The 117,404-nt window shown below is 37.5% G+C and overlaps 4 protein-coding genes and 1 pseudogene across 5 annotated transcripts; 2 read left to right on the plus strand and 3 right to left on the minus strand.

The window, feature by feature from the left end:
• Nucleotides 1-15,433: 15,433 nt before the first annotated feature.
• LOC132632771 (probable LRR receptor-like serine/threonine-protein kinase At3g47570) lies at nt 15,434-18,734 on the minus strand. The gene is made up of 2 exons (XM_060348845.1): nt 16,109-18,734; nt 15,434-15,838 (listed from the first exon to the last, which is right to left on the minus strand). The coding sequence occupies exons 1-2, from the start codon at nt 17,883-17,885 to the stop codon at nt 15,456-15,458; spliced, it is 2,160 nt and encodes a 719-aa protein (XP_060204828.1). The 5' UTR covers nt 17,886-18,734; the 3' UTR covers nt 15,434-15,455.
• A 15,065-nt stretch (nt 18,735-33,799) lies between these two features.
• LOC132610268 (isoleucine N-monooxygenase 1-like) lies at nt 33,800-45,415 on the plus strand (annotated as a pseudogene).
• Nucleotides 45,416-46,982: 1,567 nt separating this feature from the next.
• On the minus strand, nt 46,983-56,467 carry LOC132632781 (putative methyltransferase At1g22800, mitochondrial). The gene is made up of 8 exons (XM_060348856.1): nt 56,309-56,467; nt 56,137-56,206; nt 55,915-55,979; nt 55,755-55,833; nt 54,801-54,888; nt 53,934-53,998; nt 53,731-53,820; nt 46,983-47,340 (listed from the first exon to the last, which is right to left on the minus strand). Exons 1-8 carry the CDS (start codon nt 56,428-56,430, stop codon nt 47,233-47,235), a joined length of 687 nt encoding a protein of 228 aa, XP_060204839.1. The 5' UTR covers nt 56,431-56,467; the 3' UTR covers nt 46,983-47,232.
• Nucleotides 56,468-63,988: 7,521 nt separating this feature from the next.
• On the plus strand, nt 63,989-70,064 carry LOC132610269 (uncharacterized). Its single transcript, XM_060324583.1, has 4 exons — nt 63,989-64,241; nt 65,373-65,436; nt 68,919-69,026; nt 69,866-70,064. The coding sequence occupies exons 1-4, from the start codon at nt 63,989-63,991 to the stop codon at nt 70,062-70,064; spliced, it is 624 nt and encodes a 207-aa protein (XP_060180566.1).
• A 6,653-nt stretch (nt 70,065-76,717) lies between these two features.
• LOC132632789 (putative methyltransferase At1g22800, mitochondrial) lies at nt 76,718-80,990 on the minus strand. Of its 2 annotated transcripts, XR_009579470.1 has the most exons (5): nt 80,800-80,990; nt 79,915-80,060; nt 79,464-79,544; nt 77,047-77,114; nt 76,718-76,937 (listed from the first exon to the last, which is right to left on the minus strand). XR_009579470.1 is itself a non-coding variant. In XM_060348867.1 (4 exons), exons 2-4 carry the CDS (start codon nt 80,029-80,031, stop codon nt 76,875-76,877), a joined length of 261 nt encoding a protein of 86 aa, XP_060204850.1. In that variant the 5' UTR covers nt 80,032-80,060; nt 80,800-80,985; the 3' UTR covers nt 76,718-76,874. The 2 variants fall into 2 exon arrangements, 1 of the variants encoding a protein (XP_060204850.1); XM_060348867.1 differs by lacking the exon at nt 77,047-77,114 and having other exon boundaries at nt 80,800-80,985.
• Between the last annotated feature and the right edge of the window lie 36,414 nt (nt 80,991-117,404).

The following is a 117,404-nucleotide window of genomic DNA, read 5'->3' on the forward strand; positions in this document are numbered from 1 at the left end:
GCGAGACGCATGTTGTGCACGCAGGGTATTTTTGTCCAGATTTTGTTCCCGTTTTGGCATTTCTAAAAATAGAATGATAGGGTTTGTAAAACTCATCTTTGGCCATTTTCATCAAGCTTGGAGAGCTAGGTTTTTGCACCCACACTTGGGAATTGAAGATTTGAAGATCTTGATAAGAAATTTCTTAATCCTTTACTCATTTCTTCTTTTCCTTGCTATGTATTGATTATCTAAGTGTGTAGCTTTCTATTCCATTACTTGAATCTTGTTTATGAAAACATTCTTGTTTATGAAAATATTCTTGATTAAAGTTTAGTTTGAAACTCTTGTTTTGCTCATGTATTGAATGATTTTATTCCTACTGAAGTGGGTTATTGTTTCTTCAATTAAACTCGTTCTTGAATGTTTCCAAAGGGATTAGCTAACCCTAGGACTCGCCCATTTAATTTGATTTGAGATCGAGAGAGGAAAATCGATTTGGGAAAGATTAGTTAATACGGATTTGAGGCATAACCCTCGTCTAATGACTTGAGCTCGAGAGAGGAAAGTCACTTGGGATTATATTGATTGTGCCTAATATCACACTCTAAGGCTTGAGAAAGCTTAAAGTGAAATTCATTGATTTGGTTGAGAAACTTTCAATGAAATTTAGAAATCATTATCTATTAACATAACCTTGTTCTTAGTTGTAAAATTGTAAAATACATTGGATTGTTACTTGAGTGTAATCTCCTATTATCCATGTTTGTGGCCAGGGATCATTTTACTTGCTTTCTAGGTTAGTTTACATTTCCGCATTAGTTATAATTTTCTCCAAAAACCAAAATATTATCTATCGTTTGGCTTAGCTTGGTAAGTGAAAGTTCTTTACTTTCTTAATCGCCTAGTATATTGTTCCCTGTGGGATCGACCTCAACTCATAGTTGGGTAAATTATATTGCATATGACCGTGTACACTTTCTCTTTGAGAAGTGAATTTGGACGTTATCAATTTTGGCGCCGTTGCCGGGGAATATTTGTAATATATGTGGTGGTCAAGGTGGACATTGGGGTGATTGTCCCAATTATTTTGCTTCCCCTCCCCCAAGTTGTTCTAACGAAAATGCTAGTTGTGTTTTTTAGTTCGACATGGACAATGACATGGCAAGTGAAGGACAAAGTGCCGGATTTGAAGGCATCATGGCAATGCTCCAAACATACTTAGATCGAGAAGCTAAAATGGAGGAAGAGCGAAAGCTCGTCCAAACATCCATTTTAGAAAATGGAAAAGCTATGAAAAGAATGAATGATACATTTGAGGATGCCAATTCCTCAATTGTCATGGAAGTGTCTACTCCTCAAAATGAATGGTTGAAGAAGAGATTTCAAATTTGAAAGATGAGCCCGACAATTCTTTTAACCACAACGAAAGTTGTGAAAGTGAGGAAGTGGTTCAACTTGAAGAAGAGCAAAATATTAATGAAGAAATCTCCAATTCTCAAAAAGAAGAAGTTGAAGAAATTTTGAAAAGCATAATGGAGAGGAATAAAAACTATGGGCAAGTCTTGACCAAATTGTTGGAAGAAGTTCAATATGGAGATGATGAAACTATCCAAAAGGTATACCTCACCATGGATGGATTTTTACAAGAGTTGGACGACTCTCACAATGAGGAAAAACTTGACAAGATGGAAATTTTGAGCCAAAATTGGCTAATGAATCAAGCTCAACAACTTGAAGCCTATGGGGATCACCGTGAAGGCATTTCACGGATGATGGAAGAATTTCTAAAAATGCATGTTGAGCAAAGTCAAGAAGTGGAGCTACTTGAAATTGCTATCCAAAAATTGGAGGCCGAATTGAATGCAAAGATTGAGGCATGTGATGCTCAATATCAAAGGACCATGGATTGTAGTTTTGAGTTGGTTTCCAATGAAGAAGAAGTTAAGATTGATTTTCATGAGCTAATGGTAAATTGCCAGCCTACCAACCCAAAAATAGTGAATGATGCCGAAGTTGAAGAAATGATACTAGAGTTGCATAAAAAAGTTCATAAAATAATTTTTGAAGACTCTAGTTCATTTTTGGGTGAGGATGTCAAAATTCATGCAAATTTGAAATTTGAGTGCGTTGGACCTCATTCTAGCCATTTTTCAACGTTGTGCTTGGTGAATGATATGGAAGTTGAACCAACCAAGCCTATGGAGAATTTTGGAGATGAAGATCAAAGCGTTTTCATTTTGAAGTTTGCTATGCCAAGAAGACAAAATGGCATGCCTCACTTACGGGCCAAAAAGTGCAAAATGCGACACTCGAGAGTTGGCCTCTATGCTTTCCTACCACCGCCTCACGAGCATCACCGGAATCTTGATTCAAAGTTGGGGCGCAAATTCATATCTTCCAAATGGAGGGAAAAGTGGTAAAGGTAACCGTCGTGCCGCGACGTTAACTTACGCGCTTGGTGGGAGGCAACCCATCGTTTTAAAAATTTAAGTCGTTTTTTTTAAATTTTATTTTTTTAGAATATCTTAGTAGATTATTTTTGACTAATCCACAAAATTTTAGAATTTTTGGAGTTGTTTTGAGCAGGTCGGGTTTTTAGAGCAGCCCCAAACCAATAGTTGCTGCTGAAAAACGTTTTCAGGTGACATCACCTACGAACCGCAGGTCATGCCTGCGAGTCGCAGGTGCTGACAAAAAAAAAATATTTTCCCTCAAACTATTTTATGTTTTGTTTTGATTATGTGCAGTGAAGACACTGCAATGTTTGTAGTTGGGGGTGGCATGTGGTAGCATATTATATTTTGGTTATGTATAAATTATGCCCTTGCCAGGCTTTTGTCTTATATATGGATATTGTGTGCCCTTGCCGGGTTTGTTTTGTGACTGTTGGTGTGCCTGTGGATAGACGTTGTTGCAAATGAAACTTGCTCAAATTTTTGAAGATTTTGTTTTGTTGGCATGTTGTGGATTAGTCACTTTTATTATTTTATTTTCTTTCTTAGCTTCTTTAATTAGTCTTGTAGTTTAGGTGTAGGTGGTCCTTTGAGGAAAAATTGTGGAAACTCTTGGCTTGTTTGGTACTAATAGAGTTAATCTCTTACATGTGAAGCGTTTAATTGAGCATACCCCTCCAAGTGGAATTTTAAGTGAAAAGAGAAGCAAGATGCATAAAAGGAATGATCTTTGTGACAACGTTTTGGCTCATTTTGTGACTCTTTACCTACTAGATGAGTTTTACTTGGGATGATGAGATATTGCTCTATTTGTTCTTTCTTAGGAAGTAAAATTGATCCATCTTGACTAGTTCATATGGCATGTGTGGTGGGTGTTTGTTGAATAATTCTTATGTTTGCTTTTATCATCTAGAACTTGCCTGGTTAGTCGTTCAATGCTAATTTTGATTATGTTGGTTGGAGAGATGACCTTGGGCTATCTTGGTGATTTTTAAAAAAGCCTTTCTAGCCTAGCATTGCATAAATAATATCACTAGTAACCCCATTTGAGCCTATGGCCTTTTCTTTGATTGCCACATTACAAGCCTTTACCCTTTTTGATGAAAAGTCACTCTTTTGAACCTTTCCCTCCTTGAACATGAAATTGTGAATTTGATGCCAAAAGCCTAAGTTGAGGGTGTTAGTATTGCTTGAGAAGTGGTGAAGGTTGGTGTTGTGGAAAAGTCAAAAGAAAGGAAGAAAATTGAAAAATACAAAAAGGTTGCAAACTTTTTGTGCAAAAAAAAAAATTCAAGAAAAATGGTTACACAAAAAGAAGTTGGAATAATTGGGGAAACTAGTATGCAAAGGAAGGAGTGATGTTTTGAAATGAAGAGGAAAGTGGACGAAAGGTTTTGTGTAGTGTTCAAGGAGGGCGTAGTCATTTGTATCCCAAATACTTATTCCACCCTTCCCTAAGCCTACATTACAAGCTTAAAAAGTCCCCATGTGATCTCCAACCGAATGTTCTTGAGTTAGTGATGATTGAAAATAAGGGCAAGCTTATGGCGTGATATTTGTTAGTACTAGAATTTCTTTGTTGAGTGTGAGTGACTTCGTGTATATGTCCTTTGTGTTGTTGTTGTGAATATAGTGATTTTGGGACTTTATTTCTTGTGAGGGCATATGGATTACGATAGATTGGTGATGTTGAAAAATTTCAAGTTGAGTCAAATGAGCATATCTAGTAAGCTAGTGGTTTTGAGTCACTTATTGAGGCTTGAGTGTTGTCGCTTGATTTGTTTGAAACACCATTGCATTTTTGAAATTGTATTTTGAATGAGGCAGTTATTTGGTTGAAGTTTCACATGCTTGTAGCCTAATTATTTGTACCAATCAAAGTCATGTTTTTGTGCTTAAAGTGGATCCTCATTGAGATTTTGGTTTTGATTTGCTTGAGGACAAGCAAAGACTTTAAGTTGGGGGCGTTGATGTGCCGTGAAATTACGGGATATTCGATGCTAATTTCTTAAGCGTTTGTAACTCTTCAAGCACTTTTGGTGTTACTTTTCGTGTATTTATATCGTTTTGTAGGATAAATGTCCAGAGAGCATAACAAAGCAAAATGGAGCAAAATAGAGCAAAACAAGCCAAGATAGAAGAAGCGTGACCTGCGAGTCGCAGGTCACACATGCGAGCCGCATGTTCTGCAGCAAGTTTGTACAAAGATTTTGGAAAATTTGAAGAAATTAGATGCAGCATCTGCGAGCATCACCTGCGAGGCGCGGGTAGCACGTGCGAGACGCATCCATGACCGCATGTGCTGCAAGTCATTTCTGTACATTGCAAGACCTGCGAGGGTTTTGTACAACCTGCGAACCACAGGTTGAACATGCGATACAACCTACGAGACGCATGTTGTGCACGCAGGGTTTTTTGTCCAGATTTTGTTCCCGTTTTGGCACTTCTATAAACAGAATGCTAGGGTTTGTAAAACTCATCTTTGGCCATTTTCATCAAGCTTGGAGAGCTAGGTTTTTGCACCCACACTTGGGGATTGAAGATTTGAAGATCTTGATAAGAAATTTCTTAATCTTTTACTCATTTCTTCTTTTCCTTGATATGTATTGATTATCTAAGTGTGTAGCTTTCTATTCCATTACTTGAATCTTGTTTATGAAAATATTCTTGATTAAAGTTTGGTTTGAAACTCTTGTTTTGCTTATGTATTGAATGATTTTATTCCTAATGAAGTGGGTTATTGTTTCTTTAATTAATCTCATTCTTGAATTTTTCCAAAGGGATTAGCTAACCCTAGGACCGGCCATTTAATTTGATTTGAGCTCGAGAGAGGAAAATCGATTTGGGAAAGATTAGTTAATAAGGATTTGAGGCATAACCCTCGTCTAATGACTTGAGCTCGAGAGAGGAAAGTCACTTGGGATTATATTGATTGTGCCTAATATCACACTTTAAGGCTTGAGAAAGCTTAAAGTGAAATTCATTGATTTGGTTGAGATACTTTCAATGAAATTTAGAAATCATTATCTATTAACATAACCTCGTTCTTAGTTGTAAAATTGTAAAATACATTGGATCGTTACTTAAGTGTAATCTCCTATTATCCATGCTTGTGGCCATTGATCATTTTACTTGCTTTCTAGGTTAGTTTACATTTCCGCATTAGTTATAATTTTCTCCAAAATCCAAAATATTATCTATCGTTTGGCTTAGCTTGGTAAGTGAAAGTTCCTTTCTTAATCGCCTAGTATATTGTTCCCTGTGGGATCGACCCCGACTCATAATTGGGTAAATTATATTGCATACGACAGTGTACACTTTCTCTTTGAGGAATGGATTTGGACGTTATCAATTTCCTTCCCTTTGAGCCTCGAGAAAATGGAAGTCCAATCATATCTGAATCATGAAATTAGAATCAAGAAGAAACAACATTCAATCCTTACTTTTATTCAAGACCCAAATCCCAATATATATGGAATAAGGTTTATGAACTAAAAAGATGAAATTAGGAATCTATAGGTCTTAACATGAAATTAATGTTCTACGTGATCAATTCCCATCAATTATAAGCTTTTTTTTTTTATTTCCATCAATTATAAGCTAGAAGAACTAACAAATCACATAAATTCGGATTCTAGGCAAAACCTCCAAATTTGGGTATGAACCCTAACTTCCAATTCCATAAATTAGCCACTAATTAGGAAGGAATCATGCAATAATAGATTCTAATCGTCAATTCCATGCTTAATGAAGCTAACCCAATCAATAAATCAATATTTAATAGCCTAGAATGAAAAACCATTGAACCCTCTTTTAATCCTCAAGCTCTTAATGAAACTAACATGATTAATGGATTCCTAAGGTGAATAATAGAATATGGAATAGCAATGAAGATAAAAGGACTTACGACAATGATTTTCCCCAAGAAATGCCTTGAAATGCTCCCAATAGCTCAATTCTCAGAATGGTAATGAATGAAGAACTTAGGGCTTTTAACACTCATTTAAAGAATCTAACTACCCGACAACTGCTTCTGCGATCACGGGACCGCTATAACGGTGTCGCTTCAGCGTTCAGCCCACCGCTACAGCGGCTACCTAGAAATGCGGTACACCAGAAATCAGAAATAATTCAAGTTCCACAAACTCATTCCGAAATCCGATTATCACCCGAGGCCCTATACACACAAACCAGATATGCAAATATACATAAAAATTTGCTACGAACTCACCTATGGCTTCGGATTTCCCAACGGGGGTCTCCTTGACCAAGTCAACCCCCCAAAACCAACTTTCCAACAGTAGTCCCAAAACACGGCCGAGTGCATTAAGAACCAAACCAAACCCACCAATCAGTCACAAATGATCATCCGGACCTCTCGGAATCGATAAAATTCTGATAAAGGTTTGTTTACCCAAAAGTCCACTTTAAGCCAACCTTTTTTCGCTTTAAGCCTAAATTCCCACAAAATAGCCCAAATCATATCCAAAGACCTTGGGATGCGTGTCATCGGTCCCCTCGGGTCAAAGGTGAGCTATCAAAGCTAGAAAAAGGGTCAAAAGCATAGAAAAATCAATAACGACCAAACAGGTTGTTACATCAGATACCAATACCAATTAAACAATCATTCGTCTTTGTACAACAAGGAAGAGAACGGGGAAAGATACCTGAGCCTGCAACAACTAGGGATATCTCGAACACATATCGGCCTCCTCCTACTAGGAAGGATTCTCATCACTCAGAACTAAATCCCAATGAATGATACAGAAACCATCAGAATGGTACTCCTTTAACATAAAAACATAGAAGACCGGATGAACACCTGACCGGTCTGGTGGGAAACTAACTCGTAAAACACAGGGTCGATACACCAGATAGTCTCAAATAGGCCAATACACCTCGGGCTCACTTGCCCACCTTCCCAAATCGCATGACACCCCACATGGGTGTAATCTTCAAAAGAACCTGCTCGCTCACTACCAGTCACAACTCTCTAAGCTTAGCTCAAGCTCCAATTTTCATATCTCCATATTCGAATTTTTCGTGCAACTGATCCGCAAATAAATGAATTGCTTTTGCACGAATTCTCCGATTTGATAAAATTGCAACTCTGAACACGATCAATAGGCCCCACAAATACTTTCCCAAACCAACGTACTTGCTAAAACAGTTTTTCGCAGCCTCCTTTCGCATGGTCATAATCATAGCCTATTTTGAACTAGGAAGATATTCAAATTTCCGCTAACCCTCCTTTTGCACTTGCTAAAGCAGTTTTTCGCACCGCGATTTCTTAGAAACACAAGAATATACACACCACAAACCTGAAACCATAACTCACTCTCACCAGAAGAAACTCTTGATCCATCTGAGATCTCTTTGAAATTCCATCAAAACAGATCTTACTGACAACCAACTTGGCTAGGTTCAAGTGTTCTTAAACCTTTAAATCACAATATCGAAACCATACCAGTGAATATCTCGCCAAGCAAAGTCCATCCGAACCCAATTGATCACTATAAAGACCTCTTGCACAACAGTTCCTCCTCAATTCTGTACTAAGCTCATTGTAAACCAGTATTCTATCCAAGTAACTGTTCTCAGAAAATATCATCAAATCCACTAGGAAACCCTGACAAAGCTCGGTAAATCTGTCATACCTCAAATCTGAGCCAAAACGCATCGAATCCTTAAATATCTTTCTGGAAATATAAACATAATTATGGAAATATAAACATAATTAAGCTTAACTCGAACAATGTCGACCCTAAATAAATGCACAACTCTCGATTACCACCAATAATCATTTGGACTAACTCCGAATTTTGGAAACCAATCATAGTCCTATTGCACATCTGTGGCGGCAAATTCTAATCTTTTCCTCACGCATAACAAATCATGTCTATTACCCTCGACTCTACAAGTTGAGTCGTATCCAAGTTATCAACTTAGTACCGAAGGGCTATACCTCGCTATTCCAAACTTCATGCTTCTCAACCTTGACCCGACACACAAATTTGATACAACCACGAACTTTTCGATGCAAAACTTGAAGCCTAATATAATAATCATTTAACCATCGAACCTCTCATAGTATCACCTCGATATGCCCATAAATTTTTCGAAGGTATCCAATCTTTCAACTACCGCTCTAAATCTCACGTAATTGCTCCCAAGTCCTCAATATCCAAAGTGCTCACCCAAGCTATTCGGTAATATTATTGCAGCATAATACATTACCACGGATATGGTCGTATCTCGAAAATATAACTCTAGCTTTCCCATAATAGGGATTTCCAAATTTCCTTTCCCTTAACCACACTAACTCATCTACATAAGAGTGTTACGGAATTCTTTAACTATGAACCACACCAACCACTTTCATAACCCTTAACATGTTGGTTACCTGAAACTTATTTCACACTAATTGTTGATCATAAATCCTCACGAGACCTCGTCATATCGCTTGGTCCATTTATGTAGACTTCCTTCTTTAAGCTACTAAACAATCACCCCCCATCTAGAATATGCAAGAAAATGATACCACAATTTATACTGACCCAAGATATCCCGAAGACATACCTTTTTCTTATCGATTCTCAATCAACTATACCTTTCCTTGACTCTTCAATTCCTCAATTTCTATCAGTTCACATACACCAACATCGTCTGACCATTACTCAAACCCACTCAGTAGTTTATCACATAACCATAAGTATCGTACACTAGCTGAATCACACTTGGGGATAATAGTAAGCTACACACTCTATTCATTATAGTTTTCCCTTAAATCACTCAACTCTATACTGAAAACTCTCTAAACCCAGCTTATTGCATAATCCCAATTTTGGCATGTCACATTGGTAGTCTTACTAGTATCCTCATGCACCTCACTGAAGCATCCTTGCCCGAATAACCTTACTCAATTTGCGAAATGTTATCCTGAACTTAACTCAGTTAGCCCATCATTGATCTACCATTTCAAGTATCTTTGTTTACTAATCCCTTACTCAAAATCATTAACGTTACTATTCCTCGAAGAATCACCTCTTACCTCAATTATCGAATCTGAACATCTCTAACAACGCACGACTGTCCTTTTTTATTGAATCATATATAAGCCGAGTGATAACACCACTAGTAGTGGGATCTAGTCAAATTTACACAATGAATACAAGGCCCTTAACCTTATTCCAACATTAGGTATAACACCTGGTCGACCCTCCTGAGTACTAAACTTTTAAACAGGCCAGACACTGATAATTGTTCCATTCATCAACCACTGAGCTCTATCAGCCCATGACATAACTGAACATACCAACTCATTGATAAACTCTGAAGCCCACTCTACACTGTACCATCACATCTAAGCTCTCACATCACTAACTCTTGCTTCAATGATTTCCTTTCCGCCCTTACCCTAGAAGACACCAATCAACTTCATCGGTCACACCCCTTACTGTACGTCATGATATAATGTCCCTGCAATCCAAACACGACTCAAGTACCCATATTTCATTTCAAATCACGTTTATCACTATCAACCAACAAACACTCAAATCCACATGATCCTCTAAACTAATCATCCATCTAAGCCAAACGAATCACAAAACGATATCACTATTTCTCCTCAAATCTAAGTGAAACAACCAGTAACTCCTCAAGTTATTAACTCATCGCATACGTCCATAATAGAAGTCATTTCTATCAGTAGATTACTAGCTCCTTAGAAGCCCATTACTCAGTCAAATTTATCGATCAATCGATGTGCCCATAACATTCTCTTCATAGCAGAGTAGTCCTTTCACACCAATGATCCCATAACAAGAATGACCCTTAGCACCAGTTGCAACCTTATCCTGACAACCATGTTAGAGACCAATTTTTCCCTTTCCAATCTCACGAAAAGTACTCATGGCTAAGATATTCTATGAAGTCTCACTTCGCTACACGTTTTCCACGGAAGTCTTCCTTCATGTCCTTATTGTGAACTTCCTTTCTTTATTACGCGCGATCACAATATGTTTGCCCAATTCTATGGTCATTACCGAACTTACACTTGTCCTCCCATACCGATGTCTAATACTCTACCACTGCTGAATCGTCAACCCGCCATTAGTACACCAATGTCACGCACACCATCACAAAGCCTTGATGATGCGGAAGTTTTTTCCGAAGCTGATCATATCATCGAGCAAACCTCTATTGTTAAGCCATCAATGCACTTTTTCACTTCCAAGCAACCCAACGCTAAAACATGGAGATCATGTAACCCTCTGAACTATATTTTCCATTTCTCATGAACTCCCACAATAATGAGTCTAATCGCGGCTCCACATAATAAACGAGTCTAATCGCGACTCTACACAATCGAGTCCTTAGGCCATAACTAGATACTGAACTTGACCATGTATCCGAATCCATCACGACCCAATTTAGCTAAGTTACGCGGGGACCTACCTTTCCTACCTCGGTAGGCGAACCCTTATCCCAACAATCTTAAATACATGAAATAATAAATAAATAAATAAAATAAGTGGAAGAGATACAAATATGTAAGCCTGACATAATAATAGATAGATAATGCGGAAATACATCAAAACCACCCTAGAAATCGGTCTAGCCATACAAGAGCAACTAACTAGAATCTATAAGTCTGGAAATAACAATAATACATCAATAGTTTGAATATATCTCGAAATATCAAGTAAGACATAAATAAAAGAAGAATCTTCAAGGCAACAGACGTCCTCGTGCTCACCCTGTAAGAATCTAAACGACAACTCTTGAACCACTATCAGCCATGAGAAGCAGAGGTCGATCCCACCTGAAACTCTGCATTCATAAAAGAATGCAGCAAGTGCAGTTCAGTACAAACAACGAGTACTGGTAGGTATCATAGGCCGACTAAGTTTAGCTAACACATATCAAGGCAATAAAGTAAGATAACAGGTAAATCAATAAGGTATAAGTCAAACACGAGCCAGTAATCAAGTACACATCATCACCTATGTTATAGCGTCTAAACCCAAATGTGCCAAGTCTCAATATATTCAATCTGAATCCGTATACCACAAGCACATCATAAGAATATCACAATAGAAGCCATAGTACCATGCAATGCAATAATGTATGGAATATGAGTGCCATGCATATGCACCGTACACATGTACTCTGATGATGGAACACCACATCTCGACAGCACAACCCATAGGGGACCCACGAAGTCCATGTACCTCATGATTTCGGCAATAACCTCGGCAATCGCTAACAATCCTCACGATTCCGGAACAAACCTCAGACATCGCTAACACTCATTCTCGATTTCGGGATAAACATCGGACATCGGTCCTCACGTCACTCTCATCCAACTGAGCGCAGCTTATAACAGTGTTTCCTCAAGTATCATAAATGTATCAACAGTATATCACGAAGGATGAGAATACGTGCAATGTATGAGTTCAATGTCAGTAATCAAATCAATATCAAAAGTACCACGCATAGGCACACTAACAATATCATGAAAAGGCTTCACAATAAGCCATAATGGAACACTATCCTCATATCAAACGTCAACAAGTAAGATACTACAATATCATGATCAAGATATATCCATAGTCTCCAAGATCTACAATCTTCTCGTGGCATCGAGCCAACAATAATAGAACAAGATAAGTCACCACACAACGGGGTGTCTAACCCCAATCACACAATAAAGCCCAACCTAAGACAATATCCAACCTAACTTCATACCCGAAGGTTTACATGCATTCTCCGACAATATCGTCTAAATATATGCTTCGCTAAACGAAGTCTCACCATAGGGTAAACCATAATCTACCTGGAATGCCGAACAGCAATATCACCAACAATCACTCCTTAGACTTCCCTTTCCTTTGAGCCTCGAGATAAAGAAAGTCTAGGCGCATTCAAATCAAGAAGAACATCAAATGAATCGTACTTCTATTCAAGACCCAAATCCCCAACCTATGGAATGGGTTTTATGAACTAGAAGGGTGAAATTACGAATCTAAAGGTTCCAACATGAAATTAAAGCTCTAGGTGATCAATTCCCATCAATATCAAGCTAGAATTACCAACAATTTACTCAAATTCGAATTCTAGGCAAAACCCCCAAATTTGGGTATAAACCCTAACTTCCAATTCCATAAATTAGCCACTAATTAGGAAGAATTCATGAAATAAAGGATTCTAATCATCAATTTAATGCTTAAACAAGCTAACCCAACCAATAAATCAAGATTACAAAACCTAGAAGAAGAACTCATTGAACCCACTTTTAATTCTCGAATTCTTAGTTAACTAGCATGATAATGGGATCCTAAGATAATAATGAAATCATGGAACAGAAAGGAAGATAGTAGGACTTACCACCAAAATATTCCTCCAAGAATCACCTAAAATTGCTCCCAATAGATCAGATTTCGAAATAGTAGTAAACGAAGGACTTAGGGCTTTTAAAACTTCATTTAATGAATTAACTGCCCGACACCCGCTTCCGTGACCAGCAGACCGCTTCAACGGCACCGCTTCGGTGGTTATGTGCAAATCGTACTAGTCGCTTCAGTGGCAGGGTGACCGAGCGGTACCGCTGCCGCGGTGCTGGTACCGCCAAAGCGGGCACCAGACACCAGAAAAATCCCAAGTTTACACAGTTCAACCCGAATTTCGATTATCTCACGAGGCCATCTGCTCACATACCGGATATGCAGACATACATAAAAACACGCTATGAACGCACTCGTAGCCTCAAAATTCCCAACGGAGGTCTCGTTGACCGAGTCAACCCTCGATACCTCAATTCCAACTTCCCAACCCAAGTCCCAAAATGCATCAGAGTGCATTGGGAACCGAACCAAATAAGCAAACAAGTTCTAAATGACCATCCAGACCTCTCAAAATTGACAAATTTATGAAAAAGGCCCATTTATCCAAAAGTCAACCTTGAGTCAACTCTTCTTCGCTTAAAGCCCGATCTTCCCAAAAAGTCACCCAAATCAACTCCGAGCACCTCGGGAAGCATGTCAACGATCCTCTCGGGTCAAAAGTGAGCTAACAAGCTCGGGGAAATGTTAAAAAGTGTCAAAAACACTATAATAACCAAGCGGGTCATTACATCAGATACTAATTAAACCATTGCTTGTCCTCAACGGTCAAACCCAAATGGCATGGACCGTTCCAGCGGCAAGGTGACCACTCTAGCAGTACCGCTGCCGCGGTGCTGGTGCACTAAAAGCGAGCACCAGAAACTTACCAAGTTTTCACACTTCAATTCGATTTTCTGACTAATTCTTGAGGCCATCTGCTCATATTCCACATGCATAGACACACATAAAAACACGCTACAAATGTGTTCGTGGCCTCAGAATTTCCAACGGAGGTCTCATTGACAGAGTCAACCCCCGATACCTAAATTCCAATTTCCCAACCTAAGTCCCAAAATGCATCCGAGTGCATTGGGAACCGAATCAGACATACACACAAGTTCTAAATGACCATCCGGACCTCTCGGAATCGACAGATTTTCGAAAAAGGTCTGTTTACCCAAAAGCCAACTTTGAGTCAACTCTTTTTCGCTTAAAGACTATATTTCACAAAAAGACGCTCGAGAAAAGTCTAGACACCTCGAGAAGCGTGTCAACAGTCTCCTCAGGTCAAAAGTGAGCTAATCAATGCTCGGAAATGGGCAAAATTGCCGGAAAGACTATAACGACCAAACGGGTCGTTACACTTGGTTTCTTCCGATCACTTCTAAATCACATAAAACCTGTAAAATGGAAGTAAATGACAGTAAATGCGCTATTTTCTCAAACAAACATTGCAAGAATATAAGATTAAGGAAGAGATAAGTTGGTAAAATACCAACTTATCAACAAGTGAGGGGGTCAAAATCGGAGATGAGATGTTATCTTCTTCCATGATGGACAAAGTTTTCATGTCTCTCAAACTGATACCAACAAATGCAAATATTGAGTATAATGATGTTTTCGACAGAGAACCCATAGATGAATATATAGGTGCAAGTTTCTTCACTTAAATTATTATTATTCTTAAAAAAGAAAAAATTGAACAAGAATTGGTTGTAAATAAATTAAGTTAAATGTAGAAGAAATTTGATAGGACAAAGTTAATTTGTTTTTGTGAGACGATGAGAGTTATTTCCCTCATTTAATTTTTTATTCATTTGCTTCCAATAAATATATATATATATATATATATATATATAGGGAAAAAGTATCATCACATTGAAAAATTAAAACAAGAAAAATGTTAATAACTTAGAGGGTAAAAAAAAGTACTTAAAATGTTCATTGAGATTTGGGGGTGGGACGTCAATTGTTCAAAGTTGCGGAAGTTGTTTGATTTTTTTTTTTAAAATAAAAAATAAATTGAAAGGGGAAAATATTTTTTACCCATAAAAATTGTGACATAAATTTTGAGCAACAGATTAAATAAAATGTAATTAAACGAGTAAAAGAAATTCTATATCTTAAGGAACCATCAAGATATTCTAGCATATTTTACCCCCAAAAAAAAAAAATTCTAGCATTTATGTTGTTTGGTTTGTGTTGCATCCTGTTATTGTGATATTGATCCCTGAAGTATTAAAGACTGTATATTATTTGAAGAAATGGTCAGTAGCAGCTATATATATCTTCAAAAATCTTAATTTGTAATAAGAATGATCCAAAAAAATGAGAATATAAAATTTGTTATATGGTTCGACATATATTTCACGTAAACCAAGCATGTCCCACAATTCTTTCATGTACCATATCACCATTGTTTGTCTAGATTATTATTAGTTAAAAGAAGAAAAAAAGATTACATAACTACTTGCAATGTTTGGCCCGTTCCTAGCACAGGCAACAAATAAAAGTTTTATATGTTGATGAGAACAAATACGAGTTAAATAAGCAAAACATTATATTCATATTATTCATGAATCATGAGAATAATATATTTCAACCTTATTTTTTTATAAAAAAAGTATTAACTGTTTCATGTACAACTAACAAGAGAATCTCTAATATAGCACAACTCTCTGACAACCTCCTTGATGTTTTTTCTTTTATATGAATCATACATTGAACAAGAAACTCCAACTCCAAACAAGGAGATTAAACCCTCTACCATTTTTTGCCTTCTTATGAAACTTGGAATTCGAGAGCTCTCTCGGCTTATCTCTTCCTCTTCCAAATTAAGAATTGGATCTACTATTTCAAGTGCTCCATCAGGCATGGCATTCCTAAAAAAATCATGAAGGCTTAAATCACCACCGAACATGTCATCTGTAGGCCTTTTCCCGGTTAACATTTCAAGTAACACAATGCCGAAACTATACACATCGCCATGCGTCGATGGCTCGCTTCCCATTCCATACTCTACAATGAAAATATATCAAAAATTATTACAACATCATTAGGATTAATGTACTAATTTAGTTTTTCTTGTTTCTTTTCATTTTGATAGGAGGGGAAGACAGAAATGTATCAGGGGACTACCATATAGTCGTCCCACAAGTAGTATTTTGCTGCAATGTGCAACAATCTAAAAGCTTAATCCTCAAGTTGTGACCTTAAACCACATTCAAAATTAATATTTCCACACTAGATTATTTATGGAATATGATCATGGATTATATGTGAAATTACCTGGAGCTGTGTAGCCGATAGATCCTTTAAAAGTTGTAGAGCTTGTCTGAATTCTACAAGTAGTTTTATTAGTCAGATGTAGGAATCTTGCCAATCCAAAATCCCCAACATGGGCAACCAATTCATTGTCTAGGAGAACATTGCTGGGTTTGAGATCACAATGAACTATTGGTATTTGACAATCATTATGAAGATAGTGGATCGCACTAGCAACATCAACAGCAATACTGAGCCGTTGTAGAAGCCCCAACCTTCTTGGCTGGACATTTTCTCTTGAATTATCTGGATGCAACCAGTCCTCCAAACTTCCGTTGTCCATAAACTCGTAAACCAAAGCCTTGAAATCATTGCCACCATAATCAACACCAGAACATGTAGTAAGTAGCTTAACTAAATTCCGATGTCTAACATTTCTCAGGGCCTCACATTCTGCTATGAAACTTTTCATAGCTCCATGCTGTAAAAGATTCAACACTTTTATAGCAACATGCTTACCATCCGTTTCTAAACTTCCCTTATAAACATATCCATGACTCCCAACACCAATCAAGTTGCTCACAGAAAACCCGTTGGTCACTTTGAGTATACTTTGATAGGACATGAACAGAAGTGGGTTTAGATCTTTATCTAAAGAAGGAAATGGTCTTTTGGTCTTTCCGAATCGATAGAAGAGAAGGGAACCAACCATAACAACTAGGCCCCAAATTCCCAATATAACTAGAATCACAAGTTTAAAGTTATGATTCTTTGAACGACTAAAGTTACAACTGGGAAGTTTCAGGCCAAGTACACCACCACAAATTTTAGGATTGCCATCTAAAGAAACTAGGCTCACATTCTCAAAGATGCCTCTCTCTGGAAGGGCACCTTCAAAATCATTAAATGACAAGTTTAACAGATGCAAGTCAAAGCCTTCCAAGTACTTTGGAACCGTACCTGACAGCTTATTATGAGAAAGATCTAAAACTTGAAGACTTCTTAGTGAATTGAAAGTGAAAGGAATAAGCCCGTGAAATAAATTTCTTTTCATTGTTAAGTTAACAATTGTCACACAACTTCCAAGTGTACTAGGAATTTCACCAGTTAGACTATTCAAAGAGACCTCTAACGATACCAGATTCTTAAGGTTATTGAGTTCTTTGGGAAGGGCGCCGGTCAAGTTATTACTAGAAAGGCTTAGAACAACTAAGGAAGAGAGGAGACACATTTCTTTGGGTATTGAACCGATTAAATTGTTTTGGTTCAGGTAAAGATACAGCAAACTTTGACATTTTGCAACACTTGAAGGTATTCTACCTCTAAGATTGTTATGATCAAGACTTAATTCTGATAAAAGGCTCAGATTTGCAAAGGATGAGGGTATAATTCCAGAGACTCTATTTTGGGACAAGAGCAAATATCTTAGCTTATAAAGCTTCCCAATAGTCGGTGGGATGATACCTGTTAGTTGGTTTCCGCTCAGCCTAAGCTCTTCCAAGTTGACAAATTTCCTAATCTCTACCGGGATATGTCCAGAAAGCTGATTGTTTGACAAGTCAACAAAGGCAAGATCATTTGAGAGGTTGCTGAAAAACTCATGAAATGTCCCTTCAAAAGCATTATTTTGCAGATATAGATGTGTCAGGTTAGTTGCATTGGTCAAGGAAGATACAAAGCTCAAGTCATCACCAGGTTTGTCAGTACTCCCAAACTGATTATTGTCCATGCGTAAGAAATATAGATTATGCAACTTATCAACCCTAGGAACCTCTCCTCCAAAGTTATTGCCGCCAACCATAAGGTACTCCAGTCTTGAGAGGTTGAATAGTGAATTTGGAAGCGTCCCACTGAATCGATTTTCACTAATGCTGAGACACTCCAACTTAGGAAGGTTGATGCCTAAATCCCGAGGGAGAGTACCTTCAAGTTGGTTAGTGGACACATCAATGACTTTCAAGGAGGAAAGGTTGAATAGTGAGCTCGGAATTGTACCAGATAACCTATTGATGTCCGCATCAAATATTCTCAAACTTTTCAGTTTCCCTAACTCATCAGGGATGTTACCCACAAGGTCATTCTCCAAGAGACTCGACAAGTTCCCATAAGTTTTTGGGATTTCACCAGTCAGTTTATTGTATTTCAAAGCAAGGTTTTTGAGTTTGGAAAGAAAGCCAAGCTCCTTCGGAAGTGCCCCTACAAGATTGTTCTTGAAAGCAAATAACTCAATGAGGTTACTGCAAAGCGATAGATTGACAGGAATTTCACCATGGAATGAATTGTTATACAAATGTAGATAGTGCAATCTTCTCAAACGACCTATTTCCGAAGGGATATTACCAGAAAAGCTATTGTTTCCGATATCTAGTCGTATAAGGAAGCTCAAATTTCCAACACACCCGCGAGCTTCTTGTCAAGAAGGTTTAGTTCAGTGACTCTGTGATGTCGCGTTCCACATACCACCCCGTGCCATTTGCAGAAAGGAACGGACTCATTCCATGAACTCAAAGATCCAAAGGGATCAATTATTTCATCCTTAATGGCAATGAGTGCTTGCCTATCTGTCATATTATTGTGATATTTAGTGGCATCTGATTTTGTGGGAGAACTCAGTATGAAGAGAAATAGGAGAAGAAATATCTTGTCAAGATAAAAGGCCATGGTTTTTAATAAATTCTCTTGTGCTTCTTGACTGCTCTATTTTCTGAAGATGGCAAATTAGCTAAATACGATGGACGCATATATAGGCCATAAACTGCTTTTTTTCTTTAATTTTTCTTATAAGTTGGTTCCGTGTGTAAGCAAGATTAATCTCCTTGTTGACTATAAATTATTACTAGAGAATAAGTGAACTTCAATGGTTTGTTGACTTCTTGTGCAAAGAGTTCATTTTGACTTGTGATTAGGACTAAAAAACACTTTTGGTTTTACACTCTTTGGTTGGCCCTTTCTACTTTTCTCTAACAAGTCCTTTACACTCTCCGTTCACTTTTACTTATCCACTTTAGATTTTTCACACCGTTTAATAAATAATAAATGGAGTACATAATTTACCAATGTATTCATATTAATTAATGCATATTTTTATTGGATTTGAAAAATGATTTGAAGTGAGTAATTAATACTATGGGTAAAATTGAAAAAAATAAATTGCCTTCTCTTAATATGCTAAAAGTAACAAATAAAAATGGAATCTATTTTTAGAATACTGCACAAGTAAAAGTAAACGGAGGGAGTATTTCATTTTGGTAACGTTTGAAAAGTATGCTGGTTATATACTCCCTTGTCCCAATTAATTATTTAGGGTTAAAAATGGGGCAAGTTTATTCGTTCAATAAGAGCATTAAAGCTGAAAAAGAAGTTTTAACGGGTGAAAGGTTAAATATAGCTAATTTAACGGGTGAGGGGTACATATAGCTCTAAAGTATGACAGTAGTGGTATATTTTTTGAAAATTTAGAGGACAAATATAGCTTATTTTCGATAATAAAGGAGCAAATATGACCCTTTTCCGTTAGTAAAATATATCTATTATCTATATATATAAAATAGGAGAGGTGCAAGCAATATGATTAAGCCAAGTGGCAAGCTAATAACAAGCCACTTGACAATTTTAATAAAAAATCAATGAGAATTAGAACAAAGTTAATAAGAATTGTAATACAAGTTTTGAATTGATAATTGAAATATAAAGATTCAAATTTGAATCTAAAACTAAATATTTAAAAACAGATATTACCAATATTTATATTTATCTATTTTTTTATTTGAACTGAAATATCATTTTTTTAAAGATAAAAATTTTCAATTGAAAGATAATGTTTTCAAACTTAGATTTATATAATACTAGAATCAATTATAAACTATGCTAATTACGTAAAAATTCTCAATGTAGCTAGTGTACACAGGTTTAGTAGAAGGAAAACTTGGAAAGTCTTTGGACTGATTAGAGGAATAACTTTGCCACCACATTTACGGCAGCAGGACTTGGTGTATTTTTGGTCTTCTCAAATTTTGTCAAGTCTTTGGGGCTAGAAAAGTCAAGGTTCCACTTTGATAAGTTGGTATTTTACCAACTTATTTCTTCTTTAATCTTAGACTTTTGCTATGTTTTGATTGAGAAAATAGTGCATTTAATGTCGTTTACTTCCATTTTATAGGTTTATGTGATTTAGAAGTGATCGGAAGAAACCAAGTGAAAATAAAGTCAAAAAGAGGCCAAATTGGAGAAAAACTGCACAGTTTTGCAAAACTGTCAAAAGTGGACAGTTTTACAAAAATGGGACAGATTTGCAAAGAACGGGCAGAACTGCAAAAACGAAAATCTGGGGCATATTTTGTCATTTTTTGGACTTGAAAAAATTGGGGAACTACAAAAGGAAGACTAGGGGGCATATCTTGAACATCTTTGGCCATTTTTCTTACAAGCTTGGAGGCTAGGGTTTTTCTACACCATTGGAGGAGAAGATTGGAAGCACTTCAATGAGATATTTTTTTTAATCCTTTCTTCAATTCCTTGTTTTGTATTGTATATCTAAGTGTGTAGCTTTCTATTCCATTACTTGAATCTTGTTTATGCAAATATTCATATGTTTGGTTTGGATGAATCTCTCATTTTACTTATGTATTGAATGATTTTAATTTCTAATGAAGTGGGTTTATTGTTTCTCTATTAACTCTTCATGCTTAAATGTCTCTTAATGGTTGCAAACATTATTTGTGCCTAAGTACTTTTACTTTGCTTGAGAAAGAAAGTGAAAGTTAGGAAAAGAGTTAGATAACAAGGATTTGGGTCATTAAACTCATCTAATAACTTGAGCTAGAGATAGGATAGTTAACTTGAGGTTGAATTGATTGTGTTTAACATCACACTCTAAGGCTTGAGAAAGCTTAGAGTGAAATTCATTGATTTGGTTGAGAAACTTTCAATGAGATTGTAGAAATCATTATCTATTAACATAAACCCGCTCTTAGTTATAAAATTGTAAAATACATTGGCTCGTTACTTGAGAGTAATTTCTCTTGTATCCATGCTTGTGGCCATTGATCATTTTATTCGCTTTCTAGATTTGTTTGTATTTTTGAATTAGTCATAATCTTAATAAAAAAACCCAAAATATTATCTATCGTTTGGCTTTAGCTTAGTTGGTGATAATTCCTTACTTTCTTAATCGCCTAGCATATTGTTCCCTGTGGGATCGACCCCGACTCATAGTTGGGTAAATTATATTGCATACGACCGTGTACACTTTCTCTTTGGGGAGTGAATTTGGACGTTATCACACTTCTTTCATGTTGAGAAAATATGCTAATCATGTAAAAATTCTCAATGTAGCTAGCTAGTGTACATCCGTTTAGTACAAGGAAAACTTGAAAAGTCTTTGGACTGATTAGAGGAATAACTTTGCCACCACATTTACGGTTGCAGGACTTGGTGTATTTTTTGTCTTCTCAAATTTTGTCAAGTCTTTGGGTCTAAGAAAAGTCAAGGTTCCACTTCTTTCATGTTGAGAAAATTCTTAGAAACTCTTCTAAGAATTATTGCCAGATATCGCATTTGCTTTAGTGATTTTATCTTGAGTCTGTGTAGTCACATCCTAATTGTACATTTTAGCACGAACCCTACGCACAATTCTAGAGTTTTTTATATAGTTCAATTTACTTTATATATTTCTAATAAAGAATCAAGCTTTATGAAAACAATAGACAACAAATGTCACTTCAGTGCTTACAATTAAACTATTAGGAATAATCTTATACGCAAGAAAAGCTATCAGGAATAATCTAATGCTTATATTTTTATGAATATATATGGTTATTTCAAGTGTAGTAGATGTTTAATTCTAACGGTATATATTTAGTTGCTAGCTATTTAAAATTATCTATCATAACAAGAGACATTAAAAAAAACACATTAAAAAGAAATTATTCGTACTATGCACATTTAAAAACTCATTCGGTTAATGATATTGAATATTAAGTTGTTAACCAATGGAATTGCAAGCTAACAAATAATTTAGTACTCATATCAATTTCTTTCAGATATATATGTGTATTTCTGTATTTTGTATGTTTTAAAAGAATGTTTATCTATAAAATATATTCAAATTTAATAGATTTGATTTTCTGAACTAACTAAAAATTCAATCAATTAGGAAAAAAAGTTAAGATTCAAAGTGTAACAAAATACACGCAATATGAGATTTAATGTCTTAAAAATGTTTAATGCCAGAATTAAAATTATTCAAAAGTTCAAGTCCGTTTAAATTGCTAACAAACCTGATAGTTGATAGTGACTACAAGTCCATCACTTATGAAGTACTTATCCCATTCAGCAAAAAAAAAAAGGTACTTATCCTATCTCTAATTCAAAAAAGAAGTTAACATAATATGTAATTATAAGATAAGGATAACCAATTTAAATATAATTTCAAACTCAAATATATAATTATATGATAACAATATTTTAGAATCTTAACTTATCAAATAGATGTTATTTAACTAACTGATAAGTATTCGAATTTGAATTTAAATGCAATTAAATTGGCATGAAGTTTCAGCTCTTAACCTCTTACTATATATACTCCTTTAATGAAACATAAATCTATGTAAGCTTTCTTATTCTCTTCTATTGCTAAATTATTTTCAAATTTAACTTTTGTTTATCTCAAGAGAATTTGATTATTTCTACACGTCATAATATTATTCTATTCATATATACTATGTAGGATAGCGGAAAGTTGTTTTAATTCCCATTATTTAGTACTGATAAGGTCATATTTATGCCTCTTATATTCTTTTTATTCAAAATACTATGCTCGCAGTAAATTAAACAGTAAGAATACTTCCAGTTATGTTTTTTTTTTTGTTGTACAAGATTTTTATAATGGGTAAAAGGATTATAGGTTATGCACATCAAATTTCTCTGATTAATATTCAAGGTATAATTTCATGCTTAATTTAACTTTATTATTGTTATTATTTCGTAGTTGTTTACAAATAACATTACATTCATCTTTTTTGTCAGGTGTAACTAAGGAATTTGAAGTTCCAATAGATCCGATGTATATAAATATCTCACAAATTCGAAATGAATATCTGAAAAATGAACAAGTACAATGGAGAACCGAAATATATGGAGGAGTTTTGCCAAATCAATCAAGCAAGGAATGAGTGTGAAAATATTATGAATGTACAAGAGTCCTTTTTTCACTATATCAATAACGCTGTGCAAATAAAATTTTATTTGTATTATGTTCTTCAGTTTGATTTTATTTTATATGGCTATTATAATTTCATGTATGTCTTTTCCCCGTGTGTGTGTCTATATATATATATATATATATATATATATATATATATATATATATATATATAGAGAGAGAGAGAGAGAGAGAGAGAGAGAGATTACCATTTTTTTTTAAATTGTATTCATTGTATATGTATATGCAGTCTAATCTAATAAATAAAAAGAAAACAAAGGTAAATTGGATACAATTTAAGCATATGTGTTCTAGAAGGCATATGAGCAAGTATATCGCCAAACGAGCTTTGCACATATGAATGATATTTTTTTAGCGATGGTATTTCCTCTACGAACAATGTATCATACAAATATAAATCTTTTTGAGGGTTCAAATTTATTTTCATCTACAAGTCATTTTTGTTGCACTATTTTTTATGATATAATAATTTTTAATCTCAAAAAGCTCAAGAATCTCACGTAAATACAATATTTATGTTACTTCATCATTCTCTGTCAAAATTACATTATAGAAAGTAACTTTACTTTTATTCACTTGAAAAAAAACTACTATTTTAAAAAATATTAGAGGTGTTTCATTACAAGAAAAAAAATGCTATTAAGAGCAGTTAAATTAATATATTTTTCTACAATTGGAGAAAAGCGAAAATTTGCAGATTCATCCTACAAACATAAACTTATTTTATTTGGAAAGGTACTTTAGAGTTTTGTTATTTTGTATGTTTTTGTTAGTATTAAAAAAAAATAGTCAAAGGCTTGGCTAAACACGCCATAAATCAATTTGCGAGCTAATAAAAAGACATATCACAGTGTAAAAGAATTATAACGCAATAAGGATAACTAAGGAACAAAAGGAGAAAAAAATATCAAATGAGAACACTTATTTGAATTTATGATCATAATTTTTAAATTATAATAAGAAAGAGTTAAAATGTGGAGGATACCATATGACTATTATCTTATAATTAATTGAGTAAAAAAAAAATGAAATAGTTTCTAGCAACAAAATAAACTTTTTAAAACATAATTTTTTTCCGTATATGATAGTTTAATATCATAATTAAGAATGAAATTAAAAGCGACAAAAAACTTTGTTGTTTATTGCAATATAAAACAAAATAATAATTATAATTCTTGTTAGATTTTAAACAAGATAATAAAATTACTTTTTTTTTTTGTACTTTATACGAACTCAAATAAAAAATTTAAATAAGATATTTTTTAGTTTTAGTAACATAATAAGAAGGAAAAACCAATAAAAGTATCATAAAAGAAAGTAAAATGTACAAAGAGGGTGATAGAGATACTTTCAAGATATACTTTTTTTTTTTTGTACTTTATACGAACTCAAATAAAAAATTTAAATATGATATTTTTTAGTTTTAGTAACATAATAAGAAGAAAAAATAATTAAATTATCATACAAGAAAATAAAATGTACAAAGAGGGTGATTGAGATACTTTCAAGATATCTATATGTTGAATTTAGTTCAAAAATAAAATAAAGTAATTAATACTCAAACATATTATTAATGTCCTTTAATTTGATAAGTGGATCACTCCGTAACTCTAAGCATACTGGGAGTAAAGCTCTGAGGAAACTGGTCATATTTAATGGACTTCGAAATTTAACTTTCGACGAACCTTTGTTGACTTCTTAATCACAACCCATTGTACTTCCAACTTGCAACTTCCAACTTCCAACCTTGATGTATGTCTAACATAGGACTCAAAACTTTATGTCACGGCCTATTTAGCACGATGAGCACTTCTAATCTTACTCCGAAAAATGAATGGAGGGAGTAAATGCTTACTGTTTTGGCCTAGATTATACAGAGATTCTTTATGTAATAGTCAAGCTTACCAAAGGCCCTAAGAAAAAGTTCTAATTTTGATTTGAGCATAAGAATGCGTTACGAGGCTAAAATGAGAAATAATATACCAATTATTTTGTAATATTGTTGGGAAGTTAGAAGGAGAATTTTATTTCATGTGGTATATAATTTTGACACAGTATTTTAAAATAGCATTATAATTTATAATAATAATAATAATAATAATAATAATAATAATAATAATCAAATCTCTGTCTATAAGTTACAAGAAGTTCAAGCGGTCAAGTAAAGTTCTTCTAAGAGATTGTTAAATTATTACGTTGAGATACCACCAATATTCTTAGGTCTATCGCAAATTTGGATTAATTTAATTATTTATAGCTGTAAAAATAATATTTCTTTTATAAATTTAAATAGTGAAGCAATTTTTGAGTCTTTAAAATTAATTTAGATTTAAGGAGTATTGATTATTTATTATATTATATTAAAAGAGGAGTGATAAGCAAGGACATAAGTAGAAAACTAATAAACAATCGCATGATTAAGTACTCATGAATGCTAACACAATAAATATGGAACAAGAAAAAGATAAAGTATATAAATAAAAAATTAGAGCGTATAAATAAATATAGAAAGGATAAGGCATATTTAAATTTGATATGAGAAAGTCTTTGAATTATGATCAGAAGAAACAACTCTTTGGGTAAGGTCATCTAACTAAAATCTTAATAGATATTGAATAAAAAAATATATAATTTAAATTCTTGTATAGGTAATATCAACAATTCAAACTTAAATATCATATTGAAAACAAAAATATAAGTAGTTCAAAATTATTATTTGGGTTATAGGTAAAACACTAAATAAAAAAATTAACTAAAAGTATTATTGTAAACAAATGCCTACAAGAGGATAATAGGGATTTGACAGGATATTTATGATTTCGATTAATTTGTAAAATAAAAAAAAAATGCTAAAAGTTATGGTTTCAACTTAGATAATGAACTAAGTTAATATTTTGGTTTGTTTTTCATTAGTATTGACTATTAGCATTCGCTCAAGTAAAACTTAATAATATCATTTTACAACAAGTTGAATCTTAAAATCATGATTAGGTTTAATCACAAACCGCGCATCGCGCGGGTACGTATACTAGTTATTAATATAGAAAAACAATTTTTTTAAATAGTTACATAAGAAAAGGTGCATGATATCATGTTTAGAAATAACAACACATATCTAATGCACAAGGAACCAGAAGAAAAAAATTATACGTCATAACTTTTATTTGTTTAAATGGGAACTGTTTATACTATTTATTGTCTTATGTTGTTAGTATTATATGTCTTACACATTCACCACCAAAGGATGTGGTGTAGCGGATAAGACTGTTCCTCCCTTAACCAGAGATCTCGGGTTCGAGCCTTGTATATGAAGATATTCTTGGTAGAGAGCGCTTGCCCCGAATGGGCCCTATGCTGTGCGAATCTGAATATAGTCGGGCTCTAATGCGGGTACCGAACACCGGGTGGAAAATAAAAAAAATGCCTTACACATTCAACTCCTTGTCCCTCCAAACCTCCCCCCCCCCCCCCCCCCGGCACCCCCACCCTAAACCTAAAAAATTAAAAGAAGCCGGGCAAAAGTGCCCCAATTTCGAATTGAACAATGGTAAAAGCCCATTTTTTCTTGTTTTGATGCAACCATCATGAAGGGTATTTTTGACTTATTTGGCTAGTTGAAAGGCACTTTTAAGCCAAAAACGTAATTAAGGATAGAATTGATCTATTCGGAACAGTTTAAGAGTATTTTTGGACCTTTTTCTTTAAGCACAGTAACTTTTCTCTCTTTAATTAATGAGGGACGAAGTTTCTTTATAAAAAGAGTGTTGTTCAACTTTTCATTTTCCTCCATTTCACGCAGTAACAACATGCGTAAAATGTGATCGAGTTTAAAGGGCAGACCGGTACACTAAGCTCTCGTTATGAGCGGGATGCAAAAAAGGGCCAAATTTATGATAAGCAAATCAAGCGGCCAACTCTGGTATCTCCCTTTACCCTCAGGGACCTTATGATTATTTATAAATTTGAGAGACTGAATATTTCTAAGTTTGCGTTGTTCTGAATTCAAAGTCTTCAACGAGAAAATCCAGTCAAGTTTCTATATCTTTCGTTGTTGGAAATTGATCCCAAAAAAGAAAATCAAAGTTGAATTGGAAATAGGAGACCTCAAATTCATCATTCCACACTAATGCAATTGATACATAATTTGCTTATAATGCCAGAAAGTCGGGGGGTAAGGACAATCCATTTTGACTACAAAGAATTGTTCGTTTAGATTACAAGTTAGGACTTTTTGTTGGCTCATACTACAAAAGTAAGATAATTTTCTTGGACTATAGAATATTACTCCCCGTTACCAAATTATTACTATTAATTTTCACGTTCACAAGATTTATTTTCCCCAATGTGATTTTTTTATTTTTTTGAAATATATAAATTGCAGTACCTTTGGTTTAGTTCCTAAGTTTGTACGTTACATTTATGAAAAGAATAATCAATTTTTGCATTCCTTACAAGTTCTTTTAATTGATTCTCCAACGATGAAAAAGTATACAACAATTTGAGATATAATAAGTACTTCTAAAGTTTTTCTAAATTGATTATCGAAAGATGAAAAGTATAATACAAAAAATTAGAGATATAATAAGTGCTTGTAAGTTTAAATGTAATTGTATTGAAAGTTTAAAATGAAGAGGACAATCTTTCAGACTCAATTTCCCTTAAACTTTGACTTCCATCATATTAACACCTATGGCATTGATTTTTTACATGCTTATAATTGAAATTAAAGTGGGAGCGGACATGAGTGCGACAAGACAATTACAATTACATTTGGCGATAAAACTGCTAATACTTCCAAAAAACACTTCAGAAATTTTGACAAGAAATGTTGTATTCACATCATTTTTCAATATTAAATATAAGAGTAATATGTACGCAAAAGCAATTGTCTTTTCAATCTTCTCTCTTCCAAAGTCATGACTTATATTTTGCTATTAATTTCTTCGTTACTTTGTCCTCAAACATAAAGCATTTTGGGAAAAGTCCAATTTCTCCATTGAGATCAAGATGGTAATTTTCCAATTGAAATAAGAAATTAGTTCAATCCTTACCTAGGGGCGCTGTTGGAGTAATATAGAAGATTAAACTCCAAGAACTACAAAAGCAACGGGGATTTGACACTATGTTGTAGAATATGCACATTAGCTTACCAAAGAATAATTTATTTGATTTACCGTATTATTTGTAATTAGCAACTAGCAAGCGCAAGAGTATTATTGTGCAAGCTAAATTTCAAATTCAAAACATTAAATGTTCAATAATATTACGGCTTTTTTTATACGCATTCCAACTCTTACTCTTAATTAGAGCCCGTTTGGCCTAGCGGTGTTGAGGCCAAAAGTATTTTTTTTTTTTTTTTTGTGAAAAAACACTTTTTTTTAGATGTATGAGGTGTTTGATCAATTAGAAAAACTACTTTTAAGTAGAAGCAGAAGCAGAAAATTTCTCCGGTTGGGGTTTCTGCTTCTCGAAAAAAGCAGAAATAGAAGCAGAAAATTATTTTTTTCAAGACAAAAATATCCCTACCATTAATATATACGGAAAAGGGCCAAATGTACCCCTAAACTATTGAAAAGGGGCTAAATATATCCCTCGGTATATTTTAGGGCCAAATATACCCCTATCGTTATATTTTGGGCACAAATATACCCTTTATTTTAACAAAGAACACGTGTCATTTATTGGCCTATTTTAACTATTTTTAACTTAATTAAAAATTGAGGCAAGCTGCCCTTGCCACCTTCTGCCGTCGCCGCCTTGCCACCTTCCGCTGCCGTCGCCGGAAAAACATATTCATCTCCACCACGCAACTCTCCTCCGCCGCCACCAACACCAAGTTCTTGTGACATAATTTTGTTTCCAGAAGTCAATTGATTTATAGTAAAATTGAAATTCGATTATAAGAAAAATTGCACAAAATTATGAGACAAACAAATTAACAAGAAGAATAATAGTACCTGCCATCACTGGATACCAAATTGACACCGCGAATAAGAGCAGTAGTTTTACCAGCAAACATAGGACCAACTATAACATGTATTTCACCAAAACTGTTCTTGCACCCACTTTTTGTGTTTACAGAAATTGGGTCTTTGGCAGAGGATGAGAAACTCTTAGTAGAAATATGGTTGTTGTGTTTTTGTGATTGTTGTGAGTTGATGAGGAAATGTGGAACGTGGGGTGGTGGAGGTGAATATGCTTTTGACTAACGATGGCGACGGCGGCGGAAAGTGGCAACGACGGCGTCGGAGGAGGAAAGTGGCGGCGACGGCGACGGCTGAACAACGGAGCTTGCCTCAATTTTTAATCAATTTAAAAATAATTAAAATAAGCCAATAATACTTTGACATGTGTCCTCGATTAAAATAAAGGGTATATTTATGTTCAAGATATAATGATAGGGATATATTTGATCACAAAGTATAATAAAAATATATTTAACCCTTTTTCAATAGTTCAGGAATATATTTAACCCTTTTCCATAATACATATTTACTAGGTATACCCTCACTAATCCATTTATTTTTAATTAATAATTCTTTATTCTATTTTACCTAGGGATACGTAGCTTTCACGTAAGTTTGAACTTCAGTACCAATTTCTTTTACTGTTAACGTACTTCTTCAAAGATAAGGACTATACCAAAAAATTGGTAATTGATAAAGATTCTACCCCAAAAAGATTACAAATAATATCTACTTTTGAATAATTTTAAATGGATTTTATAATTTACTTGAGTAATTTTTTACATTTGGTATATAATTTTAATTAAATAAAAGTAATAACTAAACTAAACTCTTTCATAATAGATGTTTAAAATAATTTCTCTTTGTAAAATAATTTTGATAGTAAAGTTCATTGATATATGTCCATTTTTGTAATTTGACACCCAAAAATACTTTTTTGAAAGGAATAATCAAACACAATCTGCTTATTAAATGTAGTCAAAAATATTTTTTTTAAAAATACTTTAAAAAAAACACTTCTCAAAATAAGCAGTTTCAACCGCTAGGCCAAAAGCAACTCCAAGAACTACAAAAGCAACTGGGATTTGACACTAGGTTGTAGAATATGCACATTAGCTTACCAAAGAATAATTTATTTAATTTATCGTATAATTTGTAATTAGCAACTAGCAAGCGCAAGTGTATTATTGTGCAAGCTAAATTTCAAATTCAAAACATTAAATGTTCAATAATATTACGGCTTTTTTTTATACGCATTCCAACTCTTACTCTTAGTTAGTGTTCTTAACTTTCAGTTGTTTAATTTTATTATTCTTGAATTTTAAATTTATTATCTTTAATTATAGTACTGCATAATGAATATAACTAAAAGAGTTTATAGGGTGGGGGTAGGTGTAAGATAAAAAGAGGTTCTTCCTTTAGTAATTAATCCAAATGATTATATAAGTATTTGTGAAACATCACCTATTATAGATTATGATGCTTTATGTGATAATTTTTTCGGTTATTTTCAGTTTTAGAATCTTTTTCTCCTAATTGAGACTTCTCATAGGTTTTATTTAATGATTTATGACTTGCGAATATGGGTGGCACGAGTCTCTGGGAGCTGGGTGCGTTCAGGGACAATAAAACCAAAAATAAAAATTTGGAAAACTAAAGATTGACTAAAGTCAACATTTTGGTTAACGGCGTCACACCTTCATGCTTTAAAGGCTCCTATAGGTTCGTATGATGATTTAGGATTTTTTTTTTTTAATGGTTTTGGTTGAGATCTGAAGGGTTTGGATGAGGTTCGAATAGCAAAAATCTTTTTTTCCCCCTTAAATACCACTATTTCAGTGGTTTATTCCATAACTCAAAAGAATTGTTTTACAAGAAAGGGAGGAAAAAAAAAAGCAACAAAACAGAAAAAATCAACAGATCAAAGGACCAGCAGGCAGAAAAAACAGAAAAAAATAGTTAACTTGATCAAAAGATCAAGTTAACAGAACCAGCTAAACAAAAGAAAATGTAAGCAGTAGTAGACTAATGCAAGTAGTCTTGATGCCTTGGATTGATGTCACATCTGAACATATCTAAGCTCTCACCAGGTGCAATGGAATCAAATCCAAATGAATCTTCTTCAAGCAATCAATACTGAATTGCATTCAGCCAACTTCAACCTTTAATCCTTGAATAGCAGTTTCCAGAAATTCAACTTGAACAACTAATCCAATATATGACAATAAGCAGTTCCAATCTAATGGGATGAACATCATAGATGTTAATATCACCAGTCAGGCCAGTTCTACAAATGATACATTTTGCCCATACAATGAACTCTAGGCTAACTACTTAACTGTCACATGAACCAATTCAAGACTGATATATGAATTAGCACCTCCTTAATCTGGTGCTCTCCTCCTAATGATCCTAGTTCTGATATTAGAAATGTGATGTTTATCCAGATTGAGCAGTCTTTTCCCTACAGAAGGCATATCTTGAAAAGAATTTAATTGAATTATACCTGCAAAATCAAAAACGAAGTTAGTAAAAAAATATGCCAGCGTGTTCTGTTCTCTGAGTACATGTGTCATTTGCACTTTCATTCCTTCTCTTAGCCTGTTGATTGACTTGACCTCCATTGTCACACTCTAAGGAACCTCCTAAATACCATCTAATATGTTCCTCATTGTTAATGAATCAGTCTCCAAGATCACAGGTGTTAGGTGCCTACTAATACAGAATTCTAGGCCCTCTTTAATGGCAACAGCTTCAGCAAATATGTTAGTAGAATCAGGCAATCATTTCCCTTTAGCATATATCAAATCTCCTTCATGATTTCTAACACAAAAAGAAATTGAACTAGGACCTGGTTTTCCCCTTAAAGTACCATCTGTAGTGCATTTATACTATCCAACATTCTGATCCATTGAACTAGCCTATGTCCTAAGTATGGTCTGTATTCTTCTAAGTATTGCACCAGATATGGCCATGATATAGGAATATGATGCAGCCCTGGATATCTGTATCTTGTTAGCATAAATAAAGTGTTGTTGATATCTTAAATTACTCTATTGTATGAATACGACCCTCCATGAAGCACAACATTTCTTCTTTTACATATAAACCATAGCATCACTGCAGGATTAATAGCGTGAAATATAATTTTCACTTTCTCATTGCCCTTAACCTCCCACCATTTATGTACTACTTGTTTAACTTGAATGAAGGACCTTGACTTCCAACTGGATCTGTATAGTATTTTCACACCCTTGTGGCAAATATACCTATAAGAAGTAAATGATCCATAGATTCCAACTGAGGGGAAGGGCAACATAGACATCTACAAATAATAGAAATGCCACATTTAGATAAAAACTTCATCAACACGCAGTTTTAATTTCCATAGCCTTCATAGGAAGAATGAGATCTTAAAAGGAAGTCCTTTCACCTCTATGTTCCTAAAATGTTGTGTTGTAGTTTGTCTTGTTCTCAATAATTCCCATGCACTGCTTAATGTAAACTTCCCAGAGCTTGTCATCAACCACCATGAATAATCACATTCATCTGTCATTGTAGGATTGGTTAGGTGATGTTTAACATGCTCTGCTATGTTGTCAGGCAACATATGTTGGATCATGTTATAATTCCAGCTTCCTCCTTCCACAATATCATTTACTTCAGAATCAGGATTATGGGTATGGACACTTTATTACATGTGTAATGGCCCCAACCTAGACCTATTGTCATACCACAAACTAGTTGTTCCATTTCTAGGTTCTCACTACATCTGTTTCTCAGTCAAGTCTCTATTCTCCAATATCATCTTCCAAACTTGGGACCCTCCTTTCCATTGAACCAAAGAAGAAATATGCTTTTTGCAGTACTTATTTCACATGAAGTTGACCCATAGTAATCTACCCATCCTAAATTTACGTCATAGTATAGCGAATATGGCTTTGGATACATCAAACGTGGACCTGAAACCCAAACCTCCTTCTTCCTTAGGTAAACATGCATTAGTCCAATATGACCAGTGTATGCTTTTACCTTCTTCTTTATTGCTCCAAAAGAACCTTGCCAAAATCTTATGAATCTCATTAATGACACATTTGGGAGGAACAATTGCTGACAACAAATGTAAAGAAATACTCTGAAGAACACTTGATATTAGCACTGCTTTTCCACTGTATGAAAGAATTCTGTCCTTCCAAGCTTGTAGCCTGTCTTTCACCTTGTTGAGAACTTCAGAATAGTATAACCTCCTCTTCCTATCATGAGTTATTGGACGACCTAGATATATGAAAGGGAATTGACCTCTAGGCATACTAGTACACTGCTGTACTTGTTGTACCAAGTCATCTGCCACATTTCTATGCATATAAAAAGTATGGCCAGATTGAGATTCATATTCATGCAAGGTATGCATTATCATATCCAAAGATCTTTTATCAGCAGAAGCAAATATAATGATATCATCTGCATAAGCAAGATGATTCAAATTTGCACTCCACTTATGCATCCCAACGAATAGCAAAAATCAAAATGAACTTGGTTGGTTCTATTTTTATTAGTGCAGTCACTTTTGGGGACCCCTGCGGCATTTGCAACTGTTGCTTTTGCAGGCCTTGCTTGCATTTCCGATAGCAGATCACATTTGCGGGGGCAAGGGAGTTTCACTTTTGTGAGGGGCATTTCGCAATTACGGAGGTCGTAATTACGACACTGGGTTTGCGAACAATATTATATTGGGAAAATAGAAATTTTCATTATTTTGGAGTTTGTGGGTCTTCAATTTTGATGATCTAAGGAGGTTTATCGACAACAACAAAACACATTGAGGCTGAAGTTGATCAGAGGACTCAAAAATGGAAAGATGGCAACAAAACCTTGGAAGAAGACATCCTTGATGTTCTTATCATGCTCAAAGATACCAATGGAAATCCGTTGATGAATGTTAAGGAGATTAAAGAACAAGTATATGTAAGTATACATTCAATCCCCTAAACCATATGAACAACATTGTTGAATCATGTGACTATCTTATTTAATTAGAAAGATAAAGTATTAGAAAATAGACATATTTATTTTTAAATCATCAGTGTTTTACGTTGCAGGCTTCTGATTGGATCATAATTGGACCTAATTAAATATTACTATCCAAATTTCAAGACAACACATTCCCATTCCCTTCAACCTACCCTATGCACAATTAATTAAAAAATATTTAATGTTCACCTTGTGAGAAGGTGCTGAAATGCATGATTGGTTAGTTAATGTTCACCCTCTCAGACATTGCTGACATGCATGATTGGTTACAAACAATTAGGATTTAGGGGTCGTGAGGTTGTTGGTTAATTCGGAAGAGAATTATTCATGTACTGAACTAACATAGTTAATATTATGTTTGGTAGCTTTTTATTTACTTCGTATAAAATTCAGCATTTCAGGTACGGTGTTTGATTATTATTTTACAATCTCGCAGGACTAAAACATGTACAAACTATGAGTCAATTCATGTAGTATTATTTATGAAGGTAGAAGATGGAATAACTAAACCTGCATTATCAATACCTACATAACACTAATAACTTCTTAATGTTCATGAATTCATGTTGGCAACAGTGGATAATCCCTCAAATGCAGTTGAATGAGCACTTGCAGAAATGTTGAACCAACCAATGTTAATGCAAAGGATCATAGAGGAACTTAACACTATCGTTGGAATCAATAGATTGGTTCAAGAATCAGACTTTCCACAGCTAAATTATGTCAAAGCTTGCATAAAATAGGCCTTTCGACTCCACCCCATATTGCCTTTTAACATTCCTCATGTGTCTGTCTCTGATACCATTGACGGTGAGAAATACTTCATCACTAGAGGGAGTGTAGTATTATTAAGTCATCTTGGACTTGGCCGGAACCCTAGAATTTGGAAGGAGCCGCTGAAGTTCAAGCCAGAAAGCCACCTCAAAGAGGAAGGCGGCAAGATAGTGTCACGACCCAACTAGGGGCCGCGACGGGTACTCGGGGCTAACCACCGAGCACCGCTCGTTCTATGACTTATCCTGCTAATTTAATACTCCTTTAATCAATTTATATTCAAATCATAAAGAAATCATATTTTGTTTGAAACATAAATACTTTTGTAAACATAAGCCTTTAGGCTATCAACATAATATGCACAGATATGTATATAAGTTTCTACATAATGGCAACCTTGGGAGACCACACAACCCACACTGCGTATCTACGAGCCTCTACTGGAGTACTACACATATACATATATACACAAAATCATAGCTCAACTAGCACCTCCAAAATAGTGGAGTGCTCCCGTAAATCTGCTGATAGCTCCTATAGGTCGACGCCGTCTCTCTGTCTACCTGTGGGCATGAACACAACGTCCAAAGAAAACGGACGTCAGTACGAAAATTGTACTGAGTATGTAAGGCACAACAATGAAAAGACGTCAATGAGATAAAGGAAACATCAATAAGGAGCAACTGTATATGACTGTCACGTATAGAAGAAATAGCACATGCTGACTTACTTCATATCATATATTGCTGCGGAACGTGCAGCCCGATCCATATATCATCATATATAAATATATTGCCGCGGAACGAACGACCCGATCCATATGTCATCATACATTAATATATTGCCGTGGAACGTACGGCCCGATCCATATATAGTATAGTATGTTAGTGCCGAGGAACGTACGGCCCGATCCATCACCCATATATCCCGCGTCCGGGCACCCCGCGTCCGGGATGAAATCATGATATGCCAGCTGTACAGGTGGCTATGCGTCTATAGCGCCTCACCTTTCCCCACTTCCCCTGAGAACATTTTCATATAATATATATACATATATACATACGTAATATTCATAACATGCAGGAGAACCCAAGGAAAAGCTATAACTCCATCGGAGTGACGTAAGGTCGAACACCTCCGGGTATATTATGGATTAATCATGATCGTCATGTCTCACCTTGAAGGTACAATCATCATAAGGCGAGACTGTCAACGAAGACTAATATAAAAAGAACAGAAAGTAGGGTCATAATCTTGTAAGAAGTCATTCTATATACTTTTGGAATTATTAAAGGAAATATAGTAGTCATCCATGAATAAAATTAAGAAGTCAAGAAATAGCTCCATATTCTTACATCGTCATTGAAATCATAACTTGGAACCTTTAAACATGAAATCGTCTCATCGTAGTCATCATAGGAAAATATTCTCATCTTTGGCATCATTGTAATCATGATAAAAAAAATATGTCCATTATTGCCCTCATAAAAGCTTACAAACTCGTAAACCTTCATTTTGGAACGATGTCGGCATTTGGAAAATATTTACGGGTTATCAAGGAAGGAATCATGCTTTGGAATCATAAACTTCTAACTTTTGAAATTAAGGAAGTCATGGAAGCATTTATGAATTCACAACTTAGGAATCATGCCTTTGAAAGAAAGGGACAAGCCTTAACATACCTTTGTCGTTAACTATGCTATCGTTCGCTTGATTTCCCTTGACGTAACGTCTCTACCTTCAAGAGAGAATTCGCACCATCGTTAGTCAATCGACGAGAAGAACGCGCTACTATTTCTAGGGAAAATTGGGCAGCGTTTCCTTTGTTTCTAATACTTTTCCCGTGTTTCATTTCAGCAACCAAACATTCACAACAACACTCACAATATCGTATCAGCAATCGCAATCTACTTGCATTTACCACATTCCACCATTTTCTCCAATTTCTCCATATTTATGAGTTTTAGCTCATCATCACAATTCCGCATAATTCACACCCATGTCTTGGTCTACACGTCATTTATAACGTATTCCTAATTACAACGTTCCAACATTTATGATTCAATTCCATTATCATTCAATTACGTCACTATTCACTCAATAATGACCCACTTTCTATGTTCTTCTACATTTCAAGTATCTAAGCCCTCTAATACCTCAAACAACATGAAATGGTCATAAAACTTACCTTGGATGATGGTTGAACAAGCCTTGAGTGGAGTTTTCCCTTCTAGCACCAAAACCCTACTTTCTCTCTTTGGATTTCCTTGAGGAAGATGAACTTTACTTGGGTTTCATACACTTTGATTCATGGATTTGATGTTGTTAATCTTGGTTTCCTTTGATTTTTCTTGTGGATGAGATGTTAGAGAGAGTTCTAGAGGTTTTTAGGACCAAAAATGGTGAAAAAATGGGTTAAAAACGAAGTTGGGTCTATATATAATGGTCCAGAAGATTCTGGATCGACACAACCTGCGGCACGCTTCGCGAGTCGCGAGCATGATCCGCGAGTCGCAGGTGGTGTCGCGGAGCTTGCCAGCTGACCGACCCTCACTGGTACACTTTGCGATGAAACGGCGCGGTCGCGGGTCGCGTCCGCGAATCGCAGGTCATCCGCGATTCGCGGATGGTGCCAGGTGATATTTTTGCCCCGTACAGTCTGTCGTAAAATGGCCATAACGTTTGATCCCGATATGCTGTGGGGGTCCATGATCTATGGTTAGAAAGCTCTTTCAATTATCTACAACTTTCATCCTGTGGTGTTTTTCCCAAATTCCAACTTTATAATAGCGTTTTGGCCCCTCCAAACCAGATCATTACGAAGATGTTTCCTTAACTCGCCCTTTTGGATGGCCTATGCTCATATTTGGCTTATGGGTCCTTCTTGAAACTTACTTAACACTTCATTACCAATATAAGGGACATTATAACTCTTCTCCAAAATTTCATTAAGCCATCATTAATTCGATACTCGAAATTCTTTCCCGATACACAACATATACCTTGCTTTCCTTAACAACTTTCGTCTCCTACCTCAAATGTCTTTGAAACCTCATTTAGAATCATTAAATATTATTCCTTACTTATCAACACATCATGTGCATCACGACCTTCGTCAATCAATCCACTGTGCATGAACGGAGATTTTTTCCGGGGTGTAACATTCTTCCCCCCTTTTGGAACATTCGTCCTCGAATGTTAAACACACGGGAATTCTACAAAAATTTCGCCAGAGTTTCCCCTGTAATATGGCACTACTAACCTGTCACAACAACCCATAATACTTAATGCCTCACAGGGCCATAACAATGACAACAATAAGGGCCACACACGATCGCAACATCAGAAATATAAAGCATCACATACCTCAAAATGTTGATATCTCATGTTGGATTTCTCCCGGGGATTAAAATAAAAGCGGGTACATGGATTTCATTTTCTCTTCTTCTTCCCAGGTCATTCCTTCCCAGTGGTCGTCTTGCCACAAGGTCTCGACTGAGGCTGCTTCTTTATGCATTCGTAGGTTGTCACATCCCAGGTCACTGTAATCAGCGTATAACATGCACTTATGTCATATTCGAAGTAATTATCCTATTTATCCCTAACACTAACCCCAACTCCACATTTCAACTAATTTTACCATATATTTCCCCTCAACTGTCCCGGGGGTAGCATGACCACACTATTCTTGTTTACCTCTTTCTAAGTAGCCACTTGGTTTCATGGGCGACGTATAATTACTTGCAAGTTACATAATTGTTCTTGAATGATTTGTGTACATACACATCTGTACGTGTACATGTGTCCGTATCTGCATCCGTATTCATAATCGTACTCATTTACATATCGTATCCATGGTCATTATTCATATTCACATCTTTTACATAGCATGTCTGACTATGAAGGTTCGGTGTTTCACGTACCCGACTATGACTAGGCTCGGTGATTATTCGAACTGCAAAATCTTTTGTCTATCCGTAGCAACTTACCGCGTTGTGCTCTCTTCTTTCCTTTATTCATCTTATTCAATTTGATTTTTATATCTTACATCCTACTATAGAAAACCTTAAGTCTCTTTTATCAATTGTCGCTTATAAGTCACAATATCATTACAACGACTCTATCATTAGTGCATTTGTCTCCATTCTAGTATCACATCGCCATCCTTTACAATGTCCCTTGAGTTGTTTGCTCCTAATGTCACGTGGTTCAAGGTCTTCGCGGATGATTTCCAATGTAGCCTCAGATGTCTGCTCAATCCGTATTTGTTTTTTTTTTTTTTTTACCAGTCGTTAAACTTATTTCCGTACAACTCTCACTCTTAGTTCCAGAGTCTATATCTATCACATCTTAGGGTCCATCATTCCAATTTCTATACTTGTATTCTTTTTACTCGCTTCCCCCCTTTAAGGGTTTTACTTGTACCATTCTTAATTCCGTTACCTCACCTTCAAATCTTTAATTCACATATCCCTTACTATACTATATCTCATTTGTATTGTTCCCCATAATTTATAACTATGATAATTCGTGTGGGAGGTCTTAACACACTCACTTTGCAACTTTGTAATCGAGTGATACAATTGGCATATCAGTTCGAACAATAATGTATTTTACTTAGATCCTTCGGTAGTTATCACTCAATGTCTAAATTCGCTCCAATTACAAATTTCGTCCCATAGGGGTGCTCACAACAATAGTAGGTCTAGTCATCCACACTATCCATATAATATCACTTGCCCTCTTTTTTAGTGGTCAAAGTTCGCTTGTAATGTCATCTTTGTTCTCGAGGGTCTAAGTCTCATGCGTAACTAATACCCCTTATGTCTTATGCTCTTTTACTCTTGATTATACCATTCACAAAATACTACGACTTGCCATATCCCCCTTTTTTTGTCAAGTTGACTTTTTTTTTTCATTGCTTGATATCACTTCTTGTCATTGAAGAACCTCCATGCTAGACTTTCCTTTAACAAGGTTTTATAAGCTTCCTCATCTACTGCCCCATGGTTCGCTTGTTGGCTTCATACTTGCATTCACCCCTTGTTCATATGGAGCATGTCATATCTTTGGTCGTTTCCTTGTTATACTTTACTTACTGTGTATCCCAGTTATCGCTATGTCCTCATTATATCCTGATCATAATCAACTCTATAGAGTGACACTTCTTGGCATCATTTGCAAATCTTGCTCATAAAATAGATTAAACCTTGCGAAGTGAGCACACTTAAGCTATTACTCTTTCTGATTATCCCTATTTCACTTATCACATAAGTCACTTCACCAATGTATTCACATTCATTAGAGCCCTTCATATCTGTATCTCTGTCTCCGTGATGCCATTACTTTATTTTGCTAATAAACTTATCGTATCTTCCTCGTGCTTATCCCTCCAATCAATACTTCAATATCACCCTATATTGGAGTTACCCTTTTTCTCCTATGACATGGTTTAGTACTACCTTATAACTACTGTTACCATCCATCCAATAGCATTTAACTCACCTCGTGTAGTTATTAATGATACTCCTAACTTAATCTCGTCCTGCCGTTACCTTGTCGCGCAACATCTCTTCTCGCTGGAACATGTCACAAGCTTATATTTTATCTCCTTTAGATTCTAGGAAAATTTCGGCAGAGTTTCGCTTGTAGACACAACAATCTCGAACCTGCACATAGCCCAGAAACACGTCCGATGTCTCAATGGGACATATATCGGAACACACATCATACATAAACGAACAACACAAGATCACTTACCATTAAAGGATATAAATAATAGTGCTTGTCTCACAAGTTGTGCCTGCACCCTCGGTCTAGGATTCCAATATCCATATACATACACATATTATTTATATTCACTCGCTGTCAATCAACTTACTCGTAAATCATGATTCTGGCAATCACTGGTTCACTAACAAATGTAAACATCTCAATCTGCTTGATTGGCCCAGTCTTTTACTATAACACAGTCAATAATATCTGAAGTAATAGATGACGACATAAGGCCCAAATCAATCGATGCATACATATCATAAAAGAATACTGACAATATACCTGGAACAATGTCAGGGAAGGACTCAAGATCTTGTCGCTCAGTTAATGTATGGATATGACGCCGGGATCTACTCGGACTAGGCGTCCCTCTTTGGTCTCTACCAGCACCTACTAACACATATGGCCCTGGCCTTGGGAGGCATACCGATGACGAAGAGCCAACTACCACTCTCGTAGTTCGAACCTTAGCTTTACCACGTAGCGATGGGCAGTCACGCTTTAAATGGCCTGGCCGAGCACAGGCATAACAAACATCTGAGCCAAAATGGCAGGGTCCCCTATGTGACCTGCGACACTGAGTACATCGTGGTACCGAGAATCTCGTCTGACTAGAGCCACTCCGAATTCGGGAATTGGAAACTCTGAGACTCTGGGGTGACCTTGAATAAGTAGGTCCATCATATCTGGGTCTAGGAAACTGCAGAGGAGCACCACTTGTCAAACGAACTGAGTGCCGAGAGAATTGTTGCCTCGGATCACCCCTAAACTCATGATCAAACCCTGAAGAATTATCTCCCTTTCTCCAACCTCTGTTACCGTGGCCCATATCCTGCGGCTGAGCTTGAGTGGCAACCAATTGAGTCAGTAAAAGAATAGCCTGTCTCATCTCTTGGCCCGAGGCATCTGGGGAAGGAACGGGGGATGCTGGAGCTAAAGTTGAGGCTCCCCTTTGATCCTCGAAAGTAGGTGAAGTATTGGAAAAACGAGGTGGGGCCTTATTCTGGGGTTCGCCCTCCTCCAAATATATAGACGGCTCTCGATCGAGCCCTTCTTCAACCACCATCTTGCCCTTCTGGGCTGCCGTAGCTTTTCCCTTCATCAGCTTCGCTGAAATTATAACGCACCGTTAGGGAGGGGATAATCTTATAATACAGCTCTATCGCACGATTTCTTATGATGAAAGATGGTCATTTTTCCTAAATGCCCTGTAGCCTCCTGTTTATTAGTGTGGCGCGCAACACACCATAAACAAGACTCTACTAGACACGGCTCGTAGACACTTCCTAAGACCGAACTGCTCTGATACCACTTTTGTCACGACCCAACTAGGGGCCGCGACGGGTACTCGGGGCTAACCACCGAGCACCGCTCGTTCTATGACTTATCCTGCTAATTTAATACTCCTTTAATCAATTTATATTCAAATCATAAAGAAATCATATTTTGTTTGAAACATAAATACTTTTGTAAACATAAGCCTTTAGGCTATCAACATAATATGCACAGATATGTATATAAGTTTCTACATAATGGCAACCTTGGGAGACCACACAACCCACACTGCGTATCTACGAGCCTCTACTGGAGTACTACACATATACATATATACACAAAATCATAGCTCAACTAGCACCTCCAAAATAGTGGAGTGCTCCCGTAAATCTGCTGATAGCTCCTATAGGTCAGCGCCGTCTCTCTGTCTACCTGTGGGCATGAACACAGCGTCCAAAGAAAACGGACGTCAGTACGAAAATTGTACTGAGTATGTAAGGCATAACAATGAAAAGACGTCAATGAGATAAAGGAAACATCAATAAGGAGCAACTGTATATGACTGTCACGTATAGAAGAAATAGCACATGCTGACTTACTTCATATCATATATTGCTGCGGAACGTGCAGCCCGATCCATATATCATCATATATAAATATATTGCCGCGGAACGAACGGCCCGATCCATATGTCATCATACATTAATATATTGCCGTGGAACGTACGGCCCGATCCATATATAGTATAGTATGCTAGTGCCGAGGAACGTACGGCCCGATCCATCACCCATATATCACGCGTCCGGGCACCCCGCATCCGGGATGAAATCATGATATGCCAGCTGTACAGGTGGCTATGCGTCTATAGCGCCTCACCGTTCCCCACTTCCCCTGAGAACATTTTCATATCATATATATACATATATACATACGTAATATTCATAACATGCAGGAGAACCCAAGGAAAAGCTATAACTCCATCGGAGTGACGTAAGGTCGAACACCTCCGGGTATATTATGGATTAATCATGATCGTCATGTCTCACCTTGAAGGGACAATCATCATAAGGCGAGACTATCAACGAAGACTAATATAAAAAGAACAGAGAGTAGGGTCATAATCTTGTAAGAAGTCATTCTATATACTTTTGGAAATATTAAAGGAAATATAGTAGTCATCCATGAATAAAATTGAGAAGTCAAGAAATAGCTCCATATTCTTACATCGTCATTGAAATCATAACTTGGAACCTTTAAACATGAAATCGTCTCATCGTAGTCATCATAGGAAAATATTCTCATCTTTGGCATCATTGTAATCATGATAAAAAAAATATGTCCATTATTGCCCTCATAAAAGCTTACAAACTCGTAAACCTTCGTTTTGGAACGATGTAGGCATTTGGAAAATAGTTACGGGTTATCAAGGAAGGAATCATGCTTTGGAATCATAAACTTCTAACTTTTGAAATTAAGGAAGTCATGGAAGCATTTATGAATTCAAAACTTAGGAATCATGCCTTTGAAAGAAAGGGACAAGCCTTAACATACCTTTGTCGTTAACTATGCTATCGTTCGCTTGATTTCCCTTGACGTAACGTCTCTACCTTCAAGAGAGAATTCGCACCATCGTTAGTCAATCGACGAGAAGAACGCGCTACTATTTCTAGGGAAAATTGGGCAGCGTTTCCTTTGTTTCTAATACTTTTCCCGTGTTTCATTTCAGCAACCAAACATTCACAACAACACTCAAAATATTGTATCAACAATCGCAATCTACTTGCATTTACCACATTCCACCATTTTCTCCAATTTCTCCATATTTATGAGTTTTAGCTCATCATCACAATTCCGCATAATTCACACCCATGTCTTGGTCTACACGTCATTTATAACGTATTCCTAATTACAACGTTCCAACATTTATGATTCAATTCCATTATCATTCAATTACGTCACTATTCACTCAATAATGACCCACTTTCTATGTTCTTCTACATTTCAAGTATCTAAGCCCTCTAATACCTCAAACAACATGAAATGGTCATAAAACTTACCTTGGATGACGGTTGAACAAGCCTTGAGTGGAGTTTTCCCTTCTAGCACCAAAACCCTACTTTCTCTCTTTGGATTTCCTTGAGGAAGATGAACTTTACTTGGGTTTCATACACTTTGATTCATGGATTTGATGTTGTTAATCTTGGTTTCCTTTGATTTTTCTTGTGGATGAGATGTTAGAGAGAGTTCTAGAGGTTTTTAGGACCAAAAATGGTGAAAAAATGGGTTAAAAACGAAGTTGGGTCTATATATAATGGTCCAGAAGATTATGGATCGACACAACCTGCGGCACGCTTCGCGAGTCGCGAGCATGATCCGCGAGTCGCAGGTGGTGTCGCGGAGCTTGCCAGCTGACCGACCCTCACTGGCACACTTTGCGATGAAACGGCGCGGTCGCGGGTCGCGTCCGCGAATCGCAGGTCATCCGCGATTCGCGGATGGTGTCGCGGATGGTGCCAGATGATATTTTTGCCCCGTACAGTCTGTCGTAAAATGACCATAACGTTTGATCCCGATATGCTGTGGGGGCCCACGACCTATGGTTAGAAATCTCTTTCAATTATCTACAACTTTCATCCTGTGGTGTTTTTCCCAAATTCCAACTTTATAATAGCGTTTTGGCCCCTCCAAACCAGATCATTACGAAGATGTTTCCTTAACTCGCCCTTTTGGATGGCCTATGCTCATATTTGGCTTATGGGTCCTTCTTGAAACTTACTTAACACTTCATTACCAATATAAGGGACATTATAACTCTTCTCCAAAATTTCATTAAGCCATCATTAATTCGATACTCGAAATTCTTTCCCGATACACAACATATACCTTGCTTTCCTTAACAACTTTCGTCTCCTACCTCAAATGTCTTTGAAACCTCATTTAGAATCATTAAATATTATTCCTTACTTATCAACACATCATGTGCATCATGACCTTCGTCAATCAATCCACTGTGCATGAACGGAGAATTTTTCCGGGGTGTAACAGATAGTTCTCAATGATTCAGAGTTGCGTTTGTTGTCATTTAGTATTGGAAAACGAAGTTGTCCAGCAGTGAAACTTGGTTCTACAATTACGATTATATTACTTGCTAGGCTTCTTCAAGGGTTTATTTGGAGTTTACCACCAAATTCACCACGCAATAAGGAGTCGCCAGAGTGTGATCTCTTTTGTACCTTACCACTTCTTGCTCAGGCAAAATCAAGATTAGCCAACGCCATGTATCCTTAACAAAAATCTTTACAATATATGATTACTTCTAATATACAAATTCAAAATTTTACCCAAAAATCGCTCAAATGTATATCGTGGCGATAAAATGGTACAAAATCAAGAGAAAAACAGAACCGGTAAGTGATTCCTCCATCTGCCTAAACCCTGGCTATACGTTGGTGGGAAATTGAGGTGTGTGCAAGCTGGTCATGGGCACCATGTAATAAAGGAAAATTTATAAAGGCATTCTATTGAAGCAAAGTTGAAGTAGGCAATGCAAGTCTTGGTAGCTCCTAAATGTATGCACTCTCCCCTCTCAACCAATACCCCGCGAATAACTCTAGGGTGTACCTACAACGATTGAACTTTTCCTGCATCCAAAAAGTTTAAAACATCACCGTCATTGCATCTTTCTTCTTTGTTTTTCATGATTTATGTAGACACGAGTACCAAACTTTCATCCTGTGCATGTGTTTAGTTCTTAATATACAAACTTATCAATGAAGTTTCTAGCATGCGAAACAAAAGGGACCAAGTTCTTTTGAAGCAGCAGCGGTAGTTGCTACTGTGGTGTTTAAAGATGAACATTGTTGCTCTACATGACAATCTTTTTTAGAAAGGTTACTATAATTTTACATGACTATCATTCCTTGCGTACCACAACTGATCAGTATGATCTTAAAGTCGCAATGCCTGGCTCATCACAAATGTACATGTTTATCAGTAGAGCTCGAATTGGCATAAGTTTATGCGACTCGAGCTACTAAGGTCAATACAATCATAGTCGCTTATTCGCTAAGAAATGTTAACATCAATCTAAGGACTAAATTATTGAGTTAAAATCCTGCATAGGGAAAATCCGCTAGGTGATCTCTTCCCATATGTTTAAGCCTTAGTAAGCAGAATTATCCGATACTTGTATTGGGGAAGGCAACAGGCGTCAGGTGGTGCAACAAAACTAGCCCATACACGAACGTCATTTTGACAAAAAAAAAAAAAATTAAAAAAGAAGAAGAAGAAGAAGAAGAAGAAGAAGAAGAAGAAGAAGAAACGAGTCAGTGTATAGACTGCAATTGCATTAATTGTCATGTAATTTGGAAACTTATGCTCAGAACTCGCAACAGCTGGAACCCTTTGTCATATAACTACAATTTGTGCATTTTATGATCTCCACCAACTCATTCTCACCAGGTTGCAATTGTTTTGAATCGTTTTTTCTTTATACAAAACGACACCTTCCATTACCAGTTTACGACTTATTTCTCTGTCAAAACCTGTAAAATAAGTTAGAAATCAACTCTTAAAGGTGACCTATAAACATTTTGTGACATCAAATCATCAATTGTATTGACTTTTTAGACGAGATTTCTATTAATGAGATGTTTTGGGAATTAGTGGTCTGTTAGTGTTATGAAGCTTCTGTTCATACATTATCTGGTTTAGTCACTGCCTAGTTGGGAGGTGACATGAAACCACTCAAGTTCTAAATTTTGGAGTTGAGTTTGACTTCGCGTTAAACTGATTGCAGGTAGAAACAGACGAGGAAGGAGAGATGGATATATGATAATATATACACACTAATCGATTTGATCAAACGTCAAATAAATGAACAAGCAGATTAGATTATTGAACAACAGCTCGTCGTAATACAGACGTACACTAATGGTTTTCCCAAAGACAACAAAAGTTCAAGTATAGAGACAGTTCTACTGGAAGTTGCGATTATTACCTATTATTTTGCATGATTATGATGCATGAGTAATGAAATATGCTTATAAAACAATTAGGTGTGAAAGAGAGTATCTAAGTTACAGGAGTCCCCATTCTTTCATATCCTAACTGCTAAATTGCTTATGGATATCCTGGAATGAGACTGTGGCTGAGCCCCTCTTCTTTGCTTTCTGTTGAGAATGGTGTTCCCTCCATCCAGTCATGTATATTATCTGAAAACACAAACATAGTTCACACAATTATATTACAATATATTGCAGCAAAAGTGCAATATCGTGCTGAAGCCAATAAAAAAACGATGTAGTTAACCAATCCCACTCTATCACATAGTTGACACCAACAATTAGTAAAAATTCCTCCCTCCATCCCAATTTATGTGACACTTCACTGGAAGTCCCAAGGCAGCTGGAATCTGACCAACTACAAGATGCAAGAGGATATTTAATAACAAAATGGGAGAAAGGTCCTCACAGATTCCAAATTAAACCCTACTATTGCAATGGCACGATTCTGATTCTACCAGTAATGGAAACTCTCTGAAGAATGAGGCTTACAGGTGGAATCAGGAGAAACATATTGAGAACAAGCAAGCAGCTGGGAATTCCTTTGAATGGTGAAGAACGAAGCCCTCAACTATTCATGAAGCTAGAAGCGAAAAAATCTTTGAAACAACAGCAGATTGGCGTAAGAACACCGAACAGAGATCATCAAAAGAGGATGGACGTGCTTAAAAAGCTGGGATTCAAGATCAACTATGGGTATGGGGGAAGCTCTGAAAAGCAGGGTAGGAAGAAGACATTCTCATACATATGAAGATTATAATTATTTCACGGAATTTGCGGAGAATAAACAATCAAGAAAAACATAGACTTTTCAAATGCTACTTCATAATTGGACCCAGACGTAGTGCTCCAGGAAACAAAGGTAGAACAATGGACCACCCAGCTAATTTAAGCAGATGGATTGTAGACGGGCAGATTGGAGAGGATTAAAACCATGAGGAAGTGTTTTTTGAGGGGTACCACTATTTTATGGGATGAAAGATTGAAAGAGATTAATTCCGTCATTATTCTCATTGATGGAATTGGTAAATATACCATAGTTACAATGTCCTATTAGGATACAAAATATACTAACCTAAATTAGAAGATTTACAAAATATTCTATGACGACATATTTACATTATTTATCACACCCCCGCAGTCGAAACGGGAGGTTTACGAAGGCTAAGACTGTCTCGAAAATCCTCAAATAAGACCTGCGGCAGTCCTTTAGTGAAAATATCGGCGAGCTGATATCGGGACGGAACATGAAGGATACGTACGTGGCCGCGCGCCACCTTCTCACGAACAAAATGGATATCCATCTCAATGTGCTTGGTGCGCTGATGTTGGACTGGATTCCTTGACAAGTAAATGGCACTGACATTATCACAATAAACCAAAGTAGCCTTAGGGACCAAACAATGTAGCTCCAAGAGTAGGTTACGTATCCAGCATGATTCAGAGACAACATTAGCAATCCCTCTATATTCTGCTTCCGCACTGGAGCGGGAAAGAGTAGGTTGGCGTTTGGATGACCAAGATATCAAATTGTCTCCCAAAAACACGCAATAACCCGACGTTGAACGTCGTGTGTCGGGACATCCCCCCAATCAGCATCAGTATACGAAACCAAATCAGTAACTGAAGATGGATAGAGATACAAACCATGATCAAGAGTACCCTGAATATACCGAATAATCCGTTTAAGAGCAAGCATATGTGTATCTCGTGGAGCATGCATATGAAGACAAATCTGCTGCACGACATAAGAAATATCCGGTCTGGTGAAAGTTGGATACTGAAGAGCACCTGCAAGACTCCGGAAATGAGTGGGATCTTCACAAAGATCGCCAGAAGCGGCACTGACCTTCGGTTTAGTGTCAACCGGAGTGGAAGAAGGCTTACACGATGACATTCCTGCACGCTCAATAATCTCCGTAGCATAACTTCGTTGTGAAAGAAACATACCACCCTTGTGACGGGTCACCGCAATGCCAAGAAAATAATTCAAAGGACCTAGGTCCTTCATTGCAAATTCTGAGCCAAGAAGGGCCATAATCGAACAACGGAGAGTATCGGAAGAAGCAGTAAGAATAATATCATCCACATATAGTAAAATGTAAGCCAAGTCGTGCCCTTTGCTGTAGATGAACAATGAGTTGTCGGACCTGCTATTAGCAAAACCAATGGAATAAACAAAGTCAGCAAATCTTTTATACCAAGCTCTCGGTGCTTGTTTAAGCCCATATAAGGACTTGCGCAACAAGCACACATAATCGGGATGAGATGGGTCTCGAAAACCCATTGGCTGATGCATATATATTGTCTCCTTGAGCTCGCCATGAAGAAATGCATTTTTGACATCCAACTGATGAATGGGCCAATGCTTAGAGAGAGCTAGACTTAAGACAGTGCGAATCGTAGTTGGCTTTACGACCGGACTGAAAGTCTCACCACAATCAATGCCAACCTGCTGTGTTTTGCCATCACCTACAAGACGGGCTTTATGCCTCTCAAAATCACCATTAGACTTTTCTTTATGAGTAAAAATCCACATAGACCGAATAACATTCACATTAGGTGGACGGGGTACCAACTCCCACGTCTTATTTTTAATAAGAGTTCATCATTCATGGCCAATTTCCAATTCGGGTCACGTAGCACATCCAGCGGATTACGAGGTATGGGGGACCTGGTAACTGTCATATGTAGATTAAATGGGTGCTTGGGCTTAAAGATCCCGCGCTGACTATGAGTGACCATGCGCGTTTGGGTAGGGGGCTACTGGACAGGAGGAGGAGTGGTGGAGTTTTGTGGGCTGTTGGCAAGGTGGCTGGGCATAGGTGCGGGCTGGTCCAGCGTAGAGGAAGGTAGACGCTGCTGCCCAGCCGAAGGTGGCGTGGGCAGCTGGCCCAGACCAGGCGGAAAACCACTGGGCAGCGGGGGAGGGGGACACGGCAGCGGTGGAGAGGGGCTGGTGGCGAGATGACGGATCAAGTAAGGGGAAAAACCATCATCAAGGAAGTCATACATGGTGGGAGTGGAAGTGTGGATTTTAGAGAACGGAAATTGAGTCTCATCAAATAACACGTGACGACAAATAATGATTTTATTTGAGGATAAATCAAAACATTTGTAGCCACGATGGCTTGGTGGATATCCCAAAAAGACACATGAAGTTGACCGAGGTTGCAACTTGTGAATAGTAGTAGACGGAAAAAGGGGATAACATAAACACCCAAAGACCCGGAGATGAGAATAAGATGGTTTCCGTTGATAAAGGACTTCTAAAGGGGATTTGTGACCCAACAACTTGCTTGGTAAAATATTAAGGAGATAAGTCGCCATTTGCAATGCATGATGCCAAAAAAAATGGAGGAATGGAGGCATGAGCAAGAAGAGTTCGGATGACATTATTTATTGAACGAATTTTTCTTTCGGCTTCCCCATTTTGAGAGGATGTATGAGGACACGAAAGACGGAAAGACATCCCATTGGACGCACAAAATTTTCCGAATTGACCATTATCATATTCCTTCCCATTATCGCATTGGACATTTTTGATAGGACGTTCAAATTGAGTAAGAATATGGGACTTAAAATCTATGAATTTGGAGTAAACATCATATTTTCTAGCCAAAGGGAAAGTCCACAAAAAATTAGTAAAATCATCCAAGAACAAAACATAATAACGATGCCCCATAGAACTCAAAACGGGAGAAGTCCACAAATCACTATGAATAATGTCAAACGGAAATAAAGTCTCGGAAATAGAACTAGCAAAAGGCAACTTCACATGTTTACCAAGAACGCAAGAATGACAAATACTAGATGAACTAGAACTTTTACATTCAATGCTTTTATTGTGCCTAAGAAAATCCAAAATAGAAGCTCCCGGGTGGCCCAAACGATCATGCCAACGTGTAGAAGACAAGGCAGCAAAAGTTGATGGTGAATGGATGGGGTGTTTGAAGGTGGACAATGGATAAATAGCACCCCTACTATTACATCTCATGAGAGCCATCCCCGTCCGGAAATCCTTCACAGAAAACCCATAAGGATCAAATTCAACACTTACAGAGTTATCAGTAGTAAATTTACGAACCGATATTAAATTCTTGATGAGTTTTGGAGCAAGAAGGACATTATTTAATAATAATAGAGGGTTCGGGGGAGGCAATTTAGCACGACCACAACCTCGAATTGGAATTGACTTACCATCACCAACAACAACGCCAGTATTATGATCGCTCAAATTAAAATAAGACGAGAGAGTACCTTTTGTGGATGTTATATGGGATGTGGCGCCGGTATCCATATACCAATTTGGATCGGGTTGGCTCAACGTCGTCGTGTGCATGGCCGATTCAATATCAGTCAGAGTCCACTGCGTCGTTGGGCCTGCTGCTGCATACGCCTGCTGCTGTGGTCGCGAGCCCAAAATTCCAGGTTGGGCCATCGACCTGCCACTAGAAGAAGGTGGTTGCGGCTGCCACTGCTGCTGTGGCCGAGCCCACTGCTGGGTGGGATACGGGCAAGGGGGAGCCCATTGCGGCATCCACCCCCATGGCCACGGTGAAGAGGACTGCTGCCACTGCTGCTGCATGGGGACCTGCTGCCGGTCGCCTGAGGCACGACCACCATGGCGACGGTTGGCACTGCCGCCGCCAGAACCACGGCCACCGCCGTTATTTTTCCCGCCGCTAGAGCCACGATATTTGTGGTTATTTTTGCCCCGATGATGGTGAGCACGACCTGAATTTTCCATAGGAGTGGAGTCATCAAACTCACGTTGGGAATTAACCACCATAGCCGTGGGCGAGTCATCCTGCATTTCAGCCAACGCCTTTTCCTCAAGGCACAGGCTTGACCGAGCTTCGGAGAATGATGGAAGAGGCTTACTTTGCCGGATATAGGTGCCCACATTCTTGTACGCCTCGGTGAGGCCAGCCACCATTTGAAGAACGAGGCGGTTGTCGGTCACCGGAGCCCCCACGCTCTTGAGTTGATCGGCCAAGGTCTTGAGTCGTTGACAATATGCCGAAGCGTTCGGAAAATCCCGCAACTTGACATGAGAGAAATCATGTTCCAATGCAACGGTACGGGAGTTTTTGTTGTCTTGAAAAAGATTACGGAGGCGATCCCAAGCCTCCTTTGCCGATAGATCTTCTTCGATGATCGTATGCAATAAGTCAGTGGAGATGGTTTCATACACCCATTGAAGTACCATGGCATCCAAGGTGGATCACAACTCCTTTTCTTCGTCGGTGGAAGGAGCCTTCTCCTTTCCGGTCGGGAGAATGTGGGAAAGGACACGGTGAGACTGGGCATGAAGCTTGAATAATTCGGCCCAAGCCGAATAATGATCCGTTTCCATCTCAAGAACGATAGGAATGTGATTCTTGATGTTGGAGACAGCCATAGCAGGATGGAACTTGGTGTCTGCCATTGATGGAAAGCAAGAAGGTGGACGGAAAAAGAAGAAGGAAGAGGACGACGGAAAAAAATTAGGGCAGCGGAAGAGGAGGAAAAGAAACCCTAGTATCTGATACCATGAAAGAGATTAATTCCGTCATTATTCTCATTGATGGAATTGGTAAATATACCATAGTTACAATGTCCTATTAGGATACAAAATATACTAACCTAAATTAGAAGATTTACAAAATATTCTATGACTACATATTTACATTATTTATCAAAGATGATGGTCATGCATGAGAATTCAAGAGGGAAGCTTCATATGATCATGCTTATTTAAGAGTTTAAAAGGGGCTTCTCACAGTGTACGGATCACATAATAATACCGACAGAGGAGACTTTGGAACTGGTAGAAATAGGAGGTCTATGGGATGTATCATGGGCTTTGGGGGTGACTAAAACAACAGATAAGAGGAAGATAAGAACTGATGCAGAAGAACACGAGCAAAGGAAATATTTAGAGAATTTATACAGGAGATGACTCATGTGGATCCTTCTTTACAGGGTGGATTTTACACATGGTCCAAGAGATGATAATCGCCAAGCATAAAGAATTGACAGGTTTCTCATGTCAATAGAATGGGATGACACTTAAAGAAAAATCAAGCAGAAAATTTTGACTAAAGCGTCTCCAGACCACAACCCTTTGATGCTTGAAGTGCGAGGATTGGGAACCAAGTTGATCATACTTTAAGTTTGAAAATATGTAGCTAAGGGCTGAAGGTTTTCTGGAAAGTGTGGACAAATAGTGGGATGGATATGCGGACAGTGGTACTCCTGATTTCAGACCCCTAAAGACGGACATAGAAAGGTGGAACAGAGAAGTGTGTGGCAACCTGGAGGATAACAAAAGCAGAATCTCGGAGGAACTTACAATCAATGAACAACAAGGAGACACTGGCAGAAGGAACTTATTTCATAACTTGAAAAAATAACAGAAGTAAAAATATCCTTTAAGAGGGGTAATGTTGGAGCTCCCTTCTTCTTCTTAACCTTAGTTTCAGTTTATTCTATTGGTGGCCGTGGACCAGTGCCTCTAAATGTACAAACTTTCAGCATCAATTCATCTTAAATCACCTGAAATGTTGCTGGAATTGTGCCATCTTCGGCTGCAAACATTGACTCATAAATAGCTGCTGTTGCTAGGGCCGTATCCTTTTTCAATACCTAATCCATGGAGAAGATGGATGTTAGAATGATGAAACCAATAAGACAAATAATTAAGTAATTTGGATTCTTCATCAAGTTGAAAAGACAAAGAAATTTCAGCAGAAAACCACCATGCTCCTTTGCAGTAGAGCACTAGTTTCTCCCATAGCACGGAGATGTTCTATCAACTCCAAAGCTGCCACACAAGCAAAAAAGAAGAAAGGTTATATAATTCAATAAAGAAAGACTATGGAACTGAATGAGTGTACATACTTCTTCAATGGCATTTGCTGATGTGCAAACTTATCCACATCCAAAATACATGAAAGTTGATTGCTATTCTAAATAACAAAATAACGGGGAATTTCTAATGATGACCACAGACCAACATGGCGCACCAGAGTTATGTACATATTGGCTAAACATTTTCTGAATAATTAGAATCTTAAACTCAAATTGGGAAAAAACTTTTAAGAATCTTCTTCTGGAAAATAAAGTGGTCGGACATAAATAAACTCAAGATGTTTTGAAGACAAAAGCAGCTCCATTCAAAAGATCAGGATGAATTGTCTTTCCTTGTTTTATTTTAGGTGTAAACAGGAGTTTTTGGATGCTGTAGGAGACCTGATAGATTTAATAGGTAGCTTGTAAGTAACCATTACATCAGGTGCTTTTTGAGTTGTACATACAGTTACCAGCACTAACCAGGTACTGATTATACTATCAATACAAGCCTGTTACCTTTCTCCAAAAAACAAAAAACAAAAAAAAAGAAAAAAAAAAAAGAAAAAGAAAATCCATCATCACTCAGAAGAAAGTATGTCCATATAAAAACTTTACAGAAATCTAGATAATTGCATGAGCAAAAAGCGGAGAAGGGCAGTGCGGTTGAAATCTTAATAAATATCCATAGATGGATTCATGCAATTTACATGAGTTTCCTTGCAGGCTGTCTGCTCGAATACAAGGTTGGAAACCAAATGAAGCACAAAACTTACCACTGTTGTATAGAACTGTATACTCATCAACATCAACCCCTGGAAGAGTAAAGCCTGCCCTAGTCAATAGATTGCCAGCATCACGCACCTGCAAGACAAAATTAATATGCTCATTCACATGAATCTTTTTTTCTGGCAAGTTTCTCTTCACACGAACCTTTTCTTCATCTAACAAATAATATACAATATTTATCAGTTTATAGCTTAAAATTAAATAACCAACAATGGTGTAATAGCCGACTCTTCAACTGCCCAGATGGCAATGCTCTTCACCATAATTAGACAGATTATTACTCAAGTTCCAGTGTTTACTGTGATTACGATATATAACTGCTGCCTTAAATTTTCCCCATTAGTAAAAGGTATATAACAAGAAATGACACGTCACTGCCAGAGAAGCAAGCAACCCTACTGCAGACCATGAGCCTTTGACGTGTAAGTAGAAAACAATTATAGAAGTTAAGTTAAAACTATAACCACTCCACATGCCAAAGTCATACTACCTTGAATGCAAAATAATAGCATTGTCCAGCTCAAACAGAAACAATCTGATTATCTTTTTGAGTAATGAGAAACAACTATGTTATACAGAAATGTTTTAGCAGAGAGAAAATTTGGTTGACCAACTGATATGAAACAAAAAAGTAAAGAGTATAGTCAATTTACTAAATTTAACAAATTCAGCTCATGTAATGCATCTTTAGGCGATAAGATCTATGTTACCCAAAAATGATCCATGATACAGCGGCCGCAATTCGTCACCATGCCAAACTAAAATTTCTAGAAGTGTCTACTGTAAAATTTTATAAATTAAAAAAAGACTGGATATACGATTGTTGAAGATGCATTACTCTAGGAATTTCGATATTATTGCTATTGTTGACAGAACCTAGAAATCCTAGACCTACGAAACAATTTTCAGAATCAGTGTATAGCCAAATTTCTATAATATACTTGTGCCAAGGGTGATAGTCGTGGACTGATGCCTCCCTCACACTCCATTTGAGCAATAGTGCAAGCTATCCGCAGCTCCCTAAGATAATAGCAAGATGACAAACATTAGGTGCTACAAACATAGAGAGCGCATGCACTTAAAATAAGGATAGTGAAATACCTCAATGTTTCTCCGCCAAGAATGGCCGCCAAAAATAGGCCATCTGGCTTTAAAGCCAATCTGCTCTGGTAGAAGTACAGTTATAGTAAGTGTCTTGGGTGATATTGCCATTTTGAGTTCAAGAATGAAATAGGAAACGACTAAGAAATGTAAAAAGAGGAAAACAACTAAAAACTAGAAGGAAATGTAATCTGTCTGCGTCCAACCAAATACAGCAAGCACCTGAATCATTGCCCCAGGAAGATCATTTGTCCAATGGAGTCCCAAGCAACTAATGACCAGATCAACGGAACTTCCCATGCGAAACAAAAGTATCGAAAAAGGATGTTATTCCTTACACCATCAATAAGGTATTCCAATCATTCATCAAGGACAGCATCAGAGTTACACGTACTTTTCTTTCATGGGCAGATATTCTTCATCACCAATAATGTATGATGTTTCAATGTTATCATTTGGCATTTGCTGCTCAGAATCTTTACACAATTTTACCATGTCGCATGATATATCCATCATAAGTAATTTCTCAATGCCACCTGAAAAGCAACAGGCATGCCATAATCATGCTCTAGCTTCATGGAACAATATAAGCATGTTCATCAGCTGGTTCATGAAGGGTCAAAATTATTACTCAATTCCAGTATGAGCCAAGGTTGTTTTGAGCATCATTTTTAGTTGACGGGCTAATTTCTTCAAAGAGCATATTCCCAAGTGACAGAAAATTAGTGATAGATGAATGAATGAGATCTTTCTTTATAATGGAGACATCTTATGGAGTACTGTTGTTTTTTCTTCTTTTGCATGCAACATAATTTTGTATGTAGTTATTGGCAAATAGAGGATGCCCAAAAAGGATACAAGCCTAAGTGAGGTTGATGGCTTCCGAAAAGATCTGTTGAAGCATAACTACAGTCTGGAATTGCTTCTTTATATTAGAAATGAACAAATAATAGGAAGAACGTTTACTTCTGCGCACCTCGATAAATCTATCTCTGGTACTTTCTTCCTCCCTCCCGTATAAGTACCAGGTAACTCTGCCCATAAGACTTAGGTAGTTAGAAACAAATCACTTAGCGTTTTTTGCCTCTACTGGAATTTGATCCTTGGTCTCCCGAAACCTTTCACGCTCCATTGACTAACCGACTACACTTTTGGGTGCAACAATTGTTATATTCTTTATCGTGGGACTGGGTTTTCAAGTCCTTGATATGAACATTTGGTCCTTTCTATATCTCTTTCTTTCTAATTATTATTATTAATAACAATGGTGTCGAACCAACTTGGGCACATTTCGTCTATTTCATTGGATACTTGTACCCTTTTACTAGTACAAGTACCGGATAACTCTAACCACCGAGATTTAAAAAATGAGAGCAAACTACTTAACTTTTTGCCTCAGATGGGATTCGCACCATTTGGACCATCCTATTTTTTCGCTCTTTAAGTTGCATCTTGATCATCACACCATTCTCCTAGGAAATTGAGCATATCTTACTCATTTAAATTTAGGCACCACAATTTTGTCTAATTTTGCTTCACGTACATTATTCTTATAAAATATAATTTATTACATAAGTGCATTTAAGGGCGGTGCAACCCTACACAATGAGATGTACAAAATCCAGAAGGAGGAGAAAAAAATCCAAAGAAGTAACTGTTTCAAGCTAGTATGATTTTCGTAACCTATAGCGTGTAAGACATGTTTAAGTCTTAACCTAAGTTGCACGGACTCGCCAGTTTAGGTGCCGTTCCCGTCTCGACACGGGTCGGGTGCGGGTGCGGGTGCGGGTGCGGGAACAGCAAACGTCCGGGATACGGTCAACTAATTCCGGATACTTTGACCGGAGTCCGTCGACAAATTTGGGGGGAAAATTTGAGATTTTGATTTCTCAAAATTAAAAATAAAACAGATTTAAGATAAGGAAAATGACATACCTTCAATATTATAGTACTTTTATCTCATTTTTGTTGTTTCATGTTTCATATAAACCAAGAATACAACATTGTGTTGAGTGCGGATGGCAGAGAGAAGCAGTGATATAGATAGAGGGTTGGTTTCCGGCCTTGAATGACTTTCTCTTTCTATCTTGAAGAAAGAGTGAAGAGACAGTGAAAGAGACGACCTACAGGCTAACTTTGCTCTGTAAAAACTTTGTTCTGTAAAAGCTTGAAAAGGAAGTTTGGAGAATTTGAAGAAGATGACTTAAAAGTTACCGGCTTACAGCTGGAGGAGACGTGTAGAAGCTAGAATTAGGACCCTTAAAGTCTTAATTGTATTAACGTACAAAAATGACCCCTGTATTTTCCATATATGCTATTTTTATCCCCTTTATTTTCCATTATATGCTACTTGTGACACAAAATTGAAAGGCACCTAATTATGCTATTTATAAATGTTTCTTTCTCATACAATGTAGAGATAATTTCTAAATTAATTATTAGCATGTCATTTTTTTGATAATTAATTTATATTTTTAATCGCACAAAAGCACGAATAAATTTACTGGTTGTACATAATAAAATTGACCCCTTTGTACAACGGATTATTATTGAAACTTATTTTTTTCATATGCCGTTTAAATAATTTAAATTATTAACTATTGTAACATGTAGTATTTTTTTACATAATTTCAAATATGTAATTTGATAATGAATTGAAACTAACTTAGAAAAATGATAAACAAGAATAATCAAGCATTTTAGATAACTATATCAAGAATGAGAGAATTTAAGAGCACTTAATTTATATTAATTAAAATTAATTCAGGAGCAATAACTAATATTGAACTATCGCAATACTTGATATATAATTATTACTGGATATGCACCCCCTAATCCCCGCACCGGTATCCATAATTGGATATGCACCCCCAAATCTTAAAATTTAAATTTTGCCGAATCCGACACTCGGATCCGTACCCGTATAGCATACCCGCACCCGAGTCCGTGTAACTTAGTGTTTAACTACTCCTATTATAACTAACTAAAATCTCACTATGCTTTTTTTTTTCTTTTTTTTTTTTGAGATAAGGCTCACTATTCTCCTTAAAAATTATGCTATCAAAATGAAAGCATCATTTTTTCAAAAAATATGTTTAATATTGTAACGACTCGTTAAGCCGTTTTGGCTATTTTGACTATTTTACACCTATTGACCCTACCCCTAGCTTCATTAGCATATATTTGACTTGTGGGGATGGGTGATGTGATTCCCGAGGCATTCAAATGTGATTTGAATGAGAAAATGGAAGTTATGGAAATTCTTAAGTGTTTAGTTGACCAAAGTCAACATCGGGGGTAAATGAGCCTTTTGGGGAATTCGTCGATTCCATTAGGTCTGGAACATCGATTATGATTTGGTTGAGTAGTTGATTCGGTTTTCAAGGGGCTCAGGGGTATTTTGGTCTTTTGGGTGGAATTCTAGTTTTAAGGCGTTTGGGGTTGATCGGGTCAAGATGACCTCTTTTGGAAATTCCGAGTGCGCGAGCGAGTTCGTAGCGTGTTTTATAGCTAAGATGCATACTTGGTTTGCATCCGGGAGGTTCCAGATGAATCTCGGGTTTTCAGAGTGAAATGGTGAAAAACCAGAATTTTGCTAGTTCTGGTGTAGCCGCATTTGCAGGGGAATGTTCGCTTCGCGAACTCCGCATTTGCGTGTTTTGGGTCGCATTTGCGATAGTGGCATGAGTCCGCATTTGCGAGGTTGGGGTCGCATTTACGGACTGGGCCTGGTCCGCATTTGAGGAGAAATGGCCACATCTGCGGATGGGCCGGGTTAAGTGGAAGCTTGCATTTGCGAGCCTCGCAAATGCGAGAAAGGCACCGCTTTTGCGAGAACCACTGAACAGAAGGATAAATATCCTAGTTCGAGTTTTTATCCCCCATTCACATATTTGGAGCTTTAGACTTCAGTTGTGGGAGATTGTTGAGGGATTCTTCAAGGTTCATCACGTGGGTAAGATTCTAACCTTCGTTTTACGATTATGTCTTAGATTACTAAAGGATTCCATGCTAGAAATCATGAATTAAAGTGGGGAAATTGCGGGTTTTTGAACCCTAAGTCCAAATTAAGGATTCTTGAATTAATCATGGAAATGATGTTGGATTGAGTTGATTTTTGGTTAATAGACTCCATAGGCCATGGGTAAACTATTTATGGAATGAATTTCCCATTTTGCCCTTCGTGGCTCGAAAACCTAATTTTGGTGACTTTTTGGGTTCAGATTTAAAGTATGCTAATATGGGTACCATTGGATTCGTATGACTTCCTAGAACAATAATTATACCTTATTGAACACGATTTTCCTACAAAATTACGGTTTCCTTTCGAGGTTTAGGACGGGTTTTTGGGTTGACTTTCTAAACCTGAATCTTTTATAAGGTAATATGAGTATCGTTTGACTCGTATTCTTACGTATGATCTGTGTTTGAACAGATTGGGATTGTTCGGAGGCTATACGGAAAGGCAAGGTGATATTTGGCACAAATATCATGTTTTGTGTCGTATTACAGCCTACTCTTATGACTTTTATCGCTTAATTCATGGCGTAACCGTCGTATTTGAACTTATGTCGTTGTATTTCATGTGTATAGATACGATGACGACAAACGATGGAGACTGTGCTTAAAATGATTGGAATTTGGAGCATATGGTGATCAGATGAGGTGACAAGTCGAAGACCACAAAGGATGAACAAAAAGGAGATTAAATCGACTGAAGAAACCTCGTTTTTCCTCCATATCGCGGGAAGCCTCAGAACATCAGGCCGTCCAGTCGCATCGCGTGAAGAAATCGGACCAACCAACTCAGACATCAACATCTCGCGATCCTTCCGCATCACGGAAGAAAAGCGAAAAGCCTCAGTACTCTGCGCGATCCTTCCGCGATGCGGAAGGAAAGCGGGGATCTGCGGAAGTTATCCCGATTAGACTAGGATTTGGATTCCTTATTTGTTATTTTTACCCTAGCCTATATATAGACGTTTTAATAGCTAAGAACGATGTGCTGGGATTATTCAAGGATTTGTAAGCCACCGTTCTCCTTTTCTCTCTCTAGGTTATTTTGTTTTTCATCTTTTTCAACTCTAGTTTATTCATGATTTCCTTTGTCTATGATCGAATCATGAGTAACTAAACTTCTTAGTTCTAGGGTTGTGGCGAAAGACTTGAAAGTTGGTTTGATGACAATTATTATTTATTGATTTTCCATAGTTTGGGTTGCTTATTTATTCTTGATCTTAATTTGTTTGATTATCTGGCCAATAGTTAGACATTATCTGTGGTGCATGAATTGAACTTGAGAAAGGGAATTCACGTACGTAATAAGAATAAATAGAGTTTGTTCGATTTTATCGTTTCGCTACTGAGGATAGAGATATACCCTTTAGCCCTACTTAGTTGAATACGGAGAAATAAATGTGTTCTTGTTACCTCTGATGACCATAGAGATATAGGCGTTATAGTAACATCTACAGGCTTGTGAGAAGTTCGAGAGAATATGATAAAGTATAATTGACCCGTCAACTAGTAGCCCAAGAACTGAAATAGGTGGAATTGTCTAAAGATCAACTGGATTGTCGAAAGCCATAACCCTAGATCTTTCTCTCATCTGATAATTCTTACAATCTTTGTCAACATAGTCCCAGTCATAAAAACACCCATCACAAATTGTTTACTTTTCAGTTTTAGTTTAGTACAACACACATCTTTATTTTCACTTTCTTGAATAATTTCATTCGAATTTGAATTAGTATAACAGTAGAATCTAAGTCTCTGTGGGATCGATATCTGGACTTAACAGTCTATATTACTTGTACGACCACGTATACTTGCGTGTGCGTTTGGAAGCAACATGTTTTTGGCACCGTTGCTGGGGACTTAGAAAAATTTACTGTTTTTCTAATTTGAGTTTTGTCTTTTTTCTATTCAAGTCTTTACGTTTTCGTTGTTCTACTTGTGTCACTTCAGGCTTCTCTGGTTTATGCCAAGCACTAGAAGTTCAGGAAAACCGTTAGCTGATCTTGATCACGAAATCGAAAGAACATTTCATCGACAGAGAAGAATGGCTAACGAAGCAGCAAGACTTGCTCTTGAACAGGCAGAAAGGGATAGAGTCAGAAACGGCAATGAACAGGGTGAAAGAGTAGCTGCGAGGGCACAAGAACAACAGATTCTTTTATCCAACTATGCTAGGCCCAGTCTGGCAACTATTGGTAAGGCTATTGTTAGGCCCGACATTACTGGAAATTTCGAGCTAAAAGAAGGAACAGTGCGGCTGGTGCAACATACGTGTCAGTATATGGGTAAGTCTAGTGAAGACCCGCATAAGCATTTGATGCAGTTCGTGGAGTTGAGCGAAAATTTCCAATATAGAGATGTTCCCGATGATTATGTGAAGCTGTCCTTATTTCCGTTCTCACTGATTGGCGGAGCGAGGGAATGGTTGACGAATCTACTGGCAGGTTCTATTACTTCTTGGGAGATATTATCAAATAAGTTTATCGACAGGTTTTTCTCACCCAAGAAAACAAAGGAGCTGCGAGGAAGAATTGCTAACTTCACTCAGAGAGATTCCGAATCTCTACCACACGCTTGGGAAAGGTATAAGGGCTATCTGCGAGATTGCCCCCATCACATACAGCCAAAGGAGATCATTGGCAACTATTTCGTAGAGGGTCTTAACCATGAATCGAGGGTCCTGTTGAATGCTTCTGCTCAAGGGCAGATCTTGAACAAAACATATGAAGAAATGGAAGATCTCCTTGAGATGATGTCTGAGGGTCATCATGAGTATCATGAGAATAGCCGGGGGTTACCACAAAAAGCTACCGGGGTTCTTAAAGTTGATGATGTTGCAGTTATCCGGGCTGATATTGGCACTCTCACTAACGTGATGTTGATGGTGTTTCCTCAAGCTCAGCAGATTCAACCAGTTCAACATATTCAGCAGGCGGCATGTGTAAGTTGCGGTGAACCTCATGATTATAACAATTGTCTATTGAATCCAGAGTCCGTCTATTTTATGGGGCAGCAGAATCGCGGTATTAGTAATCGGGGAAACTATTACGGAAATAATTACAACACTCCATTTGGGAAGCAGGATTTCCACAAGCCGAACAATTATCAGCAACCTTAAGCTCAGCCAGCTAACAATTTAGAGGAGATGATGAAGCAGCTCATAGCTCAAAATCAGGTGATGCAGCAGCAAAATCAGAAAATTCAGAGTGAGATGCAGAAATCTATTCACGAGCTTGAACGTTAAATGGGGCAGATGGCTCTTATGCAGAATGTCAGACCTCCGGGTGCTCTTCCGAGTGATACTGAAAAGAATCCAAAAGAATGCAAGGCAGTCACCTTGAGGAATGGTAGAGAGCTAGAAGAAGTGCCACCGAAAAAGAAGAACATAGCACAGGCAGAACTTATCCCTGCTAAGCGAGCTGAACCAAAGCAAACACCTGCAGAGCAACATGTAGAGGAAGTGGTGCGACCACCCCCTCCCTTTCCACAGCGACTTCAGAAACAGAAAGCAGATTCGGCTTGCAAGAAATTTCTTGAACTCTTAAAACAGGTACACATCAACATACCTTTGGTGGAGCTTCTGCAAGAAGTCCCAAAATATGCGAAATATATTAAAGATGTGGTCGCGAACAAACGGCGGTGGACAGAGTTTGAGACTGTTGCACTTACCGAGGAGTGCAGTTCTAGAGTGAGGAGTAAAATCCCTCCAAAGTTGAAAGATCCGAGCAGCTTCACAATTTTAATTACGATTGGCAACATTGAAGTTGGGCTAGCATTGTGTGATTTGGGTGCTAGTATTAATCTGATGCCCACCGCTGTGTTCCGAACGCTGGGTTTGGGAGAGCCTAGGCCAACCACTATTACATTACAGTTGGCTGATCGATCTCTTGCCTATCCTGATGGTATTATTGAGGACGTTCTTGTGAAGGTAGGCCCATTTATTCTGCTGGTTGATTTTGTGATACTTGATTATGAGGCAGATAAGAGTGTTCCTCTCATCATGGGGAGAGGATTCTTGGCTACTGTTGATGCTGTGATCCGAGTGAAATATGGGAAGATGTCCATGACAGTTAATGGGCAAGAGGCGACCTTTGATGTGTTTAAAGCAACCAGACTTCCAGCCCATTATGAGGAATTGAAGATGATTTCTGTGGTGGAACCCGAGCTCACAAATGCCGAGTTAGATCACTTTCTAGCCTCGCGAGATCCGTTGGAGACAGCTTTGGTGTATGGGGAAGATCTGAAGATTGATGCAGAAGTGGAAGAGTGTCTAAGCATTCTTGACACTTCATGTGCTTATCTACGAGCAAGTACACCGTTTGAGGAGCAAGACAGACCAGAGTCATGGAAGAAGCCGAAACCATCTATTGAAGAGGCTCCCATTCTTGAGTTGAAACCATTGCCTCCTCACCTTCGCTATGCTTTCTTGGGTAGTGGAGACAGATTGCCCGTAATCCTCTCTGCTAATTTGACTGATGTGCAGGTTGAATGTGTATTACGAGTGCTAAGAGATCGAATCCGAGCCCTCGGGTGGTCGATAGCTGATATTCGGGGTATTAGTAGCTCGTTTTGCATGCACAAAATTTTATTGGAGGAAGCCAGCAAACCCAGTATTGAGTGTCAGAGGCGACTGCACCCGATCATGAAGGAGGTGGTGAAGAAAGAGGTAATCAAGTGGCTTGACAGCTGCATTATTTATCCCATCTCAGACAGCAATTGGGTGAGTCCTGTACAATGTGTCCTGAAGAAAGGGGGCATAACTGTGGTGGAAAATGAGAAGAATGAATTGGTGCCTCAACGAACTGTTACGGGCTGGAGGATATGTATCGACTATCGCAAGTTGAACAACGCCACCAGAAAAGATCATTTTCCTTTACCCTTCATGGATCAGATGCTCGACAGATTGGCTGGGCACGATTATTATTGCTTTTTGGATGGTTATTCGGGTTACAACCAGATCATGATTGCGCCTGAGGATCAAAAGAAGACCACATTCACATTTCCATATGACACATTTGCATTCCGGAGGATGCCTTTCGATTTGTGCAATGCTCCAGGTACCTTCCAGCGATGCATGATGGCTATCTTCACCGATATGGTGGAAAATTATGTTGAGGTATTTATGGATGATTTCTCTGTTTTTGGAGATTCTTTTGATGACTGTTTAAATCATCTTGATGCCGTGTTAGCTCGTTGTGAAGAAACGAACTTGGTACTTAACTGGGAAAAATGCCATTTCATGGTTCGAGAGGGAATTGTTCTTGGGCACAAGATATCGGGCAAAGGAATAGAGGTTGACAAGGCGAAGATTGAAGCAATTGAAAGACTGCCACCACCCGTTTCAGTTCGGGGAGTGCGCAGTTTTCTTGGGCATGCTGGATTCTACCGACGGTTCATCAAAGACTTCTCTAAAGTTGCTAATCCAATGTGCAAGCTTTTAGAGAAAGATGTGAAGTTTGTGTTTAATGAAGCCTGTCTGACGGCTTTTGATGATCTGAAACGAAGGTTGGTGTCTGCTCCTATTATCATCGCACCCGATCGGTCTCTACCGTTTATTTTAATGTGTGATGCAAGTGATTTTGCTGTGGGTGCTGTCCTTGGTCAGAAAAGGGACAAGATCTTTCATCCTATTTATTATGACAGCAAGACACTTGATGCAGCCCAGATGAACTATACTGTCACAAAGAAGGAGTTATTGGCGGTTGTCTACGCCTTTGACAAATTCCGATCATATCTGGTGGGCATGAAGGCGATTGTCTACACTGATCACACGACAGTTCGTTACTTGTTTGCAAAGAAGGATGCAAAGCCGAGGCTTATTCGTTGGGTGTTGCTGCTGCAAGAGTTTGACATCGAGATTCTTGATCGAAAGTGTTACACCTTGGAAAATTTCGCGCTACCAAGGTCGTAGCCAGCATAGTATGGGCCGAAGGAAGGGCAAATATATGCAAGGATTGAGGAGAAAGATTATATTATAAGAGTGTAATAATGGTATACATATGACATTGGGAGACCATATGGGTTGAATTGGTTCATGTCACTTACCGAAAAGCCCTCGTTGCTATAAGCTAAGTGGGGCCCACACACACCGGAGTTTTATAAGGGACATATGAAGATGTACATGAGTAGTACATGGAATGTTGAGAAAGTCCTAAGAAGGACCCATAAGCCAAATATGGGCATAAGCCATCCAAAAGGGCGAGTTAAGGAAAACATTTTCGGATGATCTGGTTTGGAGGGGCCAAAACGCTATTATAAAGTTGGAATTTGGGAAACACACCACAGGATGAATATTGTAGATAATTGAAAGAGCATTCTAACCATAGGTCGTGGGACCTCACAGCATATCGGGATCAAACGTTATGGGCATTCTACGACAGACTGTCTGAGCAGAGAAGTTCTACGGACCATTTGACGGTCCGTAGAAATTTTTGACGAACCGTAAAACATTTTTACGGTCCGTAAAATGGACCCAGACCAGCGTAAAACGGTCACAGAAACCCATATTTTGCTGGGCAATTTTGCGGACCATTTTGACGGTCCGTCAAACAGTTTGACGGTCCGTAAAAATGGGCGTAGAATTGCCCGAAGGATCAGATTTCAAGCCATTAAAAAGAGGACCCAAGTTCATAAATTCATTTCATTTTCCACACCACTTCTCTCTAAGAACCCTCTAGAACCCACTCCAATATTCATCCACAAGAAAAATCAAAGGTAAATCAAGATCAACAACACAAAATTCATGGAACCAGGTGTATAAAACATGATTGAAAGTTCATCTCTTTCAAGAAATCCCAAGGAAGGTGAAGAAGGGTTTTGGTGCAAAAGGAGGAATTCTACTCCAAGCTTGTTCCACTATCATTTGAGGTAAATTTCATGACTTTCCCATATTATTTAAGGTATTGGAAAGCTAGTGTACTTGAATTGTAGAAAAGCATGGGAAGTGGGTCTTGAATGGATGAAAATCATGAAAATGGATATGTTGAGATTACAAACACGTTATAAATGATATTTAGACAACGAAATAAGAATTAGATATGCGAAAACGCGATGATGAACCATAAACCATAAATGTGAGTTAATTGGAAGAAAATGGTGGATTTTGCTAAATGTACATAAATGACGATTGTGGATTGTGATATTGTGAGTAGTATTGTGAGTGTTGGGAGTTGAAATATGACATGGGAAAAGTAGTAGAAACGAAGGAAATGCTGCCCAATTTTCCCTAAAAATAGTAGTCCGCTCTTATAATTGCTTAGCTAACGACGGCATGAATTCTCTTGAAGGTATACATGAGTGCATCATAGGTGAAGCAAGCAAGTGATAAGAATAGTAAATGTAAAAGGTATGTGAGGCTAGTCCTTTCTTTCTATGGCATGAATCCGATGGTATGATTCTCCTTTCTCTACATGAATTCTCTATATATACCACAGAAAGTCAAGAGTCTATGATCATGAATAGCTATATGAGATAAGAGATATGTTATGAGTGCAACGATGATAAGCTTGAGTCTAAAGACTCTAGAGTTCATGTTATGACATTCCTATAACGCTAATGATGTCGTATGTTGTATACACTCACCTCATACATTGTTTCCTCCGAGGTGAAGCAGAATACCATTAAGTTAAGTATGTCATGTATTGTATACACTCACCTTATGTATTGTCCCTTCAAGGTGAGGCAGAACACTATTAAGTTACAGATGTCTGTTATGACATACACTCACCTTATACACTACTTCCTTCATGGTGAGGCAGGATACGTATAGATGTCCATAATATAGTCGGAGGTTACCGACCTTACGTCACTCCGATAGAAAAATAAATTTCCTTGGGCTCTCATGCATGCTACGTATATTATGTGTGTATATGATATATATATATATATATGTACATAGGGGACATGGGGAAAGGTGAGGCGCTATAGACGCATAGCCACCTGATCAGCTGGTATCTTATGATATCATCCCGGACGCGGGATATATGGGTGATGGATCGGGCCGTACGTTCCTCGGCACTAATATACTATATTATTTATGGATCGGGTCGTACGTTCCACGACAATATATTTATATATATGATGATGTATGGACCGGGTTGCACGTTCCGCAGCAATATATGATATGATGATGGATATGAAGTAAGTCAGCAGGTGCTATTCCTTTTATAAGTGACAGTCATATACAGTTGCTCCTTATTGATGCTTCCTTTATCTCATTGACGTATTTTCATTGTTATGACTTACATACTCAGTACAATATTCGTACTGACGTCCGTTTTCTTTGGACGCTGTGTTCATGCCCACAGGTAGACAGGGAGACGGCGCAGACCTATAGGAGCTATCAGCAGATTTTCAGGAGCACTCCATTATTCCGGAGGTGCTAATCGGGTTATACTTTTGTGTATATATATATGTATATGTATTTTGGGCATGACGGGGTCTTGTCCCGTCCATATGTCTAGCACTCCAGTAGAGGCTCGTAGATGCGCAGTGTGGGTTAGATGGTCTCACGAAATGCTATTTAGTATAAATGTTATTTTGATGGCCAAGAGGCATATGTATATATATAAGTATATATGTTTTATATGGAATATGACTTTCTTACGATTTGAGTATAAAAGTGATAAAAGAGTATTAAAAGAGTATGATGATACATAGAACGATTGGTGCTCGGTGGTTAGCCCCGGGTACCTGTCGCGGCCCCTAGTTGGGTCGTGACAGAAAGGGCACAGAAAATCAGGTAGCAGATCACTTATCGAGACTAGAAGATCGGGAACATATGGATGAAGCAGTGGTGATTAATGAGACTTTTCCTGACGAACAACTTTTTGCTCTTAAATCAGCTGAGGTGCCATGGTATGCAGACATGGTGAAATTTATAGTGAGTAAGATTTACCCCCCTGATGCTAATCACGAGAAGAAGCGGATTCTGCATGACAGTCGTTTCAATGTGTGGGATGAACCCTATCTCTACCGGGTTGGCACAGATCAGTAGATCAGAAGGTGTGTTCCAGAGGAAGAGGTCTCAGCGATTCTCGAGAAGTCACTAATCACCCTATGAAGGACATCATGCTGGTGACAGAACAGCTGCAAAGGTACTTCAGTCCGGATTCTACTGGCCAACTTTGTTCAAAGATGCACATGAATTTGTGCGAGCATGTGATAGCTGCCAGAGAACCGGAAATATCGCCAAGCGTCATGAAATGCCTTTGAAGGGCATCTTAGAAATCGAGCTGTTTGATGTGTGGGGTATTGACTTCATGGGTCCCTTCATACCATCCAAGGGGAATAAGTACATATTGGTTACTGTAGACTATGTCTCGAAATGGGTGGAAGCCATTGCACTTCCCACCAATGATGCTAGTGTGGTGGCGCGATTTCTGAAAAAGAACATTTTTACAAGGTTTGGGACCCCTCGGGCCATCATCAGTGATCAAGGTATGCACTTTTGCAATCGGCTCTTTGATAAATTGCTGCTCAAGTATGGGGTGAAACACAAGATAGCGACTGCTTATCACCCTCAGACGAGTGGTCAAGTGGAGGTATCGAACAGAGAAATCAAGCGGATTTTGGAGAAGACGGTGAGCGTAAGTAGAAAAGATTGGTCATTGAAGCTTGATGACGCTCTGTGGGCTTACAGAACAGCTTACAAAACTCCGATTGGCACATCTCCCTATAAGCTCGTTTTTGGGAAGGCATGTCATCTACCAGTTGAGCTTGAGCATAAAGCATACTGGGCGATCAAGAAGCTGAATATAGACATGGTTAAAGCTGGGAAAAAATGACTGTTGCAGCTGCACGAGTTGGAAGAATTTCGCTATCATGCTTATGAAAACGCGAAAATGTACAAGGAGCGAACTAAGAGAATTCATGACAGGTGCATCCAATCTCGTGACTTTGAACCTAGGCAGTTAGTGTTGCTGTATAACTCTAGGCTGAAGATTTTCGGTGGAAAGCTGAAGAGTAAGTGGTCTGGGCCATTCGAGGTAGTTCGTGTGACTGCATATGGTGCAGTCGAGCTCAAAAGACCCAACTCGGATGAGACATTCTTGGTGAACGGGCAAAGAGTGAAGCATTACTACGGGGAGGCCACTGACCGCGCAAGGACCACCATCGATCTAGAAGAGGCTTGAGGAAAGCCTACGTCGTGCCGCGACGTTAAATCAGGCGCTTCTCGGGAGGCAACCCGTGTTTAAAAAAAAAGTGTCGTGCCACGACCTTAACTAAGGCGCTTGTTGGGAGGCAACCCAACCTTTTGTACGATATAGGTCACGTTTGTTCATGTTGTAGGAATTGGGCGGGAAGAAGAACAATACAAAGTGCCCAGTGATTTGCACATCGGTCCCGCGATGCGGACAGATCGCGCGTGGAAAATCAGAACGTTCAGTGATTTGCGCGATCCATCCGCGATGCGGACCGATCGCAGAGAGTTCTGCAGCCTCGTGCTTTCCTTCCGTGATGCGGACGGATCGTGCGGGTCGACCCGATTTGTATTCTATTTTTCGTATATGGGGTATAACCGACCCCCCTCTCCCCACTCTCAGCACAAAACATTCCCCAAACTCAAAAACATCCCCTCTCATACGAAAAATTCCCATCCCCATTCTCTCTCTCTCCCAAAAACAACTTCAAGTTGCTTTAATCCATCCCCCATTAACATCACAAGGTAAGTGTTCATCTTCCATTTTTTGTTCCTTGTTATTGATGTTGGTAGTTGGAAAGTAGGGATATGAGTATGGGCGAATTTTTGGCGGGGATAGGTATTGCTTGTGTGATAGGTGTGAATGTGGCTAGAATGTGACTCCCATTGCACAAGGGAGGGTTCTTCAACCCACCATTGTTATCCAAAGTGAAGGGACGATTTTACGCCCACAAGGTGTTCGATAACAGTCCTAAACCAAGTTTTTGTGAAATTGTGAAGTCTTGAGTAGCAATGGAACACTCACCGAACATAGGAACCCTTGTACATCTCCTCTCACCATAAAATTCGAATTGTGAGGGAGGATTGGAGAATTGTAATTTGTCCATCCCAAGCCCTACAACATGAAAATAGAGTACTTTGTTTTTGTTTGCTTGGTCATGTAGGAGTAGTCAACTTCTTTTGATTTTTCTTTTCATAATGTAGTTTGAAGTAAGTGTGGGGTTGTGCCACGACCCCGTCGTTACTAACCTATACCTCTCGTTTGGTAATGCGTTGTTTTACAGGCAAAATGGTTCACGCCAAGTCCAAGGGAAAAGTTGTCGCCTCCTCCTCCCAAGGTACAAAAAGAGGGCGAGCACAAAACCCGCCCAAAGAAAAAAATGGGCAAACATCCGGAAAGGGAAAGCATCCCGCGGTTGTCATTCCGCCGGCATCTAAAAAGACAACCCACCCCCGTCTCTCGGGGGAAGGAGCAGAGTGGTATGCGGGGTTTGACACCTCGAAGGGGTACAATCATGAGCGAGCAATTAGTCGAACCCCTTTGAAGAAAAATTTTTGGGAGGTCCACGACCGTATAGTTGCCATGGGATGGACGTCTGTGTTTGAGAAACCGGGCCCAGTGAACATTGATTTGGTCATGGAACTCTATGCTAGCATGCCAATCCGCAGGATTCGCGATTCTGTGTTTATTCGAAAAAATTGGGTGCCATTGACGGCATCAACCTTGTGCGGGGTAATTGGAGTCCCGGATGTGCCTGCTGAGCCATTATAGGGCTATCCGGGAGACTCTGTGTGGAGCCAACTCAAAAGCTCAATGGGCACGATACTCAGGGCCTCTTCGGAAGCATCGGAGCATGAGCATGAGTAACTTTTGTAGAGAGGCCCGAGTGTGGTTGCGCCTTCTAAATGCGAGAATCATGCCACTCGATCACTTCTCGGAGGTACAACGGGAGAGAGTATGCATTGTGTACTTCCTGATGACAGGGCAGCCGGTGAACATCGGGTATTAGATGCTGCAAGAAATTCGCCGAGTGCGTGCTGGGAAGTCAAAAAGACTAAGTTATGGGAACACTCTCACTTCCTACCTAATGCAGCTCGACGCGGAGTTAGCATACTCTACTGATAGAGTACTTGAGGCGCCCATTGACCCGCTCGACATCTCAAATGTCATGGCCCCAGCGAGTGTATCCGGACATCATTTGACTCTGGCAGAGGAGAGGTCCGCCCAGTCCACCGTACTAGCTCAGCTTTACTCGGGAATGATGGTTGCGAGTGAGCACTTTAATATTGATCTCACAAGGGTCTTCATTCAGAACCCCTACACTCCACATTCTCGGGGGCTGGTGGGCGAGCTGTCTCAGTTACCTGCGAATGAGGACGAGAACTCGGCTGATCGAGTAATGGCTGCATTCGAAGACGAGGAGGAGGTAGAGTCGCTGATGCAAGGCGACGACAATGAAGAGGAAGAGGACGCCGAGCCAGATGAGGGCGCGGCTGATGATGAGGATTTCCTCGATGAGGACGACTAGGCCCTAGTGGGCCCCAGGGAGTATTTCTGACCTTGCTTGCGCTTTATTTGATTTCAAATATATATGCATTGAGGGCATTGCATAATTTGAAGTGTGGGGTGGGAAAATACGTCCCTGGTTTGTAACAACATGTTTTGAGGTTGCGGATGATGATTAGTATGCCTTATGATTTTTTTTTAGTTTTGCATCTTAGTGTCGAAAAAAAATAGAAAAAGTTAGAAAAATTTCAAAAAGATTTTATTTTCTTTATTTTTCTTTTTGATAACTTCGTAAGTCCCTCATTAGTAGGCATTCATCATCCACCCTCTTGTGTTGATTGTGTGCCATGTGTGAGTAAGGTTTCGTATTTGAATCCATGTTTTGGTATTGACATCTAGAACTTGAACTGCGTGTTCACAAGGCGAAATGAAGTTTGGTTGAGCCTAGAAAGTGATAGAGGCATTTTTTTGTTTAGTCACTAAAAAGCCTAAAGAGTTATCCTACCAATTTGCAAATAGTACCCTAGTTAACCCTTTTGAGCCGTTAACTTTTTCTTTGATAGCAGTTAATTAGCCTTTTCCCCTTCGTTCTATAACACTTGATGTTTGATCCAAAACACTCCATGAGCACTTTAATAAATTACAAGTATAATGGGAGTTGGGATGTGAAATAAAGAGGGGAAATTGAAATCTAGGAAGACAATGGGAGCACCGAATGAATAGAACTAATTCACTTGTTAGTTGGGAATTGAAAGAAAGAAAAAAAAAAAGAGAAAGAAATCTGAAAAAGATGTAGTGAAAGAGTTTCCCTTCTAATTTGTGTGATTTTTAAAATAAAAAAAAAAAAGGGTGGTGCTTAAACAAAGAAAATGGGGTGAATTGGGGAGAAATTTAAAGGTTGGTTGGTATTGAATAAGGGCTAATGCAGAAATCGTGCAAGAATGATAAAAGTATAAGTATTAAAGTGCTTAGGGAGGTTAGTCACTATTATCCAAATAATTCCTACCCATCCCTTAGCCTACATTACAAACCTCGAAGTCCTACTTGATTCTAGGTTCGTCTTACTTGTATTAGTAGAGTGGTTACACCAAGGACAAGCCTATGGTATGTCTTATTTTACATGTGATGTTCTTTGTGAGAGTGAGCGTACTTATTGATTTCAGGTCCATTGGTTTAAACTTATGTGATTCTTGATGAGATATGGACTACTTTGTTGTGGTGAGGGCACATAATTAGCAATAGAGTGGTTAAGTGTTGATTTCTTGATCATAAGGTTGCTTATATGTGTTAAAGTGGTGTCGTTGAGTCAATTGGTTTTGAAAGTTGAAGTGTTTTCTTTGGGAAGAAATACTCGGTGCTGAAAAAATGAGGCTTTTAAACCTTTGGCATGGCTTTCGCAACTTGGGTCCTTGTTTTGGTTTTGAAAATCTTTCTTCAGAGATAACCATACTAGCTGAATCCCGTTGCAGACCTGTTTGAATGAGTTGAGCTAGAAGTGTAGTCTGGTGGTGGTTTGTGTTTGCTCGAGGGCGAGCAAAGTCTAGGTGGGGGGTGGTGATATTTGGCACAAATATCATGTTTTGTGTCGTATTATAGCCTACTCTTATGACTTTTATCGCTTAATTCATGGCGTAACCGTCGTATTTGAACTTATGTCGTTGTATTTCATGTGTATAGGTACGATGACGACAAACGATGGAGACTGTGCTTAAAATGATTGGAATTCGTAGCATATGGCGATCAGATGAGGTGACGAGTCGAAGACCACTAAGGATGAACAAAAAGGAGATTAAATTGACTGAAGAAACCTCGCTTTTCCTCCGCATCGCGGGAAGCCTCAGAACATCAGGCCATCCAGTCGCATCGCGTGAAGAAAGCGGACCAACCAACTCAGACATCAGCATCTCGCGATCCTTCCGCATCGCGTAAGAAAAGCGAGAAGCCTCAGTACTCTGCGCGATACTTCCGCGATGCGGAAGAAAAGTGGGGATCTGCGGAAGTTATCCCGATTAGACTAGGATTTGGATTCCTTATTTGTTATTTTTACCCTAGCCTATATATAGACGTTTTAATAGTTGAGAACAATGTGCTGGGATTATTCAAGGATTTGTAAGCCACCGTTCCTCTTTTCTCTCTCTAGGTTATTTTATTTTTCATCTTTTTCAATCCTAGTTTATTCATGATTTCCTTTGTCTATGATCGAATCATGAGTAACTAAACTTCTTAGTTCTAGGGATGTGGCGAAAGACTTGAAAGTTGGTTTGTTGACAATTATTATCTATTGATTTTCCATAGTTTGGGTTGCTTATTTATTCTTGATCTTAATTTGTTTGATTATCTGGCCAATAGTTAGACATTATCTGTGGTGCATGAATTGAACTTGAGAAAGGGAATTCACGTACGTAATAAGAATAAATAGAGTTTGTTCGATTTTATCGTTTCGCTACTGAGGATAGAGATATACCCTTTAGCCCTACTTAGTTGAATACGGAGAAATAAATGTGTTCTTGTTACCTCTGATGACCATAGAGATATAGGCGTTATAGTAACATCTACAGGCTTGTGAGAAGTTCGAGAGAATATGTTAAAGTATAATTGACCCGTCAACTAGTAGCCCAAGAACTGAAATAGGTGGAATTGTCTAAAGATCAACTGGATTGTCGAAAGCCATAACCCTAGATCTTTCTCTCATCTGATAATTCTTACAATCTTTGTCAACATAGTCCCAGTCATAAAAACACCCATCACAAATTGTTTACTTTTCAGTTTTAGTTTAGTTCAACACACATCTTTATTTTCACTTTCTTGAATAGTTTCATTCGAATTTGAATTAGTTTAACAGTAGAATCTAAGTCTCTGTGGGATCGATATCTGGACTTAACAGTCTATATTACTTGTACGATCACGTATACTTGCGTGTGCGTTTGGGAGCAACACAAGGCATCGCTGTGATTTCGGACTCCTATTCCAAGCATGTTGAGACTATGAACCTTAACTTAAGGGTCTTGGTTGGTTAAAATTGAACTAATAAGAAGGGACAATGGGGTACCGTAAGGGGGTTCCGATACTTGTGAGGTGACGAGCGCTTTTATCGGATATTGGTGTCATGATAAGGGTATTTGCGTAATTTAATTTGTATAGTCTGGTTTGAATGTCATGCTTTGGCATTAGCTGATAGCATAGATTGATTTGTGTCTGTGATTGGGATAGGAGGTCCCTTATTTATTGTTCTTATGCTTATTACCTGTCTTATTTGTGATCATATGTTCTCATCACTCCTTAATACTCGTTTAAAAGTGGAAAAGAGCTAATGATTGATGTTGTTTAGTTTGATTGCTTATTGTGATGCATGTCATATTCATGCTTATTATGGTATCTCATGTGCATTTGAGGATACTTGTAAAAGGTCTGAGGGGAAATGAGTGCGGATGGAGTGATGCTAATGATATGAGCCAGATTGGCTGGCTAGTTGACAGGTATGTGAGCCTAAGGGCTGAGTATTGTGATTGGAGCCTACAGGGCTAATTATTGTGATTGGAAGCCTGAAATAGCTAGGAACCCGATGGGAAATTCCCAGTTGGTAAATGGATCTCGCGAGTCCCCCATGGGTCACGATTCATAGAACTTGAACGTGTGTGTACCGGGAGATGGAAAAGGCCTTGCATTGCATAAATTTGCATATCATTATATTCTATTGATTTCCTTGTATGAGTTATTGATTTGCTGTTTGTACTGCCTTATATGTCGTTTGGATATTTGATGAACTTGAGGACTTGGATGCTTCATCTAGGCTTGTAATGGAAGGTTGTATGGATTATGATTATTATTACTGTGGACTAATAGCGGTTAAGTGCGGAAGTAGTATTCGTAGACCAGCCCTCGTCTCTATTTTCGTTAGGGTCGATCGACGATGCTGCTGAGTACCCCATTGTTTTTGTACTCACGCTACACTTGCTGCACCCTTTTTGTGTGCAGATTCTATTCCTAGCACGAGTGGATCTCAAGACGCCGCCGGCCATTAAGGAGACCATCTAGACGGTTCGGGGTGAGCCATTAGTGTGATCCATGGCACCGGATCTTCTTCAGCTATCCTTAGTTTCTGTCTTTTGTTTCTGGACAACTTATGTATTTCGGGATGTATTCCCAGATTTATAATTTATCTTGGTCCGTTCTTGTATTAGGGACACCTGATTCGGGGATGGTTGTTCTATCATTTCCGCATATATGTTGTTTGAGGATATTTAAGACTTAAAAATTGACTTGTATGTTTAATTCCGCATCAACTTCTTCTTTTACTACAATTTGGGTTGTGGATGGCTTACTGAGTCAGAGAGTTAGTGCCTTCGCAGCTCCGTAAATTGGGTCGTGACAAATATGAAATTCTTGAACTGACAAGTCAACACCAAGTGATATCAAGAAACAATAGTTTTTAATTTCTTGATTAAAAAATAAATAAAGAATATTGTTAAAACAAGTGCCTCAAGAAACTTTCTTCTCACTGCGTCCTCGCAATAATCATCTGATAGCTTCCAGAGAACCCCCCATACACAATGCAATAGGAAATATTTTCTTACAATCCTGCAAAATACAAAATGACGTAAAGCTTGAACTCTTGATTGATGAGACACTATTAAATCACAACTAATGTGTTTAGGCAAGCGTTAATGTATATCAACAACAAACTCACAGAATCATTTTTAATCACGTGTGGGAACAGATCCATGGTATCCCAATCTATTAGGGGTCATTCGTTGGCTGCATAAGGAAAGACGTTCCTGGTATAAATTCCGCATACATCGTTTCTTTTGCAATATTTAACTATGCATACTAATGAAATCTCTGCATAACTAATACAACATTCGATTTTCGGCATAAAACCACCAGTGCAACTCTTAACTTTTGGCAATTAAACTCTACATTACTAATACTGGCATAACGTACGCGAGAATCTATGTATCATACGATAAGAAGTAGAATGTGGAATAAGAATACATGTATTGGCAATACATGGATAAGAGTATCTAAAGAAAAAAACCCCTTAAAATAGGCAATCGTTGCATAACAATTTGTTGTATTATTATACACCGTAGTACAATTCCTATATTGCTATTCAAGCATAACAATCCTTGCATTATTATTCAATGGATAACAAACTTGCATTATAATTCTCAATAACTAGTCCATGACCCACATGACACTAAAGAGCAAATGAGTTATCCAGGATCCTAGAAGACGTGCAACCCAACTAGCCCAAGCCTAAGCCATATGACTTCCTTGTGAGGCAGATGATTTGGACTCTAGACGACTCATTCGAAAGCGACTCCCTTACCGCTTCCTCTTCTCAAAATTTAAAACTGATTGAAGTTGTTTCTTAAACAATAGTTAAAGATCTTATTGTAACAGGAAGTACATTAGAGCACAAGATGTCAAAATTTACTAGTCGCGTTCAGCAATTAAAAAAGGACAAATACACATGCAGCCCCTCAAACTTGTCAGTTTTATCCATTTAGACACCTAAACAAAGCCCTGTTCCTATTGAACACCTGAACTTATCCACGAGTTTTCCTATTGAACACAAATCTCACAATTCTAAATAGTCTAAGGTGTGTGAGTCTCACTTCCTATGATCTGGCAAATATAACCAGTAAAAAACAGACAAGTGTTGAAGAGAAATGCCAAAATTTGAAGGGAAAAAAGAAGAAAGTGGATGAGTAGGCCGGAAAAGGATTTTGGCAAGGTAGAGGAGAGTTTGCCCGGAAAATAAAACCATATATCAAAATTTTTTCAACAAACTCCATTTATCCGGCAAGGGTGGCGCTCGTATCCGAAGAAAAATCAAATATAGATCATCAGATTGGGTCTCAAAGCGCCAGATCACCCCATGGACCTTCTGACTAACCACTTCAAGATTTGCTCTCTGGTTCTTCTCTACTTCTTTTACCAACATTTCAATTTAATTATTCTCGTAATTTTAGGCATTCTTGTAGCTTCACCTTACTTCCACGACCGTTTGTTGCCCACAGAAGATGATTTTTCTTTGCTAGGGGTTTTTTGGCTTAAACGAGAAAAGGAAGTCAAGGAAAGTTGATCATTGATTTGGCAGGAGATTGAGGCTTTGAAGAAGAAGAAACTGGCTGGAAATATGGAGAAGACCGGAGTTGAAACACAAAGAGGCTGGAGATAAACTTTTCCAGTGAAGATTTATCTGTTTGGCCACTTACGCGCCCAAGGTCATGTGGAAGGATAAGCTGCTTGCCATGTCATCAAGATATGTCTAATGGGTACACTTTAAGTATAAAATAAGTGTTCAATAGGAACAAAGCTTAGTTTAGGTGTCTAAATGGAAAAAAACTGACAAATTTGAGGGGCCGCATATGTGTTAAAAATTAGGCATCATTCTAAACATAATGGGTAAACCTTAATAAGATAGGCTCATTTAATTTTTATTTAACGAACAACACAACTGAACCGATATATTTCTCTACCAACACACTAAATTCATCAAGCTGCAGAAGGGGCAACTACTCATACGTTGTTGTATTTTGAAGGATAGCAAATAGAGCATAGACCACGGGAGTAAAGTAATGACATCATGAAAAGGTGAATTAGTTCTTGTTAGTTTGAAGATGTAGCATTCAATAGAACCAAGGGATACTCATTCTAGCTGACCCATTTGAGGTAGGATGCTTAAAAATATGGCCATGGTTTGCATATGACTTTTCAAAGTATTGGCCAACAGTTTACTACCATAAACCCTTTCCGACCAGTTGAAGCTTCATGGAGTTTATTATTAGATATTTAGATGGTAGAATATGCTCATAATTTCCTCTTACTCATCTCTCCTTTTGTATGCCATTACTTTTTCCCTAATCAGTGTCTCTATCTGCGTCTCTGTCTGCTTGTTTTCTCAGTGTCAACCTTTCAGCAAGGATGGGAGGAAATATTATACTCAAAAGTAGAAATGAACAGGACGCAAAAAGTAAAAATTAGCTTTTTGCAGTATGGTTCAAACATAAATATATTATCATAAACCAAATACCTCACAAAAATTTAAACATAGTTGTACAAGAAAAAGTAAGGAAAAAAGAAGGCTAAACTGAATACCTCCAATCGATCTAGTAAATTCTCAACCACAGTATCAACAAGAGAATCCTTAGGCTTCATCAACCAAGCCGCTCTATCACGCTGCAAACCATGGATATCCAACAGAAAATGTATAGTATAAATGAGTAAGAGCCTGTTTGGATGGGCTTATGCCTATAAGCTGTTTGCAGCTTATAAGCTAAAAAAAATAAGTTGGGGTAGTCTAACTTATTTTTTTTAGCTTACAAGCTGTTTTCAGCTTATAAGCTGTTTTAGATAAGCTAAGTCAAATGGGCTCAATTATTTTTTTGAGCTTATTTTAAGCACAAAATGACTTTAAGCTGGTCAGCCAAACACTCAAAAAAGCTGAAAACAGCTTATAAGCAACTTATAAGCCAATCCAAACGGGCTCTAAGTGAAACCGGAAAAATTTTAAAAATTTAAACTTTTACACAAATAGAAGAAGCTTTACTTGCATACTCTTAAGATGACGATCAAATATTTTGAGTTTGGAGCTATGAGATCCATCTCCAGCGTCAGTACAGTAGGATCTTAGTCCTCTCCGACAAAGAGCTATGCTTCTTCTCATTGCGAATTAACTTTGCAATGGCCCTGTTTCTGGTCAGACCAACAGAGAAATTGATCAAAATGATCCTTAATGTATGAGGATTGGACTATTTTGGTCCTTGATATATAACACTTAAATAGATATAGTCCTTCACGTATGCTAAATATGATCATTTTAGTCCTAAACCCTAAAACTTAACAGTTCATTCTTAAATCACTTTTTTCCTGGGATCATGTTGGGACATAGAATTGTTACAATTTTCCGGGATTCGAAAAACTCCAAATACCTGTTTTCACATTTTTCACTCCAAATCACTCGCAAAAATTCAACATTTTTCCAAGTTGTATTCCTGTCCAAACAACTTCAATTTCCAAATACATTTTTTTTTTTCAAATTTCACATTTTTTATGTCCAAAGGTCCACAAAGAAAACTTAATTAATGAACCTCTTTCAATAAACCAACAAATAATAAATTCACATACAATAAAATCTCTAGCACAGTACAATTAACCTTAAAGCAATCAACTTTACAAAAAAATCATACACACAATCAATTCTCTCTCATAGACATAATTCATGGTTGAAACTAAAATACTTTGTTTTTAAAATAAAAATCTGTACTTCCCATTACTTTCTTCAAAGTGAAATAATTTTAAGAAAACCCAACAATTACTTATCTCTGTTACATTATCCAGTAACCAAAAAGAAAAATACAACTACTTTTATGTAAAATAAAATAAAAAAAATCAACAAATATCAAGAATTGAAAAGGGAAAAATACGAAATTACCTTTTGTTTATCGGAGTGCACTGAGGGCAAGATTAAGTAGTGGGTAAATGAGTGATGTTGTTGATGGAATGAAAATGGAGAGAAATAAAGAGAGTAAATTGCAGTGGTTTAGAAAATGGAGAAGTGTTTGGGTCTGTGCGAGGAGAAGAGAGAGACGGCCCAAAAAGTAATAAGAACTGTTAGTATATATTTTTCACTGCCTAGTGGTATATTTGAAAAAAGAAAAAAAGGAAAAAAAAACAAGTGAACCGTTAAAATTATAAAGTTTTGGATAATAATCATATTTTACATACATTGAGGATTGTATCTATCAAGCATTATATATCAAGGACCAAAATAATTCGGGAAACAACTCACACATCTAGTTTACAGTTGATGTAGCCCACTGTATCATCGGTATATAGATAATGTATCTATTTTGTATAGCTATATTTAACCATTATAGATACTTTGTATATATAATGTATATACTTTGTATAATCAATTATAAACACACGAAATCAATTCAAGTTTATATAACATGATGTATCACAATATATACACACTTTTGTACACCATTATACATTACATATATTTATACGTTATTGTATAAATAATGTAGCTGCTCTATATAATTATGTATGAACAGTGTTATTAAACTGTTATACAATATGGATACACTTGTTATACAAATCTACATTATAAAGTAAACGATGTTGAAGATTCCATTGTTTTGTAATCTGTTGCACAGAAAATGGATTAAAATTTTATAGTTAATGGTTATCGGTGCGGGGGGCGGATTACTCAATTTCCTTATCAGATGAACCGTTAACCCTTTAAGAATTATCATATTTACACTTTTACCCCTAGAATATAAAGTATCTACTGTAAACCCTAAAGCTAAAGCCCTTTCTTAGTTTGTCTAGATTATTCAAGTATTACCTATTTGTTTCATGACGCTAAAAAGTAACAAAAGTTCAAGTTAGGCTTATGATTGAATAAACTTTAAAAGTTCTCGTAGCGCATGCTAATAATGAACTATTGGTAGGCACCATGAATGTGTTCAGTACAGTATATGTTTCTATAGATCTACTTGTATTTTCAATATTGCTTGCAAGTTTCAACTGCCTAGCATCAGAGCATACAATTCATCAATATTGTTGCGTTCCTCTTTGTTTTCTTTTACACACAAAGGTTGTTGTTGTGATTTTAATTTTTATTGTCTCTTAGATTTAGCCGATACATTGTCTGATAATTGTTAATTTGATACCGAATCAACCGATATCTTATCAGCTGGCTAACAGATTAGTACATTAAAAGCCGATAACCGATAAGCCGAACTATTAAGCGCAATTATCCGCCCAATCCGCTCGATAAGCAGCCCTAATCACAATGGCGTAATTTTTTGTGGTGCCTTTTCTTCTCGTCACTCTCACATTAAAAATAAAAAATTCTAATGGAGAACGCATTTATTGTATAACGTTATGACTATTGTTTTCTATAAAGTGGGGGGAGATGGAGAAGGTGCAGGGTTCTAGCATGGTTTTTTCTTGGTAATGACTGAGATGAACTCCATGTGGCAATGGTGGAAATTTGATGTTTGGATGAATGGACGACAACTTAAGGGGCTTCAAACGAAGAGAGAAGATGAGGGGGGGGGGGGGGGGGGGGGAGAAACGATGGCTATGGTTTTAAAATATATTTGTCTTAAGTGCTAACGTTGAGCTAAATCATGTAAAAATCAAGAAGTTGGGCCTAAATAGGCAAACTACATACCCGATTGGCTCAAACTCGTAATTATTTCTCTTATTTATGGGTTAACCAGAACTCCAGCCTCATGAGTCACGGCACGCCTCATGAGTCACGTCACGACTATCCTATTTGGACTTGTTAAGTCTATTTGAATAAGTTGTCAAAAACTGTTGAATTTTTAATAATTTGTTTAGATGTGGGCTTTTCCTCTTTCTTGATTGGATAGTTGTCACGACCCAATATTTCTAAATAGTCGTTAACATTATTTCATAATCAAAAGTATGTGGAAATTAAACGGTGCATCTCCCAAGACCTAGTGTCATAAGTACAAGAACGGCTAATATAGATTTTCAAGTCTAAAATAACGACATAGTTGTCTAGAAAAATAATAGTAGGGAAATGGAATCCGGTGATGTGGATCAGCCAAATAGCTCACCTTGATAGCTCCAAGAGCAATTCATACCAATCAAATGTACCTAGTCTACACTCCTTCTCAAAACAGAACCTGCACACAAAATGTGCAACAAATGTAGAGTGAGTATGGGAAACAGGTGTAATGAGCAGCATCGCAGATCAACCCTAAACTGAACTGTTGGCGAGGGTTGGCCTTCTCAATGCTTACCTCTACACTTGGTTAGTAAATAACTCAACAAAATTGTAGAGTCAAACTTGAACATCCAAGGGATAGGATAAACCCACTAATAAGCTAATTATCATGAATCAACAACTAAACAAATAGGAGGTAATATAACTCTACAAACCGGATAATTCTCAAGCTGAACCAAATGAGAAAATAAATATGATTCTTCCCAAAAATCCAAAGATGAGTCCAAACACATCAATAATCATACAAGGATGAGATGTGATGCAATGCAATGGCTAGAATGCATTCAGTATATACACGCTCCTTATGTCAGGTAAACGTGACTCATGGGGGACTCACGAGGTCCATATACCCACTCTGAACTAGATCTATTCAGATCACAACGGGCAACCAACCATTCAAGATTGAAATATCATAACTCCACTCGGAACCAGATCTATCTGGATCACAACATGAAGCCAACCACTCAAGGTTGAATTATTATCACTCCACCAGGAACCAGGTACAATGGGACCACAATAGGTTATAATCATATGATCCAACAAATATAATATGCATGAGATATCATGTGAGAGTATGGAAGTCAAATGCCACACGAGGCACATATACAGTACGGGAAAATACTTTTAACAGATCATATATGTCAAATATACAAGAAATGGGGAATGATGAGTAACTAAATAATCCTTTAAACAATTATTCAGCTATAAACTCGAACTCATAAACTTAACTAGTATCCCAACCAAGTGATTGAATCACTCCCGAACTCCTCAAGATTCGTCCAAACCATCCAACGAAGTCATAAATCACGTTTCGAACCTAAAAGAACTTTCAAAATTCAAATCTGAGTTTGATAACCCCGGATGTTTGGTCAACTATGTTATAGGTTGTGTGTCCACTAAACAGTATATGAGGGACCTGGTTGTGTACCAGTTCCCTTATGCAGTGCAATACGAGAATCAACACAAGAATTTTATGTGAAAAACTCCTTGCTCAAGGGATTAAAAACCACGACCTACCCCAGTAGGATTTTAACTCCACTAACCGAACAAACTCAGGTTACAACTCTATTGCAAGCTAGAAGTTAACTCTTAAACCTCTCACCCTTACAATAACGCTTATGCAACCCTCACACTTGACTACCCCTAGTCAAGCACACTAATACACCTAGACTCACTCCATCATAGTGTACCACTCAAAGGCACCCTTTGAGAATTCACCACAGTGACTAACTCTAGTCATACACTAATACAACTAAGCTAACTCTAGCCTAGTGTACCACTCAAGAGCTTGTGGAAGTAACCTTGAGAATTTAGAACACCTACAAATAACATCTTTTTATGGAAGAGTAGGTTTACAGTTTAAGCATAAAAGAATAAAGACTCAGCAACCTAAGGACCTAAAACATCTCCAGTTCTGGACCTGGTCCTTCCGGTCGCTAAGGCTCTGTTCTTAAGGAACACCTTGAAAGGTGAAGACTTGCACTTTGTATGGAGAAATTTTTGGATTGTGTAAGAATAAGTCTTCTCTTAGAAGATGATATCTTTATATGCACCGGGGGGGGGGGGGGGGAGAGAGAGAGAGAGAGATAGAGAGAGTAGAGGAGACTGCTCATGAGATCTGAACAGTTAATCAATTTGGCCTTGCTGAGGTACTGTTGTACAACTGCATTGTACTTTTTAGCTGCACGCTTTACAGCTGTGGATTTGGACTTTCAGCTTCAGTGACCATGACCTTTATATGGAGGAACCTGGTTCCTCATCTGTTCTTCGAACAAGTTGTAAGTACTGGATACACTATCAGTAGCTCTACAGTTGCATTGTTGGCTGAGCAGGCTAGAGACCTAATCCCATCTGGTCCTTCTAAATCAACATATCTGGTCTCTCATATATGAGCAAATCCTGCAGGCATCTGATCCTTCAAGGAGCATGTTAGAAAAGCAGCATATGAGATATCATAAGGTTAACCAAGTTTAGACAGGGGAACCTAATTGTATCTGGTTCCTTAGGGTTTGTCATGTCACCAAAACATATCAGTTTTTATCAATTTTCCCCTTTTTGGATGATGACAAAGCGACATCCTTTGTATTCCCCCTAAGGACCAGATCCCTTACCCAGATACCTCATTTGTTCCCCCCTGAGACTCAGACCTCGAGATATATAGTAGTATTCCGGATTTTTTAGTAAGGTTTGTCAAATCATTAAAACATGTCATGACATATCAATTTCCCCCTTTTTTATGGTAAACTCATAGACAAAGTTCCCCTTGAGAACCAGATTCCCACTTGTTCCACCTGCGGATCAGTCCTTCACTTGCCGAGCTTGCAGTCCTCTTTCCCTTTTTCACGGTTCCCCTTATCTTTCACACATGTCTCTCTCACATATATCGATTATATTATTGAGACTGTGAGATGTATGGAGAGGCCATATTAAGGACCGAGTTTCTCGCTCTCTCTAGTTTCACGAGGTTTGACAATCATCAAAGCATATAGTCAGTCATTCCCCCCCCCCCCCCCCCCCCCCTTTGATGATTACTATTTATATATTGCTCTCCCTCATCATTCTTTCTCCCTTTCCCACCCCTTTGTTTTCTTCCCCATTTTAGCATCATTGAAAAGAGTAATAAAAGTAACACAGGCCAAAAAGAAGTTCAGTAGCATTAACTCATGGACACTAGGGCAACACAACATAAGCAAGAATAGTAACAACAAGTTTTAAAATCATTGCACAAATCAGAGTAATTTCCCAAATTAGATTAAGCATATCAAAAACATAGTAGTCTCAGTCAGTAAAAAATATGATACTTAAACTGCAATGAGTGTCATAGTCATTAAGCGATGGAATACAAAGGGTCAGATATTCAGGAGGACTAGGGGGGCTCAAGAACTAAGGAGGAGTAGGTCTAGACAAATATTTTCAGTCTTTAGCTAGTAGCTAAGAGTCGGCTTCCTTTGCAGCAGCACTGAGACTTGGTCCCTTTGCTTTCTTGAGCATTTTCATTTCTCCATGATTACCACATCATTCTCAATGTAATATCGTGCACAACGGGCAACCAAATGTGCATAATAGGCTAGTGGATTCATGGAGACCGAACGTGTGCACCTTGCACATATAGCATAGCCAGTTTATAACTGTGCCGGATCCGTTCTCATCAACCAGTACATAGTAATGAGGTGGAGGTCACGACTCCACCCGATGGGCCATGACTAGTGCCCGAGCTGGACACTCATATATAAACCTGCTAGATATAATCAGACTGAAACTAAGGACAATATGGAAATTTGTAAAAGCAAGCTATAGACTCATAACGTTATATATCGTAATGAACTTGTCTCCTGAGGAGTCACAACTAACCAAAACATAACAAAATATGCAAGCCGACAAGGCTGCCACTATATACGGGAATATCCAAAACGAACTACATCGATATAGTTGACCAAAACATATATACAACCCACACATGTCTACAGACCTCTAAGAGTATAATAGTGAAATATGACGGGACAGGGCCCCGCCGTACCCCTGGATGTGCATAAGTCTATATCAAAGGATCTGTACCAAAATGACTCAAGCTCTGGAACAATGGAGCTATCCAAGCAGTTGAGCAGAAGTCTTAGGCTGGAGGATCACCAAACTGAGTGTCTGTACCTACGGGCATGAAACGCATCCCCCGAAGAAAGGGGGTCAGTACGGAAAATGTACTGAATATGTAAAGCATGAAGTACAGGAATGAAGATCATGAGTGAGTGAAAAGATGACAGGAGATAAGTATGATAATCAAGGGATACCAATGCATTTGTACCTTATATTGTGAGTCATGCATATATATACTCTATATACCGTACCCGGCCCATTATGGGACTCGGTGAGTGAAGTCATATACATACATATATACTGTACCCAGCCCTTTAGTAAGAGACTCGGTGAGAAAAGCCAGCTGATCCGTGGTTATGTAAATATATACCGTACCCGGCCCTTTAGTAAGGGATAAGGTGAAATTCATATATATATATATATATCGTACCCCGCCCTTTAGTAAAGGACTTGGTGAAATGATGCAATGAAAATGTATACGAATGCCAAGCCTTTCATTAGTAACTCATAATCCTATATGAAGACTCTTTTGTGAATGCACAATCTTGTTATCTTAGAATATCTTTTGAAAGTGTTATTATCGATGTGAGAACACTTAGTACTATGGCAGTCATGTACAAAATGAATCATCATTTGGGATTCGAGAGAATAGATTGGATGAACTAACACTTGAGGGACCAAAGACAACTATCATGTCAAGTACTATTGAGAACTAGATTTCATTGGAGTCACATGTGTTCGTCGTTTGTTCATTTTATGTAATTCATGCCAAAGAAGAAAGAAGGGATAGCTTTACATACCTTTGTGCTTATCAACGACTCATTATATATATATATGTGTGTGTGTGTGTGTGTGTGTGTGTGTGTGTGTGTATACTGCCCGTAATACTTCAACCTACAACAAGACATTAAAACTATGGTTAAGCTATGAAAGGGCTTGGAATAGATTTCTAAGCTAGTAGCTCATTTCTAGAAAATCGGGCAGCACCTCCCCTACATTTCTTTATTTCCAAAATCCAAAACAACAACCAACAACAATATTAACAACATCAGCAACTAACACTATCAATCTAGCTCTTTAATACCACAAGAACAATCCCAAAAATTCATAATCATAGCATAGCGAGCGGCAAGCTCAGGTTTCGATCCTACAACAACAGTTTTGAACTCCTCTTCTTTCCAGAATTTATTCACACATTAAAAACATCAACAACAATGAAAATAACATTCAACAACGCATCTAGCCCTCCAACAATACAAGACTAACCTCTACAATCCATAGGTCAACATTCAACAATAGACTACGACTTCTTGTCGATGTTTCAAAAATTCTTGACAAGCCAATATAAGTAAAGCTTCAGCTAGCTCATATACATAAAGAATAATTGAAACCTTACCTTGATTATAAGTCCTCAATTAACTCACAACAAAATCAGCTCCTACATATGTTCACTTCCGCACAAAACGATTATCATACTAGTGTTAATCGACCTGAAACGTAACGACGAACTATGGCCCTACTACTCTTCAATTATATGGGTCTCTCCATGTCTTTTAACCTTCCAAAACTTATAGGAACAGTATCAAAAGAGATAGCTCAACAACAACACAAAACAGCCCAATAAACCTAGCAACTTAAAGTTGATTTTTATGCGGTCTCTTTCTAATTTCTTACCTTTAAAGTGCTCTAGTCAATTCAGTTTTTGGGGGAAGAAAATAGAAGTTTAATCCTTACCTTTTATGTAGAAATATTGCTCTTGGTTCAGATTCTAACAAGCTTTAATCTTCCCTTCAACATCAACTTGAAAATGGATGTAAATCACCTAGAGTTTATGGGGTTTTAGGGGCTGTTTTGTAAGAAATATTAGAAGAACACTTATAAACCCTAAGAGAAAGAGGGCTGCTGCCTTGAGAACGTAGGGAGAGATTTTTATGTTGTTTCTAAGTGTAAATGAGGTGATATCTGTATATATATATTCTCCTAAAAGGGCTTGGGCTGATGGGTATTGGGCTGCCCCCAGATCAACCCATCTCTATCCTTTTCCTTTCTATTTTTAACTAGGTCCATACACTTTAAGTAGGTGCATCACCTACTTGTCGTTAACTTGTCACCTACTCAAGCAAGCAGGACGGAAAGTAAGTAAGTTAAGCAAGCACGTCGGGTAAGCAAGCATCTCGTTTATATTTTCCCAAATTTCTTTTCTCTTAACTTAGTCATGTATATGTTGAATGAAAATACAAGATGTGACAATAAGAATGTCTAATATCGTATAACCTCAAAGATATTCTTGTCCTCCGAGCTTATGTCGGTTAACTTAAGAATAATCCAACGTACAGAAGTACGGGGTATAACATCCTTCCCCCCTTAAGTAACATTCGTCCTCGAATGGTAAACTAGTTTATAGAGTCTTATAAAAATATTGGGAGAGTCTCCTCTATAGCTATACCTACCAACCTGCATTCAGCAACCCACGGATGCCTCACCGGGCCACAATATCATATAGTCTCATTTACCAATCAATATAGTCAAGTAAGGAATTGAATTACTTGCAGGAATTTGAAACAAGTAAGGATAATTTTTCTTCATTTCGTCTTCGACTTCCCAAGTCACCTCCCCCCTATTATTATTTCGCCACAATACTTTGACGGAAGCCACATCCTTAGTACGTAACCTTCTAACCTGGCTATCAAGTATAGCTATGGGGCTATCCTCATAAGACAACTCCTCCGTTACTTGGACATTATATACAGGAAATACTCTACAAGGGTCACCAATACATTTACGAAGCATTGATACATGAAAGACTGGATGTACCGCTTCCAAATCAGATGGTAGGTCTAACTCATAGGCAACCTTGCCTACCCTACGAACAATCTGATAAGGCCCAATGTACCTCGGGCTGAGCTTCCCCTTCTTGCCGAATCTCATCACACCCTTCATGGGTGATACCTTCAGGAATACCCAATCACCAATCTGAAACTTTAAGTCTCGACGTCAATTATCTGCATATGACTTATGTCGACTTTGGGCTACCAATAATCTCTCCTGAATAAGCTTGACCTTATCAATAGCTTACTGAATCATGTCTGGGCCTATTAACTTAGTCTCACCAACATCGAACCAATCGATAGGTGACCTGTACTTCCTCCCATATAAGGCCCCATACGATGCCATCTGAATACTAGAATGATAGCTATTATTATAAGCAAACTCAATAAGTGGAAAATGATCATCCCAGCTACCTCTGAAGTCAATAATACAGGCTCGCAACATATCTTCTAGCGTCTGAATAGTACGCTCAGCCTGTCCATCAGTCTGAGGGTGAAACGCTGTGCTAAGACTCACTTGTGTCCCCAATCCCTTCTGGAACGATCTCCAGACGTTAGCTGTAAATTGAGCTCCTCTGTCCGATATAATAGATGTAGGAACCCCATGAAGTATTACTGTCTCTCTGATGTATAACCTCGCATAGTCTTTAGCTGAATAAGTAGTCCTGACTGGAAGAAAATGGGCTGATTTTATCAGCCTATCCACAATAACCCATATAGAGTCATACTTCCGCTAAGTGCGAGGTAAACCTATAATAAAGTCCATATTAATCACTTCCCATTTCCAAGTTCGAATCTCTATCTCCTGCAATAATCCACCAGGCTTCTGATACTCGACCTTAACCTGTTAACAATTCGGGCACTGAGCAACAAACTCCGCTATGTCCCTTTTCATGCCATCCCACCAAATATAAGCATCTAAGGTCATGATATATCTTCGTTGACCCTAGATGAACAGAATAACGGGCATAATGTGCCTCTCCCATAACCTGCCGTTGTAGCCCTGCAACATTAGGTACACACAATCTGCCTCTATACCGTAGCACTCCGTCAGGTGTAACCTCAACTGGGGTCTTCTCCTTTTGAAGAGTTGTATCTCTATACTTTGCTAGAACAGGGTCCTCGTACTGATGTCTCTTTACCTCTTCTATGATAGAGGACTCAGCAACTTCTCGAATAGAAACTCCACTATCTCCAGAATAAGCCAAACAGACTCCAAGGCTAGCTAGCTGGTAAATCTCACGAACCATCTCCTTCCTTTCTGGCTGCACAACTGTTAAGCTACCCATAGATTTACGGCTAAGAGCATCTGCTACAACATTTGCTTTCCATGGATGGTATAGAATATCAACATCATAATCCTTTAGTAACTCTAGCCACTGTCTCTGTCGTAAATTCAGCTCTTTCTGCTTAAAGATATATTGGAGACTCTTGTGATCCATATAAATATCAATATGAACACCATATAAATAATGCCTTCATATCTTTAAGGCATGAATCACTGCTACTAACTCCAGATCATGAGTAGGATAATTTTTCTCGTGTTTTTTGAGCTGTCTGGAGGAATAGGCTATAACCCTGCCATGCTACATCAATAACAACCTAGTCCAACACCTGAAGCATCACAATAAATAACATAGCCATCTGGTCCCTCAGGAAGAGTTAGAACTGGATTTGTAGTCAACTTGTCTTTCAACAACTGGAAGCTTTGCTCACAAGCATCAGTCCATTGGAACTTAGCTGCCTTCTGAGTTAGCCTTGTTAAAGGCACTGAAATCGAGGTAAACTTTTCTACGAATCTCCTGCTAGCCCCAGAAAACTGCATACCTCAGTAGGTGTCATAGGTCTGGGCTAAGTCTTTACCGCCTCAATCTTCTGCGTATCTACCCGAATACCGTCAACTCCAATAATATGCCCCAAGAATGCTACTGAAGTCAACCAGAATTCGCACTTAGAAATTTTAGCATACAACTTCTGGTGCTGGAGTACCCTAAGTACTATCCTCAAATGGTCTGCATGCTCCTCTTCTGAACTTGAATGAACTAGAATATCATCAATAAATGCAATAACAAACGTATCTAGGAATGGTTTGAATACTCAGTTCATCTCGGTTCATCAAATCCATAAACACCGCCGGAGCATTGGTTAGCCCAAAAGACATCACTCTAAACTCATAATGCCCGTATCGGGTCCTGAATACCGTCTTCGGAATATCTGCCTCCTTTACCCGCACCTGATGATAACCTGACCACAAGTCTATCTTCGAAAAACACTTAGCACCCTGCAACTGGTAAAATAGATCGTCAATCCTGGGGAGGGGATACCTGTTCTTTATCGTTACTTTATTCAGTTGCCTATAATCAATACACATTCGCAGCGACCCATCTTTCTTTCTCACAAATAGTACCGGTGCTCCCCAAGGTAATGTACTAGGCCTGATAAAGCTTTTTTCTAACAAGTCTCTCAGTTCTTCCTTTAATTCCTTCAGCTCTACAAGTGCCATTCTATAAGGAGGAATAGATATGGGTTAAGTATCTTGCAATACATCTATAGTGAACTCTATCTCCCGTTCTGGAGGAAGACTTAGAAGTTCATTTGGGAATATATCTGGGAATCCATTAACTACCGGGACTGACTGAAGAGTCTCTATCTGTGCTTTCATATCATGCACTCGAACCAGATGATAAATATAGTCTTTTCTAACCATCTTCCTTGCCTTGAGGTATGAAATACACTTACCCCTCGGCGATGCTGTACTCCCTCTCCACTCTATAATCGGCTCTCCTAGAAACTGAAATCGAACTATCTTTTCTCTACAATCAACATTAGCATAATAAGAAGCCAACCAATCCATACCCATAATAACATCAATCTCAGTCATGTCTAACTTTATCAGATTTGCTATGGTATGACGACTATATATAACCATCGAACAATTTCTATATACTTGCTTAGCTATGACAGAATCTCCTACCGGTGTAACTACCTCAAATGGTTCTATCAACTCAGGTTCTATTTCGATTCTACTAGCAATAAAGGGGGATATATATGATAAGGTGGAACCTAGATCTATCAATGCATATACGTCTCGGGAGAAAATTGATAATATACATGTAACCACATTCGGTGACGCCTCCTGATCCTGCCTACTAGCCAAAGCATATATGCAGTTCGAAGGACCGCTAGAACTGAAAGCTTCGCCACGATCTCTACCATGGCCTGCTAGCGTCTGAATACCCTGCCCCGTGGGGCGCATAGCTACAGAATAAGATGAACCAGTAGCCGATCTAGTAGGCTGAGCCATACCACCTGTACCACCTCTATAAGGACACTCTCTCATCACATGGCCTTGACGGCCGCAAGAAAAATAAGCACCTATAGCCAAACGACATTCCCCAAAATAGGGCCTACCACACTGAGAACACCGAGGCAAAGTTGGCCTCGACTGACTCGAACCCCTGCTCATCTGTGAACCTGAAGCCTTGGAGCTCTGACCGGCTCCTGAATACCCTGTGCGGTCGAATCTCCTGCCCGTAAACCATAGGGGTGCACTCTATGCTGGCTGGGAAGAATATCTAACATGCTGCTGAGGCTGCCCGCCTCGAAACTCACTAGAATAACCCGCTGATCTAGCCCTCTTATGCTGGCCTCTGTCATGATCTCTATCTGGCTGACGCCCCCTATGTCGATCCTCTACCCCCTGTGCGTATGCTTGTACCCGAGCAATATCCATACCTGGCTGAAGAGCCACTGCCATACAACCATCAATCAGATAATAATCTAGTCCCATCACATAACGATGTACTCTATCTGCCATATCAGCTATAATAGTCGGCGCATATCTAGCCAACGAATCAAACTCAAGACTATACTCTCGAACGCTCCTGCCATTTTGCCTCAAATGTAAGAATCTATCAACTCTAGCTAGCCTCATCTCTGGAGGTAGGAAGTGGCCAAGGAAGGCCTCCACAAACTCATCCCATACCGCTGGAGGAGCACCCTCGCCCCTAGATAACTCATAAGACTCATACCAATTAACAGCTACATCCCGCAACCGATACAAAGCCAACTCAACAGACTCAGTCTCAGAAGCCTTGGTTATCCTCAATGTACGCTGCATCTGCCGAATATACTCCTGTGGATCATCCTCGGGCTTTGACCCAAAAAACTTTGGAGGATTACAACTTAAGAAGTCACGAACCCTCAAACTATCAGATCTATCAGCATGGTCAACTCTTAGTCCATGCCTATGAGCCTTCCCTGCCACTAATCTGGTCAGTAACTGAACTGCATCTCTCATGGCCCTATCCTCTGCACCTGGCTGAGGAGCTGGAGGCTCAGGTACTGGGGCCTCGGGAGCTGGCGGTGGTGCTGCCCCCCGAACTGGAGCTGTTGCTGCTCTAAGCTCCTCTGGAAGTGGCGGTGTACTATAGCTCGCAGATTGGACTACAATCTCAGGCTAGACTGGGCACAGGCCCTAGTAAATCTCCGGGTCTGGCTAGTATCTCCTGCTATCGATTTTCCCTTCTGGGCAGCTGTCTCTTTCTTTAGAGGCACAGTTGAAAACACAACAATTCATTAGAGAGGGATTATCCTGATAACATGGCTCTACCGTACGATCTAGAGTAAGAAGGAAAGATGACATCCTAAATGTCTTGTAGCTTCCTGTTTATAGATGTGGTGTACAACACACCGATAAACAAGACTCTACTAGACACGGTCTATAGACACTCCGAGAAAGAACTGCTCTGATACCACTTTTGTCACTACTCAACCCCGATGGGCCATGACTAGTGCCCGAGCTGGACACTCATATATGAACCTGCTAGATATAATCAGACTGAAACTAATGACAATATGGAAATTTGTAAAAGCAAGCTATAGACTCATAACGTCATATATCATAATGAACCTGTCTCCTGAGAAGTCACAGCTAACCAAAACATAACAAAATATGCAAGTCGACAAGGCTGCCACTATATTCGGGAATATCTAAAATGAACTATGTCGATATAATTGAGCAAAACATATATACAACCCACACATGTCTACAAACCTCTAAGAGTATAATAGTGAAATATGATGGCAGAGGGCCCCGCCGTACCTCTGGATGTGCATAAGTCTATATCAAAGGATCTGTACCAAAATGACTCAAGCTCCGGAACAATGGAGCTCTCCAAGCAGTTGAGCAGAAGTCTTAGGCTGGAGGATTACCAAACTGAGTGTCTGTACCTGCGGGCATGAAACGCAACCCCCGAAGAAAGGGGGTCAGTACGAAAAATGTACTGAATATGTAAAGCATGAAGTACAACAATGAAGATCATGAGTGAGTGAAAAGATAAAATGAGATAAGTATGATAATCAAGGGATACCAATGCATTTGTACCTTATGTCGTGAGTCATGCATATATATACTCTGTATACCGTACCCGAATCATTATGGGACTCGGTGAGTGAAGTCATATACATACATATATACCGTACCCGACCCTTTAGTAAGGGACTCGGTGAGAAAAGCCAGCTGATCCGTGGTTATGAAAATATATACCGTACCCGGCCCTTTAGTAAGGGACTCGGTGAAATCCATATATATATATATAACGTACCCCGCCCTTTAGTAAAGGACTCGGTGAAATGATGCAATGAAAATGTATACAAATGCCAAGCCTTTCATTAGTAACTCATAATCCTGTATGAAGACTCTTTTGTGAATGCACAATCTTGTTATCTTAGAATAGTTTTTGAAAGTGTTATTATCGATGTGAGAACACTTAGTACTAGGGGAAATCATGTACAAAATGAATCATCATTTGGGATTCGAGAGAATAGATTGGATGAACTAACACTTGAGGGACCAAAGACAACTATCATGTCAAGTACTAGTGAGAACTAGAGTTCATTGGAGTCACATGTGTTCGTCGTTTGTTCATTTTATGTAATTCATGCCAAAGAAGGAAGAAGGGATAGCTTTACATACCTTTGTGCTTATCAACGATTCACTATATATATATGTGTGTGTGTGTGTGTACTGGCCGTAATACTTCAACCTACATCAAGACATTAAAACTATGGTTAAGCTATGAAAGGGCTTGAAATAGATTTCTAAGCTAGTAGCTCATTTCTAGAAAATCGGGCAGCACCTCCCCTACACTTCTTTATTTCCGAAATCCAAAACAGCAACCAACAACAATATTAACAACATCAGCAACTAACACTATCAATCTAGCTCCTTAATACCACAAGAACAATCCCAAAAATTCATAATCATAACATAGCGAGCGGCAATCTCAGTTTCCGATCGTACAACAACAGTTTTGAACTCCTCTTCTTTCCAGAATTTATTCACACGTTAACAACTTCAACAACAATGAAAATAACAATCAACAACACGTCCATCCCTCCAACAATACAAGACTAACCTCCATAATCCATTAGGTCAACATTCAACAATAGACTAGGACTTCTTATCGATGTTTCACAAATTCTTGACAAGCCAATATAAGTAAAGCTTCAGCTAGCTCATATACATAAAGAATAATTGAAACCTTATCTTGATTAGAAGTCCTCAATTAACTCACAACAAAAGCAGCTCCTACATATGTTCACTTCCGCACAAAACGATTATCATACTAGTGTTAATCGACCTGAAACGTAACGACGAACTATGACCCTACTACTCTTCAACTATATGGGTCGCTCCATGTCCTTTTACCTTCCAAAACTTATAGGAACAGTATCAAAAGACATAGCTCAACAACAACACAAAACAGTCCACAAAACAACCCAATAAACCTAGCAACTTAAAGTTGATTTTTATGCGGTCTCTTTCCAATTTCTTACCTTTAAAGTGCTCCAGTCAATTCAGTTCGTGGGGGAAGAAAATAGAAGTTTAACCCTTACCTTTTATGTAGAAATATTTCTCTTGGTTCAGATTCTAACAAGCTTTAATCTTCCCTTCAACGTCAACTTGAAAAGGGATGTAAATCACTTAGAGTTTATGGGGTTTTAGGGGCTGTTTTGTAAGAAATGTTAGAAGAACACTTATAAACCCTAAGAGAAAGAGGGCTGCTGCCTTGAGAATGTGGGGAGAGATTTTTATGTTGTTTCTAAGTGTAAATGAGGTGATATATGTAAATATATAGTCTTCTAATAGGGCTTGGGCTGATGGGTATTGGGCTACCCCCAGATTAGCCCATCTCTATCTTTTTCCTTTCTATTTTTAACTAGGTCCATACACTTTAAGTAGGTGCATCACCTACTTGTCGTTAACTTGTCACCTACTCAAGCAAGTAGGACGGAAAGTAAGTAGGTTAAGCAAGCACGTCGGGTAAGCAAGCATCTCGTTCATATTTTCCCAAATTTCTTTTCTCTCAACTTAGTCATGTATTTGTTGAATGAAAATACAAGATGTGACAATAAGCATGTCTAATATCGTATAACGTCGAAGATAATCTTGTCCTCTGAGTTTATGTCGGTTAACTTAAGAATAATCCAACGTATAGAAGTACGGGATATAATACTGGACGGCTAGTACCTCGGATTTTAGCATGGCTATACTAGTAAACATCAGGTTCCATAAGATGGCATATCTTGGTATCTATCGGCAAGGTGTTTCCATCCTTGTCTGTCATGTTAGGATCATTGTGATTTGCAGCGAGCAGATGTGTATGATGTCTCTTTTGCACTACCACAAGGGTTACTCGTGACAGATACCTTTCTTCCAATGGATTGCATGCCTTGCGGATTGCATCCATTTCTTCCCTAATACGTTCCTTCCCCTTCATCAGTTTAGTCATCAGATCCTTCTGAGTTCTTTCACCGCTTTCTTTTGCCTTCAAGACCTCTTCAAACCCCTCAACAATTTTAGTTCCACTTTCCATGATATTAGATCTGTTTCTCTCCCTTTTATTTAGAGTCATCGAGGAGAAGATTTATACAGGGCTCATATAGTCTTTTATCTGTTCTAGAATGATAAATAGAAGTGGGGCTTACTAGAGTCAAACTATCTTTAGGATCTGGTAGTGATATGGTGGGGTTTAGATTCTGGCGAGTGAGGAAACACAATTCAAATTTAAGATATGGTGAATTTTTTTTTGGCAAGATCTGAAGAAGGAACGGTTGTCTTTTGAAGTACGAAGAGGCTCAGGATGGACAAGCATTTAAAGGGCTTAAATTGGAATAGGAAGCGGAAGTGTAACACCCAGTGCCCCTGTACTATGTTACGTTCATGATTCAGGACTTAGAAACCAGACGAAAGTGTTGAAAAATTAAATCTAGATTTCAACGGTCAAGGTGCGGGCCGTACTTCCATGTACAGGCTGTACTATTAAGCCGCACTTGGCATGGGAGAAAATGGAGTTTCTAGAAATTTCCATCAAGTAAGGGCAAAATGTTCGGGCCACACTTCCATCCTGTACTTCGTAGTGATTTTAGCCCAGGTACTGGAATTTGCATTCCAGGTACGGGCCACAAGGTACGGGCCGTACTTCCAAGTACGGGACGTACTTTGCGCCCGTACATCTTCCGCTTCATGAACAATATAAATTCGAGACTTTAGTTTTATTTCTCACTTTTCACATTCTATAGCCCTAGCACGAAGTTCTTCTCCCCCAACCTTCAAGATACTCTAAGGGTTTTCAAGAAAACCCAATTAAAGGGATTCAAGATTAGGCTTTGGGATTCTTTTTCAAAGTTTATATTTTCATTACAAGTTTGGAGCGTACCACGTATGTAGGGCTTCTATCTATGTGTGAGAACATCATTGTTCTTCCCCTCGCCACTTTCTTCCATGATTATACAAGAGTTCACCAAAACTAGGTCTTTAGAAAAGTTCATGATAAACCCTAAGTCCATGTACCATGCTATACTATGTTAGTGTCACGACCCGACTAGGGGCTGTGACGGGTACCCGGGGCTAACCACCGAGCACCACTCGTTCTGCTACTCATTATACTCAATAGGTATTCTTTTATCAAATTCATACTCAAATCATAAGAAAATCATTTTCCATTTGAGAACATAAATACTTTTATAGACATAAGCCTTTAGGTTATCAAAATAATATATGTATATATATACATAATAGCAACCTCGTGAGACCATATAACCCACACTGCGTATCTACGAGCCTCTACTGGAGTGCTAGACATAGGGACGGGACAGGACCCCGTCGTGCCCAAAATATACACAAAAGAACAATCAAGCACCTCCGGAACAATGGAGTGCTCTCAATTAGCTAACAGCTCCTACGAGTCTGGATCAAGCTCACCTCCCTGTCTACCTGTGGGCATGAACACAACGTCCAAAGAAAACGGACGTCAGTACGAACATTGTACTGAGTATGTAAGACAAGAATGAAATAAATATAATAGAAGGATCATGAGCCATAAGAGAAAGATATAACCTGCATGAGTTTCATAGGTGAATACATTTCGTACACATATCGCATATTTATATAATCATGGTACATATGTCATCCTATTACATATATCATCACATCATAATCCTCATCGTTAACTCGCGTCCAGGTAACCACCATATGCCACCCACTAGTGGTGATCATGCCCGGCCCTCCAGGCTCGGTGTAAACATAGCAGCCCGCCTTAGCGGTGACATGCCCGGCCATTGAGGCACGGTGGAATCATATGCAGCCCGCCTTAGCGGTGACATGCCCGACCATTTTGGCACGGTGGAATCATATCATCATATATTCAATCATAAATTCATCATTTTTACACATCTCATAGGCATAACATAATCTTACATTATTGATCATCTCATAGACATATCATGACTTAGCATTATTATACATCTATCTTTAAGAGCATCCATTAGACTTTGAAGGCAACTATGGCTATGTCGGGGTGACATAAGGTCGTAAGCCCCCGATTATATTATGGAGTAATCATCAACATCATGTCTCACCTTGAAGGAACTAAAAATTTAAGGTGAGTGTGAGCAAAGAGAAGCATCGATGAAACCATACTTCGAATTATTAGCTTCGTGGACACCTTATTTTGCACTAGGATTCCTCATACTTATATTCATCATCATCATTATCATGCTCGTATCATATTTCCTTTCTTAATCATGTACGTATGTAGTTTGGTGTATTTACGGACTCATAGTCTCCATCGTATAGGATGATCATGGAAAACTTAGAAGATTCATGCCTTTGAAGGAAGGGATTAGCCTTACATACCTTTTCCGTTTAACTAGTTTATCGCTTGCTTGCTCTCCTTCAACGCCCACGTTTCTACCTTCAAGAGAATTCGCATTAACATTAGTTAATCGGCTATAAGAACGTGTTACTATTTCTAGGGAAAATTGGGCAGAATTTCCTCTGTTTCTACTACTTTTCCCATGTTCTATATCAACTCCCAACATTCATAATATCGTAAACAACAATCATCATTCATCTATATTTACCACAATTCACCATTTCCCTTCAATTTCTCCACAATTATGGTTATAGCTCCTTATCGCGTTTTCTCATATATCATACCTATTCCATGGTCTAAATGTCATTTATAACATATTCACAATCACAACATACCAACATTCATAATTCATCCCAAACTATTGTTCAACAATGATACTATTCACTCATTCATGACCCATTTCCTATGTCTTTCTACCATTCAAGTGTCTTAACCTTCTGATACCTTAAACAACATGGGATAACCATAAAGCTCACCTTAGATGATGGGTGAACAACCCTTGAGTAGAACTTCTCTTCTTGCACTAAAACCCTAACTCACTTCCCTTAAGATTTCTTGGTGTAGATGAACTTTTGTTAGGTTTCACACACTTGTTTTCATAGATTTGGTGTAGTTGATCTTGGTTTTCCCTTGAATCCTTGTGTATGAATGATGGAGAAGGTTCTAGAGGTTTCTTGGTGTGTGGAGGAGTGAGATGAAATGAAATAAAATGAAGGAAATGTCCTTATATTAAATCATGAAAGTTGTCCCGACCGAGACATACAGACCAACATGCGGTCCGTACATTTTATACGGGCCGTATGTGTGGCCGTATGTTTGGTACAGTAGGTGATGTCCCCCTTGGCTAATTATACGGCCTAACATACGGCCAATATATTTTATACGGTCCGTATGTTGGGCCGTATAGTGCCCAGTTGTTCCGATTTCGTTCTCGTTGACTCGTTTGATCTCCAATCCTTATGGAACCTTCTTGACACTTGTTTATCACCTTAATACCAATCTAAAGGATGTTATCACTCTTCTTTAAGATGTCATTATGCCATCACTAATTCGTCGCTCATAATTCTTACCCGACGCATGACACATCCTTTGCCTTCCTTGATAATCCTTCTTCCTTTTCGTTAATTGTTTTTGAGTCTCGATTAGGGTCATCCAATGCCATTTCTTACTTATCGAAACATCGCATACATCGTGTTCTCTGCTAGCCTATTCACTGTACGTTAACGGGGATTTTTCCAAGGTGTAACAGTTAGATTACCAGTTCATTATTGTATTCCTAATCTTCCATTTTGATTATTGGGAATCCGTCCGTAATCCATGAAAACCTATATATTGCATTCCATGGGTTCCTACAAGTAAGATATTAAATATTTTGCTCACTTTCATGAATATCCTACATGTCCACACGTTTTCATGCAAATAAATTATATAACCTTATCCATGTTATAATACAAGTCATGTTTTTATGAAATCCATGGGCTTCTCAGCAAACTATATCATGTTCTTGTTTTTGGGAGTTGCATAGATTACCGAGAAGGTTTCATACGTGAAACTACATATGCCAACGTAGGATAAGGATCGTTCCGCCCAGTAGGATGATTCCTTCATATATTCCTATCATGACCCAATCGGACGGCCATGACGGGTACCCGGAGCTAATCTACTGAGCACCTCTTAAGATACTTCTCCTATTCATAACTAGGTGGACCACAAAGATAACTCATGACTATCATAATCTATAAGGGCAATTAGTCCACAAGATAAAGCACATCTATTTAATCATCTCCAACTATGCCCATATATACAAGTCGACAATGCTGCCAAAAATAATATACAAAAACATGAACCGATGAATTTATATGATATCTAGCTATATACATCTGTCTACGAGCCTCTACAAGGAGTACATAACATCATAAGGATGGGACAGGAACTAGACTGCAGCTCTGAAGAAAATGGAGCGCTCCTGTGCAATCGCTGATGAAGCACCTAGGGATCTGATTCGTCTCTCTGCCTACCTGTGGGCATGAACGTAGCATCCATAAATAAAAGGACGTCAGTACGAATAATGTACTAAGTATATAAGGCATGAAAAACAACATAAATAAGAAAATGAGAGAGCATGAGATAAGAGAAATAACCTGTACATCTGACTGCCTCTTGAGGCGGATATCATGCATGCTTAACCTTATAAAAAAAAATTCATACATATATAATATAAGTGTTAGTGCTGCGGAACCTGCAGCCCGATCCATAAATGTTAGTGTTGCGGAACGTGCAACCCGATCCATATATCCTATCATCCCACGTCTGGGGTATCATCATAACCTGCCTACTGCAGTGGTGTGCACATCTACGTGCCTGCCTAACCGACTATAGTGTGGCGCGGTGTGAGAAAATACATACATATAAATAAAACATGCATGAGAGCCCAAATGGAAGCTATAACTCTATCAGATTGACGTAAGGTCAGTAACCTTCGATTTCTCTCATGGAATCATCATCATCCCTATATCTCACCTTGAAAGAACAACTACTATAAGATGGGATCAACAACAATGAATAAAATCAATAATCATGGAATAAGCTCAATAATATCATAGGAACATCAAGAGCTATAGGCTTTGGTATCTTTAGAAATGGAATCATCATCATTATCATCATCATCATAGAGAATATTTATCAATAATATCATAAGAACCTTGAGAATTATGAGTTTCTAGCATTTCTAGGAATAGGGATATTATGGATATCATGTATAGGTTCACAACAAAGGAATCATGCCTTAAGAAAGAAAGGGTTAGCCTTAACATACCTTGTCTCCTTATTATACGGATCCCACGAGTCCTCGTACGCTCTATGAATGATTATCTACTGTAAACGAAACATCCGTATCAACGATGGGTTCATAACTTATAAGGGAACTCATTTAGATATTTGGTCGAACATCTTATCTGCATTGGATTCATGTAACTTGTTTTACTTGATCCTATACATATTTTGGCACCACAAACTCTTCACTAGATTTTTTCCATCTTCACAACTCACTTAACAATCGAACATCTTCATACTACAACTCTATTTGCATAACCAGCCCAACAACATCACAACCATATCAAGTCTAGAATAATTCATGGCTCAAACATAGCTAAGAACAACTTCTAGCACAACTTAAACTTTACTTTCACATGTTCTCCTTCCCATAACTTGTGTAAAGGCCAAATAATACTATAAACATGAAGATGGAGTGATAATCTTACCTTTAACCACAAAGATGACTCTAAATTCGAAATTTCTTCACTTCCAAGAAGTATCCAAATTCAGCACCACAAGGGGGAAAATATCTAATGATGATTATGGAATTCTTTATCTTAAGATCACTTGGTTTGCCCTTGATTTTGGCCTTAGATCATATGAGGACTTGTAGAGAGAGTTTGGAAGTGTCTAGGTCCAAAACAAATGGTGAAATAATGAGTGAGGGTCGAATTGGGTCTATTTATAGCAAGTCTAGAAAATTCTAGACCGACACAACTTGCAGTGAGGTTTGCAGCGTCACATATCGTGCTATGAGAGCCGCATGTCATGTCACAGACCTTGCAAAATCATCAAAATTTTCTAGCACACTATGCTGCACACTCTATGTCTCTTAAACATGGTCTGCGTCTCGCAGAGTGTGCTCTGAGAACCACATATTGTGCCATAATGTGACACTTTGTCGAACTTTCGCTGAAACTTAACTCCGATGATCCGACAAGTCTTAGACCTTCCTGAAGCTTACTAAACATGATTTTACTCTCTTATATACCCAAGATTGAGATGTCTATCCTCATGACCTCAAAAAATTAGCCCTGCTTCCCTCAACTAGGACAACTAGTACTCGCCGAAACTCAACGTACAAAAATGTGAGGTGTAACATGCTTCCCCCCTTAGAAACATTCGTCCTCGAATGTTCAGGGTATACTAGCATCATCTCAGACATTTGCAATCATTCCTACTAAGCATAGATTTAGTAAATATCTCTCAGTTATTCGAGCTGACCTGCAGTCTAAGCTTAAGGTTTTAAATTCATTTTCAAGCTTGAGTATTCGTATCATAGGTGTCTGGACTTCCCTTTGTTATAGTCTCCCTGTAGTTAGTCTTACTCTTTTCATGGTTTTCTGGATTTTTATTATGATAATTCTTTCTTCCTCTGGTATTATGACTCCTATCGTTACGTTGATTATCTCTTTCATTCCTCCTGTTAACTTATTCCCTTGTTTCTTTCTTCTTCTATCATTATGCGGAACCCTCTGTACCTTATTTCCCGGTGGGCTTAATTCTTCTATAAAGATGTAAACCATCTCTGGCTCTCACTTTCATTTTTCTTAGGAGGTCATCAATCAGTACGATATAAGTATATTGGTTATGGAAAACTTATCATGAATTATTTCGAGCTAGGACTTGTCTATCATGCCTTATCTTTCTCCGCTTAACTTAATACTATTCTTCACTTGATATCAGTTACTATTGAATTTCTAAAGAAAGTGGCCACAATTTAGCTATCTTCATGATCAACTGTAACTTACTATATCCACCTATACTCGGAGCTTAAGTCAAGTTTTTCTTGTTTTGAAGTCACCTGTCCAATAACACTGTTTAACAGGAGTCGTTCGTAATCGATTCCTCTTCGCCTTGGGCAAGTTTACTGTTGCATACTGGCTACTCATATCACCTTTCCTAACCCTTGTATGTTTACTTTACTTTATCGAGATCGTATAGTCTGCGGCATACTTTCTCCTTGGAGTTACTATGTTTAAATTCTGATGTACACCATCTATAACATTCCCCCTGAGTAGTCGAAAGTGGGCTCCTTTCTTACTAATGACTCTCTGCTGCTATCTTTGCTCTCTTCTTTGCTTGTCTTGAGTACTTCCCATTTTCTTCTGAGTTACTTATTCATTGCTTACTTCCTTTCCTTTTTGCTACTTGCACAGTTATATTTCTTTATACTCTTCAAAAAGCTTGTTCAGTAACATACATTTCTTGTGAGTCGTTATTCGAAATCCATTATCGTTCTGACTTTGTTGAGGTCTCTAATACATCAACTATTTTTGTTAACCACTCCCTTGGCATCTCTTGAATATCGTTCCAAGAAGTACAAGTGAGTCACTCTCCTGGCATGATCCTTCTTGACACCTGAACTCATCTATCCTTTTTCATGCTTAATTATTCTACATACCTTTTGTTCGTATCACTTACTTCTTGCCATAATCTTAATCGTATAGGCATTGCCTCTATACCCGCATTACTAAGTCAACCATGTGAATCCTTTGTTACATCACTACAAGAAATGTGATTTTTAGCTACGAAATTACTAGCTATGGTACGAAATTCGTCACTAATTGTCCATTTTTCGTGACGAAAATTATATTTCGTCTTTAAATACATAAGGCACATACTTTTAGTGACGAAATACAAAAATCGTAGCAAAGTTTTGTCCCCTAAAATTTCTCACCAAAAAATGAGTTAGCGCCATTTATTAATTACTTTTGGCCACGAATTTAAAGTTATTAGTGACACGTTATTTTGTCATTAATGATGTACCCAATTTGTGACAAATCATTTTTTGTCCTAAAATTAGTTAAATTTTGAACACCAAAAACTTTCGTCACAAAAAATATAGTGATACAATAGCGACGAAATAGTATTTGTAGTTAATCATTGTAAACTTTAGCCACAAAAGTTTGTATTTAATTGTGACCTTCAGTTTGTAACTAATAGTTGAAACAGTTAGTGACGATTACATTATGGTCACTATTTAACCTATAATTTAGTCACAACTAAATTTTGTCACTGAAAATACAATTTTCAAACAGCTACGACTTAAATTTTGTAGTTAAATAGTGCAATTAATAGGCTACGAAAAATATTCGTAGTTATAAACTAAAAGATCATCAATGATAGACATATCATTGATTTGATAAAATAAAAAATAGAGTTTTATCTGCAATAAACATGCAACACACAAGCAGATTGGTCCATTGAATAGGGTCTAGATTGCCAAATGTTGGATAATTAGGCCGAATTTTGAACCTTGCAATTGTAGCCAAATTCTATTTAACTCGCAACCCAAAATTATTTCATCATAGCAATTAGTTGCCAGAATAGTCAATTTGTTTTAAATTAAAATCAATTTCTTGCACAATTAAACCGAATTCAAACATAATTTTGAAAAGTGACCAAATTGGAGTAAAATTGAGATTGAAGTATTTATCAAATTAATAATTAAACTTTTTGGACAAACAAAGATAAAATAAATACAGTAAATAGATTAAATATATAGTAATAAGCCGTAAATAGTTATAAGTTAATCCCTCTGTCCTAATTTATGTGATATAATTTGACTAGACACGGAGTTTAAGAAAAAAATATTTTGAAACTTGTGGTCTAAAACAAGTCATAGATAATTGTGTGCCTGTAAATCATTTCATTAAGGGTGAAAGGGAAAATTTAAGTTAAATTATTTCTAAATATATAATCATTCTTTTGGGATAGACTAAAAAGAACAATGTATCACATAAATGGTGATAGAGGGAATAGTAATTTTAAATATGTATGTAATTAGACAATTCTTTTTTGAACTGATTTGTAATTTCTAAAGCATCAAATACATTTTGTACTTTAGGAAATAACATATAACTAATTTACATAAATAAAATTAATAGTTAAATTATATAAAGTATATACATAATATATATTTGGGTATTTTTCTCAACGAAATGGTAAAATAGTACAAAAAAATATGAAAAAAATATTTTGGACTTTTATAATACTAATAATAAATAGATATTTCTACTCCGTTTGAAATTCAGGAAACTTAATAAATTAACTTAAGATGTGGAGCGTCAAAATTGGATGTCAACACATATATGGATAATTAATTTACGTTCAATACAAATATTTTGAACTTTTATTACGTTATATAGATGTTTTATATGTTCTAATTTCTAATTCATATCTGAAAAAATCAGTCTAATGATTCTTTTCGTATATTTTGAACTTTTTAATTTTATATATATATATACAGTACAATTTTTGTAATGATCAGCGCACTCCACAACTCTAATGCCCAGTTATATTAAAAGCGTGATAGTAAATCTATCGCTAATCCATTCCATTACAATAGATAAAATATATATTATATGAAACGTTTTACGATAATTTTTATTTGTGTTAGCTCTACCACATTATTTTGCATTATTATTATTTTTTCAAATACTTTGGCAATGATTACGTATATTGGTAAGAATTACTGCGAGAAACAATTTATCTCAATCATTTTGGTTACATTTATTTGAACCTTGCAATTGTAGCAAATTTTGTTTAACTCGTAGCCAAAATTATTCCAATCATAGCCGTTAGTTGCCAGAATAGTCAATTTATTGTAAGTTAAATTAATTTCATGCACAGCAAATTCAAATATAATTTTAGAAATTGACCAAATTGAGTAAAATTGAGATTGAATTATGTATCAAATTAATTAATCAAATTTCTTGGACTAAACAAAGATAAAAATAAATACCATAAATAGATTAAATATACAGTAATAAGCTATAAATAGTTATAAGTTAGTAATTATAAATATGGGTGCAATTAGACAATTCCTTATTTTGAAATGATTTGTAATTTTCACAACATCAAATACATTTTGTACTTTAGGAAATAATATTTAATTAATTTACATAACAAAATTAATACTTAAAATATATACATAATATATTAAGGTATTTTTCCAAATGAAATGGGAAAATAGCACTAAAATAATGTGACAATATTTTTTTTGACTTTTATAATAATAATAAATAGATATTTTTACTATGCTTAAAATTTATGGAGCTTGATGAATTAACTTAAAATGTGGAGAGCTAATATATATATTCATACAATTTTTGTAATGATTGGCGCACTGCACATCTCTAATGACCAGTCATTTTAAAATTGAGATAGTAAATCCATCGCTAATCCATTATAGTATACAATTAATATATGAAAAGTTTTTACGATAGTTTTTTTTTTCGAAGCTCTCTCACATAATTTTGCATTATTATTATTTTTCAAATTATTTGGCCATGATTCTTTCATTGTATCAATAAGAATAACTGTGAGGAATAATTTATGTCAATCATTTCGATTTAATTTATTTGAACCTTGCAATTGTAATCAAAATCTATTTAACTTTTAGTCAAAATTATTTCAACCATAGCCATTAGGTGGCAGAATAGTCAATTTGTTTGAAATTAAATCAATTTCTTGCACAATTAAACCAAATTCAAACATAACTTTGAAAATTGACCAATTTTAAGTAAAATTGAGACTAAATTATGTAAATTAATCAAACTTCTTCGATTGAAAAAAGATAAAAATAAATACCGTAAATAGACTAAATATACAGTAATAAGCCGTAAATAGTTATAAGTTAGTAATTTTAAATGTGTGTATAACTAGATAATTCTTTATTTTGAAATGATTTATAATTTTCAAAACATCAAATACATTTTGTACTTTAGGAAATAATATGTAATTAATTTACATAAACAAAATTAATACTTAAATTATATAAAATATATATATAATATATATTAACGTATTTTATCAAATGAAATGGAAAAATATCACCAAAATAATATGAAAAATATATTTGAATTTTATAAATAATAATAAATAGATATTTCTACTATGTTTAAAATTCATGAAGCTTAGTGCCTGTTTGGCCATGGGAATTATTCACTTTTTCCGAAATTTTTTTCCACTTTATTGAACATCACCGTTTGGCCATAAAAATTTCAAATACAACTTGAATGTGTATTTGGACAACACCTAAAACCTTATTTTCAATTTTTTCACTTTCATTACATTTTAACAACCAAATGCAACTCCAACTTCAAAAGTTTCGAGAAATATTTAGTTTCTATAGCCAAACGCCTACTTAATTAATAAGTTAACTTAAATGTGGAGAGTCAAAATTAGATATCAACACATATATGCATAATTAATTTATGTTCAATAAAATATTTTGAAAAATGTTTTACGTCATATATTTTTATATGTTTTAATTTCTACTTCATAACTCAAACAATTATTCCATACAATTTTTGTAATGATAGACGCACTGCACATATCTAATTACCAGTTTTATTAAAATTGGGATACTAAATCTATCACTAATCCATAACTATAGATAATATTATTCATTAGATGAAAAGTTTTAAGATAATTTATTTGTCGTAGCACTATCACATAATTTTGCATTATTATTTTTTAAATAATTTACCATGATTCTATCACTGTATTGATAATAATTACACCGTGAACAATTTATCCTAATCATTTCTTATTTCATTTATTTGGGACTCTTCAGTATTAATGCTGCGCTCTAGATTTGGAGGGACGCTACCAATACCCGATGCCTTAAACTTACCCCATATTCATGCTACCATATTCCAATCATTTTTGTAAATATATGGGTCACACACACCTGGAATTTTAATTGCATTATTAAACTCGTAACTAGTCTATTTTAAATATAAAAATTTGTGGGTGCTTACAGTTAATATGTACATTTATCCTAAAATTAAGCCTGCTCATATGCATACATAATATCGATCATATACAAAATTGTTTTCAAAGTGTTTCACATCTTGTCCAAATAAAATTTGTGCAGTAAAAAGTGTTGAAATCATTCATAATACAAAATCAAAGATAGGAATATAATTTTAATATTTAATGAGAAGTCGTTTAAGTGAAGAAGTCACGAGTATGAGAATTTTACATTAAAATATTGGAGGGAAGATAAAATAACAAAAGTTAACTTTCAATTATGTTACCTTCCCTCCAATATTTTCATGTAAAATTCCTAGTGTCACTCATTCCCTCCCTGTAAACCACTAATAACTACCCACTAAGATAAACATGAAGTATTCAACTCTAATGCAAATACATAACCTCCCAAGAAAGAAGAATTCCCAACGTGTTAACCATCTTCATCGTGTCCTAGGAAGTGCGGGTTTTATGTTCTTATTGAGGTTGACCATAGAACAAAGGTCACTGTTACAAATCTTGAACTACATAAAATTCAAAAACATTTTTTTCTAACAAGGTTTTGTTGAAGAAAAAGTTGTTAAAATTCCTTTTTTATTTTATTTTCAGAACAAACGCCACCCAAGTGCAACACACGGTAAATTAATTTTCTGCTCTTTGATTTCTTCTTTTTCTATCAATTCATTTCTATTTCTCCAACTGATGGTCAATTTCCAGGTAAATCAACTCCGCTCTCCTTTAAAAAAAAAATCCTCTCTCTTGTCACTTTAATATTCTCTTTGTAGGAGTTGAGTATTTGTTCACGTACAAGGAGCAATTATTGCACAGGATTTGCCAATTGTTCTTTTAATAAGGAGGTAAATTTTTAATAATACAGCGTAGATCTTGATAACTGAATTGTTACCGATTTCGTAGAGATGTTATTTTACTCGTTTTTATTATTTGCTTCACTAATTAAAATTAGTTTTATGATTATAGTTTGAAGATATATTTTGATAAAATCATGATAAGTATATATAAAGTTATTAGTATAATTTTCTTTTCACATAGGTACATGAAGGTATATCTACCAAAAAAAAGAAAGGAACATGAAGGTGCAAAAGTGCTTCATAAGTTTTTATATTACCGAGGCTGCAGTAGCACATGAGGAAGCAACACGTTGTGTCTTTTTCAATTTACCATTATTCATGTATTTCAATTAGACTTTTTACAATTGGATTTCACTTTATTTACTCAATGTTTGGACCGAGATGTCTCAGAATAATTATAGATGTTATTAGTAGTTGGTTTTGTATGAATTTTTGTGATGTGTTTATTTACATATTTAAATACTCCGCAGTATATAAAATAATTTTATCCTTGAAGATTTATATATTTTAAGACAATCCCTTTTGATCACAAAAGTATCTATTTGTAGAAAGTAAATTGTATTGTACATTCTCATTCGTCTCAAATTGATTAAATTCAGTGAAAAAAGTAATTTATTCAAAAATGACCTTCATATTAATAACCTAATTATAATTAACTACAAATTAACTTAATATTTGATGACAATTGAAACTAATTAAGATAACGTATAGTGACGAATTAGTTGTCCAAATAAGAAAAATCAACTACGGAATTGTTACCTTTCCTGGACAAACAAATATGTCACTAATTTAATTATTTAGAGACGAAAATTTCCTTTCGTACACAAAACATATACCTTTTAGTGACGTAATCACATTATTTTAACTACAAATTATGCATAGCTTTAAAGACAATATGTATCGTCACTAATTAAAATTATAGTTAGTGACAAATTAGATTTGTCGGTAATAACCACCTTTTTAGCGACGTTACAGTGTTTTTAGCTACAAAACCTTTACGCTATTCATGACAAATAGGTTTGTCATAAATACTACGCATTTGGGGACGGAATTTTATTTTGTAGTTAATATAACTTATTCAGCGACGAAACACTAAGTCGTCTTTGTATACTTTTAGCGACCCACTTTTAAGGACGAAAGGTTGACGATTTTCTTTTTGTCACGAAAGATTTTTTTGTGACGAAATATGACTTTTAAGTGACAAAACAATTCGTCACAAATAGTGAGATTTGTTGTAGTGCATATTGATACCGTTTCATCTTTTAGCCTCTCGAGGGCATGTAATAGTCAGGAAATATTTTCCTATCCTTATAATCCTCTTCAGGTGCCTATTCTCACTTACCTTATGCCTGAACAAAAGCCATAATACTTACATGATGTATCATCTTAAGGGGTTTGAAATCGATGTTAATCGTGTCCCACGGTGAACCTCTTAAGAGTACCCCTTTATGGTAAATACTTGTATCCACATATCGAATCAACACTTATATAGGTAATCTTCTCTATACCGCATCTATCATCATATTGAGGTTGATACCTCTCTTCTATCATACGCCCATCCTTTAACTCTGTTCCATAATCTAACTTATTTTACAAACTACCACCTTGGAATTTCTGCCCCTCTTTCGTCCTATGGCCCATACCTTTTATCATTTCATCCTTACGTCTCCGCTTATCACATTGCCCCATAATGTCGAAGGTCAATTCCTTTATTTTTGTCTGATTTCGACAACCATTAAACTATAGGGTAGATGCCTTTGTCATAATGTCTCTTGCCATACTTTCATCGAGACCCATAACTTGTCTTATGCGTTAGTCATTTCATCAACATAGCTCATAAATAATCCATGTTTCCTTTATCGCATCATCCATAAATTTGCCATCTTTTGATATACCTTTTTTTAATAATCTTTTCTTGGGACCTTGCCGCATAGCTCACCTGGGATATGATTCCTTTTGTTATCGTCTTAATACGCACATAAGATCAGTCCACTGGTCATTCGAGATCATACCTTATTCTTTTCCTTGTCTCACTTCTCATTCGTTTGCTCAAGTGATTCTGTTAATAGTGCAATAACCATAAGTATAATAAAAAGATGCCCTTTGGATTTTCTTGGATAAAACTATGACCTAAGATTTAACGTTAATCATTCCATAACCTTCTTCGATCAGCTCACACTGTCATAAGTGCATTCTTCTTTGCTACTCCAATGTATTAGTAACATGGTAATATGTGGTCCTTTTGGGATCCCTTAGGGTAATGTTATATAGTATAGACGTAGAGTCACTTTCTTCTCTGTGCATAAGGTATCTTACACATCAAATAATCCCATATCTCTCGTCATAATCTAATTAACCACATGTTACTTATGGTACAATTCGAAACCTCAATCCTCCCATAACATCCATTCACATTCTCGCTTGGTACCGGGATATCCACAAAGTGTGATCCTCTTTCGTACTCTGCTCCTCGGGTTACTATTACTAGTGGTCATTCTTTTTATTTGCCTCACTTCTACCTTTCCTCCTCTTTCTTTAACATATTCCTCTTTTTTCTGATCATACACATCACACACATTGGACATTCGTCACTTGTCATTCTTTTATTTTGTTGATCAATCTTATCTCATTTTTATTATCATAGTCTTGTTCTCATCCTTTCTGTACTTCTCACATTCCTTTGTATCAATAATGATAAACTCTCCTTTTTCAAGATCACTCACAATAATAATCTCAACACAACCCCATATACACTTATATACAATACTTCCTCAACATCATTAATACCACACACAACAAGATTATACTTATAACATGCCAAGAATTATAATTCAAGTTAACTTGTAGCTCATAACATCCTCAAATTCCTACTTGAACTCTATTTTCATTTTTCTTCCTTCAACCAAATGGTACAACAATCAAACAACCTTAACTATAGGCAAGGGATGTAAAAACTTACCTTAATCACACAAGAACAAGTCTTGGATCAACTTACTCCACTAAAGTGAAGTCTCCAACATTAACACCCAAGGAAATCTTGAGCTTCACAAGCCCTAGCAAGCTTCTTAGCACTTAAATCTCTTGATTCTCTTGGATTTAGCTTGGATTAGTGTATAAACTTGGAGAGAAGATTTTGGAGAGCTCTAGGATCTGATTTGGGAAAATAATGAGTCCAAATGAGGTAAAACGAAATATATAATGCGTAACTTAAAAACCCATCGGGCATTTTGACGCCCACTTTGACGGACCGTCAAACTTCCTACGATCCGTCAAAATGGACCGTTAAACTGCCCAGCCAAGCAGGCCTCACTGTGACTGTTTCACGGTGGTGCTCCACCATTTGATGGGCCGTCAAATTCCCTACGGTCCGTCAAGTTTCCCCCATCTGATAAGTTGCTCCCTTCGATTCGTTTGACTTCCAATCTTTATGGAACCTCCTTGGCACTTGTGTATCACTTCGTTAACCATCTAAGGGGGACCTATAGCTCTTCTTCAAGTCATTACTAAACAAAGTATAACTCAATTGTTGCGAAATCTTCCCAACCATGACTCACATTCTACTTCCTTTGACGAACTTAATCCCACCGATTCATATGACTTTAAAATCTTATGGTACGTGCTTAAAGTTATCAAATACTCCCCTTAACCTTACAAGGACTTCATGTCCACTTTAGGCTTACGTCAGTCTACTCATAATGCAACAACTCGAAATTTTTGAGATGTAACATTATCCTCCCTAGGAACATTCGTCCTCGAATTTAGACTCTTAGAGATTCTACAAAAACTTCGCCAGAGTTTCTCCTATAATATGGCACTACCATCCTGCCACAACAATCCAAAATATATCGCCTCACAGGGCTACAACAACAATGGCCACACACGACCAAGGAATCATCAAGGAAAGCATTACACACCTGAGGACAATGGCGTGTCTGCCTGGGCCTCCTCTGGGGGTGGAAATAAATGTGGATACCTGAATTTCATGTCTTCTTCAGCTTCCCAGGTCATTTACTCTCTATTATTATTTCTCCATAGGACTTTAACTGAAGCTACATCTTTGGTTCTGAGTCTCCGAACTTGTCTATCTAGAATGACAATGGGAACTTCTTTGTAAGACAATTGCTCGGTGACTTGGACATCATCTACCGGTACAATTGTGGAAGGATATCCAATGAATTTACGAAGCATCGATACATGAAAACCAGATGGACTGACTCCAAATCCGAAGGTAGATCTAATTCATAAGCCACCTGGCCTACCTTGCGTACAATCTCATAAGACCCAATATACCGAGGACTAAGCTTGCCCTTTTTGCCAAACCTCATGACGCCCTTCATCGGCGACAACTTTAAGAATACCCAGTCCTTCACTTGGAACTCTAAATCTCGTTGACGATTATCTACGTAGGATTTCTGATGACTCTAAGCTGTTAATAATTGATCCTGTATAAGCTTGACCTTTTCTATGGCTTCCTGGATCAAGTCTGGCCCTATTATTTTAGTTTCTCCCACTTCGAACCACCCGATTGGCGATCTGCACTTATGCTCATACAAAGCCTCATACGGGGCTATTTGGATGCTGGAATGATTACTGTTGTTAAAAGCAAACTCAATAAGCGGTAAGTGATCATCCCAACTACCTCCAAAATCCAACACACACGCCCGTAGCATATCCTCGAGAGTCTAGATAGTACGCTCAGCTTGTCCATCAGTCTGTGGATGAAATGTTTTACCAAGACTCACCTGAGTCCCTAAACCTTCTTGACAAGACTTCTAGAAATTGGCTTTAAACTGTGTCCCTCTATCGGAAAAAATAAATACTGGGACACCATGCAGTCGTACTATCTCTCTGACATAAAACTTTGCATAATCTTGAGCTATGTAGTTCTGACTGGTAGGAAATGAGCTGACTTCGTAAGTCTATCCACAATCACCCATATAGAATCATACTTACGCTGAGAACGAGATAAGCCTGTGATGAAATCCATATTAATCATTTCTCATTTTCAAGTCGGAATTTTCATAGCTTGCAACAATCTACCGGGCTTTTGATGTTAAATCTTCACCTGCTGGCAATTAGGACATTGAGCTACGAATTCCGCTATGTCTTTCTTCATTTCATTCCACCAATATATGGATTTAAGATCATAGTACATTTTCGTTCCTCCGGGATGAATAGAATAACGGGAACAATGGGCTTCTTTCAAAAGTTGATGACGTAATACTGCAACATCGGGAACACACAACCTACCTCGACATCGGAGAACTCCATCTTCAGAAATATCAAAGGATGACTTTTTCTTCTGAGGAAATGTATTTCTGTAATGAACTAGTATGTGATTCTCATACTGGCGTTCTTTCACCTCAACTACTAGTGATGAAACAACTGAATTCTGAATGGTGTCTCCCATATTGCCCGAGTCCATTACCCGAACTTTTAGGATAGCTAACTGTTGGAGCTCACGAGCTAATTATCTTTTCTCTGGCTGAACATCACATAAAATTCCCATAAATATACGGCTAAGAGCATCAGCCACAACGTTCGCCTTTCCGGGATGATATAGAATGCTAACATCATAATCTTTCAACAACTCCAACCATCGCCTTTGCCGTAAATTCAATTCTTTTTGCTTGAAAATATACTGAAGGCTCTTGTGATTCATATAAATATCAACATGAACACCATACACATAATGTATCCACATCTTCAATGTATGAATCACCGCAGCTAACTCAAGATCGTGGGTTGGATAGTTTTTCTCATGTTTTTGCAACTACCTTGAAGCATAAACAATCACCTTACCATGCTGCATCAACACACATCCTAACCTAACGCCTGAAGCATCACAATAGACAACATAGCCTTCCGAACCTTATGAAACTGTCAGGACTAGGGCAGAAGTTAATCTACTCTTTAACTCTTGAAAATCGCGTTCACAAGCATCCGTCCATTAAAATTTAGCTACCTTCTGAGTCAGCTTTGTTAGTGGTGCAAAAATAGAAGAAAATCCTTCTAAAAATCTTCTGTAATAACCTGTTAAGCCCAGAAAACTACGAACCTGCGTAGGTGTTGTAGGCCTTGGCTAAGTCTTCACAGCTTCAATATTCTAGGTATCCACCCGAATACCCTCAGCTGAAATAATATGCCCCAAAAAGGTCACCGAATTCAACCAAAACTCACACTTTGAAAATTTTGCAAATAGCTCCCGAGCTTGAAGGACTCTAAGAACGGTACGTAAATGATCTGTGTGTTCTACCTCAGACTGAGAATATACCAGGATATCGTCAATGAACACAATCACAAATAAATCTAGAAAAGGCCTGAACACATTGTTCATCAAATCCATGAATACTGCTGGTGCATTAGTTAGCCCAAACGACATTACCCGAAACTCGAAATGATCATATCTGGTTCTGAAGGCCGTCTTAGGAATATCTTCCTCCCTGACTCTCATCTGATGATACCCGAATCTCAAGTCTATCTTTGAAAACCATTTGGCACCCTGCAATTGATCAAATAAATCATCAATCCTTAGAAGCATATATTTATTCTTGATCGTCACCTTATTCAGTTGTCTGTAATCAATACATATTCGCAAGGAGCCATCTTTCTTTCTTACAAACAACACGAGTGCTCCCCACGGGGATGAACTAGGCCTAATAAAGACCTTCTCAAGCAAGTCCTTCAATTATTTCAACTCTGCAAGAGCCATCCTATAAGGAGGAATATATATGTGCTTAGTATCCGGTAGCACATCAATAGTAAAATCAATCTCTCGCTCTGGGGGAAGGCCTGGAAGCTCATCCGGGAATACATGCAGAAACTCATTCACTACGGGGACAGACTAAAAAGTCAGGCGATTTGGCTTCTATATTTTGAACCCAGACTAAATAATAAGTACAACCTTTAGCAATCATCTTCCTTGCCTTGAGATAAGAAATAAACCTACCTCTCGGAGACGCTGTATTACTATTCCATTCCAAAACTGGTTCTCCTGGAAACGGAAAGCGAACCATTTATGTTCTACAATCAACATTGGCATAGCAAGAAGCCAACCAATCTATGCCCATGATAATGTCAAAATCCACCATTTTTAACTCATGTAAACTAGCCATAGTACGATGATCACAAATCACAACTACACAATTTCTATATACTCGACTAGCTATCTCGGTTCACCAACG

Source organism: Lycium barbarum, chromosome 1, assembly GCF_019175385.1.
Source record: "Lycium barbarum isolate Lr01 chromosome 1, ASM1917538v2, whole genome shotgun sequence".
In the NCBI taxonomy this organism is placed as follows: domain Eukaryota; kingdom Viridiplantae; phylum Streptophyta; class Magnoliopsida; order Solanales; family Solanaceae; genus Lycium; species Lycium barbarum.

Excerpts from the sequence above, each read along its gene's own strand:
- LOC132610269 (XM_060324583.1), top strand. The coding sequence starts at position 63,989 with ATGTCCATGACAGTTAATGGGCAAGAGGCGACCTTTGATGTGTTTAAA. Across the intron at positions 65,437-68,918 it reads TTTGATGATCTGAAACGAAG|ATCAGTAGATCAGAAGGTGT; the intron begins GTTGGTGTCTGC and ends GGGTTGGCACAG. Across the intron at positions 69,027-69,865 it reads GTGACAGAACAGCTGCAAAG|GCTGAAGATTTTCGGTGGAA; the intron begins GTACTTCAGTCC and ends GTATAACTCTAG.
- LOC132632781 (XM_060348856.1), bottom strand. The coding sequence starts at position 56,430 with ATGATGGATATATCATGCGACATGGTAAAATTGTGTAAAGATTCTGAG. Across the intron at positions 55,980-56,136 it reads TTCCTGGGGCAATGATTCAG|AGCAGATTGGCTTTAAAGCC; the intron begins GTGCTTGCTGTA and ends TACTTCTACCAG. Across the intron at positions 53,999-54,800 it reads TACAGTTCTATACAACAGTG|CTTTGGAGTTGATAGAACAT; the intron begins GTAAGTTTTGTG and ends CTTGTGTGGCAG.
- LOC132632789 (XM_060348867.1), bottom strand. The coding sequence starts at position 80,031 with ATGAGAAGAAGCATAGCTCTTTGTCGGAGAGGACTAAGATCCTACTGT. Across the intron at positions 79,545-79,914 it reads GTCATCTTAAGAGTATGCAA|CGTGATAGAGCGGCTTGGTT; the intron begins GTAAAGCTTCTT and ends CATGGTTTGCAG. Across the intron at positions 76,938-79,463 it reads ATTTACTAGATCGATTGGAG|GATTGTAAGAAAATATTTCC; the intron begins GTATTCAGTTTA and ends TGTATTTTGCAG.
- LOC132632771 (XM_060348845.1), bottom strand. The coding sequence starts at position 17,885 with ATGGTTGGCGGCAATAACTTTGGAGGAGAGGTTCCTAGGGTTGATAAG. Across the intron at positions 15,839-16,108 it reads TATCGGCTACACAGCTCCAG|AGTATGGAATGGGAAGCGAG; the intron begins GTAATTTCACAT and ends TTTTCATTGTAG.